We start from the raw sequence: 144,179 nt of genomic DNA on the forward strand, positions 1-144,179 counted from the left end.
GCTAGTACAGATATTCTGTTTCTAGGCTGCTGATCAATTTACCTCCCTAGTCCTGTCTCCCAAGAAATGGGGCCTCAACCATGTCCAATTACTTTTGTCAAGCCAAGCCTACACAAAGAAAGCATAGTCATTAAGGATGGGAAAGACTTCTAAGATCATCTAGTCATTCCTCTTGCCAATCAAGAACATGACAGGTTACAAGTTATGTGAGCTAAAAATGTATCATGTCAAGTTTTATAAGCAGGAAAAAAAAAACTAAGAGAGAAAATACTCCTTAAGATGAGGTATGAGAATACATTGAGCCTTAACAAACCAGAAATGAACTGATGAAAACCAGAAAGAGGGTTTTACAGTCCCCAATGGTTGCATAATTACAAAACAAATTACTGTTTTCGAAAATAAACACGCAAAGGAGAGAACATGAGTGGGTAGAGCTCAGTCCCCGGGAAAATAGGGCCTGACCATGAGGGACATTGAGTGCCCTGGAGGAACTCCAGACCTTAAAGCAGTGGTCAACCAGTGATCTATAGATGCCTGAAGGACCGCAGACTGAATCTAAGATTTCCAAAGGGGTCTGCACCTCCATTTGAAATTTTTTAGGGGTCTGCAAATGAAGAAAGGTTGAAAACTACTGAGTTAAAGCATCAAGGCCAAAGGGAGCTCTTCAGCAATACAGTATTGTATGTTGTCAATGCACAGATTTTTATCATATGAATAATCAGAAATCTGATTTATATTAAAGAGGACAGGACAATGGGCCCCTTTGTTTTAGGAAGATGCTTTCTCTTGGAGATTCACAACAGATGGAATTAAGTCATCACTTCCATTCAGCGTGAACTAAGGAGAGTCAATCTATTCAGCAAATATTATCTCTTACTCATGCAATGAATCCCAATGAAGTCAATGGGACTACTAATATGCAGGGGCTGCAATAAACAGTTTTTTACAATTTGAATAACAAGAAATTAATGTTGACAGGTTCATGTTTGAGAAAACATTTAATTTTTAAGAAGAACGTACTCCCATCAGATATACATCTTCTGGAAATTTCACAGCTTTAGAAAATACTGTAGAACTTCAGAGTTATGAACACCAGAGTTACGAACTGAGCGGTCAATCACACACCATACACAATCAGGCAGCAGAGACGAAGAAAAAGAAAAAAAAGACAAATAATGTACAGCACAGTACTGTGTTAAATGTAAACTACTAAAAAAAAATAAAGGGTACATGTAAAAAAAAATTGACAAGGTAAGGAAACTTTTTCTGTGCTTGTTTCATTTAAATTAAGATGGTAAAAAGCAGCACTTGTCTTTTGCATAGTAAAGTTTCAAAGCTGTATTAAGCCAATGTTCAGTTGTAAACTTTTGAAAGAACCATAACATTTTGTTCAGAGTTACGAACAACTTCCATTCCTAAGGTGTTCCTAACTCTGAGGTTCTACTGTACATGGATTTAAGCCAGTTAAAATTGTGGAGCAAGCAGACATACTTTTATGTTACATCTGACAATTTCTTACAAGGCATATACTTATGCCACAGACATATCACATCTACCGAGAGGTGCAAAAATACAGGAGCAAAACCCAAACCAAGCAAATTATGGCTGTGACTTCTACAAGGTACTTAAGTATATGCCTAATTTTAAGCATGAGAGTAGTCCCAAGAATTTCAGCGGAACTACACACATGCTTAAAATTTGGCACACGCTTAAGTACCTTGTTGAATTGGGACCTATCATATTTTAGGTTTTTTGCCAACTTTAGGCTTGCAATTTTATGAAACTGGAAATGAATGCTCATCCAAATTCAGACTCAAGAAAATACAACCAAAATGGCAATGAAGGCGTTAAGGTTACTTATTCTGAACTTTTAACAAAAACATTGTTGAAATATGACCGTGGCATCTGGTTGGGCTGTTACAACAGTGGATTTCCATTATAACGCCCCTATTTTTCATGGCTCTATACAATTCAAATGAAAAAGTGTTCCTGGCTGAAACTGAACAGAAATGTTTTGAGACCAAAAGCTGTTTTCTTTAAATAAAACCTTCAAAACATATCAGAATACAAAGAAATGGATATTTACCAGCCTCTAATACCTTTATTTTACATTCCCCTAAAAACAGCTAGATTGAAATGAGATTCTCGAAGTGCAGCTACTTCTAATTGGTATTCACAATAATCTTTATTATGTGATTGGTAGTGGATATGTAACACAAAACTGAGCACTGTTAATTTGCTTTCACAAGACACTGCACACTCTTTGAGTCTCTGGTGTTTGGGTATTAACTATAGTTCCAACATTTAACTTTGGATTTAGGGCCTGATGCAGTGTTCATTAAAATCAGTGGAAAGACATCCACTGATTTCAGCAGATATTGGGTCATACCAATAATCCTTCAATCTTCTCAGGCAAAACGCATCACTGCAATCACTTTACAACAGTGCCATCTTTGGGAAGTGTTACTTGAAGAATGAATGAAATCAATGAAAAAACCACCTGGGCTTGTACTCTCCTCTTTGCTACTTAGGATGAATAAGGAAGGCCTGATGGATTGTGACCCCTCCACCTTTCCCCAAAACAAAAATTATTTTTCTGCTTTTTCATATTAGAAATTTAGGATATGTCCTCCCTGAAGGACTGTCCAACAAGATGTCACAAGAATCAGAAGACAAAGTTGAACAACTGAACAGAAATGTTTTGAGACCAAAAGCTGTTTTCTTTAAATAAAACCTTCAAAACATATCAGAATACAAAGAAGACATTTTTTTTAATCAGGCTGTTTAAAATTTGTTTCAGTGGTAGCCAACACCTGTCGGGGGCTTGGGGTTTCTTTAATTTTGTCTTTTGAGTCGAGTTATTGCTAGGGTCTCCAAACAGTGGGTCATCTTACAAACCAGGATGCAAGCCTGCAATCCTTACTGATGCCAGGAGCTTCCCACAGGAGTTTTGCTTGAGTGAGGTCGACAGAAAGGGATTCTAGGGTTACCAAGACATAAACCCAAGCACATATATTTTACTCTTTGCTCAGACTGACATATATTTGAGGTTGAGTTGTTGTTTGATTAATTCTGTTAACCACAACACCACTCTCCTGTCTTGGGAACTGTTACTAGTTGACAGAATAAATTATAAACAGGGAAACTCAGTGCAGTGGACATTTGACATTAGCAAAAGCAACACTTGTTAGAGAGAAAATAATAAAGGGCAAACATGAAGCCACCTGAAAATATTTAAAGCGATAAACTCGATTCAAAACATGATCTGACAATCACTCCCCAGCTACACAGTGTAAACTGTAAAGTCTTTAGAACAAACCCCATCTCTCATTCTGTGTACTCTTCAGGGGCATACACAAGACAGCCAGGCACACAAAACAGTATAGCACAGTTCCGGGGAAAGTGTTGGAGCACCAGGAGGGAGTTCAGTGTAATTCAGATTTTTCCTGCCCGTCCGGCTCCCCCAGACACCCCCCATCTGCTCCATCTCCCCCATACACCCTCCCGATCCCCCCCATCTGCTCCATCTTCCCCATCTGCTCCATCTCCCCCCACGCACCCCGCAATCTGCTCCGCCCCCCACCCCACGATGTGTTCATTCACTCTTCCCCCCACCCTCCTCTAGCTTCCCCACCCGCCGCTCCGCTCCCTGTCCCTTTCCTGCGCGGCTGGGGGGAAGCGGAGCCCGAGAGCAAAGGGCAGCAGCTTCCCTTAGCCCCGGAGCCTGTGCACATCTCCGCGCACGTGCTCACGGGGGCGGCGCGTCCCGCGGCCGGACATTGGCCCCTGCTCTGACCCCGCGCTGGGCTTGCGGGAGCGGAGCTGCCTGCAGGGCTCCGGACACTCCCGCGCGCCAGCAGGGGCAGCATGGTGGTGGAGTGAGAGATGGATCCCCTCGACGCGTGGGACCCCTACAGCCGGCCGGCCCGCCGGACCCAGTGGCTGGTCAGCGCCCTGGCGTATCACTACGGGCTGGACCGGGGCGTGGAGAACGAGATCATCGTGCTGGCCACGGGCTTGGACCAGTACTTGCAGGAGATCTTCCACCACCTGGACTGCCAGGCGGAAGGCAGGATCCCCGGCGAGGACTTCCGCACCCTCTGCCAGGTGCTGGGGCTGGCGGACCCGGAGGAGGCGGCGGCCGACCCGGAGGAGTGCGCCGGCCTCTGGGAGGACCTGGCCCCGGAGCTGACTTTCCGCCAGTTCCACGCCAAGCTCTGCGGCTACTTCAGCACCAAGGCCGGCTGCGCGCCGCAGCGCCCGGCGGTGGGCAGGCTGCCGCTGGGCAAGGAGAGCGAGCACATCGAGACCCAGATCCGGCTGCGCAGCCCGCTGCGGCGGCGGCGGGACAAGGCGGGCCCGGGGGCTGCTGCCCTCAAAAGCGGCAGCCCCCGAGGGGCTTCTCCTCCCCCGGCAGCCCCGGGGCTGGCCCCGCTCGCCAGGCGGCCGGGCCCCTGCTCCAGGGAGTGCTACGAGGAGATCGTGGCTCTGGAGCAGGCTGAAGACCGGATCGTGAAGCTGGAGGAAGAGAACGGCAGCCTGCGGGAGCTGGTGGAGGACATGCGGGCAGCGCTGCAGAGCAGCGACGCCAGGTGCCTAGCGCTGCAGGTGAGCGGGGAAGGGCACGGGCCGCTGCACGCTCGGGGGGAACTGGCCAGACCCCGCTCCGGGGACTCAGCCTGCGGCCAGAGCGAAACCAACCCTGGGAAACTGACACATGGCGTTAGTGTCAGCGGTAGCTACTGTCTTAGGGCAGCAAAAGCTGCAGAGGTCCCTGTAAAGGCAGGGTGACAGGTCCCACTGTTCCCAAGCCCCGCCACGCCTACACGCTGGCAGCCCAGCGCCCTGCCCGCCTTCTTCCTACCGGCAGAAGTTTGAGAGCCGAACGCTGCTCTGATTTCAGGGGCACCTCGGAGTGTAAATCGGGGCAGGGAAAATATGTATTCACTAGCTGCATTGGTCTAGCTGGGGTCGTGCTGCTCCGGGTCCTTCCCGAGTGTGAGAGAAAGAGCTAAAAGAAGGGAATATGAAATGCACCATGTTAAACTCTGTGCTCACCCCACTAGGTCTCTGAAAGATTTCCAGGAAATCTAATCAGGTTATTGTTGGGTAACTGGATTATAAAAAGGTTGGATTATTATTGCTACTATGTTTGGGGAGAGATTTAATTAACGGATAAACAGAGTGCATCCATTTCTATCAGTACTGCTGGACAAGGGAGAGAGGCTTCCATTTCTGGTGTCACTGTAACTGTGCATTAAAAGGTGGTTTAAATTTAACCTAAAGCACAACAGTATTTTTGTTAACTGAAAGTAAATCTCACTGGAGCTAGTAGTGGTTAAAGGAGCTCATTAAAGCTTGTGTTCAGAGCAAACATTTTGTTAATTAGTTTGTGACCTATATGCATTCACCTCAGTTTTGGGTGAAGGGGCTCTGCCTACCTCCAAATGCTTGTCATGAAAAGCCATAGAAAATGGATCTTGGTGTTAGGTTCATTCAAACTCGCAATGGTTACACAGTGCAACAAGCTGCTGGAACATATTTTAAAAAGTTAGACCACTAAAAGCCCATTGAAATAAATGTGGGTGAAAGTTCAAAGGCAGGTGGGAGAATTTATATCCTTCCAGGCCTGGCTGGGGCTACTTGCTGGAAAAGATTTTTGACCTTTCAGTCAGTTTATTTCCTGAGCCATCAAGGCTTTCATACTTTTTCAGTGTTAATGTTATATGTAAATTGAAGATGAAGATGCTGTGATTTTCAAAAAATGAACATCTGACATATTAATGACGTTTACTGAATGATTCAGAGAGTTATGTTCCATCTAATTCCAGATTACTGAATATAAATAGTTCTGTTTCTAAACAAATGGCAACTTGGATATTTGTCATTATTTCTTCCTGGGTATTGTGTGTTTGTGTTGTTGCTGGTTTTTGTTTAAGACAACCAGTTTGGTTATGTACAATTTTCAAGAGGAAATGTTTTGTTGCAGTATTACTATTTATTAATGAGGCACTATAAGCTAGTGCATTATAGGGTTTGGTGTGTTTTGATCTTACTCTTTTCTTGTATATGGCTTTGGTTTGTCAGTGTTTTATCAGTAATGGATGTGATATTTTAAAAAATATAAATAAATATGAATGTTTGGATTTTTACCTGTGAGAAAAACAAGTAGGCAGTTCATTGAGCAAGAAATGTTTTGGGACTCACAGATAACCTCTTGAGTTCATAGTTAGGCCCCACTCCTACAATTGAACTGGTGAGCAGACTCTTGCAGAGCCCCACTGACTTTGGGGCCTCAACGCGCAGTCCTTGCTCAGGCAGCACTCATTGATTCCAATTAGTAAAGAGTACAGGATTTTAATAGCAGGCATTGCTTGATTGCTCTAGGGAGACAAAGAATATTTCTGGCATGAAGGAGTAGTGTAGAAAGGGTGAGGCCCTGGAAACTTGACTTACGCAGTTTTTTTTGGTGTGACTAGTTAACTTGAGTTAATAAATATACTTAGCATTCAGATAATGCTTATATATGTTTGAAGTTCTAATTTGACATTAACTATGAAATCTTCACAACATCCCAGTGAAGTAGTACTATCCCTGGTTTACAAATAGGAAAACTGAGACAAAACGGTGAAGTTACTGGCCCAGGGCCACAGAGTGAATTACTGGAAGAACTAGGATTAAAACTCAGGACACCCACTGATTACCAGCTTCATGCTAATTCATATAGCCCACATGCCTAAAAGAAGTCGTGGTATGCTTCTCAAAACGCTAGTTGCGCCCCTAAGAACTGACTGAAACAATGGGGAGACATGAAATTAAAATAAGATGTGAACATGTAAAACATTTGAGACAAAGTTTGCTGTGCCTCTAATGAGTCAACTTTTCTACATAAATTATGTATTTTGAAAATAATTGTATTACCCAAGGATTGTGCCCAGAACTTTGTGTAGGCCAAAGGTAGATTCCTAATTAAGGGTAGGTTTACTACAGGTGAAGAAAATATGTCAAAAAATCTGCCCATTTTCAGCTTTGATTAAAATGTTAAGTTATTTTCATACAAATTAATCTGTGTTCCTCTTTCTGCTCCTGTTGATTGTAGGTAGGACTGTGGAAAAGCCATGCTAATCATAAGAAAGATGGGACCTGTTTTATAGGAAATAGGAGACTGTTAACTCCCAAACACTCCCAGCCCACCAAGTGCCTTCAGAGTGTCCTAAAGGAGGTGGAACTAATCCGGAATTCCAGGGATGGACAAATTGAAGAAGCAATTAGGTTCAATCAAGAACTGCAAAAAGAACTGAGGAGTTCCCAGGAAGCTATAGTCACCCTGGAAGACTGCAACCGTAATCTGAAGAGGGAACAGGCAGAAATGAGGAAGAAAGTGGAAGAAGCTAGACATGCAGTCCTTAACAGTCTTGGCAAAGTGAAGGAGTTAGAAGCAAAAGCCAATAAAGTGCCACATTTGCAAATATACATCCAGCAGCTAGAATCAGAACTACAGTACTATAGGTAAGTCTGATACCATTCAAAATAAATGTATCAAATCATATTTCAACATAGCTGGGCTAGAAAATAAATGCTTATATTAATGAATCTACTAAGATATTTTCTAAAGTGTGGTTGGAGAGGAATTAGGAGCTATCTATTCATTTTGTTAGAAAGGGTCCCTCGCAGAGCTCAATGCCTTCACGGAGTTTGGCCTGAGAAAGAAATACTGGTTTTGGCCTACAGTGAGGTGGAAAGACTCCCAAAATAACTTACCCACCAATGAAAGTTAGAGTAGTAACACCTCAAGATAAACCTAAAAAGCCATTGTTTACTCAATCCTTTATATACTGCATTTTCCATCTCAAAGGTTTTTTTTGCTATAACTAATTTGAATTGGATTAGTTCCTGTTACTTAAATTAGATACACATAAAAATAGTAACTGAACAGATGATGTTCCATCACTCAGTCTAAACTGGCACCTGGACAAACAGCTCAGAAGTGCCATACATAAGGCCAAATTCTGGCCTACAATGTTAAGCTGTGGCGTAACTTATGTCCATCATTTTTCATTGATGGAATGTATTTTACTCAATTAGATAGGAAGCTAATTCAAAACAAAACAGATGATGGGTAATGATTCCATGCGTGTACCCACTACATAGCCTTCCATTGATGGTAAGACAAAAGGAAGCCAAAAGCAAGAAAAAATAAGCAAGCAGTTAAAGTTGTGGCTTACAGTTCTTAATATATCAGGTGGCCCACTTCACAGTTTTATTAATAGTAGGAGCAATGTTTAATTGAATACCTACTGCATGCCAAGTGAGCACCCATAATTATGACAATATACTTGTGAGACCATGTATCAGTTTTCATACATAGATCACAAAGTCTTTTCAAAGGTATTATTATCCCTATTTTACATATGAAGAAACTGAGGCATAGAGAACTTAAGTCAAGTCACACAGTAATTTAGTGACAGTCTGAAACAGAACCTAGGCCTTCCAACTCCTAGCCTTGTGCTTTAACCACTAGGACAACTGCTTGCATAAATATATCTCCAAAACAGAGAAAAATGTGCACAAATTTACTTAGTACCCAATCCTGCTGTTCTTGCTCAGACAAAACTTTCAGTGAACTCACTGATGATTATTTAAGTCGCTGGCAATTTTGCATGCGTCAGTGCTAGATGCACAGACTTAATGTACACATTTAGACTGACATATAATAAAAAGGTAACTCATATGCAAACTGACTTTCTTTCAATTTTTTCCCTGATTCTTTATTTAAAACTGTTATTTTAATATTTTGACTATGCAGAACAGCTTTTCCCTTTTTAATCTGATATTTCCTGTTTCCTTATAGGAGCTATTTGTGGCATTACAGCTATTGTATTGTGTTTATAGGGTGGGGGAAGTATCTAAAAATAATCACTCTATCTGGTGTCTTTCTATGAGCATTGTGTATGTTGATATCTTTGGGTTTACAGAAAATAAATGCATTTCATTAAATAGCTGTACCATTTTAAAATACCATCAAGAGCAAGTAACTTCCAAGACAGCTACTCACGGGGATTTGCTGGCAATGGGTCCAGAACAGAACTGGGAGAAATTTTTTGACTAAAACTTTTTTCAGTGAAAACCACAGATTTGGTGACACCCAAGCATTTCAAGAATTCATGTCAGTTTTGCTGAATAATTTTGGTAAAAAAAATTCATTTTGGTATTTTCAAAACAAATGTCATTCAAAAATGACTTTGTTTTGAATTTCTTTAATTTTATTTTTAACATTTGTATAAAGTTAAACAAATGCTTGAAATCAAAATAAAACAGTTAATGAAACAATTTTTTAAATTTTTTTATTCGCAAAAATTTCAAAAAATTTAAGTTTTGGGTTTTACCCAAAATATTTTTTTTTGTTTTTTGTTTTTTGGAATTTCCAGCAAATTGAAAAATCTGTTATTTACCCAGCTCTAGTCCTGTGTAAGCCATACAGCCTTCTCTCTACTGCCTGAAATAGAAAGTCTCCACTGGCCAATGCAGTGAGAGCTCGCTTCCAAAGTTTGATGGAGCATAAAAGCACATTTTTGAGAAGAGGGTAATGAGCTAGTTAAAGATGAATAAGAAACATCAGCCCAGACTTGCTCAGTGAGCGCTGACCTTTGGTTCTGAAAATAACAGCTGGTCTAACAGATTTTTCTGTTAGATTTCACCATTGATGAAATGATGATGATGAGCTGGTAGCACTGGTTATACTTAAGACTTCCCAACACTTTCCATTATAAGACTCTCTATTAGTTGCTTATAATTTTGCCAGACTTAAATCTTTTGAGCTGAAATTTTCCATACTGGGTGGTTGCCTCCAGATCAGTGGTCTCCAACCTTTTTACGCCGAAGACCACTTTTTGAATTTAAGGGCAACACAGAATCTACTCTGGCCCTTCCCTGAGGCCCCGCCCCTTCCCCAAAGCCCTGCCCTGCTCACTCCATCCTCCCATCTCTCCATCGCTCACTCTCCCCCACCCTCACTCACTTTCACCGGGCTGGGGCAGGGGTTGGGGTTCGGAAGGGGTTGCGGGCTCTGGGCTGTGGCCAAGGGGTTCGCACTGTGGGAGGGGGCTCCGGACTGAGCCTAGGGAAGGGGTGCAGGAGGGGGTGAGGGGTGCAAGCTCTGGGAGGAAATTTGAGTGCAGGAGGGGGCTCTGGGCTCAGGCAGAGTGTTGGGGTACAGGAGTAGGTGTGGGGTGCTGGTTCTGGAGGGGGTCAGGGCTGGGGCAGGGGGTTGGGGTGCAGGAGGGGGTATGGGATGCTGGTTCGGGGAGGGAGCTCAGGGCTGGGGGTTGGGGTATGTCCTCCCACCAGGCAGCACTTACCTCGGGTGGCTCCTGGTCAGTGGTGCAGCAAGGCTAAGGCAGGCTCCCTGCCTGCCCCAGCCCCATGCCTCTCCTGGAAGGGCCGACGTGCCCCTGTGGCCCCGGGGAGGGGCGGGGGGGGGGCACGTGGCTCCGCGCGCTGCCCCTCTCTGCAGGCACTGCCCCAGCAGCTCCCATTGGCCACAGTTCCCCATTCCCGGCTAATGTGAGCTGCGGGAACGGTGCTTGCAGGCAGGAGCAGCGTATGGAGACTCCTTTCCCCGCCCCGGGCCGCAGGGGTGTGTTGGCTGCTTCCGGGAGCAGCGTGGGGTAGGGGCAGGCAGGCAGGGAGCCTGCCTTAGCAGCAGCCCCGCTACACCGCAAGAGATCACGATTGCCTGGGAGAGTCTCTAGGATCGACCAGTCGATCGCGATTGACCAGTTGGTGACCACTGCTCCAGATTAATTTTTTTTTAGCAAAGTTTTAACAAAAATGATTCAGCCATTTCAGAGAACAAGATTGGAGGATAATATGTTTTGCCCATGTTAAAAAAAAAAAAATTCTCTCCAGCCCTAATCTTTTTAGTCTCTCCTCATATGGAAGCTGTTCCATACCCTGGATCATCTTTGTTGCTCTTCTCTGAACCTTTTCCAGTGTGACCATGTCCTTTTACAGATGGGGCGACCAGAACTGGACACAGTATTCAAAGTGTGGGTGGATTTATATAGTAACATTATGATATTTATGGTCTTATTTTTATTCCTTTCCTAATGGTTCCTAACAGACTATTAGCCTTTTTTGACTGCTCAGTGCACAGCAGCATTAGTTTTCAGAGAATATACATGGTGACTCCAAGATCTCTTTCTTGGGTAGTTACAGCTAATTTAGAACCCATCATTGTATATGTATAGTTGGGATTATTTTTTCCAGTGTGCTTTAATCAATGTTGAATTTCATCTGCCATTTTATTTGAGCATGAGCTTTCGTGAGCTACAGCTCACTTCATCGGATGCATAGCATATCGTGGAAACTGCAGAAGACATTATATACACACAGAGACCATGAAACAAAACTTCCTACCACCCCACTCTCCTGCTGGTAACAGCTTATCTAAAGTGATCATCAAGTAGGGCCATTTCCAGCACAAATCCAGGTTTTCTCACCCTTCCCCCCCGCCCCCCCCCCCACACACATACAAACTCACTCTCCTGCTGGTAATAGCCCATCCCTCTTTGAAACCTCTCTTTATAATGCGCATGATAATCAAGGTGGGTCATTTCCAGCACTAATCCAGGTTTTCTCACCCCCCCCTCCAAAAACCACACACACAAACTCACTCTCCTGCTGGCAATAGCTCATCTTACAATGTGCACAGCAATCAAGGTGGGCCATTTCCAGCATAAATCCAAGTTTAACCAGAACGTCTTGGGGGGGGGGTTGTAGGAAAAAAACAAGGGGAGATAGGCTACCTTGCATAATGACTTAGCCACTCCCAGTCTCTATTCAAGCCCAAATTAATAGTATCCAATTTGCAAATGAATTCCAATTCAGCAGTTTCTCGCTGGAGTCTGGATTTGAAGTTTTTTTGCTTTAAGATAGCGACCCTCATGTCTGTGATTGCGTGACCAGAGAGATTGAAGTGTTCTCCGACTGGTTTATGAATGTTATAATTCTTAACATCTGATTTGTGTCCATTTATTCTTTTACGTAGAGACTGTCCAGTTTGACCAATGTACATGGCAGAGGGGCATTGCTGGCACATGATGGCATATATCACATTGGTGGATGTGCAGGTGAACGAGCCTCTGATAGTGTGGCTGATGTTGTTAGGCCCTGTGATGGTGTCCCCTGAATAGATATGTGGGCACAGTTGGCAACGGGCTTTGTTGCAAGGATAGGTTCCTGGGTTAGTGGTTCTGTTGTGTGTATGTGGTTGTTGGTGAGTATTCGCTTCAGGTTGGGGGGCTGTCTGTAGGCAAGGACTGGCCTTTCTCCCAAGATTTGTGAGAGTGTTGGGTCATCCTTCAGGATAGGTTGTAGATCCTTGTTTTTTTCCTACAAACCCCCCCCCCAAGATGTTCTGGTTAAACTTGGATTTATGCTGGAAATGGCCCACCTTGATTGCTGTGCACATTGTAAGATGAGCTATTGCCAGCAGGAGAGTGAGTTTGTGTGTGTGGTTTTTGGAGGGGGGGTGTGTGTGGGGGGGGTGAGAAAACCTGGATTAGTGCTGGAAATGACCCACCTTGATTATCATGCGCATTATAAAGAGAGGTTTCAAAGAGGGATGGGCTATTACCAGCAGGAGAGTGAGTTTGTATGTGTGTGGGGGGGGGGGGGGGAAGGGTGAGAAAACCTGGATTTGTGCTGGAAATGGCCCTACTTGATGATCACTTTAGATAAGCTGTTACCAGCAGGAGAGTGGGGTGGTAGGAAGTTTTGTTTCATGGTCTCTGTGTGTATATAATGTCTTCTGCAGTTTCCATGATATGCTATGCATCCGATGAAGTGAGCTGTAGCTCACGAAAGCTCATGCTCAAATAAACTGGTTAGTCTATAAGGTGCCACAAGTAATCCTTTTCTTTTTACGAATACAGACTAACACGGCTGTTACTCTGAAATCTGCCATTTTGTTGCTCAGTTATCCTGTTTTGAGAGATCCCTCTATAATTCTTCACAGTCTACTTTGGATTTAACGATCTTCAATAATTTTGTATCATCTGCTAACATGGCCACTTCACTGTTAACCCCTTTTTCCAAATCATCTGTGAATATGGTTAACAGCACAGGTCCCAGTACAGATTCTTGGGGGACCCCACTGTTCATCTCTTTCCATTGTGAAAAACTGACCATTTACTCCTACCCTTTGTTTCCTATCTTTCAACAAGTTACTGATCCATAAGAGGACCTTCCCTTTCATCCTATGGCTACTTAGCTTCCTTAAGGTCCCTCACCCAAGGCTTTTGTCAAAGGCTTTCTGAAAGTCTAGATTACCCATATCCACAAGCTTGTTGACTCCCCCATAGAATTTTAAGATTGGTGAGGCATGATTTCCCTTTGCAAAAGTTCTGCTGATTCTTAACAAATTGTGTTTATCTGTGTGTCTGATAATTCTGTTATTTATTAAAGTTATAATTAATTTGCCTGCTACTGAAGTTAGGCTTTTCAGCCTGTAATTGCTAAGATCACCTTGGGAGCCCTTTTTAAAAGTCCGTGTTACATTAGCTACCCTCCAGTCATCAGGCACAGAGGCTGATATAAGCAATAGGTTACACACCACAGATAGGGTGTAATTCTGTAGTTTGATATCTGAGCTCCTTCAGGACTCTTGATAATACATAAATGCCCCTATGGCTGTGGGAGGCATTATGGAAGGTTTGCATTAGCTCTCTTCTGCACAGCTCACTGGCCTCAGATCTGGGGGTGAAAGGAAGGGGGATAGTTGCCTGTGCATAGGTGTGTGTGTGTGTGTGTAACTGATCGTGTACCAAAGGGGTCTTTTTAATTAACTGTTACATTTGAAATTTTTCAGACAAGTTTTTAGGAAAGAATCATTATGAATTGTAAGAAAATCCTTTCGCAGCAACTGAAATAAATTCCAGAACCCCTCCCCTGCAAATGTCACAAAATTTCCTGATACACTCATCCCACTCATGTGGGTGAGTGTTTTGAGGCCAACAAGTCATGGCTGAGGTGCGTGTGTGGGGAGACCTGCATTACTGGTGCCCTTGTTCTGTTGATAAGCAGAATCCTGTCCTTTCCAGCATCAATCTGGTCCCTATCTGGGGAACTAAATTAACTTAGAAAACAAAAAAACAAGCTCCAAAGAAAAAGCTCAGGTAGTCTTTAAAGAGCTTTGAGCATGGAGGCTAGAAAAAGTGTATATTAAACTCAAAAATTGTAAAGAATAAAATGAATTAAACTCACTAAAAGCGAGGACATTTTAAGTTAAAAGACACCATCCCGCCCTCCCCACACCATCCCCAACCTTAGGAAAAAGTCAAGTCATAACATTCATCTTCAACATATCATGACTACTGTAGATGTGTCCCTATCATATCATATGAGTATGACCTAGAGGCTTTAATAAGCAAATCTTTTGGAACAATTTTGTAATGTACTTGCTACAATATATACATATAGTGCATAATGAAAAAAATTACTGCACAGGTCCAGTATTGAATTTTAAAATGTTAGTGAATTGAGTATTAAAACAAACAAAAACTGAACCACCATCTAAAATGCAACACCAAAAGAAGCAATCCACAGTAGGGATTATGGACTGGCAAAAATGGATTAGAGAAAAAATTACAGGTTTTTCTCCTTAAAGCAGCAGAGGGACAAGGAGGAAACAAACTGTTTTTTCATCCCACTTGAAACAAAAACAAAGGCCAAATTGATCTTAGTGAAACAGAGTTAGTAATGGAGATGTTGACAGAGCTTTTACTGTAGCAGTGCTAACCAGCACTATGCTAGTTATATAGGTCAATGCAAGGGGTCAGACAATGCTAATTATGCTCCTAGTATGCATGGCCTGATTCACAATTATTTAATTATCCTTTAGTATTTATGAGTTAAACAAGAAATCTTTTCTGTATGGACTGCACAATAGTCTGTTTCATCCATTCACATACACATATACATCTGACAAATGGATGCTTACGATGGCATTTTCCTCTGATTTATATTCACCAGTGCTGATTTTTCAAAATAGTTACATTTTATATCAACAGTATCAGAAGATGATGTGTGGATCTTCCCTTTCTATAAGTCTACAACCTGACTTTGTGGAGGGTGAACCTAATGTAATAGGTCTTTTCCATTTCTAAGGGCATGTCTACACTTACCGTGGATCGACATTGCAACGATCGATCCACAAGTGGTCGATTTAGCAGGTCTAGTGAAGTCCCGCTAAATCGACCACAGATCACTCACCAGTTGACTCCGGTACTCCACCAGAACAAGAAGCATAAGGTAAGTCAACCCAACGCGGTGTAGACACCGCAAGAAGTCGACCTAAGCTATGTCGACTCGAGCTATGTTATTCACGTAGCTGGAGTTGTATAACTTAGGTCGACGTAACCCCATAGTGTAGACCTGCCCTAATTTTCAATATGGACCAAGTAAATCCAAAGTAGACATGCTGATCCAAGAAGGCGGAGGAAAGGAATATTTCCCCCTACTGGTCTGTTTTAGAATGCTTCTATTAGGTGAAGGTGGGAAAGTACTACAGAGAAAATACTTTCCCTGCCCCCACAAAAAAGGTATTTTCATGTATCAATATGTAAATGTGTTATTTCAAGCCAGGCACAGATGCAGAGCTTATATTTAGCTCTTTTCAGCAATTTTAATAAAATTAATATTAATAGAAAGAAATTAAACTGCAGAGTTTCAGCACAAGAGCTTTAGGAACATGCTGTTTAAAGTTAATAGTGCTGTCTGGTATGATAAGCATTTTACAAAGATAAAAAAAGGGAATATTCAGTGTTGGGAAACATTTAAAATGGATTGTATAGTACAGCTGGGCAGAACCAGATTTTTCATTTCACAGGGAGTGCCATGAGTTTGAAACATTTTCTGTTTCGAAATAAAATGAAAGCAAAAAGCTTCAAAATTCCCCACAAAATGAGATTCCAGAGGAAAAAATAGTTATAGGTCAATTGCAATGCTTTGTTGCAATACAATCAAAATGTTTTGTTCCAATTTTTACTTTTATTTCTTTTATATTACATTTATAACAGAAGTCATTTCAAAACAGAAAATAGACATGTTCTGTTCTGAAAAGGTCGATATGGAATGTTTGACCTTATCAAGATGTTTTTCAATTTTTCTTTTGAAAACTTTCCTCGAAGTAAACACATTTATGTAAAACAATTTGCTTTCAACAGACAGGCATTTTCTGACAGAAAAACATTCTGTTGGAAAATTTACGACCAGCTCTGTTGTGTAGTTGTCATACTAGAGATGTCACAAGAACCTCCCCTCCTCCCCGCCAAAAAAAAGAAAAAGATTTGGGTATATCTAAATGTAGAGAGAACGTACCTGGCCTTTCACAGAAAGAACCTTGCCACTTACAGACAGCTAGCCTTCCCCTTCACCTGGGGCACTGTGCCATCATGTTTCCGATCCTCAGGTGGGGAAGGACCATCTGTACTAGCAGAGACAATGTCTGGAAATAGTTGGATCACAGAACATACTCACTGATTCAGAAGTCCTTACTCAAGCAAACTTTTCATTCAAGTCAATGAGAATTTTGTGTTAAGACCTGCCAGATCAGGGTTAAGGTGCATTATATTACTCCTTTTGCACTGTTAGAGCACAGTGGGTTGGCAAGAGAGAGCTGACAAACATATCTAGATGCAAGAGAAGTGTGGAACTCTGACAATATCTAATTATTGAAATGATTTCCCTTCTTTTACAAAACAAATTCTTTAAACATCAGATTGTTTATCAAGTATAAACAAATCAAAATTGTATCATTATTCTCTAAATATCATAGATGTGGTGAGGGAGAGGAAATCATGGTACCTTGCAAGTCATAGTACAGTAAGGTTTAAAAAAAAAATCTAGGTTTGCATTGATCTTTGGATGCCAACATGTTAAAGCACTTCATATAATCAAATGTATCGTTTCCTTTTATATTTCAACTGTCTTGATGTATAGAATTCAGTTTCCTCTAGTACTGTAAATTGCAGCCATTACAGCCAAATAGGTTACTCCAGAAATTCTTAATTGAGAAGTTTTAATGATGTTGGAGGTCATAGAATCATAGAATATCAGGGTTGGAAGGGACCACAGGAGATCATCTAGTCCAACCCCCTGCTCAAAGCAGGACCAATCCCCAAATGACAGCTTCATGTCTTTCAGTGCAAAGTAATATTTTATGGCCACCCTTGTACGTGTGCACTGAGGTTCCTGCTGTCAGCTCCATATGGAGGCCCTGAATGACTGGTGAATTTGAAAGGGGAAGATAATCAAAGCTAGCCTCCTTATTATAAAAGTGTACTTTTAAAAACATGTACTGTTTATGGTCCCAATCCTACAAGATGCTGGGCCCTCTCAACTCAGTTTAATGGGAATCCCCTCTAGAGAGGGCATGAAATCTGAATGGAGACTGTGGGCTCACTAGACTGCATATTCAGATCCACAAACTGATAAAAGCCCTGGCCATTTTTTCATATTTGTTTTTCTCCTTTGTTTCTAAAGAAATTAAATACAAAAACAAAACAGAGGAGCCTCAAAAAGTTAATGCACTAGTTGGCCACGTTCATACAATATTAAGTGGAGATGGGACAAAACTGAAGGCACTTGGATCTGAGGTTCTGAATTTCAGGGCAGGGGGAATTTGGCTGCAGATCAAGCATTTATGGGATTTCATTCCAGGGCTTTGTTCAGATGAGGCTAAAATTGCATGAGACCAACTGACTTTGTGAGACTTGTGCAATTTGGACTCCAGCGTCCCACAAAAGCATTTTGTGAGATTCCAGTGAGCCCCAGCTCTGATTTAACCTTTACTCTGACAACACCCCCCTCCCCCGCCCCCCAGCCTAAAGCTCATCCAGATCTTAACAGCACTTCCTGGGCCCATCTGTAATATTAAGGCATTCTTAAAACCACCTAACAGATATGTGTAAGGTCTAGGAGGGGTCAGGTTTCAGTTCCTGTGAGAATAACAACTTCAAATTGCTTGCCTTTGGGGTCTTTAAAATCTTTTTCTTCAGCACTTAGCCAGACAGTCGGCCGTAGCAATGGTTCGTCATTTGGTCTGTTCCTACAAAAATGTAATAGAACAGGTTTATTAATTTAAACTGAGAAACATTTATAGGTGAAGAACAACGATAACCTGGGAACTGAACTCTTGGATGGTGAAACAGACTGTGACTGAAGCAGCTGCCTGAATATTGACACTCTGACTACCAGCTGTAAGAGCAGTCAACCAGATTGTTCTAGGTGATCGCTTTGACCTTCTCCTTCTTAACTCCCACCCACCAAGCACGTTTCCAGGGTAAACAGGAGGTTGCAATTAGTTACTTGTTATGTTAAGAGTTGGAAACAAAAAAAAAAGGGAACTTGAAAATGAAGTTCTTAAAGAAATTAAAAGTATTAACAACTGAACACCTTTGCATGTGTCCCTTGACTGACTAAGATTCCTTACAGTGCACTGACCATTCCTAAACAGGGTCAGGTTGGGGTAATACTGGCAAGAGGGCACCTTAAAAGGGACATATAGGTTTCTGGTGGTCTATTATTATTCATCTCCAGTAGAAAGAAGCTTAAACAAACATTTCAACATACTTAGGTCTGTTCACATCAAATAAAATGTATAGAATCTGTTTCAGCAAAGGTTGTTTTGTTTTGGATGTACAAAGTGTTTATCTGTACTTTTGACATGTGTTTGTTTCAAATAACAGCAAAACCTTTGCTCCAAATTCATTAAAATTAACACTGAAGAATGCCTATCCAAAAGGAAGGCTGCTCTTGCTCTATTTAATCTGATAGCTGAAATATAGCCAAATCTAGTTCTCTTTAGGCTTTTCAGTGCTGGACATTTAGTTACACAGCATCTATTCTTGGGAGACTTTGCTGGGCTTCTCATTAAATCCTCCTTTTTTTATCCAGCTTGCCCTATTTGATGAGTTTCAATGGGAGCACAATAGCAGTGTTGCATGTAGGGACGCTGCCTATTCATTCTAACAGACCTACATTTGCACAGCCTGAGAACTTCTTTCCATAAGTCTGAGTAGGAACTCTTTGCTGCACACATTGTAGCTGTCACTTAGCAACCCCCACTGCAATGAATACTTTCCAGCTGCTGAAATATTAACGCCTGTGAGCATTACAATGGTGAGGAAAGACAAAAATCATCCAGACCAAAGGACCGAATGAGTTTTGTCATATAGCATGTGCCATATCTATTGTGTGCAAAATCTTCAAAAGCAGATTCCAGCATTTAATTAGTTAATTAACTAGAGCCTCTCTAACAAAATTCATTTAGTCCAGAAGCAGGCCAGGTGATGTTTCTGCCTCTGTCAAATTTGTTCCAGGGAGGGGAACTTTAATTTCAGCCAGCAGCTCCATTGGTACCCTGCCCGCTGAGGTGGATGTAGATGTACTCCATCAGTGCATCCCAAGGCTGCCCTGGCACATCCCCAGTGACAGCACAACTCCAGTTATGAACTGCATTACCCTCCCCCACTACCTATGGAGTCCCCAGCAGAGAGATGTGGCCACCTTGTATCATCACAGCCTTTCCACTGGCAGGCTTTCTGAAGCCAGGAGCCATGCAACTTGGTTTACACCAGCAAAACCAGCTAGCCCTTTAAATCATAAGCAGCTTCCTAAACAGTCCATTTACACATAAAAAGAAACAAATGAATTCCCTTCTGCAATTTGATGGGTGCATGCTTTCTCTGTCTCTCATAGGCTATCAAACTTGGACTTCTCACTTCTCAGAAAGGGATCATTTCTTTATTTTCATTCTTGTGAACCGAGTCTGAAAAGAAATGGCACTAGCCCACCCATCAGATACATATAGAAAGTGAGAATAAAACGTAATAAAAGTTAACAGACAATTCCTGCTTTCTTTATTCATGTGAGTAGCTCCACTGAATTCATTGGGACTACTCATATGAGTAAGAAAAGTAGGATGTGGTGCTAAAAACTTAACAAATGTGAGTGTTGCAAACCTTTTAGATATGCACTTCAAAGCATCACATTAATCTTGAACTTCTGGTTCTTTTGACAGAATCTCTCTGGCTCTCTACTTGTCAAACAGAGCTTGAATAAAATTCAGAATGCCAAGCAGAGTCTAGGTACTCGGGCTGGATCCTACAGGAGCCAAGCCGAGGATGGTGGTCGGGATTCAGCAAAATACTTAAACACATGCTTAACTTTAAGCACTTAGGCAATCCTGTTGAAGCCCCATTAAGAAAATTAATAAATTAACAAATCATCTCTCATAATAGTGGATGGGATTTTGGGTCCCAGCTCGCCCAAGCGACTTTGAAAATCAGCCAGTATTGATACTGCATGTCCTGAAAGACACACAGCTGAAGAATTCTCAACTCTTTTAGATTTTGTATTCTATAGTAAGTGTAAAAGGGAGAGTTAATTGTTTCGGAGTGTTCAATCACAATCACACAAGAATGAAGGGAAGGAGAATTTTAATGAAAAAAATATTACTTTCCCTCAGCTCCTCAGACCATCCTCCTAAACACAGAAATGCCTGGAGGATACAAAAACAGTCAGTAGTTTACAGGAAGTTACTAATAGCCCAGATGTTAGAATTGGTTGAAATAATTTGTTCTGTACAAGGGAAAAAAATCTGCCCTCATAATGTGGAAGAATTACTGTTCTTCAGGGGAGGAGACCTTATGTGCAGGAATGCACCCTGAGGACCATAATAATATGACAAAATGAATGAAGTCACCCTGGAATAGCTCACGGGAGACTTGCAGATGTTACTGTAGAAAAAAATATGACCTTTTTATATTCCAAAAAAAAGCATGGAAGCACAAAGTCATGCATTCGGAATGAATGACCTAGAGACACCATATTCTAAACTGTAGGGGGGAAAAAAACACACTTAGTTGATTTTTGATTTGTAGATCATATCTTTTGCTTCAGCTCTGCTGTAGCCAGAGTTTGCACTTCAGTCTTTAATCTACTATAGTTTAACCATCTAGAGAATGATTTCAGAGTGGTAGCTGTGTTAGTCTGTATCAGCAAAAAGAATGAGGAGTACTTGTGGCACCTTAGAGACTAACACATTTATTTGGGCATAAGCTTTCGTGGGCTAAAACCCACTTCATCAGATGCATGCAGTGGAAAATAGAGTAGGAAGATATATGTATACAAAGAACATGAAAAAATGGGGGTTGCCATACCAACTCTAACAAGACTAATCAATTAAGGGTTATTTATCAGCAGGAGAAAAAAAACTTTTGTAGTGAGAATCAGGATGGCCCATTTCCAACAGTTGACAAGAAGGTATGAGTAAGAATAGGGGAAAAATTAGCATGGGGAAATAGTTTTTAGTTTGTGTAATGACTCATCCCCTCCCAGTCTTTATTCAAGCCTAATCTGATGGTGTCCAGTTTGCAATTTAATTCCAGTTCTGCAGTTTCATGTTGGAGTCTGTTTTTGAAGATTTTTGTTGAAGAATTGCCACTTTTAGGTCTGTTATTGAGTGACCAGGGAGATTGAAGTGGTGTTCTACTGGTTTTTGAATGTTATGATTCCTGATGTCTAGCTGTCACCTTCAGCCCCCAACTAAAACCTCTCTAGCGCATCATCAAGGATCTACAACCTATCCTGAAGGATGATCTCTCACTCTCACAGATCTTGGGAAACAGGCCAGTCCTCACTTACAGACAGCCCCCCAACCTGAAGCAACCAGAAACCACACACCACACAACAAAAACACTAACCCAGGAACCAACCCCTGCAACAAAGCCCGTTGCCAACTCTGTCCCCATACCTATTCAAGGGACACCATCATAGGACCTAATCACATCAGCCACACCATCAGGGGTTCGTTCACCTGCACATCTACCAATGTGATATATGCCATCATGTGCCAGCAATGCCCCTTTGCCATGTACATTGGCCAGACTGGTTAGTCTCTACACAAAAGAATAAATGGACACAAATCAGACGTCAAGAATTATAACATTCAAAAACCAGTCAGAGAACACTTCTACCTCCCTGGACACTCAATTACAGTCCTAAAAGTTGAAATTCTTCAACAAAAATACTTTAAAAACAGACTCCAACGAGAAACTGCAGAACTGGAATTAATTTGCGAACTGGACACCATTAAATTAGGCTTGAATAAAGACTGGGAGTGGATGAGTCATTACACAAACTAAAAACTATTTCCCCATGCTAATTTTTCCCCTACCATTACTCACACCTTCTTGTCAACTGTTTGAAATGGGCCATCCTGATTCTCACTACAAAAGTTTTTTTTCTCCTGCGGATAATAGCCCACCTTAACTGATTAGTCTCGTTAGAGCTGGTATGGCAACCTCCATTTTTTCATGTTCTCTGTATATATATATATCTTCCTACTGTATTTTCCACTGTATGCATCCGATGAAACGGATTTTAGCCCATGAAAGCTTATGCCCAAATAAATGTGTTAGTCTCTAAGGTGCCACAAGTACTCCTCGTTCTTTTATCTAGAGAATGAAATTAATTTAGCCCTATACTTGGTTACATGTTCTTCTCTCTTTTAGCATTCCTAGATCAGTATTTTGATAATGTTCATGCTATCAATTGCCCCAGTAAATTATTTTTTAATTATCTAAAAGCATTGGAAAATATCCACGAATGGAAAAATAGGAGTTGAGCCACCCAGCTATACTGAAAACTCACCACTGTCAAAGATATGTTTGGACTCCATCTTTGGGCCAGTCTGGGCTGATATGTCGCAAAGGATCTTGAACATCCCTAGTCTATTTAGAATGATTATATGGTCTTAGGAGATGTTATTATGGCAACGAACCACAGATTTTTGGATATACAAATAGACAACAGCTCCAATGTGACTTGAAGCTGCCAAGATTCTAAACTGATTAGGGCAGGTGAGCCAATGTGCGTCATTTACAAAACCAAATATTTCTGTATTTTCAGAGAAGCAGGAATGTTATTTAGCAGTACATGTGGGTAGGATTACAGCAAATATATTCCATGCTGGCCTTCTGATTTTATTTCCAGTCTTCTCTGCACTGAGGATAGCAAATAGAGGATCATTGCTCAAATTCAGTGCCAGGTTCTATTCTATTTACTTTCAATTACATGTATTTTTTTCCAAGTTTATAATAAGCATCTCATCTATGTAACAGGTGTAACTATTACTTGCAGTGCAGAATAGTAGGGCTTTAGCTTTTCAGTGGTTTTTTTTTTCCCAGGTTTTTATTTATGATACTCAGCAGATTTGTGGATAACTGTAAAACTGCCCCACAAATCTGAATCTTTGTCATCTACATCAATAGCTGTTGGCAGTTATTCAAGCAGTCACAACTCAAACAAGATTCTGCTCTCAAAAGACTTTAAAAAAAATTCCACACCCTGTGGTCGACATTTTAATTAAATGACCTCTGCATTTGAGCTAGAGGTTTTGCACATCATCCTTAGAGATTATCTCACACTGTAAACATTCGGATACAGGCAGACACTCCAACACTCCAAAGTTCAGAGTTGGATCCAGGATTTTGGCTGAGACCATTATACAGATGAATGACATTTCCAAAATCCAGATCCACATCTGGGGAGAGAAATCAAATAATCCTGGAGTTCTGTTGTGCATAAATCCTGGGTTTTGGTTTGTGGCTACAAAAATCAGCCCTTTACCTATGCATTTCCAATAATACTTTGCCCTTTTATAGCACCTTCTGAGCATCTCACAACAGTTTGCAAAAATTAATAAATGTGGCCTTTCAGCATCCCAGTGAGAGAACTAGATATTATTTATCCCCATTTCATAGATGGGGAAACTAAGGCACAGAGAGAAAATGATTTGTCCAATGTCTCACAGCAAATCTATGTTCTAGGACCTTGATTCCTCTCTACACCCAATTCGCAAATGATATTTTCACATGAACTTTCATATGCAAAAATTTAGGTGGGAAGTAAGTTGCAGATGCAAACTTTGAGGCCAGGATGAGGTCCCTTTGGAAATTTCTGTGGAAGAAAGAACCTCAATGCTCATAGCAGAGTTCTTAAAAACTCTTGAAAAATGTGTACAAAGCTAATTGATGGCGTTTTTCAATGCTGTCTTTTCGGTGGAAAAAGCTCTGAAGAGTGCCCGAGTTTCTAATGGAAACTGGCATCACACATCATTCAGTTTAACACAGGAGGTGCCAAGTGTAAGGAATCAGATTCCATTGGAAGTGCCCCAAACCATTCAGTCTAACCACAGAACAAGATTAGGGCCCCATACTTAGTTTTATGAAGAGTCTCTTTTCATAGCATAAAGTTTTGGTGAAGGTTTGTGATGTCACATTAGTCATAACACTGGAAAACCTGGCACATGCAGCACATCTGCTCAGCTTTTATTCTCTCCCCTTGACTTGATCCCATCACATATACTTGGCATTAGTTCACAACACAGAACACTGGAGGTATTCGGTAGTGCTTACTGAAAGGTCAGCCAAGTTTAAAGTAGAATTTAGTAAGATTTGAGTTGAGCTCTGAGTAAAATATTCCAGAATTCCTGGAGCTGGCAGACCTAAGTAGCATTTTGTTTACTAAAAGATTAGAGAGTGAACCTTTGAAATATAAACAATCTGAATGAATGAAAAGCACAGCTAAGACTTATGCAAATGTCAGGAATCCTTACAGAAAAAGCACTTATTCCACCAGCTTCCATGGCAGCAAATATTTAGAGTGGGATTTGAAAATGAAAGTGAATTGAATGATTTTTTTCCTTTGAATAATGATCCATAGCACCTAAGTAATTTAGGAGTACAAGTTCCATTGATTTTGCATGGTGAAGAAGGGTGGGGTGGGACATCAGGAAGCTGTTTATGTCTCTGTGGGCCGGTCTTCACTGACCCAAACCCTGGCTCTAGTGCAGGGGTTCTCGCAACAAACTTTTTGGTGGCCTCAGAGTGTGGCCACCAACTCTTGCTGGTGGCCACACTGACACTTTTCCCTAAAATTATTTATTTTTCCTAAAGCTAATAAAGTAATATGCACATGTATACATCCAAATCAGTGTAATTTATTTATGTAAGGTTTGGGGGTTTTTTTTTCAGACTCAATAATAAAAATCACACACAGTTATCTCTATTCTTTACTGGACGTAACAGAGTAGAAACACAAATAAGGTGTTTTGCACATTCTTGTCTTTTTTATTCTTTTGGTAAAAGTGGTTATCTGTATAACAATTCTGAAGTAAATTTAAAAATGCTTTGACACAACAGAAGTCCAAAAAATAATGAAAAACATCTGGGTGGCTTGGGTCTGGGGAGGGGAAGAGAGGGGACACACGGCTGCGACTGGCCCGGGGCTCCTCCGGGCAGGTGTTGGGGGGTATGGGTCTCGGGGCTTCAGCCAGCCTGGGGCTCCTCCAGCTAGGGAGGTGCTCAGAGCATCTCTAGGAGGAGGGCTTGTGGCTCCAGGCACAGAGGTTCTCGGGGCTCCAGCTGCTGGGGGGGGAGCGTGGGCAGAAGGGGTGGAGTCGGGGGCTAGCCTCCCCAAAGGGGGGCTCCACCTGCCTCTCACCTCCTCACCCCCCGCCCGCCTCCTGTGTCCTGCCTCCCTCCCCCACCTGCCGCTCGCCTCCTCACTCCCCTGCCCCAGACACCCCCCTGCCCGCCGCGAGAACTCCTGCTCGCTGGTGGCTCAGCACTCACCACCTCACTCCCCCGCGCGCAGCCAGACCCCCCTGCCTGCCTCATCACCCTGCTGCTGGCTCACTGCTCGCCTCTTTATTCCTCTGCCAGGGCCTCCCCCAGCCGCTTGCCTCCTCACCCCACCCCCACTCGCCTCCTCACTCCTCCGCTGAGTAATAGAAATGGTGGATGCAACCTTTTCAAAACAGAATAAGTGACATGTACTATGTGTAATACAGTGTATTATAAATAAAGCTGGTATGGAGGTACTAGTAGAAATAGTATTGCTCTCTGTATAGAAAAGTTACCAGAACTGTGATAGGAAACTAGAGACCAAGGGCAGAGGACATTTTTACAATCAGGTTGTTTACTGGAAGGACATTTTAAGATTTTAAGCAAGTGCACAAGATTTTTCACTTAAAGTCAAAGTTTTCAGCTATGATGTTACAGCCATGGAATATAATCCTCAAATGATACAGCCATGAGATAAGATTTATCTCATTTCCAGGCAATGGGATTTTTGCAATTTCTAACATATATTTCTGAGAAGTGAAGGAAAAAGGGGCATATGTAAGAGTTGTGTGTTTAAATATATAGTATGTTGGGTCCTGGAGTGGTCTGGGATACCCAAAAACCCAGCTGTAGAAAAGGAAATCTGGTTGATGAGAAAATAACCCCTATTTTATTTAGCTATATTGCTCAGGGCTAAGAGTGGTTTCCCTGGTGCTTGCAGGTTGTTATCATAGCCTGTAATAAGGATGGTCACAATAGGGTACTTCCTTCTTTGCTCTACTGTAACTATAAACAGTGGATTGGCGGGGGTGGAGGGGAGGGAGAATTAAAAAGTTAGGTTTATTCCTATAAATTATAAAAATGATTAATTAGTAAGTATAAAAAAGCAGGGGATTCAGAAACCGAAGAAGTGAAGCAATATACACAACATAGAGAAGAAAAAACACCCAATATCTGTGGTGGAAAACCCAAACCTATTCAAAATAATCCCATACTAAATAAAGTATTCACTGATCCTTAACTAAAGCTCGGGCTACAGCAGTATTACCACAGCTTCAGTCACTTGGCTCACACAGAATCCTCTCCAGATGGATTGGGAAACCCCTCCCCCCGACCACCATTGTGTCAGATAGTACACCCACAAGAATTGTATTAACAAAGCAGTGCGAGCTTTGTCTAAAAGCTTTTCCAGCAATCCCAGCCAGTTTCATTACACAGGTGATTTAGGGCCTGATCCAAAGCCCATTGAAGTCAATAGGAGTCTTTCCATTGACTTCAGTGGGGCTGCATCAGGGCCTTAAAGCACACACTTTTTCAACTCTTGGAATGCCCCTCTGTTCACCCCCAGTGTCTAGCTCTGCGCTGTGAGGTAGCTTCTCTAGTTCCAAAAGATGCTCTGAAACAAAATTTTGGTTTTGCCATAGACCCCTTCCAGTTCCTCAGTATACAGCTGGAACTCTTTACCTCACACATGGATCATTCAGTTCATATCAGGCAGCCACTGTCAAAGCTAAAAAGCCTTGAAAGCATTGTGGAGTCACATAATTTATTTGTCCTTTATGTAAATCTGAGGCAGTGTCAGTGTTTCAGACTTGGAAGAGAGGATTTCTCTGTGGTTTTATTGCAGTTGCTCTGAAATATTAAAAATCTCTGACATTTGAAAACCAGTGGTTGCTGGTATCAAACCTTAATTGGTCAATGCCCCATTTCTGAAAAATTAGTGTTTTATTATTATGAACCAGCCTTTTATCCTCTTGGTAAAACCCAAGTTATTTGTAAGCTAAAATACCATTTTCCCCTCCTCTTGTGACTCAACCTTAAGGTGTTCTTTTCAGAATAAAAGATTGCTACGGATGGAAGTGTAGCAATTATTTGTCTGATCTACTAAAACAAAGAGTAATTTTCTACAGAAGCTTTACTATAGGCTCAGCTAGTTTGCTAAGCTAATGAAGCTTTGTTTTTGATAGCTAACAGCCATCACAATGCAGAAGTCACCAGGAAGTGTTTGAAGGTTGCCAACTTTCTGATTGAGCACCCTTGCCCTGCCCCCTTCCCCACAGCCCTGTCCTCTTCCCTAAGACCCCGCCCCCCACTCACTCCATCCCCCCTCCCGCCGTCACTCACTCTCCTCCACCCTCACTCTCTCACTCATTTTCCCTGGACTGGGGCAGGGGGTTGGGGTACAGGAGGGGGTGAGGGGTGCAGGCTCCAGACAGCACTTACCTCAGGCAGCTCCTGGAAGCAGTGAGATGTCCCTGCAGCCCCTAGACGCAGGGATGGCCAGGCAGCTCCACACTACTCTCGCCTGCAGGCAACGGTTCCTGGCCAATGGGAGTTGTAGGGGTGGCGCCTGTGGGCCAGGGCAGCACGTGGAGTACTGGGCTGCAGGGACATGTCACCACTTCCGGGAGCCATGCAGAGCCAGGGCAGGCAGGCAGCCCGCCTTAGCCCCACCGCGCCACAAACTGGAGTTTTTGCTGCCCGGTCAGCAGTGCTGACTAGAGTCACCAGGGTCCCTTTTTGACCAGGTGTTCTGGTTGAAAACTGGATACCTGGCAACCCTAAAGTGTTTTGCTGCAGCACATACTCATAGAGAAACTTTAATTCCATTAATCTGCATATAGCCATCATTATACACAGGGAACAACAACAAACCCCCAAAACAAACAGAAAATAACCCCCAAACAAAGCAGTGACTCTATAGGCACAGCCCACCAAGGAAGCATGCAACCTTCTGGGTCAGGGTTTCTCAAACTGGGGTCCGTGGACCCCTGGGGGGGGTTGCGAGGATACTTCCGGGGGTCCGCAAGTCATGTCTGAGACCACCAGCCCCACTGATCAACTCCTCCCCATCCCTCATAGTGCCTCCTTCACAACACGGAACAGCTCTTCAGTGGTGTGCAGGAGGCACTGGGAGGGAGGGGGAGGATTGGGGATGGGCATGCTCAGGGGCAGTGGCTGAAAGAGGCAGGGAAGAGGAGGGGCGGGCCTTGTAGGAAAGGGTGGAGTGGGGGTAGGGTCTGAGCAGGGGGTTTGGGGCGTCCACAACATTTTAAAAATCAAAATGGGGGTCCTCGGATTGCTAAAGTTTGAGAACCGCTGTTCTAGGTTATCTAGTCATCACAGGAAGGCACAGCAGAACTGACTATTTCTATACAGCAACACCAAAGGGTGAGGGGGAAAGAAGGCAGGTGGAAAAGGAGATGGGAAAGAAAGAGCAGTTTGGCTCATTACTATGAAAAAGAAGCCATCAAAGTGTCACTTTCTTTCATCCTTCCTCCCTTGCCAGCCTTTTCTTGACCTAAGGACTGGAAACTTAAATCAAACAGTCAGAATGAATGATGAAACAGCACAGTCCGTGTAAAACAAAAAAAGGGGCTGCTGAGAGAGGTAAAAGGGGGGCACCATCTGGAGGCAACAGAGAATACTCAGCTGTTTGTTTCCTTGTCACAGAGCCTGGTGTTTGAAGAGCCCTGGTGGGAATAGAGACTCCCTTCACTTTATAACAATAACCAGAGCCTGTAAAGCTCCTGCATCTCTAAAGCATAGACCCTAATTTTGTGATCAAGGGGAAGGAGAGTGGTGAGGATATCAGAGGAACGAAGAGCCAGCATCCTTTGAAAGGGAGCTGGACAATGGTCAGAAATAAAGTTTTAAGACTGGCAGCTGGGATGGCTAATTTTGATTAAGGACTCATATCAGAGGGAGAGTGGCTTAAGAATTCTGCAGTAGCTCAGATGAAATGTTTAGCAGCTCTTGCAGCTCTCAAAGAAGAAAACTGAGCTCCAGAGAAATTTTTAAATGGTCTGTTATTTTTAAAGGGAGGCTTATGCATTTTATCTGTCAGTTCATTGTGCAGAGTCCCTAATACACTCAGTTTTATTATTCATGGTGATGTTAAACAAACCACACCAAGCTTTTCCAGGTTTGGGATTTTGATTAAGGCCATTTGCAAAGACAGAAGTCCTATCAGGGTTTTTGGGACATATGTATCACTGCAGTGCCTGCTAGAATGCTAGACTTTTCCCATGGCATTTTAAGTAATAAGTGAAAACGTGATCCAGCCTGAAATGTACCGTACTAGGTGCCAGTTCGAAGGTGAGGGCTATGAAACAAGAAAACAAAAACAAAAAAAAGAAAAAGTTGGTGGTTTAACTTTTTGTTTATTCTTTAAATTTAAAAAGCCTCTTTTTCCAATTAGACAAATGTAGTGTTGCTAATTGTTAATGTACAGTTTAGCTGATGGTCTGGACTTCAAAAAAATTTGTTAATCCTCCAGATGTATTGTGGACTAATGAGACTCATGTAACTGCTACTCATCTGGATTCTCAAATTTTCCACACTGATGTTTCCCAATATACCATCTGCATGTTAAGAATGCAAATGTGCAACTGCTGACAATGATCTATTGATCAAATATATGCTTGGTGTAACTCCATTGCCTTCAGAAAGCTATATCAGGATTGGAATTTCCCCAGGTCCATACAGTTGCAGTTCCAAAGGAGCAATTATAGTATGTATGGTGAATGGGGATTAAGAATTATGCATTAAAACAGATTTATTTGTTTGCAAAAGGGAGGAAGTTTCTGTAATACATTAAATAAACAATGTATAAAGCTGTGTTGTTGGAATAAATGTGTCAGATTACTTCACATTTTTTTCTATCCCTTTAACACACTGCGGAACATACAGTAGTTAAGATGAGAAGCCAAATTCACTTCTGCTATAAATCCACTGAAGCCAGTGAAGTTCTACCAGGGATGACTTTGGCTTATCATGCTTTAACTAAAGAAGGGGTTAAACCAGGAAGTTTGGCTCCAGTTCAGAATTTCCCACAGTTAGAGGAGGAGCTGGATCTGGGACTTAGGTTCTGGTCCATCTCTAATCATGATCTGCAGAGTGTGTTGCCTGGGTGTTTGAAAACATTTGTGTTTGCTTGCTCTATATTTCAGTCAGGAAAATATGCTGTATGCCACGTGAGGCAGAGCAGTCACAACAGTGTGTTTCTTATTTCATTCTAGAGGAATTGAGAGGGCAAAAGCATTCCCAGACTGATAGAGTGTAAGGCCCAGCTCCACAAAGGTATTTACGTGCATAACTCCCAAAGAAATTATTGGCAATTGGACAGAAAAGAGGGGAATGAATGAAGGTGTGGGATGTGATGGGCAGGATGCAGAGACTTAGGCTGAGACCCTCAAAGATATTTAGGTACCTATTTCCTCCCTCACATTTTAAAAAATGTTTTCATTGCAAGTACTTTTTACATTAGAGCTAAGACAACAATTTCACTCCTTGTGGGGACCTATGACATTCTTTTCTATGTTAAAAACTTGTAATTTGAAGGTCATTGACTATGACTGTTATGTTCATGGCATACACCCAGACAAATTAAATAAAACCATATGCTCTTGCTGGAAGATTGCAATATATACTCCTTGGGGAATTCTGCACCAAAAAATTAAAAATTCTGCACACAATATTTTAAAAGTCTGCAAAATTCTGCATATTTTGTCAAAACAACAATATAATCACACCATTTTCAATTATTTTGGTAATTTATTTCAAAATAAATGTCAGCAAGTATGTCTGAAACAACACAGACAATAAAAAAGATTCAGGAAATGTTTTTTGACAAATAGATTCCTTACTAGGCATATTAATACAGAACTCTGAGTAATAATTCATTTAAACTACAATACAGAACCATATTTCCCATACCCCTCAGAAGCAGTGCAAAAGCTTGGGGGAGTCAGGGGTAACAGAGGAGCTAAGGGACAGGGAAATAATTGCTGGGAAGGAGCCTGGATATGAACTTGGAAGGTTGTTAGGTATGGGTGGAAAAAGTATGGAACAGGTTTTTGCGGGGGGAGGAGAGGGATTGTTAGGGAGTGTCCCCCATGCAGACCCTGGATGACCCCTAACCTCTCCCATTCAGTCAGGCACATCTGCCCCTGTCCCCATGTGGCCCTGCACCCCCTTTCAATCCATATGTGTCCATGCACTGCTTCCCCATCCCCATGTCTCTGTGCCCCCACTCAGCCACCCCCCATCCCTATGTGGCCCTGCACCCCATCCCCTTCTGCCCATGTGGCCCTGCACCTTCCTCCCTCCTATGGCCCTGCACCTCCACTCCCATTCAATCCCTACCCCAGTCTGTCCTCCCCTATTAGCCCTTATGAGCCCCTGTATGACCCCCCAGCAGCTCCTCAATGTCTGTCTCCTGACCTGGCCCGACAGGCACTGTGAAGAAGGCAGGCTCTTTCTCTTCCCTAACGGGCCAGGAGCTGCTGCTCTGTTCTAGCACCACATCACCCTCTGGTGGGCAAAAGGCAGAACTGCATCAGCTTTTCAGCAGAAGCTATTTTCTGAAAAAAAATTAAAAATATGCATGGCCCATTAAATATGTGCATGTGCAGTGACACAGAATTCCCCCAGGAGTAAATGTACAGTATTTTTCAGTATTCAGAATTATAATACACAAGAACCCCGAAACAGAAAGCAGGCTGGGCCCTAAAGACAGAGAGGCACAGCTCACCCTGCCTTATTCTAGGCTGGGTGCCTGAAAACTGAGGCTATGTCTACACTACAGCTTATGTTGGAATAATTTATGTCACTCAGGGGGGTGAATAAATCATTCCCCTTTAGCAACATAGGTTATACTGACATAAGCACCAGTGTGGACAGTGCTCTGTTGGCGTGAGAGCGTCTCTTGCCAATGTAGCTACTGCTGCTTGCAGGGGCTGGAGTAATTAAGCCAACAGGAGAGCTCTTTCCCTTCAGCTTAGAGAAGCTATGTTAGAGAGCTTGCACCAGTGCAGCTGTGCTGCTGCAAACTCTTTAGTGTAGCTGTACCCTGACTCTGATTGCAGGTTTCCCTACAGAAACTTCTGCCTGCCAGCAGGACCAGGAAAACCCCTGAGAATTTAAAATTGTGATCTATCACTTGAATGCAGTTTTCAATACAGCACTCCATGAAGCGAGTACAGACACCTTAGCCAAAGGTGATAGCAGTTAGAGTGCTCAGTTATCTTACTTTAGAACTCTGTAGACAGAGATCTGAATTGTTGTCAGGAGTGGTCTAACCCTGCAACACTAAAGGATGATACTGGCAACTTCCTAGGCAAGTTATGCCAAATTTGCAGGTACAGTCACATACTTAGAAAATTAAACGGTAACAAGTACAGACCCTAGTACCTGCTGGTATAGAATTGCCAACATTTTCACACTTGGGACCCTAGCTTCATATTCAGGTCTGTATATGGGGTTGCCACTCACTGCTAGTACACCCCCTTGCATCTCCATCTGGGAATGTTGCTTTCATTGCATCAGGTGCCCCCTGGCTGCTCATTGCTGGCTCTATGACAGTCTTTCTTCAAGTAACTTGGTCCTCCAGCCAGGTCACTAGTTTAGTCCACCCCTTCCAGCATTATGAAGTCCAAATGTCATCTCTAGACAGTGTTCAGCCCCAACTTGTCACTATACCAGTGGCTGGCAGGGGAGCCCAGGCCCACCTACTACACCAGGTTCCAGCCCAGGGCCCTTATAACCAGAAACCCAAGTCCTCAATCCCAGTCAATATAGCTGTTTCTGTTTCCCTGGGCTCCTTCCTACCTAGCCTCCCTATCGTCTCTTGCCTGCTTCTGGTTACTCTACTCCTCATGGCTACTTCACTCCCTCCTACCCTCTTGCCAGACTCCTTGCTCCAAGAGCAGGATCTCAGGGCTTTCTCCCCCTGGACTTCCTCTTTGTCTTTGAGGAACTCTCATCCCAGGGAGTGACAGCAGCTTCCTCTGGTTTCATCCTCCAAGCTTTACAGTGCTGTCCCAGCCCCTCCCCAGTTGGGCTTCACCGTCAATTAACCGTGGCCCTCCCTCTTGCAGGTGACACCATTTAACATAACTGGTCTCTCAGGCCCTCATTAACCCTTTCAGGGCTGGTGTGGGGTACACATCTCATCACAAGGGTCCTTCAGTGAAAAGTGGCCCAAATTTTCAGACTCCCATAGTTGGGAGTGCTCTGAAAATCAAACCATTGTTACTTCAGTGTCTAATTATAGATGTAGCAGTTTAGTTTGAGGAACACAAGTTTGAAAATGTTGGCATCTATGTGTATGTATGTATGAGAGAAGCAGAGCCAAAAAAAAAAAAAAAAGTCAGAGTAGTGTAAGGTGTTTTCTTTCTTTCTTTCTTGTAGGAAAAAGATGAGCCTACAGATACCAGGTAGAAATACATGGTAGGGCTGGATCTGGGAGAAAACTGTAAAGGGGCAAATAACTATTTCCACCTTCCTCAACCTCACACTGTAACTCGTTCTGAGTTTTTATTCTGAAAGGATTATGGGTGGCAAATTGAGATATAGGAAAGGAGGGTATAGTTGGTAACCTTTTCTGTCATCCCCCACACCCTGCCCATCTGACAGAGGCCTCCCATGAATTCCTACCTCCCTGCCCTCCATCCCACTTCAGGAGTCTTGGTTTATTACTCTAAAAATCTGCTTTATCTAACCATAAAAGAGACAAGATATGGTCTGAGCACAGAACTAGGAGTTAGGAACTCCTGAGTTCTAGTCTCAGCCCAGATGCAGTTAATTGCTCTGCCTCTTTCTCCATCTATAAAATAAGGTTAATAATATCTACCTACTTGTGAAGATTAAAATTTCTATAGCACTTGGAAGGAAAAGAACTCTAGTAATTTATTAATAGAAACCTGCTGTCAATCTGCTTTATTCCTTCCAGAAGTAATAGGGAGAGGTTGCTGTGGGATATATTTGAAATTACTTATGCATTGCATGAAAAAGTATCTGCATAACTCATTGCTATGGGATAGCCTTGAGGCCAAGAGTTTAGCAGGATTTAAAAAGGGATTAGATACTGATACAGTTAACAAGGATATCAAGAGATTATAATAGCAAATAGTACCAAGAATCTTGGAGTGATACAAACCCTCCTTCGTGGCATAAGCAAACCTCTGACTATTGGATGTTAGATGTAACTGTCCCCAACACTGCCGATTGCAGGATTACTTGCACCTTTTTCAGAAGCATCTGGTCCTGGCCACTGTCAATGGCAGGATATCGGACTAGACAGACCATAGGTCTGATCCAGTATAGCAATTTCTAGGATTAGAATTCCCTGCTGCTTCAGGATCATGTTTTCGTGATCCATTTACTAGATCCTTTTTGACTGACATCAGTTGTGTCATCCCAAATCATTTAATCGATTTCAGTTCAATTTTTAGACATTCCCCACTGGGGTTACAAACCAGCACACACTGTTCAAGGTTGTTTCTGTTTTGGTGTAAGAGAACCAAACCCAGACTGAGGAAACTGATTTGATCCCTTCTTGCACACAGCAAAGGCTAGTTCTCCAGGTCAGCTTTCGAGTTCTTGACATGATGCCAGAGCGAACGTTTACAATGTATTCTCTTGCATATAGTCAAGTAATTGAAAAAAGGTTATTCTTAGAAGAGCTTGCATTATGACCACCTGCAGAGCTCCAGGTTTGAGGGCAAACAGTTCTGAAACTTGCGAGTTTCTTCATAAATATAATACTTATTCACTTTATCTGTCATTCATATTAAAACTCAGACCAATAATATTCTATGTTAGATTTGCATATACATACAATGGGCCTGATTTTAAGGGGCACTGAGTATCTGCAACTCCCACTGACTACAACCACAATTAGGCTATGAATAATAAATATATTGCATGCTCTGAAACTGTACTAATGTGTTAATTAATTAGGACCACAGGGATAATTTAAATCACCAGAATAATAACTATTCTATTTTGCGGGATTGAGAAAGTACCATTCTGTATTACAAAGATCCTGTTCCCCAATTCTATGCAAAGAAAACCAAGGCTATATGTACATTTTGAACTTGGACATTAATATTTATTATTTTAGAGATGGCTATGTGCTTGCATTCGACAAGACACAAAAGACAGACCATCCCTGCCCAGAAGATCTTTGGCTACACCGCAGCTGGGGGCGTGTAATTTGTGTTTCATGCAGATTTACCCGCGTTAGCTTTCACCTAGCTAGCTTACTACAAAGAGCAGTGAGGATGTAATGGTGCAGGCTTCAGCACAGGCTGCACAAGAAAATACATACCTGGTGCAGCCTGCGCGTAAGTCCATGACTTTGCTATTTTTTAGCAAGTTAGCTACGGTGCAGCTAGCATAGGTACATCTACATGAGCTACTAATTATAACCCCGGCTGCTGTGTAGACATGAATATATAGGTAATTGAGGGTGTAACTCCCTGTGCACCAAGATGAAATTATCCTTTTGTATTAATGCAGTATAGGCCTGATCCAAAGCCCATTCAAGTCAATGAGAGTCCTGTGTGCTCATATGGGATACTGTAAATCTAGCAAACTCTTTCCATTATCAAGAGAACTCTGAGTATCAAACAGACGTTTAGAAAAGTGACTTTTCATCTTTGAGGGTGCTACAGGCAGAAATAAAGTTATTAGCAGTTTAGTAAGTGTTGTGCTATAGTAGTCCTTTCCATGTGATGTAGGTGCTGTCTAACTGAGTGCTTAAAACAAAGCGAAGTCTTGTATCAGACTATAGAGGAGTAAGTTGTGATCCCAGACAACAATTCACATATCACCAGAGGCCTGTAGAACAGTCTGCCTTTATGGATTTTCATTTTAGTTATTTTCCATTTATAAAGCATCTTTCCGGTGCTTTTGGTGCTGGAAAATAAGTAAAAATACTAAATAGAAGTAAAATTCAGAAGTCTCATAAACCAAGCGTCATAAACCAACTGCCGAACTAGGGCATTCCTGTGCAAGTGCATTAGCAGATTCTAACTGTTAGACTAAAATCAAGTTTTAAGGACAGCTTTAGGCCCCCAGAAAAAATAAAGCTAGCTGTACTTAAATGCTCTGACTTTAAATGCTAAAGTACATAACTATTTTGGATTCCAGAGCCTTCACTCGTGATACTTACCCTGACATTCTTTAGTAGATGAGTTTATTGCAAGGTGGCAATTTGAATTTTAGAGAGGAATTTTACACAAAGTCTGAGGGTTTTTATTTTGCTTTTCTGGATTTAATCAAATGTATAGCATGAACAAGAGTCAGATTTGTTGCATAGAAATGGTGCTGATTTGATTTCAAGATCACTCACATAGAGATGCTATGTCTCTTAGAAACACTGGGCATGATCTTGAGACATGCTAACTCAGTGCCCTCAGTTCCCACTGACACTGTTGCAGCCCACTGACTTTAGAGAGAATTGAGTGCACTCAGCCTCTCTCCGAATTAGACCCATTAGTCATAATGAAGTAAGACAATCCAGTTGGTTCCAGTGAAGGCAGCTACAAGAATCAAGCCCAATCAGTTTCTAGGTGTATTAAAAAAGATCGTTAAGGCTTGAAGAGACTGAATGCGGGATCTTTAAAAAACCAGTAAAGTGAAATTCTCTGAAGCTGCTAGTCACATAAACTATGAATTAGCACCTAGTGTTTTCTCCTATAGTATACTAAAGTTATGATCCCATCAAAAGAAAAGCATTGTGATTGCTGCTTCAGCATCACAACATTTCAAAATCCACTTTGTCAGCTAGGAGTTGACAAACTTGTCAAGTAATCCTGTCTCGTTCAGAAAAAGATTTTAAAGCTATCAAAACTGTTTCACTACTTAGACTCGGCCATGGGAATATGGACAGGCCTGAAGCTTTAAATGTGGTTTCTTTCCTAAATCCTAAGGGAGGCCTTTGCGTCTTTTTAACCCCATGTATATGGTCACAGTCTGACTTTATTATATTGTAAACAGAGGAAATAGCCTGTCTATTCACTCACAAATTACTAACATGTGTTCTGTCTACTGCTGTAATGTTCCCTAAAATAATGCACTAAAAAAAAAAAATCTTCTGGGATCCCTCTCCCACTCTTACCCCAGACTGCAGGGCTTAAAAGGGACCAAACTATTGTCAAAGTCACTGCTCTGTGCCATTAAACCACAGTTCTATGACTCCAGATAATCAGCTATTGCATTGGCAAAATTAACTTTAAAGGCACAATTCTGTGAAATCTGTTAAAAATCACCCTTCTTAGACACAATGGTTTTTGAAGCAATTAATCTAGGAAGGGTATTAGCAGCCCAATCTCTCTCCCTCCACCCCAAAAAATACTTACTGATACATTAAGTAATGGGTGACATTTTATAGGTGAGCAAAATTTTACTTTATAGAATCTCGTGCAGATTTTTTTCCCCCATCTACATAGGTTTATACCCCAAGATTTATGTTCATTTTCATTTAAAGTGAAACATGGTTGAAACCACCAAACTTTGTCTGGTTTTCAATCATTGTTGAAATCATATTAAACTGCAGGTTTCACACAGTTTTGATGTGACACCATTAATCACCTAAAGTTCACTCAAAACTAGGCCCTGGCTGCTTAAAAGTGGAGATGTGTTTATGCTACCAAATTCAGATGTGGATTTTTAAAGATCCCCAGTGTCTGGGGAGGTTTGGGTGTGGAGCCATCTCTACTTAAAATGGTGAAGATCTTTTATTATTCTTATTACGGCAGCAACAAAAGGCCTCAACCAAAATATGGGCCCCCTTGAACTAGTTACTGTAGAAACTGTCCCTGCCCCAAACTGCTTCAAAACTTCAGTTTGATCTTTCAGTAAAACTGTTTTGCATTTCAGGTTCATACCTAAAACTGGACCAAGGTGAGCTTCACATCATTTGGGATTTCTCTGCAAATTTTTCACCATATGGTTTAGCTGTTAAAGCTAATGCGCTCCTGTCATTTTATGTTAGCGTGGAGGGTGGAATGGGGGCAAAAAGTGGCAATAGAAGCCCTTACACAGCAGTATGTACTGTCTCTGTATACAACTTAAATATAGTACCTGCATCCCATTGGTATGGTATTTCTGGTTTTATAATTGTAGAGGGAACCCTTAGTCCTCCTACAGCTTTGACTAATGTTATGGTTTTGTATATATGTGATGTTGGAAATTAGAAGCTGATAAATGACTTCAGACTGATACATGGCATCTTGAAAACCATCTGAAAGCAATGGTGGCACCAGATCCCTCTCCCGGAGCAGCATTGTTGAAAATACTGACTGGAGAGCTGCAGATTTTTCCTTTGTTGGATTTATTTGCTCTGTAGGATTTTCCTTTTTGGTTTCATTAAGTCTTCAGTTTCATTTTAGGAGAGGAGTAGTTTTTTTTCTTGACAGAGAACAAATTGCTGTCAGAGGGGCATTGCCAGAGTAGGCAATCCCAAAACATTACCCTTCCCCCATTTGTTTGCTTTAAAGCATCTTCTTGATAGTATAAAACTTTGCCACTCTCTGAAACAAGGGCAACAGCTGTTTTAAAGGCCCGCCCCCCAGCCAGGCAGCCATCACCAATAAACCTATTAAAAAACCCTAACTGGATTTGTCGTCATACTGGCCCCACACCCACATGTTGTGAACATGGGTTTGCGCATTGTGTGTGTTCCTCTGCAGTCCCTTCTTAGCTCCATTAGGAAAATGGAATTAATTATTTTTCTTTGTCATCTTCCATCTGAGGGTCATCAAGCATTTTATAAATGTTAATTAAGCCTCACAATGTCCCTTGGAGGTGGATGAGATTGAAGCATAATGCTTCACAGAATAGAAATACAGCTAACTTCAGTCATTGCCTGCCTGCTTCATTCTTTTGAGGCAGCAGAAAGAAAAAAGCAGATCAGTTTACAGACACATCCATGATCTGGTTCCCTGTTTGGGGTCCCTTGACTGAGATTTTAACTAGTGCTATGAAGCCATGTGAACCAGATTAGTTGAACACGGAAACCAAACTAAATATCAGCAAAAGAAGTTTTGTATGAAATTCAGTGAATAAGCATGTGTCTGTGAATAAGCAGAAATTTTAATTTCTGCAGTTCTGTTCTGGTTTGTATAATGCAGCTAGTGACATTTGGTCACGTTATAGGTCTTCTGGGATGACAAACCCTTGGAAAACCACATGCAGTGCAGAAGTGGAACAAAATCAGCATTTCATTTTGAGTTTTGCCTTCACCATATTGGGATAAAATGAACCAAAAGCACAAAGGGTTAGATTTTCAAAGGTATTTAGGTATTAAATTTGGTACCTGTTGATTGTGACAAAGTTCCTTTAATTTTCTTCTGGAAAAGGTTAATAGGTGAAGGGAGAAAGTGTGTAAAATTTGAGTCAAATGGTGATATATCCTCATGGAATTTAGAAATCGCTGAAATGAAGAAGCTTTTTTTAGCTATATTGCAAGGATCCGCAAAGATACACGACAGCCTGTGTGTGTAAGTGAGAGAGGGAGGTACAGTAGCACCATCATTTCAGATACTAAACAGTGTCTCTGCTTTCCCTCTGCACTGTCATAGATTTCTAATGGTTCTGTAGATACCACGTTCAGGCTGAAATCTAGCAGTAATAGGAGAGTGAGCACTACGTCAACAAAAATTCAAGGTACTAAAAATCTTTGCTTTCAGTTAGTACATCCAAGGCCCATTGAGATTTTAATTTACTTTTTCATATTTGCTTTTTAAAATATCACCAGAAAAATATGAATTTACATTGAAGGTCAAATTCCTTCAACAAGACGATTTGCTGGCAAAAACTCATGTGCAACCCTTGTGCCTCAAAAGATCTGCGTTTACACAGGTAAACTAGGTGATTGTGCTCACTATCAGGAGTTACCATGCAAAGATATCTCAAAGGGGTTGTACATGGGGATTAACCTAGGACCCTCCACATCTAAAAACACAAGCGTGTGCTGGTTGAGCCAAAGGCCTAGGTCCATTAACTTGAGGCAAGTGGTGGACTAACTTTTGTGCATGGTCTCTAACCGCTAAAGGACAACAAATTCACACTGTGTTAGCCTGGCTTAGAACTGCATATGCTCAGTAACCCAAATTTGTAAATGGAAATTGGACACTTTGCAAACAAATATGAAGTTTTCCCAAGCCCATTTGTGCACCCTTCGTTGATGTCAAGGGTCAGACTCGTAAACAAAAACAAAAAAATTATAGTATATACTAAGACCATATTTTAATTAACTCCTCAGTTTTGCTCTGTTGCTTTCCCTTTAAACAGTGGCTGACCTCATATGCTATAGACCTAATGTTAACCCTAGTGATGTCAGTGAAATGACTCCACTGATTTCAGTGGGCTTTAGATCAGATCCTATGTGCACAGCCATTCCTACCTTAAGCACAACAGGGTGGGTTAGAATCTGAGTCTCACCTGAACTTCCCAGCTATTGAGACAACAGAATATGACAGCAGCAGAATATAGTAACAATTTCTCAGCATGGAGGTATATGTTCTCTCATTGATTTATCAAATAACTCACATCTAATGCTAAATCCTCTGCCCATCAGTAGGAATGCAGGTTTCTGAGGCTCTGACTTGGTCGCATCATTCCTGAGTTTTGTGAGTGACAGGTTGATGGTGGTGTCTCTCCCCCCTGGTATTGAGCTGAAATTAACAACAAGGAGTAGAAATAGTAATTAACCCCAGAGTTTCAGATTTGATGCATATGGTCCTGCTGAAGGCTTTCATTAAGGGTCGCATATTAAAGTTTGAAATCATACTTTCCAGTTTTCTAAGACTGCAAACCCAGATGAGTCAATAAATAGCACAATCTATAAAACAGGGCACATTTAATAAGCAATTTTTTTTTTAATCTAAGCACCATCCTTCCTCAATGGGAAATCATTTTAAATTTGAGCCTGTGTAATGAGACCTTCAGTGTCAAACTGTATATGTCAGAAGGAAACTCCAGGTTCTAACAGCTTATACAAACCTAGATGGAAAGTATTCTGACTCCGAGTCAAATGCCAAACATCTTGATGGATTTAAATTCACCAGAACCTGATGAAATGAATGCATGCAATTAACTCTTTTGGAATGAGAGAAACCATTCAAGTTCTACCTGAAGACAAGCAGCTGCTGGACTTTTTTCTTAGCAGTAATGATACCCTTTGAAGTAACCTTTGATCCAGCATAGCATTTCAAAGGATTGATGTAAACAGTGGTTTTAAGGGGATGTTTGGGCATTTACTTGCAAATCAGTAAGCCATTGCTTATTACTCTTATGGCTTTCCTATGCAACTCTGAACCCTGAAGCCTCAACTCATGTCACTCTCATAACTATATTTAAATGAATTATTTTGAAAAATTCTGTGGGAGTTCACAGGGGGCTCACAAGGGACTTTCCCAAGCCATCATGTCCTCAACCAGGATACAATTTTAAATGCATCTGAAACTGATCTGCATGAGATGTATTTTTTCACTTCTGTTACTAATGGACTGTTTGGTTTTTGACTAAAGGTTTGGAAATGAAGAGCTTGGCTTCTCACTTCCAAACAAAAACTCCTGCTAAGAAATTAAGTTTACATTTACAAGTCTGGTCCCTCCTTTGCCTGGTGTCTGTCAGTTCTCCACTGAAAGTTAAGAGTGGCTCTGTCTACTAGCTGCTCCGATTAGATCTGAAGTAAAGGTCAGTTCTTTTCCAGGTAGGGTGAGGACCTGAAAACATGCTACATTTATCCTACAGATCCCAATTCTGCTCAGAACAAATGAAACTCAGTGAGCCTCTCCTGATGCAAACCAGACTTCCGCATGCTCATGGGGTGCTTTCATCAATCCTTCAAAGAGATAAAACTTACGGCTGGCTTAGTTTACAAGCAAGAACTCTTATTTATTTAAATGACCCTTCATGTCATATGATGTTTACCCTTCGGTGCCCTATTTCAGAGTTTACAGTTGGGTCTTCAGGCAAAGCTAATGGCACCCTCTATGACAGGGAATCGTTGCATGCCTAAGTACTGACAGCACACACACAAAAGCTACTGAGAGTGGTACAGAATTAGAGAATTACATATTTGCTGAACAGTGTGACACTCTGCACACTGTCCTGTGATTCTATAATGAAAGGCCTCATCATGACTACATACAAGTAACTAAACTGAGTTAAGATTGTCATGAGAACTTTAATAGATTTTTTTTGAGCTTTTTTGTTCAAAATTTGAGGCTTAATGTTGCATTAATATAGCTTTTTGCTCTTTGATGATACCTGATGTTTTCTGTTTAAAACAAAATTTTTTTTAAAGTATTGCTATAAGGATTTACTATTGCTTTGTTTGCAAGCTATCCAATAGTTATATCAGATAAAAAAATGCAAAGATGGGAAATGCAAAGAGACTGTATTAAATCTTTTCTATCAGGAAAAGGTGGCAAAGACAGCAGACTCGGTTGGGGGACTAAACCTGAAAACAGTCTCAAGTGTTGAGGTATGCTGGGCCTGATAGATTCTGCTTTCATTTACCCTATTGATTTCAATTGAATTACTCTTGATCTACACTACTTTTACTAGTCTTATACCAACCATTTAAAAGTATGTTAAGTAGCATCTTAAAGATCCTAGCAAGACAAACTCTTTATAAATCTTTGCCCATCATTTTACAGAGGTGTAGGTATTTTAATCAAACTACAAAAAGCTAGACCTTTTCTTAGTATAATCTCGAGAAACAAAAATTAAAGTAGCAGGATTGCCAGCTGACTAGTATGATACAGAGTTTTCTTAACAATATTTTAAAGGCCTGAGGTTAGTGAGGATTTTATTTTAAATATTATTTTAACAACCTCTCATAGCTTCAAGAAGGTACTCAGCTAAAATGTTTGGAATTAAAATTATGAGAACATTCATTCTGTACCCATTTCCCCTTGAGAATTGAGCACAAAATATGAGCATGTGTGCCATTCCTAACCATTCTCAGCCTGACAACACACTCACTCTTTTTCTAAAAACAGAGTAAATAAAGTAAGGTTCAGCTCAAACCCTCTCCCCAAGTTTGGCTGCTACTAGGGTTCCTCTCTCAGAACTGTTCAGCCCACATCCTAGATCCTCCTTCTCTAAAGGACCTCTTCTCCACCTCCTTTTGACCAGGTGGGGCAATGAATCCCCTCTCTCTGCAAGTTAGCAGAACCCATTTAACTCTTCCATAGCAGGATCAACACTTGCTAACAAGGTGGGATGTTTCAGACAAACATTACAAGCCAGTTAGAGCGCTCCACAACAAAGCATAGAACAGTGACCAATGTCTTCATGGTTGGTGGGAACTGGGTATTGTAAGGGTTTGCAGGAGAGTCAGTGAGGGCTTTCAAATCGGAGGATTAGTAAGGTTTCTGGTAGCAGAGACTCTTAGGTAGATCAAATCCTGACCTTATCCGAGGAGTAGGGGTTGGGTTGTGGGAAGCTGAGGAGGGGGTTGAGTCAAAGATTGGGTTGGAAGAGATCAGCATTTGGAGGGTTGGGGTCTCATTGGGGGCAGAGGGAGATGAGGTGTTTTTACCTTCAGTTCTCAGTAAGGTTAGAGCATACTGAGTGCTCTGAGGGTTAAACATACAGTTCTCAATAGTTTCCGTATTAAACCACTTCCACTCTGGACTCAAAACAAAATGATAAAAATATCTTAATAAATAATTAGTTTTTCTGTTGGAGTCCTGTGAAGTTTGGTTTAATCAGCTGCTTTCATAGCAAGACAACACAACTGGTGTCCACCTATGGCCTGTGTCTCCAGCAACTGTGTTTATTTTAGGTCTTCCTCCTTGTGCCATGCTACAGTTTGCTTCTTCCGAGTGTTGTTCTCTGTTTTTCATACAGATTTCCCACTTTTCCTGGGGAAATCTATTGAGGAAACTATGACAATAGGAAATATTTGTCTGAATATCTGCAAGACTGTCCAAAAGGCTCCCCTTTACTCGCTCATAGATTCCTGTAGGATATAGGCTTTGCAGCTGATCCAAGAAATGTTCTACGTGTAGAATTCCCATTGAGATCAATCAACGTTTGAGTGCCCATATACTAGCAGGATCTAGCCAATGGACAGTACTGCCCCACTCCGCCTCATCTATAAAATTAAGCAGAGTTCAGACCCTACAACACTCTTGTGGAAGAACTTCCATGGGGATGGCTTTCCCCCTTCCACACCTCCCTGGTATGTTCTGCCCAAATTGGCTATCCTCCCTAGAGAGCTGGGCTGCACTGGACCCTGAGAAGCCCACGTATAAGCAACTTTTATGCAGAGAATAAGATACAATAGCACAGACTTAGGTCATATCTTGAATCATACGTGGCTCTAAATATTGTAACTACTATTTTCTTTTATGTACCTTAGGCTATGTCTACACTGGCAACTGAATGACAAAACTTTTGTCTTTCAGAGGTGTTAAAAAAAACACACATCCCCGAAAGACAAAAGTTTTCTTGAAACAAGCGCTGGTGTGAACAGTGCTTTGTCAGCAAGAGAGCTGACAAACCGCAGCTACACTGCGTGCCATTTAGAGGCCTGTCTGTAACGACACAGCTGTGTTGCTAAAAGCTGTGTAACAGAGACATAGCCTTAGTGTCGGTAAGTTTTTAAGTGCCTTGATTTTACAATGGTCAAAACAATTACACTTAGCGTGTTACAACTTGAATCACTTTCTTTTCAAGCTGCACTCCACTTTGCTTTTGACATCCTCATTTCCAGACTGTGAAGTTAGAAATTCCAGTATAGGGGGTAAAAAAAAAAAAAAAAAAAAAAAAGAGAAAAAGGCAATTGAAGTATTGCAACATAATTTCAGCATCTGTTTCCGGTTTCTGACAGTCTGCTAGGCTCCATGGAACCTGGATGAAATTTGCTCCCCAAAGCAGCTGTATTTTAGCTAGATGCGTGGAAATTTCAAGAGGCTTGGTATTAAAGCATTAAGGGACAGAAGATGTTTTCCTCTCTTTTTTTATTCTATTATTGGGCTATTTTTGTGCTGTTTCCAGTGCGCTGCCTTGCTGCTCAGTCAGGTTTTCTCCTGGTTCATTGAAATATAGTTGAAAGAATAAGGAAAAATAGAATGTGTTGGTAACTGTCTTGAAAAACCCTTTATCAGTCCAATTTTCCAGGAAAAATTGACAAGTTATTATTTATATTGTAGTATTGCCCAAAGGCCCTAATCAGAATTAGGACCTCACCGTACCTTGTGCTGTACAAACACATGGGAAGATAGGAAGCCACTGACCCTGCCCTATAGAGTTTGCAGTGTAAACATGCAGAGGCTGATACAATCTTGGAACATTATCACAACTGTGCAGTGTCAGTGGCCAGTTTCCACTGGATAAAGGAGGACAACACTGGGCTTTACATCAGAGACTATTGTTTTGATTTATTTGTATTGCGGTAGTGCCTACTGGCCTCAAGTAGATCAGAGCCTCATTGAGCTGGGTACTGTACAGACCTGTAGCGAGTGACAGTCCCTATGACAGAGATCAAAAAGCATGGTGTCATTCTGTAACTGTACATACATTACAAAAGAAGAGATCAGATAGCTGACCATAGCAATGTAGTAACATTTTAGGAGAGAAGAAAGCCATGTGACCCATCAAGATCGAGACACCAATATAGCATTTGTACCCTGTAATATCCCCACGCCTCAGGGATTTGGCTAGCTATCTTAAAGTTGCATCTTCTGTTGTTTTTGGTGGCCTGTTCCCTACACTAATCACTGTTTTCATAAAGAAATATTTCTTAACCCTCCTTAGCGTTTGCTTGTTGCTTAATTTCAGTTTGCATATCTTTTAAGACTGTAACCCCTTGAATAAGACCATATTCTCTCATCAGTTTCTATGGATGACTCTCATTGACTTCAACTCTGCCCACTAATTGAAAAGTGTGTCAATCACAGTTTTTAATCCCTAATGATTATTTCAGTTTAAATTGTTCTTCCTATCCATAGCCTCTGAGGCCCTTTATTGCCTTTGCATAAAGGGCAGAACTCTCTCAGCTAGCATCTTCAACTCTTTTAGGTTACAGGGAAAGTCGATAATATATGATTAAGAGTTAATTTGAATTGATTTCCCATAAAAGTTTAAGAATGTTATACACGACCACATGAATCCCAGGTGTTCCTGGATGGTAGAGGAAAGTACTGTTCCTTGAATAGAACACTGGTATATTTCTAATCCATTTGTGGAACCACATGCCAGTGGGCACCACATAAATGTGTGCAATATATTAAGTTATGGAAACTGAAATCCAATGTTTAAAGAGAAGAGTTTGAGGAAAGTTGGCAAATGAATTTGCACAAACAGTCTGAATTTGGATCAGATCAGCTACTTGAAGGATGTAAACATGAACGGCCAGGTAGTTAAAGATATTTAGGTGTTTAACTACCAGTGGGAGTTAGGCACCTAATACCTTTAAAAATCTGGGCCCAACACTCTGATCTAGTACAGCACATAACCAGGCACCTAACTTTAGACACGAGTAGTCCCATTGACATCATAAAGCACAAACTCATATGTATTTGACTTCAATGGGTAACGTGCTTAAAGTTATACACCTGCTTGAGTGTTTTGCTGGACTGGGGCCTTAGCAGGCAAATGAATTATTTAGGAATTATTATTATCTATAAGACATAATAGTAGTGAGTTGAAAAAGAGGGGAAATTTAAGATGCATATAAGAAATAAATTCATACTCAGGGTGGTTGTCTGCACAGTGCTTTAGTCTGCACCAGAGGGCTGTAAACTGTAGTGCACACTAGCATGTTGTGCACTAACCGGCCCCTATGGACCCTGCTGGCATGCACTACTTCTCTAGTGAGCGTTCACGTAGTACTATTCGAAACAGGACTATATTAACTCACACTAGGGAATTTTTAGTGTGCTCCAGCAGAGCGCACACAGACCAGGAAGTGCACGACATGCCAGTGCACACTACAATTTACATCCCTCTGGGGCAGACTAGAACACCGCGTAGACAAGCCCTGAGGTTCATTAGATTGAGAAATAGACCCATCAATTGAGATATTTAAAACTAGTCTAGACAAAGCACTAGAAAGTATAATATGGGGCCATGACCCCGTATCAGGGAGATGTATCAGGCAATGTAATTCTGTATGTGTTTTCACTCTCCAACATAACAATCCTAACATTATGTTTCTAATTCAACTGCATGACCAGTAAGGCCTGGTCTACGTGGGGGGGGGTGAGGGGGCGGGGGCAAGCTAAGTTGGTCTAAGTTATGCAACTTCAGCTACAAAAATAGCGTAGCTGAAGTTGACGTACTTAGAGCTACTTACCCGTGGTGTCTTCACTGCAGTAGGTCACCTGCTGCCGCTCCCCCGTCGACTCCACCTATGCTTCTCGCTCTGGTGGAGTACCGAAGTCGACAGGAGAGTGCTGGGCAGTCGATTTATCATGTCTTCACTAGACGCAATAAATTGACCCCCGGTAGATCGATCGCTCCGCCATAAGTGTAGACATGCCCTTAGAGATCAACTGGGAGAGGGATATAATTGCTGATAAAACAGAGTTAGACTGGTGGGATCATAATTAACACAGAGGGAAGAATAAGCAGTATTTTTCAGATCTCCATTGTAATTCATTGGCACAGAACATATAAAGGTTAGCAGGAATTCAGCTTGAGTATTGTAGTAAAGGCAAGTGCAATTGTTTGTGATTAACCTAGCACAGCAGCATAGGAGCAGTAGAATGGGGGCCAGGCTGCTGTCTGGAAAGTTTAAACTATTTCAAACAGTGGATTGCTTTAAATCAAAGCTATTAAACCATGGGTTTTAATTGGCAAGCAGGAAACCTTTATTTAAATCTTCTATTTTAATCAAGTCGTGCATTTGTACTTTTTAGTTATTTTCCTAAAGAAGTTGATTCTCATTGGCTGGTACCCATTAAAATACATTGATTTGCAACTAAATATAGTTTCTACACTAGCCTTTATATTATAGTCTAAATAGAACCTTTACATTAGTCTTTTGCTAACCAGGAGGGTACACTATATCTATGTATTTAAGCAACTATATAGCTTCCTACATTTTTTCAGATTCTTATTTTTTTATGTTTTCATTATGTTAGATGCGTTTCTTATTTCCTAGATTAATTTTTTACTTGTGATTTGTGCCAAACTATTTGGATGGAAATTCAAATGCAATTAAAAATGCAGAAAAAACACATTAATTTTTTTAATGAAATCAAAATACCTTAAATGTGCTGGAAACATAAGAAAAAAGTTGATAAAAACATGTTTTGCATTTAAAACTAACTGATTTATTAAACAAAGGAAGTGCCTATAGCTAGTAAACTGAACTGATTGTTTCTGGTCACCATGTATTTCAAGATTTTAGAACTAGCAGATCTCATCCCCTCTGTTATTTTTATTCATAAATTGGAAAAGAAAAACAAGTTCTCCTGCTTTTCCAACTCCAAATTGGTTTCTTAACTTTGAATGAACTAGTCATTGAACTGAATTAGCTGAACAAACTAAAAGGAAGAAAATATTCTCTCTGCACCTACAAAAGAAGCTACTGCTGTCAAAAGCCAGTTTAGCACTTTAACAGACTCTGGTTCCAGGTGTCTAGCTAGTGACTTCCACAAGTTCAGTGGTCTTACCTTCTTTCCAACTTGGCAGCAAACATGTTTTGCTAAATATTATTTTATATATTAAAGTAATCTAAATTAAATGTATTAGTAAGTTTAGGTCTTGGCATCAGTTGTCAATTTAAAATTGACATTTTAAATAGGCTTATTTTTTTAAAAAAATAAGCCTGTATTTAATTTAAACCAAACAAATTGATTTAAATAAAAAGCATCTGAATGTTTAAATTGATTTTTATCCACCCTAATTTCAAACAGGCCTCAGAACAGCGGACGCAGAGCTAAAATGCAAAGGAGGCATGTCTAATTAGACAGGTTTAGTATTATAACAGTACTTTGCAGTTTTGTAGAGCTTTCCATCCAAGGATCTAAAAACACTTTACATACAGTAGTGCATTAAGCTGCAGAACACCATAGGTTAATTGTTATTCCTATTTCCTGATGGAGAATCTGAGGCAGAGAATTTGTGACTTGCCTGTGATCATATAGCAAGTCTCTGGCAAGAACAAGAATAATCCAGGCTTCCAGTCCTGCCCTGTAATAACGACACACTTTGTTTGCACTTTGGGCACCCACACACAGCGTTAGCACCAAGATGACCTGTTTGTGAAGGACTCAGCACAATACAAGGGCCATTTATCTGACAGGTTTTTGGCCTTAGAATGACTATTTTCTGGGGGGCTTTTTAAAATATGGAGCTATAAGAAATCAGTGAATGCAGCTCCTCTAAGGAATGTGAAGTCTGTATTTTTTCCAAAGGATTAGCAGCCATAATTGGCGAGCATTACTTTGCAACAGGTTGTCTTGTGGTGTGTGAGGGAGGAATGCTGCTGTCAAGAGCAGCCATCACCTTATTCCGCACTTTCGCATTCACAGAGTCCTATCTCTGCAGTACCTAGCATAGGAGATGAAGGAGGAGCATGCCAAGGAGCTGGCACTGCCTTATGTTGTGCCTCCATTGACCATAACTGCAGTTTTGCACAAACAAAGCAGGGTGACAATTAAATAATATTTAATCAAACGTTTTAAGGCTCCTAGGATTGTACATAATATGGTCCCCAGTCGATTGAAGAGAGCACATTGACTCCTAGTTTAGCCAGAAACATTTATTTATATATTAGGTACAGGAGACATCAAAAGACTCATAAGACACATCTCCGCTACTGGCTGGCACCCTGCAAGATTAGTGCATTAGTGGTAACAGGAGAGCCGCTGGCAGTTAAAGAACACACATCTAATCTACATATAGGATACGTGCAGCTTTTTGTTTGCTTTACAAACAGAGGCAGGAGGAAATGATTTGGACTTCTAAAAAGCAAAAGCTCTGGTCCTTTTGTTTATTATCTTACTGATATGTTTAATATCAGACATCTTGATTACAGTCACAATCCCAGTGTTTTAGGATGGCACACTATTTTAAATATTAGTTTTAGGTTATGGCCTTCCTAGAGGGAACTAATTAGTAGTCACACTAATAATCTAAGCAACAAAATTAATTTGGATATGAGGACTAGGTTGGATATTAGGAAACACTATTTCATTAGGAGGGTGGTGAAGCACTGGAATGGGTTACCTAGGGAGATGATGGAATCTCCATCCTTAGAGGATTTTAAGGCCTGGCTTGACAAAGCCCTGGCTGGGATGATTTAGTTGGTGTTGGTCCTGCTTTGAGCAGCGGGGTAGACTAGATGACCTCCTGAGGTCTCTCCAGTCCTAATCTTCTATGATTCTTTGACTGCACCATCCCGTGCAAATTTAATGGATCTGCTGGAACAAATGCAAGTCTTGGTCATTGCTGATTTCCCCCATATTGACTGGAGATTTTCAAATCCACTAACTTACTAGTTTATTATTAGCTGCAGTATTACAGTAGTACCTTGAAGCCTCAACTGTAATTGGAGACCTGTACTGATATAGAGTAAGGGTAAGGGAACCAGTTCAGATAAAATCCTGAACCCTCACTGCAAACCTCAGCTGAAACTTTTTTGAAGTTTAAGGGAAAATGCTAAAATTAAGAGATTTGTATTTTCACTTCCTTGGCTCTTCCTGCTTCTGGGCTAGACTGAAAGTGAAAGCATCAAAAATGGCTATAGAGGTTGTTCTCATGGTATCCAGCCTGACCAGAAGCAAAAAATACTGCAGGTCCCACTTGAGAACTTGTTCCTATGAGATCTCCAGCCCATTCTGCAGATTAGTATTTTCTGATAGTTTGGAGAAGTGTATGAACTTTTGGATGCTGATCTGAAATGAACCTCCCAACCATCTCTGGTTGCTGGGACAGAGTCCTCAACAAATCTGTGCACGGCCAACCTGACCTGAGGGAAGATAGCCCAGTATCCTTAAGTTCTGCAGGAAAGGGAGGTCTTGCTCAGACTCCATTGATATAGTCATAAAAAAAGCAGACACTGATTTTGAAACCAGTCTTAGTGATCAGTGGAGCCAATCTAGTAGTCTTCCATATTGAGTGAAGACTGTCTGCCCCTCAGAACAGTGTACTTAACAACTTGGGAGGGTTTGATATCTGCTGCAAGGGTAGGTCTACACTGGAGCTGGGAGGTGCAATTTCCAGGTTGAGTAAACATATCTGCACTACCTCTGATCAGGCTAGTGTGCTAAAAATAGAAGTGTACCCACAATGGTGTGATAGGATAGCTGCCCCGAGTACAATCCCCTCCAAGACCCTAGGTATGTACTCAGGCAGCAAGCCCATCCTATCACTTGCTCTGCTGATGCTGCGTGGCTATTTTTAGCATGCTAGCTCAATCAGCGCTAGCATGGATGTGTCTACCTGAGCTGGAAATTACACCTCCAGCCCCAATGTAGACATACCATAGGAAAAACACAGTACAAAGAATGTTCTGCATAATTTTCATGCAAAATATACTGTATTGTTCTTGAGGTGCAGACAAGCCACAGACTGCAGCTCCCACTCAACGTGACAAGCTAGCATGCATAATGCTAGTGTCAGTAGAACCTGCCATAGAAGCCCACAGGCAATCTACAGGCGCTGGTGGGGTTCTGGGGCAGTTGTGAAACCATCAGTATAACATGTATTATGTGGCATCACTGAGTGGACATAAGTGATCCACTATGGGTTCCCAATTCCCTGACTGAACAATGGAGAGGAAACTCAGTTTCCTAGATCCTGGGTGGGAATAGCACACAAAGGGGAGCACTGGACCCTATGAGCTCCATTTCCATGACAAGAAAGAAACTTCAGTCCACCTTTATGGCTTGGACCTCTGGGAGAAGTTATGCAAGCTTTAGCGAGCTCATGCCGTGGGCTCTACAAGCGAGTAATGTTCCTTAAGAATAGGGATATTTACAATTTCCCAACTTCCCTTAAAACTGCACTGTGAAAATCCAACTCACAGACTTCCAGTATGAATATCTGAATTTCTAGCTAGCAGGGTGTGGCACTGGAATTTTTTGCTTCACTTGAACAACATCTGGAAACAATTTATTTTGTAATGTCACAAAATAATTCATTAAAGGGACAACAGTATCTAAATGGACCATTCAGAAATGATAGGCGTTCATCCAAGACAATGTAGTCACTGTCAACCATCAGATTTTTAAAAAGCAGTCATTGCACTACATACATACTGAATATTTCACCACAATACAAATTCTAACCACATCTAAAGTATAGAAGTTACCAAAATTACCACCTCTGCTTAGTGTAGTAGCAGGTTGTATGACAGTTATTAAATACATCTTCCATTAAACAGCACAAGTCTTTAAACTAAATATTATAAATACATGATTTAACAACAACAACAACGGACAACCTTGTTGGCAATCTAAGCAGGCCATGGGCTGAATAATCACAAAGACTGAACTATCCTCATCTTTAAAAGTTTTTCCTTCAGTTCAATGCTGAGCCACAATGCATCCCAGGAAAGTTTAAATTATTGCTCTTGGTGCTATATCTGTGCTACAGACAAAGAATTTCAGTCAATAGGGTTGTCAGTCTGGCACCTTTCCTCAATGCCAAACTCTCACATGCTTGGTCTCTCACACACACAGGGTGTATGTAATATAAATAATTAATTGATTGAGTGAACAGTGTTATGCTGCTGCCATAAAAAGATAAATATGCTGGGTGGCGTTAAGAGAAGTGTCATATGTAAGACGTGGGAGCTAATTGTTCCACTCTACATAGCACTAGTCAGGCCTCAACTAGAGTACTGTGTCCAATTTTGGGCACTCATGTTTTGAGAAGGATGCCAACAAATTGGAGAGAATCCAGAGGAGACCAAACAAAAATAAGAGGTTTAGACCTATGAGAAAGGTTGAAAGAATTGGGCACGTTAAGTCTAGAGCAGAGAAGGCCGAGGCAGGCATAATAATTTTTAAATATGTAAAAGGTTATTGTAAAGAAGATGGTGTCCCACCACAGGTAAGAGGAGAAGTAATCAACTTTGTTTGCAGCAAGGGAGAGTCAAGTTAGATATGAAGGAAAACTTTGGGTAAGTTAAGCACTGGAACAGGTTACCTAGGGAGGTTGTGGAATTCCCAGTATTGGAGGTTTTAAAGAACAAACACCTGTCTAAGTATACTTAATCCTGCCTCAGTGCAGGGTGGGGTTCTGGGGCTGGACCTCTTCAGGTCCCTTCCTGCTCCACATTTCTGTGATAAAACTACAATAAAACAAAACAAGTTGCAAATTCCAGCCCCCAAAAGTTAGGAAATACCAGAATTAAGGAAGCCTGTGCAATCTTAATTCAGCCCCCTAGTGTGTGTGCATTTTGATACAGTCTTTAATTACAGAACACAGTGTTTTTTCTTACAGGACCCCTGCCTCATTCAGTGTGTAGGACGGATGGTGCTCATGGAATGAGCAACTATATTAATTTCCTCCTGGGTTTTTCTATGGTGCTTATCATTATAGTATCTGACGACTTCACAAACATTAATGAATTTATCTTCATAACTCTTCTGTGAGGCAAGGGGGTATTATTATCCTCATTGTACAGAAGGGGAACAGAGGCATAGAGATTAAAGTCAAAAGTGCCCATGCCTAGGAGCTGATTTTTCAGAGTAATTAGTATTATATAACACTTCATATATTCAAAGCACAGCTCCCTTTGACTTCTGTTGGAAGTGTGAGTGCACATCAGACACCAGGGTCGCAAACTGAGCACCCACAACAAGAGGAATACAATTAGTGACCACTTGTGAAAAGTGTGATTTACGTGACTTGTCCAGCAACACAAAGAAACTCTGGAAGGCAGAGACAGGGATAGCATCCAGTGCTCCAGGGTGCCATTCAATGCCTAAAGCATGAGATCATCCTCTCTCGTCTTGCAGTCCCCTGCCTTCCTCACTACACAGTATCCAGCTTCTGCAACAAGGGAGACAGGGGCATTATGGACAATGTATCTTTGGGGATAGAAACATTCAAATCAATCCATTTTTGCTCTTTAGCAGATGCTACTGTGAACAATAAATGACTCATGTCTACACTGTAATTTCATTATGCTGTGCAAAGTGGTTCAGCATAAGACCCTCCCTTATTAGATGACTCCACATTAACCAGCTGGTGGTTATAGCTATTAGAGCCCAACTAACAGAGTACCCCATCTGGTGGCTAGATTTGCTCTGAGGGCATCATGCGTGTTACAGCCGAGACTTGAACTGGGACCTTCGTGAACCAAAGGCTGCCACTCTAACATTTGAGCCAAAAGGGTCAGCCAGCAGGAGCCAGGCTAAGCTTGTCCCCATAAAGGCAACCGCTCACTCCTATATGTATGGGGAAAGAATATAATTCCAATAGGACAGTCAACCCCCTCCTTCGGCTTGACAGCCCAAGCTCCCTGCCAAGCCGCAACTTCAAAGAGCTGTCTGTTCAGCTATTTTTAGAGCACTCGCGTGAGCCCCGCTGACACAAGTCTGTCAAGCCAAGCTGGGAGGCTTGTTCCAAAATGCTGTATAGACGTACCCCGTGTGACATGAGCCAGTCTCTCTCTGACATTTCGATATGGAGAGAGCTACAAGAGCGCAAAGCATTATTATTCTCCTATCTTATGCTATTACGTGTAGCAGCACGGCCTGTTACATTTGCTCCTCTGACAGCACATGCAGACAAGTAGAATGATTGAGCAGGAAAAGTTGCAGTCAGCAAGGTCATTTTCCCCAGAGTTTTCTGTAAAGTGGCCCTGTGCCTTATTGACAGCACTCCATTCAAACCTCTGAACAACAGAGTTTTCTGGTTTCTTCTGCTTATGTTAATCTACGTTAATTAACAAGAAAATCATCATAAACAGAAGATAACAAAGACACCCCAGAATTATGACCCTTATTTCAGAGACCAAATTTCCCCTCGTGACAGTTTTATTCCCAAATCATTAAAATTCCAAGACATCTGGTCTCCCTTGTTATAGCTACTGCACCAAAGACGCTGGTAAAGACCAAAAAACCCAAAAAAATAAAAACCCAAAACTGCCCTATTTTCAGGGGTTTAAAACTTGGCCCTAAAAGACAGACTAAAACTTAGCATAAAAAGTTTTAATTTGTTTATTTGGGGTGGGATGCAATAGAGGTTTAAAGAAAACTTCTGGCCATCTTTGGACTGTGAAAGTGGAAGAAACTTGAGGCTGGGATTTGGAAGAGTGCAGAGCTGCAGGGACAGCATGCTGAGGGAATGGAGGGCATAAGCTAATAACCCTCTGAACAATGTTTGGATCACTCTGGATGGGCTGTGGGAGGTACATTTGTGCTATTTCGGCTGGAAGGAAAAGCACTGCTTCTTGGGGCTTTTAAGAGTGTGGGAGGGGGAAGGGAATCCTGACAGACCACACACTTATTTAGCTGTAATATAAAGCTATACCATGATATTTGAACTGCTTCATACGTGTTGAGAAGCTGTAAATATATGGTGGTAATACATAATCTCTTAAAGGTATAGTTCCTTCCTGATTAGAGATGGCCCAGAACTAAAACCACTCTGTGAAATCCCTGAACTTTGAAGGTCTGGATAAAATGGTAGCAGAATCAGTCCTAATTTTAGCTTTACAAAATCAAAAATACCTTCTCTTTCGCCCACCTCTGAAATTATACTGTATTTTTACATCAACGTATACTGCTATGTACGTACACACACTGTAGAGACATGCATTCTTTTAGGCGATATGGTTAAGATCTGCCTTGAAGCATTTCAGAATCTATGATTATGATGCCAAACAGTTCCCTAGAGCCAGCCTCGGATTAAACAAGAAAAATTTAAAAGTTTGGTCAGTGGCAAAAATATGTGCTTTGTGTTGCAGTTAGAAGTTTCTGTAACAATGACAGGAGCACTAATTAAAAGCCAATTAGTCACAGACATTATTCTGAGGTCCAACACTTTGCAAACTCTCTGCTCTTGGATTTTCCCTCTCTCAAGCTGCCCATTATCCTCAGTACAAAGGCCTTAAAATGAATGTGGACTGTTTGACTGTCACTATGGAAACCTTGCCGCAGCATGGTACACAAATGCTTCCCAAGAATCTTCAGTGCCACTTTCCCCTGTGATCTTTGCCCCACACAAACGTGCTGTTTATTCACTCCTCTCCCTATTGATGAAGCCCTATTAGATGGTTTGTGAATACTAATGAAAAAGAATCGAACCACTCTTTAAAAAGTTAACTTCCTCCGATGAGGCAGTACAAAGTGTCATGGTTGGGCTGCTTAGTCCCACTTGCTTAAAGCTCAGACACCTCTGCAGGTTCACAATTAGTGCCTGTGTTTTGTATTACATTGTGCTGCTGGACAAAGAACTTGTAAAGAAGAAGAACTGTCTAGTGGTTAAAGTACATGATTCAAAATCATAAGATCAGGGTTTTTTCTTTATTCTGTCCCTGACTAGCTTCGCCATGCCCTTGCCCCTTTCCACTCAGCGCTGCATCAGTTACTGTAAACATGCTGGTATTGGGGCATCAGCTGTGTATCCCACCAGTGTGAATTAGGAAGCATGAGTAGGCACCCATGAAAAGCACTTCTTTATTGCTTGACTTGGTCCTATTATGTAGCCTAACCAGGAGGGGGAAATCAAGACAGAACTTAGCCCATTACTTGAATCACTCCCCTAAGGGAATTCAGGGTCATGTGACAATGGTAAAGAATCACAGAAAGACACACTTTCTTCCAACAGTGAGCAAGAAATTTTGTTATCCCTAAAGCCATTCTGTCTCTTCTGCTCCAGTGCAGAGTTTCTGTCTAGAACCTTCCTCACTCTCCCTCAAACCTGGCATCCTGCTACAGTTGTAAAGAAACCGGGCACATGTCCTTGCAGGAAGATCAGCAAACATTAGCTGTCCCCCACTTGCTCTGTAAACAAAAAGGCTTGCAGCTGTACCCCTTTGATCTCAAAAGTAGAGTTGGCTGTGCAGCAGCTCAGACTGTTCCATAGCTTCTCCCATTTCGGTCAGTTTTTAAGTGAGAAATTATCTTTATACGTCTTCAGCTTTCCCCCTTGTCCCTTGAACAACATGCTGGGTCCCTGACACAGGGCATCATCCTCAGTTTATTGGTCCACCGAGCCGTTTTCCTTTATCCTGCCCTGGTTGCTTCTGTCAGACATATAATGCTGGATCCCTAGCAAGACATTCCAGAACAATGAATAACACCCCCTCTCCCCATCCTCTGATATTTAATCCAAATTACAGGATCAAATTCAAACAATTTTTTTTTTTTTTTGGCTGGAGGGAGAGGGTAGATTACCAGCTGAACATGAGCTCCCAGTGTGACACTGGGGCCAAAAAGGCAAATGCTCTTGCTCTGCCAGAAGCTGGGAATGGGTGACAGAGGATGGATCACTTGAAAACTACCTGGTTTCAGAGTAACAGCCGTGTTAGTCTGTATTCGCAAAAAGAAAAGGCGTACTTGTGGCACCTTAGAGACTAACCAATTTATTTGAGCATAAGCTTTCGTGAGCTACAGCTCACTTCATCGGATGCATACTGTGGAAAGTATAGAAGATCTTATTATATACACACAAAAAGCATGAAAAAATACCTCCTCCCACCCCACTCTCCTGCTGGCAATAGCTTATCTAAAGTTGATCATCATACACAGTGTAAGGAGAGTGATCAGTTGGGCCATTTCCAGCACAAACCTGGATTTGTGCTGGAAATGGCCCAGCTTGATTATCATACACATTGTAAGGAGAGTGATCACTTTAGATAAGCTATTACCAGCAGGAGAGTGGGGTGGGAGGAGGTATTTTTTCATGCTTTTTGTGTGTATATAATAAGATCTTCTATACTTTCCACAGTATGCATCCGATGTGGTGAGCTGTAGCTCACGAAAGCTTATGCTCAAATAAATTGGTTAGTCTCTACGGTGCCACAAGTACTCCTTTTCTTTTTGAAAACTACCTGTTCTGTTCATTCCCTCTGAAGCATCTGGCACTGGCCACTGTTGGAAGACAGGATACTGGACCTTTGGTCTGATCCAGTATGGCCATTCTTATGTTCTTATGCATAAACAGGAGAATCTCACACAGGAGTAGAGAGGTTATTTTACCTCAGTATTTGGCACTGAAATAGTATGTCCAGTTCTGGTACCTATGATTCAAGAAGGATGTGGATAAATTGGAGATGGTTCAGAGAAGGGCCACAAGAATGGATTAAAAGATTAGAATGCATGCCTGATTGTGACTGAGCTTCTGGAGTCTATTTAACATAAGGAGAAGGCTAATAGACTATTTGATTATGGCCTGTAAGTACCTACATGGGGAACCGAGGTTTAATAATTAGGTTCTTGAATCTACCAGAGAAAGGTATAACACGATTCAATGGCTGGTTGAAGCTAGACAAATTGGGGGGAGGGAGAGCTCAGTGGTTTGAGCATTGGCCTGCTAAACGCAGGGTTGTGAGTTCAATCCTTGAGGGGGCCATTTAGGGATCTGGGGCAAAAATTGGGGATTGGTCCTGCTTTGAGCAAGGGGTTGGACTAGATGACCTCCTGAGGTCGTTTCCAACCCTGATATTCTATGAAATTCAGAGTGGAAATAAGACAATTGTTTAACAGTGAGGGTAATCAGCCATTGGAACAATTTACCAAGGATCATGGTTGACACTCCATCACTGCCAATTTTCAAATCAAGGTTAGATGGTTTTCTAAAAGATACACTGTAGGAATTTAGGGGAAGTTCTCTGGCCTGTGTTATACAGGAGGTTGGACTACTGATTCAAATGGTCCCTTTTGGCTTTGGAATCAATGAATCTATAAAATCTGATTTATTTGACATTTCCATTTGTCAACCCTGTTGCTGCTTCTCTTGATACTTCAGTCTAATCTGACACAGAAGAGCTAATCAGAATAGCTTGGATCTTGCAGCAAAGTAGGGGTTTTGGGAGGTGGGGGGTACAGAACAGTAAAGAGGGGGTAGAGGATAGAACAGATGAGTAAAATGAGCTGGAAGAACTGGAGGTAAGAAAAAGCAATTTTTCAAAACAAAAGTGAAATGGCAAAGATATTTTAGAGAAACCAAAATGGAAGGCTTTGAAGTACTAGCATGGATGGACCTATGCCCCCTGGTTCACACTTCAAATCAGTCCAAATTCCTTGAAACAATGGGAGTTGTCATTTTTCCCCGCAATCAGAAAATGAGCCTTTCTAGAGCAGCGTGCCGTCAGTCATGGCATCATACTTTTTATTCAGGGCCAAAGAAACAGTAATTGGCCTTACAACATTTGGGGAAACTGAGGCACAGAGGTTAGGAGACTTGATGCAAGCCCCAGAAGTTGATGTCTGTTCTGGGATTTGAACTCCCAAGTGCCTAATTCTCAGTCCCCTGCTCAAAACTCATCTCTTTCTAGTTTCACAGCTGACATTCCCAAAAATGACAAAACAAAGATGTGCCCCCCCCCCCCAGTTTCTGGGCTGGGCAGAAAGATTAAATAAAACACCTTGTCTGTTGTGCTTCCCCCAGGTGCTTCACATTTGGGGGTACCTGATCATACCTATATGCTTTCATCCCATCTCAGGAATCCCCAGTCCACAAGAAGCTGAATTTATCTTTAACTTTGTAGTTCAGAGGCTAGTTAGAACATTCTTTAGTAATAACTATAGGAAAAGAGTACAAGATATTGTTTAGCTTCATCCTGAATCTCATCTAAGCAGAGACAGTCAGTAGTGCCAAGCCATGACAGAGCAGAGTTTTATGGAAGGAATTATTTTTACTAGTAAGCTCTTGAATGTGCATAGGGCTGCAAGCTAATTAAAACCAGATCTCCAGATATGAAACACCATAGCTATCAACATTTCCCGATTAACCAGCCCGATACTCACCCACATCTATGAGAAAAGATTTTCACACTAGCGGAAGATGCTCGATGGTTTACAGGTTCAAAGCTTAAACAGCAAATGTACAGCTTAGTGCAAGCCACTCTTAAATGCAGAACTAGCTTTAGTAATCTCTAAAGCCCAAAGGGGCTGCCACAAGGCAGGGCTTCTCCCCAGCTTCCAAACACACCTCTGCCCCCCTCAGCTTCCTTTAAGAAGGCTTATTGTCAAAACTATGGTGACCACTCACATGTTTCCAACATTCTGGCACTTCTGGGAACAGCTTGGGCCCACCCCCGCCTGCATGACCCCTCCCCGCCACCAGCATGACCATACATGGTGCATGCAAGGTCATGCTACACAGGGGATGCCATTTTCAGCAGTGCACCACCCTGCCCCCATCAGCCTGACCTCACACATGTGCAAAGTCACACCAGCGGGGGCAGAACCACTGTTCAAAAAGGCGTTCCCGCATCCAATACTGGACAAAACTACATCCAGTATCATCCCAGTACTGGACAGAGGACAAGCCAGCCAAAAAGAGGCCTGCCCAGTATAAAACTGGACAAGTGGCCTCCCCAGGCCAAACACAAGCAAGTAAAACAAACAAACAGTCCTTTAGCTCATCCTTTGTCCTAGTGTTTCACAGCCTCTCCTCCTGGGAGGTGATCCAGTTTCTTGCACTTCTTCCACTCTCAGCCAGTTCTTCTCCCTTTCTGGAACAACAGATCCAGGACAGCCTTCCAGGGCCCCTCCATAGGATTTAGCTCCTCTCCCCCCCCGCCCCCCAGGCACAGCCTGACCCAATCACTCCTCCTCTTCCTGCCCTCTGACAGGTCTTTATAGCCCCAGGTGTAGCCTTGCCCCCTTTAATTAGCTCAGTTGGGCCCACCTGCTCTGACACACAGGCACTGGGCCTGGTGTACTTACAGGAACCAGCTACCCTGTAATATACCTCCCCATTTTCGGAGAAAATAAACCTTGTTTTTTTGCTTTGATCTGTGAGGTGCCTCATTGGGCTTCTCTCAACCCCACCCCAAGGCAAAATACATTTCAGAAAAGGTTCCATATAATACTCAAGGGCTCCCCCCCATTAAGGTGGACTCCCAAATTTTCCCAAACCAACCAAAAAACTTTCCCTGCATTTATTTAACATAACAAACCAACCATTTCACATTACACAAACAGAGAGAGCACAGAAGGTTCCTGGGAATTTCCAGAGTGCATGCCCTAATGCCTGTGAGGGTTGATGTAGGAGCCAACTATCCAAATTCTACACCTGTTTGTGGCTCCTCTATGTCAGGGGACTCACCGGCTGGGAAGCTTTGCTGGTTTTCTCACTTTGTGACACCTGAATGACGCAAAGGAGATGAGCAGACCAGTACAGCCCAGAAACTTTTCCCTTGGTATGACAGAGCAACAGAAGCTTTCTGCCCTGTTTCCACTGAACTCTGACATTATTGCTACTCTTAGATATTGTGGAGGAGGAGCCACAGGGGGTGATGATGTTACCATCTCTTCTTCGTTTTTTTCATACAGAGAGAGGATCTTTTGCTGCACAGTCTGAAGCTACTCTTGGCTTCTCAGACCTTCTTGGAACCAAAGTTCTCGTGGAACTGAATTTCAGTATACCCTGAGGGCCTGATCCAGTGCCTGTTGAAGTCAGTGGGGAGTCTTTCCTTTCCCCCAATGAGAAGGCTTGGAGCAGTCTCCTACTCTATCCTGCAAGTTCCATGAACAGCTTCCATCAGCATGGGCCAGAGACAAATCTATGGTCCTTATGATCCAAGTAGCAAACTTCAGAGAGAGGGACCATCCGTTGAGCAAATGTCCCTTACCTAATCAAAAAGCCCTAGGATACGGGAGTCATGCACATTTTTTCACAGAAATGGTTGAAAATAACATTCCCAGGCATTAGGATCACAGACATAGGGAGGCATTCAAACAGTTAAAAAACAGATCACAAATTCTCCAATTCTGAATTGTTTGGTCAGATGCCCAACCATGTTCTTCAGAATACATTGGGACAACTAAATGTGCAGGAAGAGTAGCCAGTTGCGTTTGCATTGAGATGTCGAAAAATGGAGTAGAAAGAAACCACACCAGTTTGCAAATGAGATAATGGCAATTGTTAATTCAAAGCACCCTCCTCTCTATCCAGGTTTTAACTTTAAGCACCTAAATCCTTGCAAAATTGGAGCCAAAAGTGATTTATTACTCTAGTATAGTTCAGCAATGTGGGTTTTGCCCACATGCTCAGGCTCTCACTGATCGCCGTATTTGGGATAGGGAAGGAATTTTACTAGAGACCCTGAGGGATTTTTGCCTTCCTCTGCAGCATAGGACATGGGTCACTTACAGGTTGCAACTAGTGTAAATGGTGAATTCTCTGTAACTTGAAGTCTTTAAACCATGATTTGAGGACTTAAGTAACTCAGCCAGCAGTTAGGAGTCTCTTACAGGAGTGGATGGGTGAGGCTCTGTGGCCTGCAATGTGCAGGAGGTCAGACTAGATGATCATGATGGTCCTTTTTGGCCTTAAAGTCTATGAATCTAAGTCCCACGAACCCTAACCCAGTCTCACAGAAATAAACCCCTAATTCCCATTCTTCTGAGTCCAGTGCAGTGGAGCCAGGGTCTCATACTCAGCCTCGCATAGCACAATCAATATACAATCTTATCTGCTCCACCTGGACTTTGAGCTCACTGCACCCACAAGTTTTTCAGTGTCTGCACACAGAGTTTCTAATTCATTGACCATGAAGATTAAGCATCCTCCTTCCTCCTGAATGAGCCACAGGTCTGTTGCCAGTTGCTCTCTCTCATACCTGGGGTTCTGTAACCTGCATCCCATCACTTCTAATTGTTTTGCGAGCTCCCCAGCTTTCAGGACAGGAGCCATAAAAATTAGGGCTGTCAAGCGATTAAAATTTATCAGAATTAATCATGAGATTAAAAAAATTACACAATTAATCATGCGATTAATCGCACCGTTAAACAATAATAGAATACCATTTATTTAAATATTTTTGATATTTTATACATTTACAAATATTTGATTTAAGTTACAACACAGAATATAAAGTGAGCACTGTACACTTTATATTTATTTTTATTACAAATATTTGTGCTGTAAAAAACAAAAAGAAATAGTATTTTTCAATTCACCTAATACAAGTACTGTAATGCAATCTCTTTATCGTGAAAGTTGGACTTGCAAATGTAGAATTATGTACAAAAAATAACTGCATTCAAAAATAAAACAATGTAAAACTTTAGAGCCTACAAGTCCACTCAGTCCTACTTCTTGTTCAGCCAATCGCTCAGACAAATGAGTTTGTTTACATTTGCAGGAGATAATGCTGCCCACTTCTTGTTTACAATGTCACCTTACAGTGAGAATAGACGTTCGCATGGCACTGTTGTAGCCAGCGTTGCAAGATATTTACGTGCCAGATGCGCTAAAGATATGTCCCTTCATGCTTCAACCACCATTCCAGAGGACATGCATCCATGCTGATGATAGGTTCTGCTAACTGTTTAATAATCTTTTCCCATAGGTGCTTACCTCCTCCAATTCTTATTGGCAAGTTTTAAACTGCTCCTGCATGCCTTGGGGATGGTCGCATGCTCCCTTTTCACTCCTCCTTCACCATCCTTATTTCAGCCCCTTATTTCCTTTTCCAGTCAACCCCAGACCCTCCCTGTCCTGGGCTATTGTTCTATTTCTCACTGCATGAGGGAAGAGAAACCCACCCAATCTCTCCCCAGAATTATTGGCCAGGGTAGCTCCTTGACCACACCCATGTGCAGCTGAGTTCTCCGGCCCTGGACCTCCAGCTCAACTTCTGCTGTGGGGTAGACATGGGTCTCACCCTGGATACATGAGCTGCATACCAGCAGATGTCAGTCTACTTTGTTGGTCTACCCTGGCCCCATTTTCTCAGACAAAAGTGCACCTACAACCCGAGTCTATGAGTTCCTCAATCACCACTTCTCCCAACCTACTGATAACACGTATGGCCAAGCCCCCTTAACGTTTCCAAATGGACCCCGACCCCTAGACACACAGACTGGACATTCTTATCTGAAATGCCCAGGCTGGACACAATTGAAGCATGCCAGGGGGCCCCCTTTGCCATCCCCATGAGTGTTTCCATTAAATTGTAGAACTACCTGGGGCCCCTGGAGCTCTTGTGTATCCCCCAACTTTTGGCCACTTGCGGTCTTCCCCATAGGGAGCGTCCCTCAGTTTGCCATACTACCCAGCTGGCTTGTGTCCCTCAGCCTCAAAGAAGGACTCTGTTCGTTCAACAGCTTCCCCAACTAAGGCCGGCTGAAAGTGCCTTACCCTGCTCTGGCTCCCATAGGTAGAACCTTTAGGAACTGCTCCAGAACAATTTAGTCCATGATCCTTTCTATCGAGCTGGTCTTTGGAGCAGACCCACCACACTGCAAGGTCACATAACTTCTGGGCCACTACCCATGGTTGTCCTCCTCACAGAAATGAAGCAACTCAAAATCTGTGTTTATATGCCTCTGGATTCCACCCTAATTGGTCCAGAATTAGGAGTTCACCTGTTCATCATCACTTGCTTACCAATAAGCTGCTTATGCCTTAGCCATCAGGAACAGTGCTAGGTAGGCTGCCCATGTCAATTCCTCCCAGCTTGCTGCCCTCATCAGTCTCTCAAGTGTTTGGAAGAAGGCCTTGCGGTCATCTTCTGGTCCCAACTTCACCAGGCCCAGCCACCGCACAGTCCCATCACCAACCATGTTCCCTGGTGTCTCTTGCTCCAACTGTTTATGTAATCATTCTTAAAAGTGGGCTTCTTACCATCTCTGTGGTGCAGCAAATTGTGTCTCCTGATATTTCTGCTGGTTCACCATCATTTGCATGAGCAGAGCCTGAGTCTGCTGCTGCAATTCTTGTTGCCACTGTATCGCAGCTGTCTTGCTGCTGCGGCCCCATTACTAACAGGCAGATCACCTCCTCCATTTTTCCCCTTAGCTCCCAAACTGTGTGGGGTCACTCAGTATTGTAGGTGGGGCTCTCTCTTCACTGGGCACCAAAGGTCCACTTCACTCTTCCTTTGTATCAAGGCCCGATCAAAGTGCCCACATTCTCCACCGTATGTCACAGGGCAGGGCTTCTCCCCAGCTTCCAAACACATGCTGCCCAACCCCATCTTCTTTAGGAATGCTTAATGACCCAACACAAGCGAGTAAAAACAAACAAAACAGTCCTTTAGCTTACCCTAGGGTTTCATAGACTCCCCTCCCAAGGGTTTTTGATGATCCTTTTTTTTTTCTCTCTCTCTTTTTTTTTTTTTTTTTGCAATTTTCCAGTCCCAGCCAGCTCTGCTTCTTTTCAGGAACAATGGGTCCAGTTCAGGGAAACCTTTCAGGGCACCTAGCCCCTTGCTCCACAGCCCCACCACAGGCCCTCTCCCCCCAGACACAGGCTGCCCCAATCACTCTTCCTCTTCCTGCCCTCTGACACGTCTTTATAGCCCTGCCCCCCTTTAATTAGCTCACTTGAGCTCACTGGCTGTGACACAGGAGCGAGGCCTGGTCTATTCTCAGGGACCAGCTACTCTGTGACAAGCCCAAATCATGTAACATTTCCAAAAAAGGGCCCAATCCTCCAAACACTAGCAGATGTAGTGCTTACTGCCACTGAAGCTTTTGTAGGAAGTGTTTGTAGAATCGAGTCCTAGATTATTTTTGTTTAAAAGTTGAGGGAAAGGTTGCATTTCTGAAAAATAATATATAATATACATTCCTTATAAACAAAAACCACTCCATTCCACAGCAAATGGCCCAGCACACTACAGCTTACAACAGTGGTACTAAAGACCATCATTGCAAAAATGACTGGTAAATTGGGCACCCAAAAAATTGAGGTGCCCAAAATAGAGTGGCCCAACCTTGAAGTGGCCTGATTTTCACAATGTGGTTGCTCAGAACTTTCTGAAAACCATACCCCTTTAAGGTATCCATAGTCAAGATATGGCCCAAACGCGAGGCACCCAGAACCACTAGCCATTTTTAAAAAGCTTAGCAATAGTTATTATGCAGTCAAGAGGGCAGTGAGGGAACCTGGATTCACTTATAGATGCTTCTGATTCCTCTTGCTCAGAGGGTTGGCGAGAAGCCTTTTTCAGACTTCTGAAGAGAGTTATGTTTTAGCTATTTGGAAAAATAACAACATTTTACTTTGAGTTTTCTCAGGCGATTATTTTAAACAAGGCTTTCAACAGAAACCTTTAAGTAATGCCTTTGATGTGTTGCCCTGCACTTGAATGTTGTGAAAAACATCTGGGGGAAAAAAGACGACTATGGAAATCATTTGGATTTTAACTGAAAGCTGTACCAAAAACATTTAACTGAAAGCTGTACCACAAACATTTCACAACCTAAATGATTGCCTTATTTTAAAAGGACTGTTACAGATTTCAATATTATGATTTTGTACAGAACAAATGAATGGCAGGTCCCATTCTGAAAGTTACTATTCTCCTCTATTTTGATAGGAAAGCTAACTGTTGCTAAGCTAAGGATCACTGTAGATCGTAAATGAAATACATCATTCTTTTTTGTACACCCAACACTATTCTTGGAAGGATTTTTTTTTTTTAGCACAGTTTTACTCAACTATTTCCCTAACAGACAGTTCTAAATAATGCCCTTTTCTGTTACGTTTTGATCTACTTGCCTGGTGCGCATGTGTCAAGGTTCCTTCCCCACTCTGAACTCTAGGGTACAGATGTGGGGACCTGCATGAAAGACCCCCTAAGCTTATTCTTACCAGCTTAGGTTAAAAACTTCCCCAAGGTACAAACTTTGCCTTGTCCTTGAACCATATGCTGCCACCACCAAGCATTTAAACAAAGAACAGGGAAAGAGCCCACTTGGAGACGTCTTCCCCCAAAATATCCCCCCAAGCCCTACGCCCCCTTTCCTGGGGAGGGCTTGATAAGAATCCTCACCAATTTGTACAGGTGAACACAGACCCAAACCCTTGGATCTTAAGAACAATGAAAAAATCAATCAGGTTCTTAAAAGAAGAATTTTAATTAAAGAAAAGGTAAAAGAATCACCTCTGTAAAATCAGGATGGTAAATACCTTACAGGGTAATCAGATTCAAAACATAGAAAATCCCTCTAGGCAAAACCTTAAGTTACAAAAAGACACAAAAACAGGAATATACATTCCATCCAGCACAGCTTATTTTACCAGCCATTAAAAGCAAATCTAATGCATTTCTAGCTAGATTACTTACTAACTTAACAGGGGTTATGAGGCTGCATTCCTGATCTGTTCCCGGCAAAAGCGTCACACAGACAGACCAAACCCTTTGTTCCCCCCCTCCAGATTTGAAAGAATCTTGTCCCCTCATTGGCCATTTTGGGTTAGGTGCCAGCGGAGTTACCTGAGCTTCTTAACCCTTTACAGGTGAAAGGATTTTGCCTCTGGCCAGGAGGGATTTTATAGCACTGTATACAGAAAGGTGGTTACCCTTCCCTTTATATTTATGACAGCGTGCACACACACAAGGAGCCAGCACTGATGTAGTTTCTTAGAAACTGACAGCAGCTGTGTTAGATTAAACAAAAGCTCTCCATGATACTTATCTTTTTAACTTGGCACCAGCCTTTCCATTACTCCATATAGAGTTTTGTTTCTAAACACTTGAGTGGATGCATATAACTGTGGGAAATGTCTGAAAGACTTGTATGAAAAGATCAGGTTACAAAACTGTTTTAGTAGGACCAATTTTCTAAGTGTTTTACTCTCATTTTCTTTTTATATATGTTTAAGAGAGTGTGTTAAGTGCAAGGAATATTCCAGCTTGCATGGAACAAAATCCATTCCCCAGACATATTTGTAGAGAACTAACTTATTAAGTAAAACTCCAGGATTTGGTTTGCTTTCATATACATTTAAATAAGAATTTTTGTGAGCTGTGAACCATCTCTCAACAGATAAAGTGCACAACAGCAGCAATGAATGGTTTAAGTCAGAAAACGTCCTGGTGAAAAATATTAAATCTATATATCAGGGATCGGCAACCTTTGGCACGCGGCCCGCCAGAGTAAGCCCCCTGACGGGCCAGGCAGGTTTGTTTAACTGCTGCGTCCGCAGGTTCGGCCGATCGCAGCTCCCACTGGCCACAGTTTGTCATTCCAGGACAATGGGGGCTGCAGGAAGTGGCGTGGGCTGAGGGACATGCTGTCCGCCGCTTCCCACAGCCTCCATTGGCCTGGAGCGGTGAACCACGGCCAGTGGGAGCTGCAGTCTCCCAAACCTGGAGACGCGGCAGGTAAACAAACCAGCCCAGCCTGCCAGGGGGCTTACCCTGGCGGGCCGCGGGTCAGAGGTTGCCGATCCCTGCTATATATTTTTTAAAATAAAGCTATGGGAACCTAATTCTTGAACATGAGCAGCAAAGAGGCAGTGTGGTCATTGGAACATAGAAATTGCCATAATGGATCACACTGACAGTCCACATGGCTCCATATCCTGTCTCAGAAAGTGGCCAATATCAGATGCTTCAAAGGAACATGCAAGAAACCTTCAAGAGGAGAATTATGGGATAATCAGCCCATAGGGGAAGTTTCATTTCATGCATTTTTTGCTTTTGTATTATTTTAGATGGTAAATAGGGGTGCCTAAATTACATTCTCCAGACCACTCACTATTCTGCACACCTTTGTCATGTCCCCTCTTATTCATTTCCTCTCTATAGTAAAACACAGTCTTTACAATTGCATCATTCCACTGCTGCTACATCATTTTGGATGCAGGGTGGCCAGAACTAAATAGCTCTCACCACTGGAATAGTGTGTTACCACTGATTTATACCTGGCATTACAATATTTTCAGTATTTCAATCCCACATTGTAACATGGTGGGGGGGGGGGGAAGGGATTACAGCATCATATTGGTCAGTTTTCATTTTGCTGTCCACAATGACCCCCCAGGTCTCTTTCCTGAGTGATTATATACATTTGGAACCCAGCAGTATATACCAATACTTCAAAGTATTCCTTCTAATGTACAGTACCTTGCATTTGTCAACAATGAATGTAATCCACCATCATGCTGCCTATTCTCCTAGTTTTGTTTGAAGTTCTTCAATCTTCTCTATCCAATGTCTAATCCACAATAGCACTTTACTTTGTCAAAGGATTTTTGAAAAAGTCTAAGAAAGTTATAGTGATATCAACTGGTTTTCCTTTGTCTTTTTATTTTGTTGAAATGCTCAAAGAATTCAAACAGATTAGGGAGGCATGATTTTCTTTTGCAGAAGTTATGTTGGTTACTCTCGGTTACATTGAACCATCTAGATGTTTTATAATTCCATTTCAGGGTATGGTTTCAGCCATTTTATTTTACATCAGGTTCACCCCAATGCCTTTAAAAACAAATAGGTACAACATTTGTGACCTTCCAACCCTTCAGGATAACAATCTCACTAAAATCAGCTGTTAACAGTTCAGCCACTTCATTAAGTACCTTCTGAACTGTGACTTCTTGGTCTTTAATTTGTCACTCTGTTCTAGCACCTCCTTTGATTTCAGTCTCCGACAGCACTTCATCTTTGTTACCTGAAAGGGATAGAACGTATACCACCAGTAGGCATTTTCCTAAAAACCTTTGTTCAGATTGACTGAGCACCAGGTTAGCTGCCCAGTGTACTAAAGTCTAACTCTAATTCTGCCACTGGCCTTGCTGCATGTTCTAGGACAAGACACAATCTCTCTGCTTCAGTGTCTCCACGTGTATAATGGGGGTAATACCTGTCTTACGAGGGTGTTATGAGGTCTAATTTATCTGTGTTTGTGTTTTAAACCTGTGAAAAGCAATAGCAATGCTAAGTATTACTGTTAATACAACTCTTCTTCAGTCATCCCAGTGCAGGGGACCCCACACAAAGACCTAGAGATGCTGAAATCCTTGTTTAGTGCTGACTTTAAAAGCTGAAGTGGGGGTTAAGTTCCCTTAAAAGCCTTGCACCAACTCTGCTCAACAGAGTGAATTTCAACTTTGGCCCAGTGCTTAAGCATGTAAAACTGACATTTATAAATCTAAGCACCAACATAAGTGTCCAAATACAGGATTTGCTGCCCTGAGTAAGGTTCCACACTGGAAAATCAGACACATAATCAGTGTCAGTGGAGAAGGCAGATTTTATGACCAAAGTAGACTGTGTTTTAGAGACGTCTTGAATTTTAACTAAAAGCTGTAAGTAATGTTTGTTTAATTATTAATGCCTAAGTCCAAGAATAGTTTAATTCCATCTTTCTCTGATTCTTAATAAAGTCTTTTAAAACTACCCTTGAGGGCTATGTTTAATAGGCATTGAATGCAGATGCCCCTGTGCTTCCGAAGCACGTCTGAACAATTTCATTTTAGCAGAATGGTTAATGGGGCGAAGCAGCCTCTGCTGGGCACATTCATCCAGTTTACTGGAAGTTTACTAAACGTCCACCTTCTTTTGCCTTTTCTTCTCCAGGTCAGAGGTTCTGAAGCTTCAGCTTCCTTCAAGAGGCAGCACAAAGCAAAAAGAAGGAGCAGCACTGCTGGATGGAAGACACTGTTTATCTGCCGTGCAACTGGATCGAAGCTCACCCACTGGGGGAGCAGGGATGTCAGAGAACGGTATAGAGAATCCTTTAAGTGCAGAATCCCTAGTTATTCTATTTCCTCAATGATGTGTCAGATTCTCAGCAGACAAACTAATATTTGCGTTAAAGATTTTGAACAATCGAAGCCAGGGACTAATTCTAATGAATTTTGAAACCTTAAACAAAAAGTCAGTTTCCTCTCAAAAAATGTCTTATGTTTATTAAAAACCTGAACATGTCACTTGTAACTAACACTCGAAAGAATCACCTCATTTCTAGAATTCACTGGAACCAGAGTGACTTTTTTTCTTGCTTATTAGTAAGTGGTCTTAGCTTCTGTATGAATAATACCTGGGAACTTTAAGTTACAATCAGTTCCAAAAAAATCATTTACAGTTAATATTCCACACACTCTCTGAAAACAACCTTATCCCCTATCTAATTTTGAATGATCCGACTGGTTTAGAGCATGTAATGCTAACTACTGCTATAAACATGCCATTCTGTTGCAATTTCACATGGGATGCACATACTATGGTTTGAAAGTCTCGTAAAGCCAACTGGTCTCCGAAGACTGGCGCTAGTGAATAATTACACAGAATTCCACTGGACTTCTATAGAGAAAAGAATTATAGGGACTCTGGATGGGATGACAACTTTGTTGGCTCGTTTACATGCTGTAATGATGAGAGCCATTTAAGAAAGCTGCCTTCTTATCCTAAGGTCCTTGATCCTGGTAATGATTTATATGCCAAGTAGACAGCAATTGCAAACTTAGAGCTTGAGTTTCTCTTGGTGGTGTTGGACACAGCTACATGCAAATGAAGACAAATGTCAGGCTGCTTAGGAATTAACCATGAGCAAGAAATTGTGCTACAGAAGAAATCCATTGAGAAGAGATTTGGAGGTGAACAGCTAAATTTGAGTTCTGAAGTGTAGGCCTGGAAGTGTGATATAATAATGCCCTCCACAGACAGAGAGAGATGTCATTGGGGTCCTGGATTATAAAAAAAAAAAAAGCAGGTATTTTGTTCTGCTAGAGTGCAGCTGTGCATATGGGTGTCTGTTAGGGGAGTGGTAATAAGAAGTGCTTCTAGCATGATTTTCTAAAGGCATCTCTGTACTTTTAATTTGAGTTGAATACAACAAAACGGCCAGCATAGACCTGATCTGATTGCTTTGTGGCAGTGGCTCTCTACTGTCATGTGAGAGATTTAGGGCTTGGCTTGCAGATGTAGAGAGCTAGGAGTTAAACCAGCCTTCGGAGACTGCAGCAGGAAAAACGCTGCCGTGTGTGTTCACACTGTCAGCTGCAAGCACACTGGCGTGGCCACATTAGCAGCTCTTGCAACCCCACAAAGAGCACTGTGCATTGTGGTAGCTATCCCAGTGTGCAAGTGGCCGCAACGTGTTTTTGCGGTGGGGGGGGGGGGTGGAGTGTGACAGGGAGCGTGCTGCATGTATGTGGGGGGAGAGACCATGTGTTTTGGGGGGCAGAGAGTGTCAGCACACTGTCTTGTACCACTAAGTTCAGACAGCAGCAGACCCTCCCCACCCACCCCCACACACACACACTCACAACAGCAGCATTCCACACTAATGGTTTGCTTTGTCCCAGAGCAGATAAGCATGCTGGCTGTCAGAAACGGAGCTATGAAAGGGGATATCCGCATGCCTGCAGCCTATTTCAAAACAATGAGAAGAGTGGCCACTTGACTTCAGGGGATTATGGGACATTTCCGGAGGCCAGTCACAGTGCAGTAATGCAACACCTCATCCACACTGACACCCGGGTGTTTCAGCTGGAGCACAGCAAGCTTTTTGCTTCTTGTGGAGGTGGATTATCAGGAGCTCTCTAGCTGCAGAGTCCAGGCGCTCTACGTGTCTTGCCAGTGTGGATACCTCAGGAGTTAGGGTGCCTGGGGCTGCTTTAATGCACTCTAACGTGCAAGTGTAGCCAAGCCCTGTGACTACAGCTACACTACAGAGCTTTACAGTGGTGCAGCGGTGCTGCTGTTGCACTGCTAATGCAGACACTCTAAGCCGACGGGAGAGTCCTCCTATTGACTGAACTCCAGCCCCCATGAGCAGCGGTAGCTATGTCAGTGGGAGAAGCTCTCCCACTGACATAGCACTGTCCACACTGGCGCTTAGCTCAGTGTAACTTGTGTTGCTCAGAGGGGTGGCTTATTCACACCCAAGTGAGGTAACTTATACCAAGGTAAGCTGAAGTGTGTACATAGCCTTAGACTAGTTGTTCAACTGCACTCAGGAGGTGGGTAGTTCAGACCACGCTTTGATCAACATCTTCTCAAACAGACTGAAGGGAGGCACTTAAAAGTCTGTAAGTGGTGTCCCAGCCAGTTCTCTGCTGGAAAGATGATGGCCTTCACATAGGCTGTTTATGGTGGGGTGGAGGTGAGCTGAGAGAGGGTGTAAATCCTCAGGTCTCCCATGGGAACACATTTGCATAAGTGAAAAGATCTTTACTAATGGATCTAAGATCTGTAAACATTCACCAACCACCCAATTTTTACATATGCTATTTTAAAATCCTGAAATCCTGGATGAAGAGCTGACCAGAGATTTGCAAAATATTCAAATGCAAAAATACGTGAAATTTTCAAAAATTTCTAAGGTTAGGAACTAAAAAATGAGCCCATTTTCACATAACATTTTGCTCAGGTAGGCACATTTGTAATGCAAAGATGGGCCTCATTTCCAAGCTAAAATAACCTGTATTTCTAGTTAAATAGCTTTCCTATCAAGAATGATACAAAAAAGTCATATTCACACCTTTACAATATGAAAATAGACATTTTCTCCAGTAAAGACCAATTTTGGTGTGCAAGGACAGGAGTGACAAAAATCACTCAGAATGAAACTGGAAAGTTGCACAAACAAAATTAGTCAGCTTCACACAGCTCTAGGGCTGGCAGGTGAGATGATTTCATGCATTATAGATGTACGGTTTGTAGGTCTTCTATAAATTTTAATTTCTCATTGCAGAAGAGTATGTGTAACTATGGTTGAACAGTGTGTAATTAGATAATTAGATTTAACAAGCCTAAGAATATTTGTCTTATGCAATTTATATGGCTGTCTGGGGTGCCATGTAAGAGATTTCACTTGGCTCTCTGGTTTCCAGTCCTAATAACCATAGGCAGTAAAGGACATGTAAAAGGTAGCATCTGCTGTGTCATGCTGTTGTGATGACAGTAGTGGATGTGTAAGTGGACATGTTCATTTAGAGAAAGTGGCATTTCCACATGTGGAAGAAGTGATAAATAGTGGTTCAAATATGCAGGCATTAGGGCTGCTTGAAAGCTTGTGTTCTTCCCCCCCCCTCCCCCCCCGCCTTGCCATTTGCAAAGAGCTAATCTGTGTATTGCACATGGCATATGCGACACTGACTAGTAGAACAAACATGACAGTCTGCAAGTCTTAAAGGAATTGATGTCCTTCTGTAACATCGGTGGCTCATCAACAATTCTGCTACCCCCACAACCACTATAACCCTGATCCCTTTTCTGTTGAACTCCATTAGCAAGATAATGTAAGTGATTATGCAAAAATGTGTACTACTAATGTATCACAGATTGAAGATCTGAAAGGAATTCTTTGTTTTGGCAATGTGAAGAGTTCTGAAGGAAAAGCAGTTCTAGGAAGTTAACTTCCCTAACATTATGACAGGTTTCAGAGTAGCAGCCGTGTTAGTCTGTATTCGCAAAAAGAAAAGGAGTACTTGTGGCACCTTAGAGACTAACCAATTTATTTGAGCATAAGCTTTCGTGAGCTACAGCTTATGCTCAGATAAATTTGTTAGTCTCTAAGGTGCCACAAGTACTCCTTTTATTTTTGCCTAGCGTTAAGCATTGCAATATAAATCTACAGACACTATTCAGAGTAACAGCCGTGTTAGTCTGTATTTGCAAAAAGAAAAGGAGTACTCGTGGCACCTTAGAGACTAACCAATTTATTTGAGCATAAGCTTTCGTGAGCTACAGCTCACTTCATCGGATGCATACTGTGGATGAAGTGAGCTGTAGCTCACGAAAGCTTATGCTCAAATAAATTGGTTAGTCTCTAAGGTGCCAAAAGTACTCCTTTTCTTTTTACAGACACTATGTAATACTGCAGGGAACCTGCTCAGCAGATCAATTATTGATTGTGATAACCCATCGATTAGGTAAATGGAACCCCATTTGAAGGCAAATTGGATTAGCATGCCACTGTCCAATATTTTTAAAACATAACTAGAAACCAGATTGCCTTTTTTAATTGTAGAAAATATACCTAGCAGGGGAGCTGGTATCGTACCATTTAGGCTTGTAGCCAGGTAAAAGATGAATGTATTGGCCTGTATGTGCAACAAAACTGCCCTCTAAAGGACAGAATACAGTACACCAGACCTACCCAAATGTTTGTGATTACAGCCCTTCTGCCAATAGAGGGTGAGGCAAAGAGATTACATAACAAGCCCTACCACTAGTGCCAGCTAATGGATATGGTTCTTTAAACTTGAGTGGAAGAGGTCTGTATCTTGAAGATGGCTGAATTTTATTTCCTGGGCTGCGTGAATATTGTAGTCTATTGTAACAAACCCATAGGCAGCAGCCTACAGCATAGTTTGGGTGCCAACTGCAAATAAAATTCAAGTCTACAGACAATTATATAAATCTCCCACTCTCCCCCACACACGTAGACACAGAAGTAGTTAAGATTAGAGCTCTGGTTCTTCAGTTCCTAAAACACAAGCCTCTATCACTTGACCTCGAGCCTTTAGCTCGGGGCGGGCAAACTTTTTGGCCTGAGGGCCACATCGGGTTTTCAAAATTGTATGGAGGGCCGGTTAGGGGAGGCTCTCTCTCCCCAAACAGCCAGGCGTGGCCCAGCCCCTGCCTCCTATCCGGCCCCCCACCCCACTTCTCTCCCCCGGGACTCCTGCCCCATCCACCACCTCCTGCTCCCTGTCCCCTGATCACCCCCAGATCCCTCCCGACTGCCCCCTGCCGCCCCATCCAACCCCCCACCCTCATTCTTGACTGCCCCCCCCAGGACCCCTGCCCCATCCAACCCCCCTGTTCCCCACCCTCTGGCCACCCCACCCCCTATCCACACCCCCGACCCCTGACCACACCTCCTAATTCCTCTGCCCTCTATCCAACCCCCCCTGCCCCCTTATTGCGCTGCCGGTGCTACACCCACACTGCCCAGAGCACCGGGTCAGGCCGTGACTGCAACTGCGCTGCCCGGCCGCGCAGAGTGTTGCGTCGGCAGTGTGGCACGGAGCCTGCAGGGGGGGAGGAACAGCAGGGGAGGGTCTGGGGGCTAGCCTCCCAGGCCAGGAGCTCAAGGGCCTGGCAGGAGGGTCCCGCAGGCCAGATGTGGCCTGCAGGCTGTAGTTTGCCCACTTCTGCTTTAGCTGGTTGAAGGTGCAGACCCCTAACCTCCTTGCCTGCCTCTAGAGGGCACCATCACTCGTTCATACACACAAAGCTGATACCTTACACTAAAAGCACTAAGTTCCTCAGACTGTAACTAAATGTGCACACACACTATACTTGAAATATTGTTTAAGGTTTAAGAACTTAATATTTATGAAGAAATAAGCTTTATAGATTGTTTATAGATGGTTTGACTTGCTTACTTTGTGGGATAAGGTGGGTGAACTCATGTCATTTATTGGACCAACTTTTGTTAGCGAAAAGAGCTTGTCTCTTTCACCACCAGAATTTGGGGCCAATAAAAGATATAATTTCACCCACCCTGTCTAATATCCTAGGACCCACATGGCTACAACAACACCACTGCAAACAATTGATAACTACTGAAACCGTGCATTTTAATGATCTGACACTGCACTTTATTAAAACAATTAAAAATTAAAAGACTACGTTTAAATTGATTTAAACTGTAATAAATTCAGGGTTTAGTGCTCAGAACAAAACTATTGCTGATGCTGCCCACTAAATACTTGTTTGCAGTGGATCAAATCTTAGAACCACTAATTTTATCTCACATGCTGTTAAAAAGGTATGTAAGTATTTTTATGCTATTATGTAAATATGTCATTTCCCTCTTAAGCACATTAGATTCACTTTCACCTAAATAGGTGGTGTTGAGAATTAAGTATCCAAAAGGTGATGAGCATGACCAAGCTTTCGCTCCAGCTAAGTGGCCGTTCTTTCCCCCAGTGGAAGACCAGATGTTCCGTTCTGTGGAGGGCCAGGCTGCCTCAGATGAAGAGGAGGAGAAGTGGATAGGGGACCAGCAATCGCAGGTGGCTGAATTGAAGAAACTTCTGGACAGGGTCCCCTGTTGTGGAAGTGGGTATGTTTCACGGAAATTAGTGTTTAGGCTTTGGTTGTCCCATTGCAAATTGTATCACATGATTTAAAAGATTTCAGAAGTATTGTGGCTTCAGTAAGAAATGATAAAACTATTTCATAGAAACAAAAGGTATCAATCCCCCAGTCACAGGACACAGATTGGATGTAATATACTCATCTGATCCTAACCGAAGTCAGAGAGGAAAGTGAAGTATTGGGGAGTGGAAGGGGAAGGTATGTGCATGTGCCTGAACTTTACTCAATGCTAGAGAAGAAAGTAAAAAGATAGATTTCCCTCTAGCATGTGGACCTTGGGCTTTCTCAACACGCATACCCCAACATGTCACATGAGTCTTTATTGCATAAACAATCATTCTGTATTAGAATTCCTTCTGGGAAGTCTCCCCCTACTCTCCAGAAAAGATCTTTTCCATCATAATCATCCTTCCAGTAATGCCATGGATGAACAGGCTTTCCAGTCTGCCCCCAGTCTCTTTCCACCTGTACAAATGTAGAAGATGTTAGTTCAGGCTCCTCAGCTGTCAACTAAGAGAAGATTGAAAACCAGTATAGTAGGGACCCAAACCATAAAGAGCTCTATAGGTCAAAGTCACAAGTTTGAATTTATGAGATGCCAGGAGAACAGCAGGAAACCAGTCATAGCTCTTAAGCAGCCTGACCTTGGCTGGGAAGTTTCACTAATTTTTCTTTTTAAAACATAGATGTGATGACAAAATAGTGAAGAAACTGATGTCTTATTTTGGGAGCACCAATAATGACGACCATGAGAATGCCACTGTGGAGCTAGCAGAGAGAATCACCAAGTTAACTGAACAGCTTGAGATGAAAGGGAATGAAGTGAAAAAACTGGAAACAAACATGAAGGAGGTAACAAGTGCGAGGTTTACCTTATTTTATGTACACACAAGATTCGTTTCATTAATATTTTAAATACTATGTTTTGTATTTACATCTAATTTCTGTTAGCTTTCAACCTTGTTGATGCCTCACCACAATGTCATCATTTCAGAAGTGGGGCCACGTCCTAGCTTTCCATGGCAACAGCACTTCCAATATGACTATTGCATGAACGTCCATGGATCTGAAGGTCTATACTGTGCAACACAGGCTGTTTTAACAAAATAATGTGTTTAAAATTCTGTCAGATATCCATGTGGATTTAATAGGTGGAAAAGGCACGGGACTGATAGCAGAAAATACATGGTTCCCCTGTGGTGTCTCAGCACTGGGTGAAAGGCTTCACATATACTATTACCAATCTTCTCACCAGTCCCCCAAAATAACCTTTGTAAATACACCTCCAGTTGGCTCAGTTGCAGGTGCTCAACTTAGATTAAATCTTACAGCTCACTGACAGACAGAAAATCTCAACCTCAGCCTTGCGGGGCTGGGGTTACCTCAATTTCTAGTGTGGACATAACTTCAAGGTTCAAAAGACAAATGTGTTGTCTCAGTATCTTCACCTAATCTTATTTAAATGCACAAAACCTCAGATACTCATCTGTGTAAATGCCACCAGTCTTTCCCTGACAGATGTATTTAAAAGTAATGAATACAGAACATGGCCCAGATAGTCATCTGTACAACAGAGAAGCAAGTAAGTAGCATATAATACCTTCGTACAGCTGGAGGGGAAAAAGGGGGAGGAGGAGAAAATGTGGCCATAAACTGCCTTACAACTTGCCTGATTGGGTATGGCAATTCATTTGTTTCTATGCCAGAAATTGTGAATACTATAAAAATGTTATCACCTCACATTGTTTTAGCCTAATTTGTTCCAAAGTTTCATCTGCTTCATAACCAAAAACTGGCTCTTTTATGCTCCTTTGCTCAAAAGAAGTTTGTGGACTTAGTGTTTTTGGAATGATTTTATTAACCACTAAGGTCTGTTTAAATTCATAGCTGAATGTTCAACTTTTCTGCATGTTGCCACTCAGTGGCTTTATCAAGATTTCTGTTTCAAGGACATGCTCTCCCCTCCCACTCCCCCACACAATGAAATTTGCTTAAGGGGAGAAGTGTGGAAAACGAAAGGAAGACATACTTGCACCTGGTACAGTGTAGTAGGGATTGAATACTGTCAGTACACTAGGTTCTATGACAATGTATCCCCGTAATATTACCTAGGTGAATGGAACGCTTTGCTTCTGTGCTGCTTAAACACCAACCACATAAAAAGCTAAATTTACTCTATTCTTACTGATGGTGGCCAGGTTTACCTCTTTTCCTTGCCTTCCACTCACACTCTTAGATGTATTCATCTTCCTTTTGCAGAGCTAGGAACGTCCTGTTTGTAACCTCTACTGATGGATAGGAGTTCTGTGTAACTTTCTCAGGAAAAGTCCATTATAAATTTTTAGTAGTTATACTAGTATTCCAGAATAAAAGTATCAGCTTTTCCTAAAAATCATACAAAAAAACCCAAGATAAACTTCACATGGATCGTAGCATAACCACAAGTTTAAAAATCATCATTTGTGAATCAATTGCCTTTGTCATTAGATGAATTGCAAATCTAATGGCCTGTATATTGCTGGTATGAAGGCATAATTTTAGTTGGTTGGTTAGCTTGGTGCTACTGCTGCTGCAAAGCTCTTTGGCAATGAGAGATGGTGATCCTGAAAGGATCAAAGATCAGTTTTGAAAAAGTGAATGCTCACCTGAACTTTCTAAATGCACAAAAAGTGTGCAGGAAAACTCTTAATACCCTCTCTCACCAAATTAAATATATTTCCTGGTTTAATAAAGAAACCACGAAAACAAGCTGTCACTTTCCATGTTGAGTTGGGGAAGCTAGCACACAAATAGCAACAGGTTCTGTTATTTAGATTTACAAAACCAATTCTGAAAGATCACACAAACAACGTCAGCAGGCCGGTGAAGAGCAAGAGCCGCACATATTGACCAATCATTGATCCAATCTAAGACTACAAAAACCAGAAGATAAAATAGGAGCTAACTTTGATTCCTTTTATAGTGAGCTCCAATTCTCAATAACTGAAAAGTCTAAGTACCATCTACCAAGGACAGGTTAATGAAGGTGTCAGGCCTAGATGATAGATTAAGGAAAACATGAGAAAATTCTAAAGATATATCAGCACTTTACAAAGCTTTGTGCTATGAACAAACGTCTCAGCTTTGCAAGGCCAAATTAATCAAAAAGTAGAGAATTAATTTACACCTGTCAAAAATGCGCCCTTGTGTGCAAATAGGTAATCATGCAAGAATATTTCCAAGCACAAGTGCAAGTTTGCACATTTAGTTATGTCTGCCTGTGTTTTTCTCTCTCTCTCTCTCTCTCTTTATTTTAATACACGCAGATGGAAATGAGCCCCCACTTTTGCGACTGGTCCAGAGTCTTCAAATAGGGACAATTCACTAGCAGATTCTGTACCAAACAATGGTGAACATAGAAAGAAAGGAGTTTAGTAAGAAACTAAAAATTGCCAAACATAATTTATCAAATCTCTATATCCTGGCTTTGTATTTGGGTATATCTGTTGCACTTCTCATGTTAGTATGTGAGCACCCCATGAGCAGTAATGAATTTTACTTCATGATCCCCTTTGAGGTAAGGAAGTATCCCCATTTCACAGATGAGACAGATTAAGCGACATGCCCACAGCCAACCAGAAAGTCTATAACAAAGCTGGTACTGGAACCCAGAGTCCCAGTCCAGTGCCTTAAAAATCAATCATCCTTCCTCCATATCTATTTTAGGGAACAATCTATACTTTATTATAGTCGTCATCATCTAACTTGCAACAAATAGAGTCAGAGAAGATGATAGATATAGCCTATGTGAAGCAAACTACCTTGGAGAACTTTTTCAACCTACATTGAGCCACCATCTTCAACTGCTGGAGGAACAGTAAAGCACCAAAAGCAACTACAGACATCTTAGATGTAAACAGACTAGGGGATGAAGGGAAACTAGCGTCTATTTCATAGTAGGTGGTGATAGAGCATCAAGAGGTAAGAACTGTCTTGGGAAAGTTAGTATAATAGCAGCAGACTGGGAGGTGCAGAAGAAATAGCACCATAGGCGAGGCTGGGACAAGGAGACAACAGCAGAAATATCCAGTGATATTCCGAGCAGAGTATCTATAAAAACTAAAGCAGATGGTTATGACATTGGACAGCTGAATGCTGGGTGGGCAGAATTAAAGCAGCATGCAAACTAAAGAGAAAAGATTGAGTTTTTTCCAGAAGAGTTTGTTTAGTGACTGAAGGCAAACAGCATGGGGTCTGCTGCCTTGCACTAGCATGCAGCAGAGGACATCCAAGTTCATGTGTCTTTTTCCCCCAGTGTGGCTAAAGATAAGATGCTCTGAAAAAAAATCTCGTCAAAGGGGCAGACTGGGTTCCTGTTGGTTGTTGATGCAGAGGGCTGTTCAGGTTCAGAATAGCTGTTTGTAAAAGAAGCAGCTGCTGCCTAACACGTGAGGAGGGTGGTGCAGGAGAAGAGAATCAGAGGGGCTAGAATATTGGGGCAACATCCCAGAAATTTTTAAGAAAGAAGTGCTCTGATTAAGCAGATAAAGGCCTTTCCTCCCCTGCCCCCCTTTCATTGATATATTGTCCCTTGCATTGTACTGATGCGAGGGGAAAATATAGCTCTGCTTCATGTGTTTGCACATGGCTGTAATTAGAGCCCTGTGCGGATACAAAATTCGCAAAAATTATCCCCGGATATAAAGTAGGTATCCGCAGATTTGCAGGACTCTCTCTCTGGAATGGGCAGCACCTATGATGTGCAGGATATCTGCAGTGCAGAAGAGGAAAGGAGGAACTCTGCTAGCTGAAAGAAGCAATAAGATTAATTCACAACAGACCATTCCCTCCCCACAACCTCAGAGAGCATTAATTGTGCCTTGGCCTGACTGCTCCCCGGTAATGGTGATTATGTTGGGTGTATGGACAGACAACTAGTCGTTTGTTTGCTTAGCTCCTGCAAAATTGGTGTTCACTGAGGAACTCTCAAGTCACTATTTGGCACAGGATATAGATTACGTCATCCGAACTGCACGTTGTTCAGAGCTGCAAAAAGAAAAGGAGGACTTGTGGTACCTTAGAGACTAACATTTATTTGAGCATAAGCATCCGATGAAGTGAGCTGTAGCTCATGAAAGCTTATGCTCAAATAAATTTGTTAGTCTCTAAGGTGCCACAAGTACTTCTTTTCTTTTTGCAGATACAGACTAACACGGCTGCTACTCTGAAACCTGTTCAGAGCTGGTTACTATCATTTAGGTCACATTAGCATCTTGGCATTTTCCAACCAGCAAGGAAGACCGTTCTTGTTCCAAAGACAGTGTAGCATCTGACAGGCAAGAGGTAGGAAAAGGGATACAACGTACAACCCAGGTGATCAGGATGATGATAGGCACAAGTCCTATTTCTTTACAAAAATGAAACTTGTAAGTTAAACATTAAGTTGCCCTTCCTCAACAATGCTGCCTTTTTGACTCTCTTCCACACCAAAACCCAGCTTTGATACCAGCCTCCTCATGCTCTCTCCTCCCAACATTTGACATCCTCCCGCCACTAAATGAGCATTTAACTCATAAGAAAAATACATGAAACAAATAAGTAGATGACTTAGACAGTTTCTTGTAAACATATGGAAGTAGTAAGTTGTGAGGAAGGATTTAAGACCCTGATTCAGCGCAGTGCTTAAGCAGATACTTAAGTTTAAGCACGTGTTGAAATCCACCCCTATTCAGCAAAGCACTTGTGCAAATGCTTAAATGAGGAGAGGTTATTAGAACTGGTCAAAAATATTTCAACATGACTTTGTTCCATCAAAATATGTAGGCTGGTGGCTAGAGCACTTGCCTGAGATGTGGGAGACTGACTACAGAGTTTGTATCTCTCTGGCCTGGCCCACAGAATATTTAATTACTTTTACAAAGTGGAACAGCTCCAACAGGAAAGATGGGGAGAGAAACTGATTCTATAGCCTGGTGGTTAGGATGCTGACTGGGAATGTGGGAGACCCATGTTTTATTGGTTACTGGCCAGTCCTAGAGATTGGCTTTGCAGTAGCTCAGAAAGGTCCTGATCCAACAAACCACTTAATCAACATGCTTAACGTTAAGCGCATGAGTACTTCCATAGGCTACCCTTCAGCCTGCTTCAGTGCCTTATTCGAATAGGGCTTTCTTGAGCTGGTCTGAAAACCACTGCCCTCTCCCCATTTAAGCATGTGCTTAAATGCTTTGCTGAATCAGAGTCTTAAATCTTTCCCCAAGACTCACTTTTCCCAAGATGCTGACAAGAAACTTGCTGACTAAATCACCTACTTTTTACTTTATTTAATAAGTCTGTGTTCTATGCATAGTGGATGGGGTAGAAAAAAGTGTGAAAGTTGTGAGAGAAGCAGAGCCCTCTCTGTATTTATCCTTCCTTGAAAAATACAGATATAAGAAAGGTTGAAATACAGAATTCAGAATGAGAACAGTTACAATTTCTGAATAGTCTGGTGTTACACCAAATATTGAATGAAATGTCATGAAGTAGAAGAGCAAATGCATTTCCTAGCAGCATTTATTCAGTGCCTTAAAGAAATATAGCAATAGAACAAAGTGAAGAATTTCCCTTCAGAGTAGTTTTCTGGAGCAAACTGACATTTACCAGATTGGAGGAAAAAAGTTAGCTTTGCAATTATTGTGCAAGAGAACAAAAGCTCCATGCTTTTAACTTCCTGTGTCGTTGTCCAGATGAAAGGCCCATTGCTAGGTGAACTGCAACAAAAGGTGGAGGAGACTGAATTGTTGAAGATGGAGCTACAGATGCTGGAGACTGAGAGAGTTAGGCTGTCACTGGTGGAAGAAAAGCTCATGGATGTTTTACAGCTTCTTCAACAACTTCAGGACCTGGTACGGCAAGAAAGTAGTCCAAAGAACGAGAGCTGGTTTTGATAGTGTCCCTCCCAAACTGAAAAGGATGTTTGTACCTTACATCCAAATGCAAGGGTTCCCTTACATGCAAGACACACAGCTTTGCCACTGGAACCATCAGCTCCAATGGTTGCCTTGCAGCAAAGAGGAAAAGCCTAGAAGCTCTTATGTGTGACTCTCCAAAAACTCTCCCCTCCTTCCGAACAAAAGTTTGGAATCATAGTAGTTTCAGATTTTCTAAAAATCCACTAAATCAGGTCCAAGCCTCTTTCAGGGCAGGATTTAGTCCTCCAGAAGAAAATGCATCAAATATTAAATTGATAGCGTAAGACCCGCCCAAACACACAGCGCGTATAAGAAGCTGTTCTTTGGGAGCATACCTACATCACTGCATGGATTGCTCTGCAATATGAATTTGTAAGGATCAGTCAATACTGCAGAACCACATCATGATATTTTCTCAAAGGCTGGGTGTAGGGTTCTCTTTATTTCAGCTGTCTTCTGGAAGGAGCCTGCTGGCTTTCAACACTGCCCCAGTGATAGAGCTTTAGAAATAAATCCCTTCACATCAGACTGACCTCTCTCTCCCCATCTGAAGTCTCTGGAGTGCACAAGTTAGGCCTGCTCGCCCCCACATCCACAGGAAATATTTTTGGGAATGGGTTAGTGGCAGCCTGACTGCCTTCAATTCAGTAGAAACAGGCCTGAGAAATACTTGTCTGATCCTATTGCCACTACTTTAAAGGGCCTTTGCCTGGCACACCCCCAGAATGTACCAGGCATAGGTTATGCACATCCACATGTTATTGAAAAAAAGAAATGAACATAATCCTCTCTTACATTTCTATAACTCTTTTCATTCCCAAGCACTGAAATACCAGCCTGATGTACGGTCAGTGCTGGACTGAAATGCAGCAGCCAGCTACATTACACAACAGTTCCTCAGTCTTCTAGCACATCCAGCTGCATCATGTAGGAGCATTAGTGCAGCAAGATGAGTACAACTTACAGAAGGAGCAAACCTACTTCCTGCAGAACCAGAGATGTTTTTGAGAAACGTCTCATCCAAGTACTAACCCAGACAGGGGCTATTTTGTTAATCAGAGCTGATGGAATCACAACACAAACTGGTTCTTATTTAAAATGTGATGGGTCAGTCCTTCTTAAAAAGCTATTTTAAATTCCTGCTTCAGGCAGGGGGGAGTGGTGAGAATTAGCCAAGAGATGAGCAAGCTGGATAAGCTGTTGAACATGGGGTATGTTAGGAGCTGTACAAGTCTGCATTGCACTTTTAGGAGTTAATTTTTTAGATTAGGATTCAGGGCATCACCTGAATTTTCAGCAGAGCTGTACACTGTGTATTTAATTAGATTATTCCCACATATGACTTCACCATGCCTGAAGTATGCTGGTGTGTCTACTGCTGACTCTAGGGAACAAATGCAGTATCTCAAATTATGTTACCTTACTTTAGTGCTTCGCATAGCCCATTTTATTTTCACATCCCAAGTCTGACACTGCTTGCCACATGGATCAATAACAATCCAACCCAATGACGGATGTACTATTAAGCTGGCAAAGAATGACTGATTGTGATTGACAGCAGGCATAAGAACTTTCCGTGTTAAGACTTCGACACGTCATTCACTGGTCAGCCGTGTTGTTGAAAATCATTCCAGCTTAGGAGATGATCCATCACGCAATGTGCTACATTGTTGTGAAAATACTGCTTGATGCTAATCATTGCTGGAAATATGCCTTTGTGTGTGGTCATGTTCCCTAGCTCCAGTGAATAAAGAAAGATGATTTACAGGATCCCCTGTAGAGCCTGAAGAACGTCCCATAGAGTCCTATGGAGGAGGTGCGTTAGACAGATGAATGAGAAACTGCAGTTACAGATGAATAAGCTTTTAAGGCTATATTGCCTCTGTATATTCACCCTTATGGATACAGCATTCCCAACATTACACAAGTGCAGGAACCTTCTAGAAAGCCAAGCCAGTCTGGAACCAAACAAACATCCTCTTGAAGCACTGAATGTTCAGAACAGAGGTTAATTGAAGGGTCATGCATTCCCAAACACCTGAGTTCCTGCGTTCACTAAACCCAAGGGCTATAGACAAGTAGGACTCTGAAAGGTGGATGGGACAGGACATGTGAATAAGCAGATGCAATAACACTTGAACTGCAGTTGTGAGTTGTGCAGTTGTCTTTTTTTAGGAATTGTTTCTGCCTATTGCCACTCCTTGGGGTTTAATCAAAACATCTTGCTCTCTCAAGTAGGTGGGCTGAGGGTGCTAGTTAGACTGCAGGACTGCCTCTCTCCCAAACGAGATTTAGGTACCAAATTGAGAGTGATGCTTTCTAAACACCATGTGGCAGCCTCAACCATTTCTAAAATGGAATCATTACAAAGGCAGGCCAGCCAAGCTGCCTGAGCCCTAAAAACTGGAGGTACTCTCAATAATGTTAAATAGATCTCAGTAGACAGCAGCCAAGAGAGGGCTGATTAAGGACCTTCCCCAGCTGTTTCCCCTGAAGAACACATGCAGTAACTTCCCCTAGTTTGTGTGTGCTTAAAATGGTATCAGACATTTCTGAACATAGGTGTGGGGGGCCTATTTCTGAGGCCTCACCCACAACTCATGTATTTGTACTGCCCATCTTTCAACACACAAGGGCTTTTGCATGAGCCTGGCCAGGACTTTGATAGTCCTGAGCATGCCTATATCCTGCTTGCATTCCATGATAAGCCCATGCATCTGGATTTTTGTGGCCACAAGCTTTTGAAAGCTCAGCTCTGTGCTCTCCATTTCCCTTTGAACTACTGCAGATTCTTATAGTAAAGTCAGGAACTAAGGAACACGGACACCCAAATCTGCTGTTCATTGTGCAGTTTGACTCAAAGATTGAAAAAGATTCCAAAATAAGACACCATGTTATGAGGAATTAATTTTGTTTTCATTTTCAAGTGCAAATCCACTGTACATATATTTAGATTTTGTTGTGTATATTAGGCTGGTGAGGGAGTTAATTGTTCCATGATATTTTTTTGTGTTTTGAAGAGCATATCTAAGCGAGCCTTGGGAAAAATCTTGCTGAGCACTTTGGAATCCTGTCGTGACCCCCAACATGGTAAGAAAGTAAAACTTTATGAAGAAGAAGAAATGTGCAAAGTACATTTGTAATTCAGAATCACTTGGGAGGCAGATTATATACCTTGTAAACAGTAGACAGAAAAGCAAAGTCACACTCCCAAAGGGGGAAAAATTACTGTGCAAGACCCCTACTAAAGATGAAGGCTTCAAATCTTTGAAAGTACAGAAACTGTGACATCATGCTGAATTTTACCCTTAAGATGAATTCTTCATCCCACTGAAATCAATAGGAGCCATCTGCACACATCCAAGGGCAGAAATTGCCCACAGGGCCAGATTTTGTCTTCTAAACACATTACATCCCTCCAACATCAGTGTGGTTGCACACGTATCAGAGAGCAGAATGTGGGCCCCTAGTTTGTAGACTGACCACTCATCAACATTTACAATTCCATTGTCTAGAGCTCTTCTCTGCCTGACTTAAAGAGAAGTTACAAAGGAAAGCAGCATCTTTCAGTAAAGTCAGTGGGTCAAACCTGCTCTCCTTTAATAGCAGCCTTTCGTGTTCTTGTTACAAAAATTAAACTTGCAAACTCATCTCCCTGGACAATAGCCCACTGTGCAGGAGCTGCCTATGGAAGAGCCATGCAGGCTTCACAGCCTGGAGGTTTAAATTTGATTACTTTGTCCCTGTTAGCAGAGCTTTTGCATTTACCTTCTTCAAAGAAGCTGGCATACTGTACCCAGTCAGTCTGCATAGGAAGACTGCCTGTAGGGGCTTTTAATAGGCAGAGAGAGGTCAAAGAACAGATAATGAAAGGGTAGATGCAGCCTGAGGGTTTGTTCTGCAGAATACTAACAACAGTAATTCAGGGAAAGTAACATGTACAAAAGGCTCTGATTTCCACTGAGCCTTCTTGCCATACAAAAGGCTTGTCAGTAGCATGCAGTGATTCAGTGTCCAGACATTCTCGATCAAAGTGGTGCCGCTCCAGCCTGGGTGTCCTGGGAACAGGGGGAAATGGCACAGCAAACCCTCCTCCTGCTGCCCGTGCGCACGCTCACTCACACACACGGCAGCCATACCTGAGCTGTAGGCCTGGGGAGCAAAAGAGAGGTGGCAGCTAGTGCCCTCTGAGGTACTAGCAGCTCCAAGGAGTACAGAGGAAGTGTTCAGGCAGGGCCGCGCTCCATCTTATGGGATAGCTGTCCAGCACTTCCCACAGCACCCAGGAGGTATTGTACCTACCTTACAGGGAAATAACTACTCCAAGCAGTGCCGCTGAGGCAACATGCCCTCTCCCTAACCCTAGCACAGCTCAGCCTCCAGAGATACATAATTGAGAACCAAAGTATTTAATGAGGGAAAGCTGATGAAGCCCAAATCAATATATTCTCTATCCGTTCTGCATCACTTTTACTATAAAATCCCTATGTTTCCTCTGCTTTGGATTTTCTGGCTTTGCACTTGATGTGACATGAGCTGCTTTCCAAAATCTCTGTAGTCAAACATTCTCTCACTGTGTGAGAATGCTACGCCCGTGGCTGATTCAGTTAGCTACATTTCATTGCTGTGACTTGAATCCAGTCTCCATTTGAATGACGAGTAGGTATTTAGACCAGCAGGGTGTACCCATCCTTCAGGGATGGGTTTTAGGAAGTTTAACTGCTGATGCAGTGCAGCACACAGACAGCCAATACATTTCCAAAATCAGTCTCTGTTATCACAAGGATGAGGGGATTTAATGAGCAGAGAGTTTGCAGTAGGAGGAACTGCAGAGGACTCAGTCCCTGTGTACTGTTCCATTCTGTGTCCCTTTGATATGCAGAAGAATTCATTCTCTGGTCTCCACATTCAGAATTCTATATGTAAGAGGGGGGATTGGTCCCACTATTGTGGGGAACTTTCCTGGCATCTGCACTACCGTGGTGAAATGGGCTAGCGGAAGGATCTGAGTCCTTGCTCCCACTTTCTTTACCCAGAGGCCTCCCTGCCCTCGAGGGCTCACCTTCCACTCTCCTGTCTGGCAGAGTCCTTGTAACCCCAACAAGGCTGGGCCCAGGATTCCTGGGGGGCTCGCCCCCCAACCTTGCTGTGGTCACCTAAGACCGGGGCTAGGGTGTTCCCACTCTGGAGTACTCTCTCTGCACTGGACACTTCCCTGACCCACTGATCATTACATATGATTTAAAGCAAATAAACTAATTGTTGATTAAATAAATTGTAAAAAGGAATAAGGAAAAATGGAAAGGTTAAAGGAAAACACATCACCCTGCTCTGTGGCAGGGAACATCACAAACAGTGTCTCTGGAACGTCAGGGCAGTTCACAGTCTGTTCCTTGTAGGTTCCCAGGCCTTCTTCCCAGGCCCTGGCTGTGCTGCAGGGATGCTGCGGGTTGGACACTTGCTCTGGTGGTGGCCACATGCTCTCAGGCTCTTAAGTGGCAGGACCCTTCTTCCCAGTGTCACCCCTGCCTTGTCAGGGTTACGATCCCCCTCTAAGCCTGGCCTGCAGAGCCTCCTGGCTGAGGCATCTCCCTGTGAGTGGGCCCACTGCCCAGGGTCCCCCTTGCTCTCCCCAGCTGCTCACCACACCCAGCTCCGGACTGCTCCAGCCCCAGCTCCACCACTCTGTCTCAGCACTGCTGGTCTGCCTCCAGCTCCCTGGGCTGCTTCTCTGGCCCCTCTGCCTCTGGTTGCTGTAGCTCTGCTCCCAGGACAGGTCTGCTCTGCAGGCTGCTTCTGTGACTCTGCTCCCAGCACTGACCTGCTTCCTGGGCTGCTTTTCTGGCCCCTCTGGCTCTGGTTGCTGCAGCTCTCCTTCCAGGGCAAGTCTGCTCTCTCTGGGCTGCTTTTTTGGTCCCTCTGGATCTGGCACGGCTCTGCTCCCCAGCTCAGCTTGGGCCCCTACTTTCTCCTTACCTCGGCCCCACGCTGTCTGACCCAGGCAATTCCAGTTTACAGGGAGGACGGGACCCTCTGGCCTCCTGACTCCCTGATTAGCCTGCCTGCCCGCCCTGTCATTCAGGCTGACCTGGAGCATTGGCCTCTCCCCATTGTACCTGGGGACTGTCAGTCTCAGGGTCCTGATTTCCCATCAACCCGTCCCCTTTTAGTACTGGGAGCTAGCCAACCAAAACACCCCCACTGAATGTTAGTAAGGGGGCAACAGTCCCCTTACATATATTTGAAATTGCACCTATGGGAAAGAGAGGTAGTCTTATGACTGTTAAAATCTGCATCTTCCTGGCTTTGTCAATATGCTAATGTATTTCGAAATTTTCTTTTAAAGGAAAAGCTCACATCCTTGAGGTCCTAGATACTCTCTACCATGAGCTGGCTGCCTGCGAACTCCTACAAAGCAAGCCTCTAGAGAATGCTCAAAGTCACCAGTCCTTGTCTAACCCACTGGTTATCTCTTGTTGAACAACAGTGCCATCTGCAGTTCATTATGATTAGTCAAGTATCTAAAATCATACGATGTTAAACAGAGGATGGAAGGATAAGATTGCCAGATTTGGAGGAGTTCAATAATAAAGGGACAAGTTAGGACAACTAAGCCATGAAATCACAGGTGTACTGCCTCTGGGAAGACCTCTAATTCTTCAGCTAACTTCACAGCTGGCCTCTATAAGTGTTCACATTTCATGAGAATTACTTAATGATGTCCACCTCTGAAGCCTGACAACCACCACATTATGGCACTGTAACTGTACCAGTCCACCAAACGAAAAGTATTACAAATGCACTGACCAGCTCAATAGAGGAAAACCCCAAACTGAATATCTGATTGTCGATTAGCTAGAGATTTTTCCTCCTCTTCTGATAGCTGAACCAGTACATTTAATAGTGGAAGACAGACTAACTGGCTGATATATATGTTGTTTTCTTAAAGTACGAGACAAAATTACTATATTATAAAGAAATATGCACACTAGTATATGCCAGTAGGGCAAGTTAAAGACCCATGTATAAATGTATGTGTGTTTGTAACTGTGATTATACATCTTATTTAACTCTAGAGATACATTTATGTTTCTGTTCATGCGGATTTTGTATTTGTAATTACAGATCCGTTAGAAGTGTGATTATGCTTTTACATTAATCTGTAACTGTCCTTGCTGATTATAATCTTAGATTTTATGTTAAACATTAAATTGTTTAGAAAAAAGTGAAGAATGATCTTGTTCCCCAAGTTGCCAGGAACTGGGAAGGCTGCAGAGACAGGGAGTGAAATGGAGAGCTTCATATTAGTCTTTCACCAACCAACTAGCAAATGAAAGACATTCCCACCCTATATAGTTTAAGTGAGATTGTAAAGATATAAAGCAAGGCATCATTTGCAGGCAAAGAGCTTGATGGAAGCAAAATGTTGGACATGCTCATGAAAGCATATATTCTGCTCAGTAATAAGAGAATCCCCAGGGACAAATATAGGAGGATAGTGTGTTGTGAAGTTGCTGTTGCTTCCTCAATCATCAACAGAAGAAAATAAAAGGCAAAGCTCTTAAGACATTCTACTGAATCTATGTAATGAAAAAAAGATGTACAGTAGGCTCTTCCGGGAATATGAAGAGAACTCGATTTACCTGAGATAATGCAAGGAACAAAACGAGACCATTGAATTAAAAATTATGCAGATTAGAAACCACAGCCTTCCTAGGACAAAGATTTTCCTATAGAGAAGGGTTACTAAGAGGATCAGAAGTATGGGAAATCTACCTTATTAGAGGAGACTCAAGGAGCTCAGCTTGGTTAGTCTCACCAAACGAAGGTGGAAGGGAGATATGATTGCTCTCTCTAACCACATCAGAGGGATAAAATACCAGGGCGGGAGAGGAGTTATTTAAGTTAAGCACCAATGCTGACACAAGAACAAATGGATATACACTGGCCATCAACAAGTTTAGGCTTGAAATTAGACAAAGGTTTCTAACCGGAGGAGTGAAGTTCTGCAACGGCCTTTCAAGAGAACTAGTGAGGGGCAAAAAAAGCTAACTTGTTTTAAGACTGAGCTTGATAAGTTTATGGAAGGGATGGTATGATGAGGTTGCATGCAATGGCATATGGCCCATATGCGACTGCTATCAGCAAATCTCTAATGGACAGAGATGGGACATTAGATGGGGAAAACTCTGAGCTACTACAGAGAATTCTTTCCCAGGTGTCTGGCTGGTGGGTCGCACCCACATACTCCAGGTTTAACTGATTACCACATTTGGGGACAGGAAGCAATTTTCAGATTGGCAGAGACCTTAGAGGTTTCTTCACCTTCCTCTGCAGCATGGGACACGGGTCACTTGCAGGTTTAAACTAGAGTAAATGGTGGATTCTCTGGTACTTGAAATCTTTAAATGATTTGAGGCCTTCAGTAACTCAGCCAGGAGGTTATTTGCCTGTTACAGGAGTGGCTGGGTGAGGTTCTGTGATCTGCAGGAAGTCAGACTAGATGATCATGATGATCCCTTCTGGCCGTAACATCTATGAGTCTATAGCAAAATGGCTCAAACCACAATCCCATTTATTTTGTGGGTTTTTTTATTTTGTAGTCCTTTGTTTTCAGACCACATTGTGCTTATTGTACAGGTGGATCACATCAACTGTGTACTTTCCATCCAAAATTGTACATGACACTATATCATTAGCATTGTGTTCGTAACAAAAATTTGCAATAGATCTTTTCCACTCATTTTGGGGAGGAAAAAGGGTATGGAAACAGTGAGGCAAATTCTGTCTTGTGTTACACAAGTGTTATTTCAACTGGATTACTGTAGATTTACATTGGGATAGCAGAGAACAAAATTTGGCCCAGTGGATATACATTTTTACACACACGCAAAATTAGACTTAGGGCTTCTCTACATGGTGGGGTAATGCTTTCTACAGGGGTTTGATTTCTACAGCATACTAGCATCTTGCACATTAATTGGTCCTTGTAGACCCGGCTGGTGCACACTAAAGGTTCCCTAATGCACTTTAATGTAATACTATCTCAAACAGCACTGCATTAAAGCGCACCAGCAGGGTCTCCACCCAATCCATTAATGCACAATACATTAGGGTGCTTTAGAAATCACCTCCACAAAGCACATTACCCCATCATGTAAACAAGCCCACAGACAGACAGTCACAGTATAGGAGTCATCTTGCAGGCAAGGAAATTATGTACAAAGATACAATAATGAAATATCAGATAAAAAGGGTACCATGTGTTTCCCTGTTTGTGTTCATTTCCTCCAAAGGCCAGAACAATGAGCCAGATCCTGCCCTGTGCATGCATTAAGAGGCAGAATTTGGTTTAGCATGACTGCTGCAAAATCCTTAAATACTGAACAGTGTGTGTGTATTTGGTGGAAAAGGTGTGTAGGGAATCTGTTTATAATGCAAGTACATATCTGACCATATACTCCCGCAAATGCGGAAGGTATCCTCAGTTCCTTGAATGTGTATTACTAATAAGCTGTGTATGGGGGAGGGGAGGAATACTATAATTTTTTTCTGCCATTGGGTTTCTACTTCACTGTCTAACATAGCCTGGGTATCTAAAACATTAAGTAGTCTGCTGTCCCAATGAGAAACTGAAGGAGCAGTGTAACTTAGATGCCCTGTAGCACAGAAAAACAGCAATTAAGGTGTAACTGGAGACAGAAAAAGTGTCACTGTAATACAAGTTATTGCTGCCACTAAGCCCTGGTCTACACTAGGACTTTAGGTCGAATTTAGCAGCGTTAAATCGATGTAAACCCGTACCTGTCCACACGATGAAGCCATTTATTTCAACTTAAAGGGCTCTTAAAATCGATTTCCTTACTCCACCCCTGACAAGTGGATTAGCGCTTAAATCGGCCTTGCCGGGTCGAATTTGGGGTACTGTGGACACAATTCGACGGTATTGGCCTCCGGGAGCTATCCCAGAGTGCTCCATTTTGACCGCTCTGGACAGCACTCTCAACTCAGATGCACTGGCCAGGTAGACAGGAAAAGAACCGCGAACTTTTGAATCTCATTTCCTGTTTGGCCAGCGTGGCAAGCTGCAGGTGACCATGCAGAGCTCATCAGCAGAGGTGACCATGATGGAGTCTCAGAATCGCAAAAGAGCTCCAGCATGGACCGAACGGGAGGTACGGGATCTGATCGCTGTATGGGGAGAGGAATCCGTGCTATCAGAACTCCGTTCCAGTTTTCGAAATGCCAAAACCTTTGTCAAAATCTCCCAGGGCATGAAGGACAGAGGCCATAACAGGGACCCGAAGCAGTGCCGCGTGAAACTGAAGGAGCTGAGGCAAGCCTACCAGAAAACCAGAGAGGCGAACGGCCGCTCCGGGTCAGAGCCCCAAACATGCCGCTTCTATGATGAGCTGCATGCCATTTTAGGGGGTTCAGCCACCACTACCCCAGCCGTGTTGTTTGACTCCTTCAATGGAGATGGAGGCAATACGGAAGCAGGTTTTGGGGACGAAGAAGATGATGATGATGATGAGGTTGTAGATAGCTCACAGCAAGCAAGCGGAGAAACCGGTTTTCCCGACAGCCAGGAACTGTTTCTCACCCTGGACCTGGAGCCAGTACCCCCCAAACCCACCCAAGGCTGCCTCCTGGACCCAACAGGCGGAGAAGGGACCTCCGGTGAGTGTACCTTTTAAAATACTATACATGGTGTAAAAGCAAGCATGTGAAAGGATTACTTTGCCCTGGCATTCGCGGCTCTCCTGGATATACTCCCAAAGCCTTTGCAAAAGGTTTCTGGGGAGGGCAGACTTATTGCGTCCTTCATGGTAGGACACTTTACCACTCCAGGCCAGTAACACGTACTCGGGAATCATTGTACAACAAAGCATTGCAGTGTATGTTTGCTGGCGTTCAAGCAACATCCGTTCTTTATCTCTCTGTGTTATCCTCAGGAGAGTGAGATATAATCCATGGTCACCTGGTTGAAATAGGGTGCTTTTCTTCAGGGGACACTCAGAGGAGCCCATTCCTGCTGGGCTGTTTGCCTGCGGCTGAACAGAAATGTTCCCCGCTGTTAGCCACAGGGAGGGGGGAGGGGGTAGCCACGCGGTGGGGGGAGGCAAAATGCGACCTTGTAACGAAAGCACATGTGCTATGTATGTAATGTTAACAGCAAGGTTTACCCTGAAAGAGTGTAGCCAGTGTTTTATAAAATGTGTCTTTTTAAATACCGCTGTCCCTTTTTTTTTCTCCACCAGCTGCATGTGTTTCAACGATCACAGGATCTTCTCCTTCCCAGAGGCTAGTGAAGATTAGAAAGAAAAAAAAAACGCACTCGAGATGAAATGTTCTCCGAGCTGATGCTGTCCTCCCACACTGACAGAGCACAGACGAATGCGTGGAGGCAAATAATGTCAGACTGCAGGAAAGCACAAAATGTCCGGGAGGAGAGGTGGCGGGCTGAAGAGAGTAAGTGGCGGGCTGAAGAGAGGGCTGAAGCTCGAATGTGGCGGCAGCGTGATGAGAGGAGGCAGGATTCAATGCTGAGGCTGCTGGAGGACCAAACCAGTATGCTCCAGTGTATGGTTGAGCTGCAGCAAAGGCAGCTGGAGAACAGACTGCCACTACAGCCCCTGTGTAACCAACCGCCCTCCTCCCCAAGTTCCATAGCCTCCACACCCAGACGCCCAAGAACGCGGTGGGGGGGCCTCCGGCCAACCAGCCACTCCACCACAGAGGATTGCCCAAAAAAAAGAAGGCTGTCATTCAATAAATTTTAAAGTTGTAAACTTTTAAAGTGCTGTGTGGCATTTTCCTTCCCTCCTCCACCACCCCTCCTGGGCTACCTTGGTAGTCATCCTCATGTTTGTGTGATGAATGAATGAAGAATGCATGAATGTGAAGCAACAATGACTTTATTGCCTCTGCAAGCGGTGATCGAAGGGAGGAGGGGAGGGTGGTTAGCTTACAGGGAAGTAGAGTGAACCAAGGGGCGGGGGGTTTCATCAAGGAGAAACAAACAGAACTTTCACACCGTAGCCTGGCCAGTCACGAAACTGGTTTTCAAAGCCTCTCTGATGCGTACCGCGCCCTCCTGTGCTCTTCTAACCGCCCTGGTGTCTGGCTGCGCGTAACCAGCAGCCAGGCGATTTGCCTCAACCTCCCACCCCGCCATAAACGTCTCCCCCTTACTCTCACAGATATTGTGGAGCACATAGCAAGCAGTAATAACAGTGGGAATATTGGTTTCGCTGAGGTCTAAGCGAGTCAGTAAACTGCGCCAGCGCGCCTTTAAACGTCCAAATGCACATTCTACCACCATTCTGCACTTGCTCAGCCTGTAGTTGAACAGCTCCTGACTACTGTCCAGGCTGCCTGTGTATGGCTTCATGAGCCATGGCATTAAGGGGTAGGCTGGGTCCCCAAGGATACATATAGGCATTTCAACATCCCCAACAGTTATTTTCTGGTCTGGGAATAAAGTCCCTTCTTGCAGCTTTTGAAACAGACCAGAGTTCCTGAAGATGCGAGCGTCATGTACCTTTCCCGGCCATCCCACGTTGATGTTGGTGAAACGTCCCTTGTGATCCACCAGAGCTTGCAGCACTATTGAAAAGTACCCCTTGCGGTTTATGTACTTGCCGGCTTGGTGCTCCGGTGCCAAGATAGGGATATGGGTTCCGTCTATGGCCCCACCACAGTTAGGGAATCCCATTGCAGCAAAGCCATCCACTATGACCTGCACATTTCCCAGGGTCACTACCCTTCATATCAGCAGATCTTTGATTGCGTGGGCTACTTGCATCACAGCAGCCCCAACAGTAGATTTGCCCACTCCAAATTGATTCCCAACTGACCGGTAGCTGTCTGGCGTTGCAAGCTTCCACAGGGCTATCGCCACTCGCTTCTCAACTGTGAGGGCTGCTCTCATCTTGGTATTCATGCGCTTCAGGGCAGGGGAAAGCAAGTCACAGAGTTCCATGAAAGTGCCCTTACGCATGCGAAAGTTTCGCAGCCACTGGGAATCGTCCCAGACCTGCAACACTATGCGGTCCCACCAGTCTGTGCTTGTTTCCCGAGCCCAGAATCGGCGTTCCACAGCATGAACCTGCCCCATTAGCACCATGATGCATGCATTGTCAGGGCCCATGCTTTCAGAGAAATCTGTGTCCATGTCCTGATCACTCACGTGACCGCGCTGACGTCGCCTCCTCGCCCGGTAGCGCTTTGCCAGGTTCTGGTGCTGCATATACTGCTGGATAATGCGTGTGGTGTTTAATGTGCTCCTAATTGCCAAAGTGAGCTGAGCGGACTCCATGCTTGCCTTGGTATGGCGTCCGCACAGAAAAAAGGCGCGGAATGATTGTCTGCCGTTGCTCTGACGGAGGGAGGGGCGACTGACGACACGGCTTACAGGGTTGGCTTCAGGGAGCTAAAATCCACAAAGGGGGTGGCTTTAAATCAAGGAGTAGTTCAGGCAGGAGTTCATGGAGGGTTCCAATAAGAAATGGTGCACCTAAGTTACTGTTCTTATTGGAACAAGGAGGTTAGCGTGGCCTCTGATTGATACATGGCTAGATTTAGCTCGCTGCACCTTCTCTGTGAGTGACTGCAGTGTGACCTAGAGGAATGAGTCCCCTAGACAGGGGAAGAGGCAAATGAGTACAAAACAAATCTGGTCTATTTCTTGTTTCGATCCACTCCATCTATCTTTTACATCTTTGGCTGGCAGCAGACGGTGCAGAAGGACATATTGCCTACCTGCTCACCATAAGATGGTTCAATAGGACTGACTGCCGGACTTAAGAGAATGACCTGGTCAAGTCACCAAAAATTTAGTCCCTGAGCCCATGTCTGCCCAGGCGCTCCCAGCCGACGTGGCCAGGAGCACCTCGGACATGACGAGGACGGCTACCAGTCGTATTGTACTGTCTGCTGCCAGAAGGCAAGGGGTTGCTGCTACTGTGTAGCAATGCAGAACCACGTCTTCCAGCACCCAGGAGACATACGGTGACGGTTACCTGAGCGGGCTCCATGCTTGCGGTGGTATGGCGTCCGCACAGGTAACTCAGGAAAAAAGGCGTGAAACGATTGTCTGCCCTTGCTTTCACGGAGGGAGGGAGGGAAGGGGGGACTGACGATATGTACCTAGAACCACCCGCGACAATGTTTCAGCCCCATCAGGCATTGGGATCTCAACCCAGAATTCCAATGGGCAGCGGAGACTGCGGGAACTGTGGGATAGCTACCCACAGTGCAACGCTCCGGAAGTCGACTCTAGCCTCGGTACTGTGGAAGCACTCCGCCGAGTTAATGCACTTAATGCACTTCTGTGGGGACACACACACTCGAATATATAAAACCGATTTCTAAAAAACCGACTTCTATAAATTCGACCTTATTCCGTAGTGTAGACATACCCTTGAGTAAGGTAAAGAGCAGGTGCTAACAGGAAGCTTTTGCTGATTTCATTGGAATGTAATGATTAGGTCAACATGGGAAGTAAAGGAATCTTGCCGTGTGAAACTGTTTTCCCATTATAGTAATATTATCTAATTGTAAAAAAAATGGCTCTCTCAGAGGTACAGTTTGTTTGTGTTTAGTCATCAGGGTGTCCTGGCTGGTCCTATTGATATTGGAACAAAATTGTGTCATCAGCATAACTGGACAGAATAGTTGGCCAGTCCAGCTAAACTGGGATAGTCCAAGTACATCAGATCTTCCTAGTGAAAGAGGAATATTTAAAATACAAACATTTAATTTTGAATAAGATCAGACTTACAGTATCTCCATAGGCAGACTACTGTCTTCAGTATAGACTGAGTGGCATTTCCATTACCAGCCCACTGCATGCTGAGTGTCTGAGACAAAGTAGGACACTGGTGATGCAGGAGAGCTACTTTGGTGGCCTAAAAAAAAAAAGGAAATTAAAATGCATTTTAATGCTTTTCCATTTAATATTTTTATACTCAGATTAAGTCAGTTGAAAGGGTGGATGAGGTTCCCAAACACTTCACACAAAGCTGAGCCAACTTATGGTTTTGCATCAAATGCATGAAAATTCAACTACTACTCAAAACTAGGTGGAGTTTAGCAGTTTCACTAGTTTTCTGGAGTTTGTTCAAACCGCAATCTCCAAGTAAAACTCAAGTGGGAGGAGAGGCTGTGCACAAAGCCACACAGATTGTAACCAAAGGAAACAGTCACACTACCCCCAGCGAAGCAAACCAGTGTTGCCAACTCTGATCAGTTTATCACAAGTTTTCTGATATTTGGCTGTCTTCTGAAAGCCTCATCCCTCAGAGTCAAGTGATTATGGGAGAATCTCAACTTTTAATAAAACAAAAAGAAAGGAAGTTTCTAACGCTTTGGATTGCAGGAAAGATTTGAAAAAATGACCAGAGTATATCCTTAAGGCTCAGAAGAGAGAAGAGGAAAAAAACCCCAAATTGTTGTTTTTTTTTAAATCTCATGGGTTTTTTGGAACTTGACTTATGACTTTCGAACACTTAGAGTTGGCAATACTGCAAAATCTGCACATTTCATACCAGTTTTCAAGCCTCAGAACAGTTGTTATACACACCCTTGACTGATCTGTGACCTTAGTAAGACTGCAAAATAAACTGCCTCTGAACCGTTATCAGTGCCCTCGCAGTATCATGCTCTGTACCCACGCTTGTGGCACAAGATGGTATAACCAGTATTTTGTGGTTGTGTGGAAGAATCTCAAGTTTTAAACCAACCTTGTTAAAAAAAAAAAACAACCCCACCTTTTCCCTCACCCTAAAAAAATAAATACACAAGATATAAATGCAGACCTAAAAAAAAAAACCCTAAAAACTTCTATGTAAGAAATAAAGCTACAAGTCCAAGACCAAATTCCTGCATGCAATGTAGTACAGGATTTTTGCCCTCTGCTTCGCAGTAGCAGCTGCCCAGGCCTTGCAGGTCAGCTTCCCAGTGCAGAAGAAATTAGTGACTAGGAGTATGGGTATATTCTAGGTGTACAAGTGCAAACTCTCCTGCTGCTTGCCCAGCTCTCTCTACCTAGAACCTTGTGTAACAGAATGACCACCACAACACAGCATGTCTTTGCAACACTGAACATTTGCTCACACACTAAGAAAAGGAACTTGGAACACTATATGTAACAGTTCTACAAGTGACACCTACCATAATAATACAGCTTGGCTCTCTTGTTATGCAAATGGAGACCCCCCCTCACTCTAAAGTAGACTCCTACTACAATTGGAGACCGACCCTCACATCAAGCAGTTCTAAATTAATGTATTATATTTGTATAAGCAAGACTCTTGTAAACCTCCTTCTGAACAGCCATGCTGAGCAGTACCCAACATGTGTGGGTCACTTAGGCATTTTCTGAATGAAAAAGTTGAACAGATTTAACTAAAATTGGTTTAGAAACCGATGAGTGTCCACACAAGGGGGTTGCACCAATTTAGTTACATCTATAGAATTTTTCATAATTATTTAATGTGTTTGAGCTCCCCCACCCTTTTTCATGCTTATTTCTGATTCTATTAGGAGTAGATAGTAACAAGGTTTGTTTTCTCCCCAACTGTATCTGTTGAGTGAAACATCCTGTCATCTAGAAATTTGGACTCTTCCTCAACCAGTTTTTTCCCATAGCTAATTCTACTGGCCTTTCCCTCCTCTTCTATAACCAATCCTCAGAAAAATAAATTCACAACCTGCCAGGTTTCATACTGACCCTGAAGCTCGCAGTCCTCTCCTGCACAGCTGCTTAAAGTTCTCTCACCAATCTCAAATCTTCACCCCAGAAAGTGTCAAGGAACTTGTCCTTTTACCTGCAAATTTGCATCTCCTGGAACTGACAGCTTGGCTCTTACAGACTTTCTGTATTATGATTTTGTATACATTTCCAGCAGTGCAAAAGACCGACACACACCTCTCTCACACATTCTTCTGGGGAATACTACAGAAGAATTAGAAGGGAAGATGCTGAAAGATCTATACTCTGTTTCACTGATGGCAGCCATGATTTATATGTCTGTATCCTTCAGGATGCGTGTTAAGATACTTGCCACAGAAACAGATTCAAAAACTTACCACCCACTTGGCTTTGGCCCCTAATGTTAAATGACAGTCTTATTTTTTACCAATTTCTTTACAGATGGTCCAGATAGTATGATACCAAGCAAGTTTACTGCACAGTACATATACATTTCCCCTAAATTCAGTAACCTACTCCCTTTTTATCCTGATCTTCTCTTCTCTACAGACTGCCATTTTAAACATTTCTCAGCTATTCCAATTTACTTTTTGATTATTGGATCTCTTCACCCAAGTAAATCTTCCCAATACTTCATGCAAGTCTTGCTTCTGATCACTCTTCCTAGTAGCTTCCTTCTCTTTTTCTGTTTCATCATAATAGTTATCCTCCTCATGAAGAAAGTTACAAGTATTATAGTCAGTATAACCAAGGGAATAGAATGGCTAGGCTAGGCAGCTGGTGTGCTGTGACCACTGCTTATTACACTAATCTTCATGGCCTCACTGCTACTTTGTGCTCCTGTATATTTGTTGAATCTACTTGTTGCATCTCACCACATACATCAATTGTAAACTCTCTTGGGCAGGGACCCTCTTTTTATTGTGTTGTACATGTGTATATAGTGCTTAGTGCAACTGGGCCCTAATCCCTGACTGGATGCTACTACAATGCAACAGTAAATAATAAGGAACAGTGCTTCCAGGGTGTTGTCCTTTTCAATATTTTTGCCCCAGGAAAGAAAAAAAACCCAAGAAAAGAAATGGTCTTTGCTAGAATGTGATCAGACTTCCTTGAGCTTAATGACTGAAAAGAAGTCCTCCACAGTCCCAGAGCCAAATTGATTTCATGAGCAGCTACTATTAAATATCCAGTATCGTTTAAATTAAAAATGGAAGTTTGCCTCAGCACAGAAATCAAAGCATTTCTCCCACTGAGCGCCAAAGTTCCCACATACACCCCCCCCCCCCCCGAGTCCTCCTAATTAACTTTATTCTCCACACACACTCTCTTCCTTCCATTACCTTTCTCACTCCTGGCTAATCAGTGGCTCCAAAATGGTCAAAGTACAAGTTGTATTCTTCCCTTATAATTTCCTCCTACCAGTATTTCTAATCTATATGTAATATAAATTATTGGCAGAGTAAAGTCCACCTGACACAGCAGGTTATTCCATAACTGCCTATTGCAGGGTTTCTTGACCCTCCACTAGGGTATATAGCATTGCGCACTGTCACAAACAGGACACTTGGTCTGATCAGCAGGGCAATTCCTATATTCCTAAATCTTCCAAAAGGATTGGTGGAGCTTGTACACATTTCAGGAACTAAATAGTTCTTTTGTTTTTGCATACAAAAACTTGCATAAATGAAGCCACCATCCGGGTGGCATAGTCCGTTAATCCATTATATGGTATGTTTGAATTATGACAGTCAGACTGCAAATGTTTTATACTTCAGTCTTTTAGTTTTTCTGGTAAAATAAAAAACAGAATTCCTTGCAAGTAAGTACGACAATAACACTCACAGCATGTGAGAGACATCACATTACCACCCAAAGAGTTTGCTATAAAGGTAATAATTTCATGGAGGTTTAAGCCTTTTAAAATCTACCTCAATTTATTTGCTTTATAATCTACACATAATTCAGCATTCCATAACACTAGTACAGTGCCCTTCTTAGCGTGAAATTTAATTGAATACCATCTTTTATTCCTGAAGTATCATTTACTTTTCCAGAGGCCTGGATTTTCAGCGTTCTTGTCGTGTTTCTGTTCTAGGTCTTTCAACACTTTGTAACTTACCAGCATCATCACCTATATCTAGTGCTACCTGCTGGGGTACCAGTGCAGCCTTTAAGGGCAAATGTGAAGAAAAAAATAGGTAAGGCTGTCAAACGATTAATAAAATTAACCATGATTAATTGTGAGAAAAATCATCATGATTAAACAGTTTTAATCGCATTGTTAAACAACAGAACACTATTTATATATTTTTGATGTTTTCAGATTCAATTACAACATAACACAAAGTGTACAGTGCTCACTTTATATTATTACAAATACTTGCACTGTAAAAAAAGAGTGTTTTTCACTTCACCTCATACAAGTGTTGTAGTGCAATCTCTATTGTGAAAGTGCAATTCACAAATGTAGAATTTTTTTTTACATAACTGCACTCAAAAACAAAATAATGTAGGCTCTAAAGTTTTACAAGTCCACTCAGTCCTACTTCTTGTTCAGCCAACTGCTGAGACAAACAAGTTTGTTTACATTGACAGGAGATAATGCTGCCCGTTTCTTATTTACAATGTCACCTGAAAGTGAGAACAGCGGTTTCCATGGCACTGTTGTAGCAGGCGTTGCAAGGTATTTAGGTGCCAGATATGCTAAACATTTGTATGCCCCTTCATACTTAGACCAATACTTGCCACTCCGGCTACAACAGTGCTATGTGAATGCCTGTTTACAATGTCACCTGAAAGTGAAAATGAGAGGAGTGCTTGTCTGGCTTTGTCTGCCTGCCAAAGTAGTTGAAGTTTATTTTGGCACCTTGACTTTTTAGAAATAAGTTTGGCCCTCAAGCTGAGAAGGTTGGAGTACAGCACTCAGCTTCTGGGACAGCTCTCCTTTGGCATGTCTGCTTTATTTTCACCTTCACTCATTCAGATGAAGTATGTCATTTTGGAGTGAGATTTAAATGCTTAAACTGAGATTTGCTTTTAAAATGACATTTCTCCCCTAAAATGACTTTATTCTTAACTGTGGTCTGTGCAGAATTTCTGCTGAAGCTAATGGGTAAACTTGTCAAGGGGGGAGCATTGCTTGTGCTTAGAAATTAGATGAGAAGACAATAAGCCACTTACTCATATATAACTGCTTTAGGATTAATCCTAATTTACACAGGTGTAACTAAAATCAGACTAAGGCTACAATTTCAGATTCAGTTTGGGAAGGCCTAGTGGTTAAAACACCAGACTGGGAATCAGGAGACCTGTGTTCTAGTCCCAGTTCTGCCAGGGGCCTAATATGGGCCATTTGCAAATCACTTCATGCCTCTGTGCCTCAGTTTCCCCATCTGTAAAATGGGGATAATGACACTCACCTTCTTTGTAAAGCCCTTTGAGATCTATTGATGGAAAGCACTACACAGTGTATTATTAGGGTTCGGATTCAGTGGCATCGCCAGCTGTCCAAGATATTCAAGAGAAATTCTGGTGGATTTGTACACTGGATTAAGAGGTACTACACAGTGAGAATTCTCTAGCCTTTTGAGTATTGCACAGACAACATTGCAAAGTAATAATTGTTCAGCCAGTTGATCAGTTAGTGATATATGATATAAAATCAATGTGTGACACATTGGCCAGCTCAGATTAAAGCCAGAGACTAATTCACTTGTGGGTGAATATCAAAGAAATGTTAATGTTATGGTCTTCACTAACCTATAACCTCTCATTTACTATTGCATTACATTATGTATACTCAGTATCAGTTAACCCTAGATTAAAGTGTGTGTTAGTGTTAAGATATGATTGTACTGGATGTGTAAACTTCATGAAAATTAATGAAGGATTGTTTCTGGCTATCACGTTGTGTTTACATTACTTTTACACATCACATGAGGTTGCAGCCTTGGAAATGTAAAAAGATTGCAGACTTCAAAGCATGGGTTGTTTTCTTCAACAATGGAAGTTCAGACTCTGCTTGCATTTAATCAACAAAGAAGAGCCCATGCTGTGAATGAAAAAACACTTGCCAACTGACTTTTTGGGAAAGACGTTAGAAGAATGGTTCCAGGGATCGATCCTGTATCTCTTAGGTTGTTTTGGATTCTAACAGGGTGGAATACTGAACAAGTGGACAGAGATCCCCAGAATTATTTTTGAGAACCCTAAGAGACTTATGGAAAACTAGCAGATCACTACAACTCTGCTGTCACTTGGACTTACAAACTTTGACTCACCTGTTAATGTATTTTACCTGCTTTAACTTCTCAATAATGCTCATTTCTTTTCTTAGCTAATAGTTAGTTTACTAGAGAAATTGGCTGCCAGCATTGTCTTTGGTGTGACATCGAGAGTATCCATTGACCTGGGGTAAGTGATTGATCCTTTAGGGTTGGAAGTAACCTAATCTGATGTGATATGTGGTATAAGGAACCATTATCACAAAGTTCAGTTTGTCCGAGTAACCAGGATTATGGGGACTGTTTGTGACTCCATGGTAAGACTAATATAGTGATCCAGGAGTGCACATTTGTTGCTGGCTTGGTGAAATCTAATTATAGAATATACCAGCAGTTTGGAACATCTGGCCTGTTTTCTGAGTCTGACCTGAAATTAGAAAAGGAGTACTTGTGGCACCTTAGAGACTAACCAGTTTATTTGAGCATGAGCTTTCGTGAGCTACAGCTCACTTCATCGGATGCATAGCATATCGTGGAAACTGCAGTTTCCACGATATGCTATGCATCCGATGAAGTGAGCTGTAGCTCACGAAAGCTCATGCTCAAATAAACTGGTTAGTCTCTAAGGTGCCACAAGTACTCCTTTTCTTTTTACGAATACAGACTAACACGGCTGTTACTCTGAAACCTGACCTGAAATTGGCACTCTCAGTGGTGAACCACTTCAGATAGCGTGACACAATGAGCTGGAACAGGAGTTTTCAAAGTTCATTGCATCGCGACCCCCTTCTGACAACAAAAATTACTACACAAACCCAGGAGAGGGAACCGAAGCCTGAGGCCGACCGAACCCCATTGCCTTGTGGGGGAGGAAGGGGCAAAGCTAAAGCCTGAGCCCCACCACCCCAGGTGGGTGGCAGGCAAAGCCTAAGGGCTTCTGCCCCAGGCACGGGGCCTGTAACCTGAGCCCCATTGCCCCGGTCTGAAGCCCTCGGGCTTTGGCTTTAGACCCAGGCACCAGCAAGTCTAAGCCAGCCCTGGCAACCCCATTAAAACAGGGTGCCAACCCACAGTTTGAGAACCACTGAGCTAGAAGAAAACAGAAAATCATTGCTGCTAAAGTTTGCAGAGGACACAAAAATTGATGGAGTGGTAAATATTAAAGTAATTTCTACAGTACAACCTAGACCACTTGGTAAGCTGGGTTCACTTGAGCAACATGCATTTTTAATGCAGCTAAATGCAAGGTCACATCTTGGAAACAAGAATGTAGGTCACACTTATAGAGAAGGGCACTGTATTTTTAGAAAGCAGTTTCTCAGAAAGAAAGACACTTGGGTTAGAAGGTGAACCACCATCTGAAAACCAGCTTCTAGTGCAATTTGGTGGCTAAAAGAGCAAACGTGATCCTTGGATATATAAGCAGGGGATTAGTGAGTAAAAATAGGGAGGTGGCATTAACATGGCAAGAGACATTAGTGAGACCATTACCAGAATACTTTGTCCAGTTCTGGTGTCTGCACTGCAAAAGACGTTGACAAATTGGAAAGGGTTCAGTAAATAGCAACAAGAATTATTCAAATCTGGAAAACCTACCTTATAGTGAAAGGCTAAAGAAACCCAATTTATAAGTTTATCCAAGAGAAAGCTGAGAGGTGATTTGAACATAGTCTATAAGTACCTGCATGGAGAGAAGATTTCTGACAGGAGAGTCTTTAATCTAGCAGACAAAAGCATAACAGCATCCAAAGGCCGAAGCAGATGCTAGATAAATTCCAACTAGAAATAACGAAAAATTTTAAATCAGTGAGGGTAATTAACCACTGGACCAGCTTATGGAGAATGTGCTGGATTCTCCATCACTTTAAGTTGAGTATCTTTCTAATATAGATGCTCTAGCTCAAAATAGAAATTATGGGCTTTAGGAACAAATCACTTGGTGAATTATATGACCTGGCATATACAGATCAGACTGGATGATCCTAATGGTACCTTTTGGTCTTAAAAAAAAATATGATAAATATAAGAACTGTCTCTTTAAAAAACACAGAGATACAGAATCGAGAGAAAAACCAGCCCAAAGCTTCTGAACCAAAGACAAGAGAATTATCTAAATCAGTAAATTCAGCATTATACTTTGTTAAATTGTTTTAAGGTATCTTGCTTAGCTGAGAAAACTTCTCTCTAACCCACAAACATTAACTGTATTTTCAAAAAAACTAAGAGGTTTTTTGGTTGGTTTTTATAAAAATCATAGAATCATAGAATCATAGAATATCAGGGTTGGAAGGGACCCCAGAAGGTCATCTAGTCCAACCCCCTGCTCAAAGCAGGACCAAGTCCCAGTTAAATCATCCCAGCCAGGGCTTTGTCAAGCCTGACCTTAAAAACCTGTAAGGAAGGAGATTCTACCACCTCCCTAGGTAAGGCATTCCAGTGTTTCACCACCCTCTTAGTGAAAAAGTTTTTTCTAATATCCAATCTAAACCTCCCCCATTGCAACTTGAGACCATTACTCCTCGTTCTGTCATCTGCTACCATTGAGAACAGTCTAGAGCCATCCTCTTTGGAACCCCCTTTCAGGTAGTTGAAAGCAGCTATCAAATCCCCCCTCATTCTTCTCTTCTGCAGACTAAACAATCCCAGCTCCCTCAGCCTCTCCTCATAAGTCATGTGCTCTAGACCCCTAATCATTTTTGTTGCCCTTCGCTGGACTCTTTCCAATTTATCCACATCCTTCTTGTAGTGTGGGGCCCAAAACTGGACACAGTACTCCAGATGAGGCCTCACCAGTGTCGAATAGAGGGGAACGATCACGTCCCTCGATCTGCTCGCTATGCCCCTACTTATACATCCCAAAATGCCATTGGCCTTCTTGGCAACAAGGGCACACTGCTGACTCATATCCAGCTTCTCGTCCACTGTCACCCCTAGGTCCTTTTCCGCAGAACTGCTGCCTAGCCATTCGGTCCCTAGTCTGTAGCGGTGCATTGGGTTCTTCCGTCCTAAGTGCAGGACCCTGCACTTATCCTTATTGAACCTCATCAGATTTCTTTTGGCCCAATCCTCCAATTTGTCTAGGTCCTTCTGTATCCTATCCCTCCCCTCCAGCGTATCTACCACTCCTCCCAGTTTAGTATCATCCGCAAATTTGCTGAGAGTGCAATCCACACCATCCTCCAGATCATTTATGAAGATATTGAACAAAACCGGCCCCAGGACCGACCCCTGGGGCACTCCACTTGACACCGGCTGCCAACTAGACATGGAGCCATTGATCACTACCCGTTGAGCCCGACAATCTAGCCAGCTTTCTACCCACCTTATAGTGCATTCATCCAGCCCATACTTCCTTAACTTGCTGACAAGAATGCTGTGGGAGACCGTGTCAAAAGCTTTGCTAAAGTCAAGAAACAATACATCCACTGCTTTACCTTCATCCACAGAACCAGTAATCTCATCATAAAAGGCGATTAGATTAGTCAGGCATGACCTTCCCTTGGTGAATCCATGCTGACTGTTCCTGATCACTTTCCTCTCCTCTAAGTGCTTCAGGATTGATTCTTTGAGGACCTGCTCCATGATTTTTCCAGGGACTGAGGTGAGGCTGACTGGCCTGTAGTTCCCAGGATCCTCCTTCTTCCCTTTTTTAAAGATGGGCACTACATTAGCCTTTTTCCAGTCATCCGGGACTTCCCCCGTTCGCCACGAGTTTTCAAAGATAATGGCCAAGGGCTCTGCAATCACAGCCGCCAATTCCTTCAGCACTCTCGGATGCAATTCGTCCGGCCCCATGGACTTGTGCACGTCCAGCTTTTCTAAATAGTCCCTAACCACCTCTATCTCTACAGAGGGCTGGCCATCTCTTCCCCATTTTGTGATGCCCAGCGCAGCAGTCTGGGAGCTGACCTTGTTAGTGAAAACAGAGGCAAAAAAAGCATTGAGTACATTAGCTTTTTCCACATCCTCTGTCACTAGGTTGCCTCCCTCATTCAGTAAGGGGCCCACACTTTCCTTGGCTTTCTTCTTGTTGCCAACATACCTGAAGAAACCCTTCTTGTTACTCTTGACATCTCTTGCTAGCTGCAGCTCCAGGTGCGATTTGGCCCTCCTGATATCTTTCCTACATGCCCGAGCAATATTTTTATACTCTTCCCTGGTCATATGTCCAACCTTCCACTTCTTGTAAGCTTCTTTTTTATGTTTAAGATCCGCTAGGATTTCACTATTAAGCCAAGCCGGTCGCCTGCCATATTTACTATTCTTTCGACTCATCGGGATGGTTTGTCCCTGTAACCTCAACAGGGATTCCTTGAAATACAGCCAGCTCTCCTGGACTCCCTTCCCCTTCATGTTAGTCCCCCAGGGGATCCTGGCCATCTGTTCCCTGAGGGAGTCGAAGTCTGCTTTCCTGAAGTCCAGGGTCCGTATCCTGCTGCTTACCTTCCTTCCCTGCGTCAGGATCCTGAACTCAACCAACTCATGGTCACTGCCTCCCAGATTCCCATCCACTTTTTCAAATGCATCTTCCATATCAAACAAACCCTGTCAGTAGCCACAAGATTTTTCTTAAAAAGAGTCACACACACACACACACACAACACTTCTGTATTAGAAAGAAAAAAAGAAAACCCAAGCGCAAATTCCAGAAATCGTGGCTGGCATTTTAACACAACCAGCCAAGTTAGAAATCAAATTCACAGCATGTTCCCTGCTAACATGGAGAAGCGCTGTCTTTTTTGGTCTAAAGAAACTCAGAATGGGATGGGCAGGCTATTAGAAAATCAGTAGACACAACTTTTTCAATTGATAAAACAGGAGACCTCTTTGTGAAACCCTGGAAGCACAAATCAGAGCTATTTAGTTTTCAATTAAAAAAAAAACAGTCCAAAAGACAAAAGATTGTATTTTAAATTAATGTGATATTAATTCACATTGCAGAAAGCATAGGCTTTACACCCCCGCACTTAAATTCATAAGGGAAGAAGCCCTAACTGAAAAATCAGATTTTATGTTTTCTATCATCATATATAAATATTAAGGACCAAATCCTGCTATCAACAGGAGTTTTGTTTATGTTAAGAGTGCAGCATAAGGACCCTGGTAGTGGAGTATAGATGCTGATGATAGCACAGCGTACAATATTCAGGACAAAACAGCAAACCACTGAGTAGAGACAAACTTCAGTTGTGTTTAGGTCAATGGTAAGTACGTGTGCCAGACAAAATGTGATAAGGGGCCAGATTTTCCAGAGAGCTCAAGTCCCATTTAGGCATCTAAATGAAAGGGCCAGATTTTAAAAAGTGCTCTGCACCCCCCATTGTTTTTGTTATTAATTATTTGCATTACCATTGCAGCTAGAGGCCCTAATCATGGAGCAGGACCTCACTGTGCTGAGCGCTGTACAACCACAGGACAAAAAGACAGTTCCAATGGGAGCTTTTGCGTATTTGGGCACTTCATTTAGTTGCCTAAGTGTGAGCTGAGCAATTTTGAGAATCTGGTCACATTATGTGGTTGGAGAGGAAACACCAGCACTTACTCGTAGGTGTAATGGGCAGAAGGGACCACCATGATCATCTATTCTGCAAGCCACAGAACCTCTACCACCCACTCCAGTAATACGCCCATAAACGCTCACTGAGTTACTGAAGTCCTCAAATCTTGATTTAAAGACTTCAGGTACCAAAGAATCCACTACTTACTCTAGTTTAAACCTGCATGAGACCCCTGCTGCAGAGGAAGAAGCAAAGTCCCCAGGGTCTCTGCCAATGCGACCTGAGGGAAAATTCCTTCCTGTCCCAAAATGTGGCATTCAGTTAGACCTGAAGCATGTGGGCAAGACCCGCCAGCCAGATACCTGGGAAAGAGTTCTCTATAGTAACTCAGAGCCTTCCCCATCTAGTGTCCCATCTCTTACTGCTGGAGATATTTGCTAGTAGTAGTCGCAGATGAGCCATATATCATTGCACACAATTTCATCATGCCATCCCCTCCATAAATTTGTCAAGCTCAGTCTTGAAAAAAGTTAGTTTATTTGCCCCCACTACTTCCCTTGGAAGGCTATTCCAGAATTTCACTCCTCTGATGGTTAGAAAACCTTCATCTAATTTCAAGCCTATGCTTATTCTGTGAACTGCATGGGCAACCAGCTGAGAACGAGGGCTTGTCTACACTACCAAGTTTTGTTGACAAAACTTATGTCGACACCCAACAGTCGACAAAACAAAAATCACCAAAGGGTGTTCACACTTGCTCCCTCTGTTGACAGCTCATGTCCACATTGGGGACACCATCACCGACAGGGTGAGCAATGCACCGTGGGTATGTATCCCACAATGCAGTGTTGTGGGAAGGAAGAGCTGATCGCTGCGCATCTTGGGATCCTCTGAGTTCTCCCATGGCCCCCTCAGCCGCCGAGAGCAGCAGCATGAGTAGCTCCGTGAGCTCTCGATGCTGAGGAATGGCAAAGCAGCACAGCAGTCTGCCTGCTGCTGTGTTCCTAGTTCAGGGCAGAACAGGAGCATTCCAGTGATTTGCTCTTTGTTTATTCCCCAACCGAGGAGCGCACAGATACTTCCTGGAGCTTTGAAAGGGGAGGGTCACATGCCTTCAGGGCAGCAGAGATCAAAACACTGAGCAGAACAATCAGGGCAGGCATTGTGGGATACTGGCGGAAGCCAGTTCTGTCTGTCGACAAAAATAATCAGCAGTATCTACACTGGATGTTTGCCGACAATAAAGGGAGGGGAAAAGACAAAAAAGTCTCTCATAGGGGCGGAAGTTTTTTTCCCAAACTGGGCGTGTTTCACAACAAAATTGTAGTGTGTACGCTCTTGCTGCTTTGTCACCAAAAGGCAGTTTTTGGTGACAAAACTTGCCAGTGTAGACAAGCCCTGAGAACTCAAGCAGCTCCTGTTCTTATCTAGACTAGGATTTAAAGGTGTGATGACAGCATGTCATAGCTAGAGCATTCTAATGTAGACAAGGCAGTGTATATTTTAAAAACATGCCAAGATGGTCCAGTTAGTCAGACTCCTCCCTCCACTTTAATTCAACCATATTAGCACACATGAAGGCTCTGCCTTGCCTACACTAGACTTATAAAATGTGTATTAGCACATTAGCTAACACACCCTCATATCACACCTTTAAATCCCAGCATAGACAAGACCCAAAAGACTTTTTTTTCCCCACATGGAGGGTATGTCTGCACTGTACTTGGACATTAATTGTTTCATAAGTTCTTCTCCTCTTGCTGTTTATTCAGCACAAACTTAGTTCAAGACAATTATTTTGGTTCTAGTCAATTATTATGTCAGAGATTGAATTATGACATCAAGTGGGGGGTGGGGTGGGGGGGAGGAGAAGCATAAGAAATAATGGACCCTAATGGAACAAAAATTCAATGTGCATGGAAACGTCCTGTAGCGGTGAAAATGGGAGAAGAGAAACACAAAATATGGTAACTGGGCAGATTTGGTCTAAGGACACTGTTCTCACCCCCCAAATAAATATTTTTAAAGAATATGTTCATCAGAGGGGATGGAGAATGAAGTCCTTCATATAGGCTTAGAACAAGTATAGTGCAAGCAGCAGGAGTGCTACTTTCTGTCACATAGCCCTGCCACTGCCCTGCTCCCCTAAGTAGGAGGGATCGTCTCTCAGGTTGAGAGGGGAATTCAGCAAGGCTACCAATCATCCGAGTGGTGTTTAGGAAGGCTTGTCTATCAGGACCTGGGCAGAAACACACCACTGAATCATCTCACACAGGGTTTATATCCCCCACCGCGCGTGAAGCATCACCAGGTCTTTCAAAGTGACCTGCCAGTTAGAAAATTTCCTCACATTTGAACAGTGCATTGAATGTGCTCAAATTTTAAATCTAGTAATCTGCTGCAGGCTCCTCTCAGCCTGGCCCTCCCTCGGAGCACATACATTAAGCACATACTACTACTGTGGAAACCATTTGTAGGTCACCTTTATGTGAGTGCAGCTACATCAACCCAGCAACAAGACCACAATTAAAGCACACGCTTTATTAATAAAGATTACAGTAACTGACCCTCTGACATTTATTCTCATCTCATGCTGTAAACTGCAGCAAAAAGACATGCTGGCCCCAATGCAAGGATACTAACACGCATATCATGGAGGTGATCTTTGCTCTGTACTATTAGGGTATGTCTACACTATGAAATTAGGTCAAATTTATAGAAGTCGGTTTTGTAGAAAGCGGTTTTATACAGTTGATTGTGTGTGTCCCCACACAAGTGCTCTAAGTGCATGTAGCCGGTGGAGTGTGTCCAAAGTACCGAGGCAACCGTTGACTTCCAGAGCGTTGCACCGTGGATGGCTATCCCACAGTTCCTGCAGTCTCCACTGCCCATCTGAATTCTGGGTAGAAATCCCAGTGCCTGATGGGGCTAAAACATTGTCGCGGGTGGTTCTGGGTACATATTGTCAGGCCCGCGTTCCCCCCCCCACCCCCCGTGAAAGCAAGACAGACAATCGTTTTGCGCCTTTTTTCTTGAGTTACCTGTGCAGACGTCATACCACAGCAAGCATGGAGCCCGCTCAGCAAACTGTTACTGTATGTCTCCTGGGTGCTGGCAGACGTGCTACTGCATTGCTACACAGCAGCAGTTAACTGCCTTTTGGCAGCAGACGGTGCAGTATGACTGGTAGCCGTCATCGACGTAGTCCTGGGTGCTCTTTTAATCGGGCGCCTGGGCAAACATGGGAGTGACTCAGCCAGGTCATTTCCCTTTTAAGTTTCGTCTCGTGGCGATTCAGTCCTACAGGCAGTGCACTGTCTTTTAACCTCCAGCCAGCAGAAGATGATGGCTAGTCGTCATACTGCACCGTCTTCTGCCGAGCACGCAGGAGATGACGATGGCTAGTGGTCGTACTGCACAGTCTGCTGCCAGCAAGATGTATAAAGATAGATGAAGTGGCTCAAAACAAGAAATAGACCAGATTTGTTTTGTATTCATTTTCTCCTCCTTCCCTCTGTGAAATCAACGGCCTGCTAAACCCAGTTTTGAGTTCTATCCTTGAGGGGGCCATTCAGTTTCTTGCAAAGCCACCCCCTTTGTTGATTTTAATTCCCTGTAAGCCATGTCGTCAGTTGCCCCTCACTCCATCAGGGCAACGGCAGACAATCGTTCTGCGCCTTTTTTCTGTGCAGACGCCATACCACGGCAAGCATGGAGCCCGCTCAGATCACTTTGGCAATTAGGAGCACATTAAACACCACCACGCACATTATCCAGCAGTATATGCAGCACCAGAACCTGGCAAAGCGAAACCGGGCAAGTAGGCAACGTCAGCGTGGTGATGAGAGTGATGAGGACATGGACACAGACTTCTCTCAAAGCAGGGACCCTGGCAATGTGGGCATCCTGGTGCTAATGGGCCAGGTTCATGAGGTGGAACGCCGATTCTGGGCTCGGGAAACAAGCACAGACTGGTGGGACTGCATAGTGTTGCGGGTCTGGGACGATTCCCAGTGGTTGCGAAACTTTTGCATGCGTAAGGGCACTTTCATGGAACTTTGTTCACAGTTGAGAAGCGAGTGGCGATAGCCCTGTGGAAGCTTGCAACGCCAGACAGCTACCGGTCAGTCGGGAATCAATTTGGAGTGGGCAAATCTACTGTGGGGGCTGCTGTGATGCAAGTAGCCAATGCAATCAAAGATCTGCTGATATCAAGGGTAGTGACGCTGGGAAATGTGCAGGTCATAGTGGATGGCTTTGCTGCAATGGGATTCCCTAACTGTGGTGGGGCCATAGACGGAACGCATATCCCTATCTTGGCACCGGAGCACCAAGCCGGTGAGTACATAAACCGCAAGGGGTACTTTTCAATAGTGCTGCAAGCACTGGTGGATCACAAGGGACGTTTCACCAACATCAACGTGGGATGGCCGGGAAAGATACATGACGCTCGCATCTTCAGGAACTCTGGTCTGTTTCAAAAGCTGCAAGAAGGGACTTTATTCCCAGACCAGAAAATAACTGTTGGGGACGTTGAAATGCCTATATGTATCCTTGGGGACCCAGCCTACCCCTTAATGCCATGGCTCATGAAGCCATACACAGGCAGCCTGGACAGTAGTCAGGAGCTGTTCAACTACAGGCTGAGCAAGTGCAGAATGGTGGTAGAATGTGCATTTGGACGTTTAAAAGTGCGCTGGTGCAGTTTACTGACTCGGTTAGACCTCAGCGAAACCAATATTCCCACTCTTATTACTGCTTGCTGTGCGCTCCATAGTATCTGTGAGTAAGGGGGGAGACGTTTATGGTGGGGTGGGAGGTTGAGGCAAATCGCCTGGCTGCTGGTTTCGCACAGCCAGACACCAGGGCGGTTAGAAGAGCACAGGAGGGCGCGGTGTGCATCAGAGAAGCTTTGAAAACCAGTTTCATGACTGGCCAGGCTACAGTGCGAAAGTTCTGTTTGTTTCTCCATGATGAAACCCACCGCCCCTTAGTTCACTCTACTTCCCTGTAAGCTAACCACCCTCCCCTCCTCCCTTCCATCACCGCTGCCAGAGGCAATAAAGTCATTGTTGCTTCATATTCATGCATTCTTTATTCATTCATCACACAAATAGGGGGATAAACTACCAAGGTAGCCCGGGAGGGGTGGTGGAGGAGAGAAGGACAAGGCCACACAGCACTTTTTTAAAGTTTAAAACTTATTGAATGCCAGCCTTCTGTTGCTTGTGCAATCCTCTGGGGTGGAGTGGCCAGAGGCCCCCCCCACCGCATTCTTGGGCGTCTGGGTGGGGAGGCTATGGAACTTGGGGAGGGCGGCGGTTGGTTACACAGGAGCTGTAGCGGCGGTCTGTGCTCCTGCTGCCTTTCCTGCAGCTCAACCATACGCTGGAGCACATTGGTTTGATCCTCCAGCAGCCTCAGCATTGAATCCTGCCTCCTCTCATCATGCTGCCGCCACATTTGAGCTTCAGGCCTCTTCAGCCCGCCACCTCTCCTCCCGGTCATATTGTGCTTTCCTGCACTCTGACATTGTCTGCCTCCACGCAGTCGTCTGTGCTCTGTCAGTGTGGGAGGACACGATGAGCTCAGAGAACATTTCATCACGAGTGCGTTTTTTTCGCCTTCTAATCTTCACTAGCCTCTGGGAAGGAGAAGATCCTATGACCATTGAAACACATGCAGCTGGTGGAGAAAAAAAAAAAAAAAGGGTAGTGGTATTTAAAAAGACATTTTCTAGAACAATGGCTACACTCTTTCACAGTAAAACTTGCTGTTAACATTACATACATAGCACATGTGCTTTCGTTCCAAGGTCGCATTTTGCCTCCCCCCACCACGTGGCTAGCCCCTCACCCGCCCCGTCCCTGCTCCCGGCTAACAGCGGGGATGATTTCTGTTCAGCCACAGGCAAACAGCCCAGCAGGAACGGGCACCTCTGCATGTCCCCTTAAGAAAAGCACCCTATTTCAACCAGGTGACCATGAATGATATTTCACTCTCCTGAGGATAACACAGAGAGATAAAGAACGATGTTGTTTGAATGCCAGCAAACATACACTGCAATGCTTTGTTCTACAATGATTCCTGAGTACGTGCTACTGGCCTGGTGTGGTAAAGTGTCCTACCATGGTGGGTGGAATAAGGCTGCCCTCCCCAGAAACCTTTTGCAAAGGCTTTGGGAGTACATCCAGGAGAGCTGCAAATGCCAGAGCAAATCAATCATTAAACATGCTTGCTTTTAAACCATGTATAGTATTTTTAAAGGTACACTCACCAGAGGTCCCTTGTCCACCTGGCGGGTCCGGGAGCCAGCCTTGGGTGGGTCCAGGGCGGACTGCCTCCAGGTCCAGGGTGAGAAACAGTTCCTGGCTGTCAGGAAAACTCCTCCTCCTCCTCTTCCCCAAAACCTGCTTCTGTGTTGCCTCCATCTCCATTGAAGGAGTCAAACACCACGGCTGGGATTGTGGTGGCTGAACCCCCTAAAATGGCATGCAGCTCATCATAGAAGCGGCATGTTTGGGGCTCTGACCCGGAGCAGCCGTTCACCTCTCTGGTTTTCTGGTAGGCTTGCCTCAGCTCCTTAAGTTTCACGTGGCATGGCTTCGGGTCCCTGTTATGGTCTCTGTCCTTCATGCCCTCAGAGATTTTGACAAAGGTTTTGGCATTTCAAAAACTGGAACGGAGTTCTGATAACACGGATTCCTCTCCCCATACAGCGATCAGATCCCGTACCTCCCGTTCGGTCCATGCTGGAGCTCTTTTGCGATTCTGGGACTCCATCATGGTCACCTCTGCTGATGAGCTCTGCATGGTCACCTCTGCTGATGAGCTCTGGCCAGTGTGGCAAGCTTCAGGTGACCATGCAAACAGGAAATTGAAATTCAAAAGTTCGCGGGCCTTTTCCTGTCTACCTGGCCAGTGCATCTAAGTTGAGAGTGCTGTCCAGAGCGGTCACAATAGAGCACTCTGGGATAGCTCCTGGTGGCCAATACCATCTAATTGCGTCCACAGTACCCCAAATTCGACCTGGCAAGGCCGATTTAAGCGCTAATCCACTTGTCAGAGGTGGATTAAGGAAAAGGGATCTTAAAATCGATTAAGTCGAAAAAAGGGCTTCATCGTGTGGATGGGTGCAGGTTTACATCAATTTAAAGCTGCTAAATTCGACCTAAACTTCTAGTGTAGACCAGGGCTTAGATTCCTTGAGAGGAAAGCAATGTTATAAAGTGATGACAGCCTAAGGTTTCTAGACCCTATCCCACCACTTTGTAGCTCAAGCTGTATGGCACACTTTGGGTCAAACTGAATGCTTTAGCATGTATAATTAAACACTGAATGGAATCTGCAGAAAAGGAGACCACAGCTGGAGTTGCTTTTATATAGGGTTACCAGAAAGCAACTGTGAAAAAATGGGATGGGGGTGGGGGGTAATAGGCCCCTATATAAGAAAGTCCCCAAAGCATGCAACTGTCCCTTTAAAAATGGGACATCTGGTCACCCTACTTTTGTATGGGACTATAGGTAAACGAGTGGCAGAACCATGAGATTGCATCATAAAATCAGGGAGTAAGAAACCAGTTAGCTGAACACCACCACATTGAGTAGACTTAGAAAAGAGACAGGAGGTATTTAAAACTTGTCTCTAAGGGGGCTTTTCTCCTCCAGGAGCACCAGCAGCATTTCCTACACGGGAAGAGGAAAGGGATACTTTTTATACTGATTGTTAACGAACGCTACACCCAAACTAATCTAAGTTTGATGCAGAAATCCCACATGTCCAAAAATAGACAGTTCAAGACTGTGAATGAAGTGTTAGCCTTTAGCACACTTGATATTAAAATGAGTTATTGGAAAGGGAATAGGGTTGCCAACTTTCTAATCGTACAAAACCAAACACCCTTGCCCCTTCCCCAAAGCTCCGCCCTGTCCTACCCCTTCCTTGCAGCCCAATCCCACCCCCACTTCCTTCTGTCACTCACTCTCCCCACCCTCACTCACTTGCTCATTTTCACCAGGCTGGAGTAGGGTATTGGAGTGCAGGAGCGGGTGAGGGCTCTAGCTGTGGGTGCGGGCTCCAGGACCAGGCCAGAAATTAGGGGTTCAGGGTGCAGGAGGAGGCTCTGGGCTGGGGTGGGAGATCAGGGATTTGGGGTGCAGGGGGGATCCAGGCTGGAGCTGAGGGGTTTGGAGTGTGGGAGGGGGTTCTGAGCTGGCACAGGGGGTTGAGGTGTAGGAGGGGCGTGTGGGGTGTGGGTTCTGGGAGAGAGAGTTTGGGTGCAGGAAGGGCTCAGGGCTGGGGCATGGGAGGGGGTGAGGGCTGCGGGCTACAGGTGGCACTTACCTCTGGCAGCTCCCTGGTAGCGGTGACATGTCCCTCGGCTCCGAGGAGAAGGCGCAGCCAGGCGGCTCTGCACAGTGTGCGCTGCCTTCACCTGCAGGCGTCGCCCCCGCAGCTCCCACCACAGTTCCTGGCCAATGGGAGCTGTAGAGCCAGCCCTAGGGACAGGGGCAGCCTGCAGAGCTGAGGAGCCAAGGGACATGTTGCTGCTTCCGAGGAGCCATGTAGAGCCAGGTAGGGAGCCTGCCTTACCCCCCCCAACCAGACTTAACAGCCTAGTCAGCAGTGCTCACCGGAGCCACCAGGGTCCCTTTTTGACCAGGTGTTCTGGTCGAAAATCAGACACCTGACAACCCTCAAAGGGAAGCTAATAACAAAGATTTCATATTACATGAACTAGATTGAAATCTTTACTGTCATAACAACAACTTTAAACAATCAAGAGGTTGCATTCAAGACCTTCAGACTGTACTCAGAAAACTGCAGGTTGCCTCATTTTAAGAGCCATATAATATACAATGTTCAGGCCTTAATACTAATTATCCATAAATCTTTAAGAGGAACTGTAATTGTAAGCATTATTTTTGTTTTTCCAAGTGAGTGGATTTTTTCTTATGAAAATGCAAAGCTGTAAATAAAGTGACCAGTATTTCATTACTGGAGCTTGTTGCTAAATGGCCTATTTCACAAGTCATGGTTGACTGATCCCAATTTACACCATGCTTTCAATGTAGCGAATGTTGCATAAGTTGTCTCATCAGCTATCCCACAGTGTTTGAGAGTTAAAGCATAGATAGCAGAGGAAGAGAATAATTAAGAAGTGCAGGAAAGGGAGGGAAAAAATAGGTTTTCAGCTGAAATTTTGAAGTGAGATTAAGCATTAATGGTGTGGAGAAGTAAAGGAAGAGCAGTGCAGTTGACAAGAACTGCATGGGGGAAGGCTCTCATGCCAGGGGAAAACAAGGATGTGGATAAACATGAGAAATTGCCTCCCTCTTCTCGCCCCTCATGTATGGATGGGGATTTCAGCAGAAGTGGAAGAGAGAGAAGGCTGACAAGATGGCATTGGGCAGATTTGGGAAGAAAGCTTTTCAAACAAATATATGATGGAAGGGAGTCATCACTAAGTCCAAGCTACTTTGAAATTGTGGATAAATTAAACCATGTAATTTTTATGATTATATAAAATCCAGTATCTGAAAATAGCTTCACAATGAGCTACAATAAAATACTTACTCACTCTCTGGCTGAGGAGTGCTTGAAGGTACGTTAGCACAAAATCAATGGAGGTCATATCAGATATGTTCACATTGTGACCCCTTGTCCCTCTCCCATTTCAACTAGCTATGGGAGAGATCCAATCTGACAATATGCACTGAGACAGCAATAGAAAAGAGACAGGTGTCAACAAAAAGCAGCCCCTTTCAGAGCCTCAGCCAAAGACAGGACTCAAAATTGTCAGTTTCAATGTGGAAGGATTCCCAGCACAGAAGGCTAACATACTGTCATGAAAGCAGACATCAAGTGCTTGCAAGAGACAGACAAAAGCACCAAACATCCCTGGCTCTCACATTGCTGCAAATATTGAAAGCAACATCTGTGGCAGCACGATACTTGTATGTCACAGGAGACTGGTGAAAAACACCACTTGGAAACACCATAGTACAGTAGAACTTATGATTGAACTCAATCGAAAAGAAGTAGTTTCTGTTTAAAAAAAACCCACCAGGGTGAACACTTTGCAAGGCCTGCCAAATTTTCCCTGCCAGAAAAACCATGCCTTGTCATAGGTGACTTCAACATTCACAGCACCATTTGGGGATACCCCCAACAATAGGGGAGATGTTGAGAAGTGAGTAGCAACAAACAACTTGACCTTGCTCTAGGACTTCAAGGACAAATATACCTTGGCACACAATAGAACCAGGGGTAAAATTCTGATCACCTTTTGTCACCTGTGACTATTCAGACCACTTCAGAAGGGAGGTCATAGCAGCAATCCCAAAATTGCAGCAGAGATCAGTGCAAGTGACAAAGGCTGCAGTATAATCCAGGAAAACAAAGTATCTGTCAAGATGCAACTTCAGAAAGGCTCACTGGGAAGGCTTTACTTCTGAATTGGATGAATCCATCTGTAATATTACTCCAACACACAAGTACTATGGAGAATTTATCTCCCTGATTTGGAAGACAGCCCAAAAGTACATCCCAAGGGGATGTCAGACATATGTACCTGTGCTTTCAAACCAACAATATAAGAGATATTCATTACTGTTTGACTTGGATTCCCTTCAGTGAAGAAACCAGTGGGCTTGGGGAAATGCTCCTTTCCGAGCTCTCTCATAAGCATGTGACTGCTGGAGCCTGGAGGAAGATGACTGAAACAAACCTGTACCATAATAGCAAAAAAGCCTGGACTACCATGCACAAGCTGAATCCTGATGGGCAGCAATCAAAGCACATCACTGCAGTCTCTCCCAGCCAAGTCGTACACCAGCTCAATGGTAAGCCAGCCCACAATGCAAAGTGAAACACTCAAGCAGGAACTTCACTTACTCCTCAGAGATAGAACAGTCCACAATGAGCCACTCAAACACCAAGGAGCTGGCAATAGCCATGAAAACTCTGAAATGTGGAAAGGCAACTGGACTCAATGGTATGTCTAATGAAATATTACTCCACTTAGGGATGAGAACATAGATGTGGCTGCTTGACCTTAATGCTTGCATGGAGACCACGTAGATGCCCAGGCTGTGGAGGCAGGCCAAAGTGGTTGCACTACTCATAGAATCGCTCGACTGGAAGGGACCTCGAGAGGTCGTCTAGTCCAGTCCCCTGCACTCATGGCAGGACTAAGGATTAACTAGGTCATACCTGACAGGTGTTTGTCTAACCCGCTCTTAAAAATCTCCAGTGATGGAGATTCCACAACCTCCCTAGGCAATTTATTCCAGTGCTTAGCCACCCTGACAGGAAGTTTTTCCCTAATGTCCAACCTAAACCTCCCTTGCTGCAATTTAAGCCCATTGTATCTTGTCTTCTCCTCAGAGGTTAAGGAGAAGGATTTTTCCTCCCTCCTCCTTATAAGAACCTTTTATGTACTTGAAAACTGTTATGTCTCCTCTCAGTCTTCTCTTTTCCAGACTAAACAAACCCTATTTTTTCAGTCTTCCCTTATAGATCATGTTTTCTAGACCTTCAAATCATTTTTGTTGCTCTTCTCTGGTCTTTCTCCAATTTGGCCACATCTTTCCTGAAATGTGGTGCCCAGAACTGGACACAATACTTCAGTTGAGGCCTAATCAGTGCAGAGTAGAGCGGAAGAATTACTTCTTGTGTCTTGCTTACAGCACAACATGGAAAACCTCTACCAAGAGTTACTGCCTAGGGTTGCCAACTTTCTAATCTCACAAAATCAAACACCCTAGCTCTGCGCCCTTCCCTGGGGCTCTGCCCCCTTTCCCACAGCCCCGCCCCCGCTCACTACATTCCCCCTCCCTCTGTGGCTCACTCAGCCCCACCATCACTCACTTTCACTGGGCTAGAGCAGGGGTTTGGGGTGCAGAAGGGGGTGAGGGCTCTGGCTGGTGGTGGGGGCTCTGGGGTGGGACTGGTGATGAGGGATTTGGAATATGGGAGGAGGCTGCGGTTTGAGGTGGGAGTGTGTGTGTGGGAGGGGGTGAGGGCTCTGGGCTGGGGCCAGGGATGAGGGGTTTGGGATACAGGAGGGGGCTCTGTTTGGGGGGCTCAGGGCTTGGGGCATGGGCTTACCTCGGGTGGCTCCCAGTCAGCAGCACAGTGGGGCTAAGGCAGGCTCCCTGCCTGTCCTGGCTCTGCGCTGCGCCCTGCCCCGGAAGTGGCCAGCAGTCTGGCTCCTAGGCAGGGAAGCCAGGAGGCTCCATGTGCTGCTCTCGCCTGCGAGCACCACCCCCCAGGTCCCACTGGCTGTGGTTCCCGGCCAATGGGAGTACAGAGCCAGTGCTCTGGGTGGGAGCAGCGTGCGGAGGCCTCTTCCCCCCTGCCTAGGAGCTGGACCTACTGGCCACCTCTGGGGTGCAGCACAGTGCCAGGATAGGTAGGGACTAGCTTGCCTTAGCCCTGCAGCACCACTGACTGGTCAGCATCGCTGGCCGAGCTGTTAGAAGTCCAGAGCCACCAGGGTCCCTTTTTGGCTGGGTGTTCTGGTTGAAAACCAGACACCTAGCAACCCTAGATCCCCATGGTTCCAACACTGAAATTTCAGATTTAAGCACCTGAAAACAAGAAATTTACCAATTTTCAAATCCTATGGCTGTGAAATTGACCATAATGGACCATTAATTTGGTAGGGCTCTACTCATTGGGGATTATATCACCATCAGTGAAGCATGATGCTTTCAGTAAAGGATAAACAAAAACAGATATACAAACCAAGACATCTATTGCATGAACATGTTACACCACCCAAAAGACTGACGTCCAGAAAGAACTTTGTCTCTGAAAATCTCTTCTCAAAAATACCTCTGTGGAAGGCTACAGAGCAGCAAAATGGCAGAAAATGCAGATAATCTTGGAGAATCTCATTGCTTTAGAACAACTCCCTCCAGGCACTGACCTCTAATGAAAATGCTTGTGTATTCTAACTCAAGCAAGAGCTGAGGCAACAATGACTAAGTGGAAGCTGAGGAATGACCCAAATGTGAACGTGGAGAGCCTAGGCAAACAGTTGAAAGTTTCCTGATGCAGTGCCCACTGTGAACATCCTGTACTCCTAAGGAACTATTCAAAATAAGTGACATCAGGTCTTGCCAGTTTTGGAGCAATCAGCTACAATGATGAGATCAAAGAAAGGCTGCAAAAACAAGCCAAAAGGAATATTCAATACCACCTCAACAGAGGCAGAACGAAATCCTCACAATCAGAAAAGGGACATTCAGTTCCAGGTGAATGAAAAGATCAGGATAACAACATAGCATAGAGTGAAGAATTACAGGGAGGGAAGATAGCTGTCCAGGGGAAAAGCCCCTATAATAAGTGTAGGTCATTGACTCCAATAAAGATGCAAGAAGTGACTAAAGAACAGACTGCTCCCTCCCATGGAAAAATCTGGGGCTGAGGAGGGGGAGAACATATCAGCAATGCTACTTTCACTGAGTTTCCCTAGATAGTTCCATTAGGAAAATGGGAATCCCCTCCCCTCATGAAATGGATTGTGGGGAAGGTGAGCCTCAGACTCCTTGCATCTTGCAAGGTGTTTGCCTAACACTAGTTCCAATGGAGCTATGTGACTAGAGACTCCACTGCTTGCTGCTAACCCAGAACGTCCTCCCCAGGAAAGGGTGCCTGCAAGTGTGCTTTGGGCTTCACCCTGGGATCAAGGTTACTAAAACTATGAATACCTGGCATTAGGCATCTCTTCCTGCAGTCCCCTTCCTCATTCACTACACACCTTCCAACTTCTGCAACAGATAAGGCAGGAGCCCTACAGGAAAAAAGCCTTATTCAGGACAACCCCAATTCATTACCAGAGCATGGTCCACCCTGTGCATGGAATGAGGCAGGGAGTTTGTGGAAAACAATGGTTATGTAATTAACAATAATGGATACACACAAGGGCAGAGTTAAAGTTGCACAGGCAACCTTAATTCTGGCATTTTCTGTCTTTTGAGGGCTTGACTTTCCAATTTTAATAATGTTCTTTTCATGTTTTTAACGTAATTATCGTATTGCACCATGGACAAGTCCAACAGCGTTTACAATCCAACATATACAGGTAACATTATGAGTAAAGGAAACACCAACACAAGGGAGAAGGGGAGATTAGTGGGATGACAAAAAAAAGAAGTGTGACATTTATGATGTTTCATATGTGGGAATACAGTCATTTGAGTTGTTGGTATGATGGCCTTTTGGGGTTTTTTAATACAATAATAAAATTGTCAAGATCAGGTGTGGGAAAGGTAATGGGGATCATTTGTATAAAGGATAGTGGTGAACTACTAGTTAAAAGATGAAGTTTTGAAAAAGGATTTGAAGGAGGAGAGAGATGGCTGGACTAAAGGGACCACACATCCTAATTTCTCATACAATATCCCAGTTTGAGGAAATTTCAGGACACCTGAAATATTCAGATTTTTCATTTTAAAAATGTTTGATTTTTTATTTTAATACGACAGAGCTTGGCCATCAAATATATATTGCTACACTGAGTAGAATTTGCTTGTGTTATAGCAGGAACACAGTCCAATGGAATGAGTGTTCAGTGAGATGAACAATGTTGGAAGTGAAAAGTTGAATAATGGGTTTTGAGTAGACAAAGCTATTTTTTTGCTCATAGAGAATGTTAATGCCTAGAACTCTAAGTTACTGGTCGGAAAACCTCCACTCAGATATATGTAGGTGTTGCTCTTGTTTCAGAAGAGCCATCATCATACATTTCTTTTAACAAAGTAGTTTGTCTTTTATGACTATTCTGTGACTTATGAAATGTTGCCACAAAAAGTGTCTCGGTATTTGATTTTGAAAACATGATCTCCTTAGGTTAAGCTGTGGGGAGAAGGGAAGGCTGTTCCAAGCATATTGGTGACACAAAAAAAGGGCAGTGTTTATTATATAAAACAAAAACAGAGCCAAAGTTAACCAGCTCTTGAATTCTCCAATAAGGATTTTAGAGGTTTCTTCTGGATCATTACAACAAAGATAGGGAGACAAATACTTTTTTGATCCTTTTGTGCATGCAAATGAAGAAACAGACGCGCCTGCTCCTAGGCTTCTTTTGGGAAGAGAGGCAGGTTCGGAGTAAGGTAGTTTGAAACAATTTTCATACTTCATTCACACAATAGTGCCAAACCTTGTGTGGGATTTTGCATTCCCACAATATGGAGAGGCAAAACTAAAAAACAGAACACTAAAATGCTACAAACTGCAGTTCATATTCTGTTCCTTCTCATAAAAATATGCATGATGGAATCCAGCACTTTGAATGAAACTGTAGGAAACTATGCTACAGAGTCTGGATTCACTTTCATTTTTTGCACAGAATAAAAGTTGTAAATAGTTTTAAAGCTGAATCTGCTCTTGAATATTATGAGGACATGACACTGGCTATTGCTGGAAACAAACAATAGGCGATCTTAAAGTGACAGTGGAATTGCCTTGAAAATAGTTTGTTCTTGCAGTTTATCCTTTGGCTCATAAATTGTCACACAACTGAATGTCAAATGCAATCTAATTTCCCTCTGTTCTTTCCGTACCACATCACAGCCAAACACCATATAAAAATTTCAATACAAAATTATAGCAACTGTGGGTGCAGAGCATTAGCAAGTCACTCTATGGCCACCACACTAGAAGGATATTCCTGCGGAAGGAGGCAAAAAAACCAAAACAAAACAAAAACAAAAAAAAGCTGTAGCATTATTTTACACAATTAACAGATAAGAATGCAATTTTAAAAAGGACAGTTATTTAGAAGCATATTTAAAATTTATTATATAAAGTAGTCTAAGTGAGGAAGAGGGAGATAAACTGTTTAAGCAATGAATAGTTAGTAGACACACAGTATACACAGATGCTTTTTATTTGCAGTATAAGACTTCTACATGAGACAAGATCACCAGCCCAAAAATGTGAGCTTTCATGTGTAAGACCTAACTATGTATAATGTTTTTAATCCATGGGCTATTTATTCCTATTGGGTCATATCTGCAAAATCCTCTCTAAATGGCAGAGTTCTACTTTTTACAGTCTTCAAACTCCTTGCCTCTCTTCATTCTCCTGAATTGCATCTTCTAAACAAAGGCTTGCCCCATACAAACCATTAACAGCACAAAAATGTGTCATCAAGGCTATTTGCTTCTAAATATTCCCAAAAAACAAAAACAAAAAAAAACTTTCACAAAAAAAGTATAACGTTTTTCAAAAATTGTCAAAAAAATTTGAAAAGACAGAAAATGGGTCCATTTCACACCCTGTGAATAAAAAAAAATTTGACATCCATATTTTTCACAATATTGTTCCTGGTTTTTGGCTAACTTACTTTAATTGTGGTTGCCCTTTTCAAATTTTTCTTCAACCACCAAAAACAATTTCCTAAGGGAAGATCTATCCCTACATTCCAGAAGGCGTTTGCTTTTCTGTTCCATAGTGCAATACAGTTATGTCATCAATATGGCTGGTTGAAAGTTTTCCATCTAATCTGTATTTTAGAACAAAATTAGGTTTTTTCACTAAATGAGATTTTTTTGTGAAAAAAGGTATCTGCTTTTTGTGGAATATTTTGATATTTTGTTGGAAAACTATACCTGAAAGTTAAAAGGTTTTCAGGTGAAGACTGAAATATTTAATCCAGAAACCAAAATATTTAGATTCTGACAGGACTGGGACAGAGCCAGGTTTGGGAAGGAGAGGCCCTTTTCAGAACCTGGCATGGAACCCAAGATTTCTGAGTCTCAACATTCCTCTGTTCTCAACAAATGGCTGTGAAATCAATGGCAAAGTGTGTCTCATCCCCTCTAATGGCTGATCCACATAGATTATGACAATTTGCTACTGCTATCAATTATTATTGATTATCTGAATAGCGATCATGGTAGAATGCTATCATTGTGTCAACTGCATTGTGCCTTGGAGGATAAGTGCCTACGCAGCAGAAACAGGAAGCCCACTAAAAGGCTGGTTTGGTTTAGTCTGTAGCCTCAAGTTGCTTGTTGAAATTAAGAGTTCTTCTCTATGCTAGTCATCAAGAGCAGTTCTTCACTGCAGAGTTAGCCCACATGATCAGCACCTGAGTTAACCAGCAAGCAGCCACCCTGCAAAGGCCTACCCATGTTACCATGTCCTCATGGATGCTGCACTCCTTCTGGGGAGGCATCCCATGGTTCTTAGTGATGCAGTAAACTAAGGCGCTAGGATTCTTTCCAAGTGAATTGTAGGAGAACTTGTCTGTCCTTCTGGCCACAGAGGGAATTGTGGGAAAGTGCTGGAGGACAGACAGAATGCAGGAGGGTTTAGCCTGCATCCTCACTCTTAGGTGGGTAGGTTACTAGCCCCAGTGAAAGTGGGACATGGACTTTAACCAATGCTCCCAACTGTGCCAGCTCACCCTGGGTTGAAAGCACCACCAAACTTGGGTAAAAAGGCTTGGGTATGTGGGCAGCAGGGTGGCTAGGGGCAACACCCAATAAGAACCCATGCCATGAAGATATATCCCCAAGTTGTGTGAATGTGGGGAAGGAGAACAATTTGTTTACATAAAAATCCTCTAGTGTGAATAAAAGGGCAGGCACAATTCCGTATCCTTTCAGAAAGTACTAGGAAAAAGAAAGAAGAATATCAGACAATAGATTAGAAAATAAATGTAGCCAACTGAATAGATCTGAAGACTATATAAGAAGTCAGTGTGAAACTGAGTGCTGCTGTATCTAGAATGTGAAATTAATCCTGCACGTGGTAATGATTGCTAAGCACATCACTATGGAAATTGAAAGCTCACAGCAGGCATAGGGAGCCCTTAGAAAGCTGGCAAATCAATGTGCTCTAGGCTGCGGCAAAGAACAATTCCAGCAGCATGACCTTTAAACAACTTCACGTATTGGAAGTAAATAAAAGAGAAACTGTACTGAGACAAGTATAGTGAAATAAAAATATACTGTGGCCCTGTAGCACCTTAGCTAGCATCAAAGGATCTCAAAGCACTTTGCAAATAATTAAACCGCACAGCACTTCTGTGGGGTAGGGCAGGAATACTAGCAGGGACTACTTACCCACTGCTGGAGTGAAACAGGCAGTTGTTTAACAACAATACCACAAAGGGGTTTTGGAAAAGAAATAGAGTACACTACTCAGTTGAAACTGCACAATGTATTCAAGTAGAAAGAGTGTACTTAATGAATTTGGCCAGGATAGCAGATTTAACATTCCAACCCTTAGGAAAGTCACATGGCCCTTTTAGATGAAAAGTGCTCAGTGTAATGAGGGTAAAGAAGGCGGGATATCCTTTTCTCCACACTATGGGAAGGACGGGCTTTAAGGCACTGGGCTGGAATTCAGGAGATGTCTTTTGTCCCTTTCTCCCACACATTGTCCTCCTTGTCTGTATTTAGAATGTACACTCTTCTGCAGAAGGATTGTCTGTTACTGTGTTGTTGGGGTTGTTTGTTTTAGTGTTTAACTCCAATACAAATACAAAACAGTAGCAGCTATTTTCTGATGTCCCTTGGACAGGAGGAGGAATGGAAATACTAGGCTCATATGGCTCAGAAAGGAAGTGTGGCAACTGATTTGAGCAGCTGTAGCGGACAGGAGTGAGGACAGTGTATTAGTGACATATATGCAAAAAATGGAAAGTAAGGAGAAAAGTAACAGGGAGTGTGGCAGGAAGAGAAAAGGTAACAGAGGGGATGAGAAGAACAGGAAAAGAGAGGGCTGCAGAATAATCAGTCATCACCCCAAAAGAGATGAGTGCCTGATCTGAGTAGGAGCTTCCAGTCAGAGATGTTGGATTTTTGGCTGTGATGGGGCATACAAACCCCACACAGGAGAAGAAGGGATTAAGGAGCAGCTCTTACTTTGTGCACAGTCTGCACTTTGTACACAGATTCCCTGTTCCATTGATGAAATTAAACTGAGCAGGCAGCAAGCAAGTGCACGCACAGAAAGAAAGCGTAGGAAGGAAGGAGGGGTGGGGAGAGTGTGTTTGCTCTCATAGATCGTTGGGTTGGGCCTGAGAACATTCTAAACAAAATTAGGGGAGCTGAAAAACCTTTCAAGCAATTTTCCAGAGGATTTTTGTTGTGTAATGACATCCTGTTGAAAGAGCATTCATTGGAAACTTGAATTTTTAGTCAAATTAGCCTCTATTTTTTTTCCCTGAGTGACCACAGGGAGGAAATAATGGAGGGGAAAAGGCCATGCAACACACATACAAGGGAAGAGGAAATTTCTGGTTATCCTACCTAAGCTAGAACAGTCAGGACCTAAGTTCTACATCTCATCCAACACCTCTAGCCACTCAGCACCCTTGAGCACAGGCATGGTTCCAGCATTCTCTCAGAGAAGAGTGTCACATCTCAATGACTATCACCACTTCCTGCTGCACCTCTAGGTCCTCAGAAGTCTTTCACCGAAGTACTAATGTGACCTAACCATCCTCAGCTTGTGGCGTCTGGTAGGATTCATCATACAAGATAGTCTGGTCCCAGACTAATGCTTATCCAGTTTCCCAGCATATTTTATTTCACTCTACAAAGTGCAGTTACTCCCTTCCCTATATTTCACACTTGACAAAGAGCTATTTCCTGGTATACTGCCACAAGATCATCATCAATCTGCCTTTTTTTTTTTTTTTTTTTTTTTTTAATACATACAACTATTTTACTAAAAGCAAGCATGGCACAGATTAGTACTGCATGAAGCTATTGTGCTCCAATAACAAAGCTCTCAGTACTTATCAGCTGTCAGTACTGCCCCTGATAAGGATATACAGTTTGTTTTTTTTAATAACTGGACCCTTTATTTACTGTATCAGTGTGGTTTACTGGTCAAAGCAAGGGACCAAGAAATCAGAATTCCTGGGTTCTATTCCCAGCTGTGTTACCAAATCACTTACATTATAGGAGGTTGTGAGGCGTAGGCCGGGTCTATGCTAGAAAGTTAGGTCGACCGAGCTATGTCATGAAAGCATCTCTGAACTCTGGATCTCCATTGACCAAGAACAACGGAGGTGGGCTGTGGTGGCGGGAGAAGGGTGGGGCACATAAAAGGAACATTTGTTTGTTGGACTGTTTTAGTGACTTTGCTCCAGAATGCTAGATTTGTGACCTGGAAACTAATATAAATATACACATTTCCTAGTAGGCCAATATTTTTAAATGCATTATTTGCCAAGGTCATTATCTCATATTGTCACTATCGAGAGGTCATTATCTTGGGAAGTTTCTGTACTAAACATTATTATAATCATAAAATTACTTTTTACATAAGAACTTAATGGTCATACTGGGTCAGACCAATGGTTCATCTAGCCCAGTATCCTGTCTTCTGACAGTGACCAATACCAGGTGCTTCAAAGGGAATGAACAGAACAGACAATCGAGTGATCCATCGCCTGTCGTCCACTCCCAGCTTCTGGCCAACAGAGGCTAGGGACACTCAGAACATGGTGTTGCACCCCTGCCCATCCTGCTTATAGCCATTTATGGACCTATCCTCCATGAATTTATCTAGTTCTTTTTTGAACCCTGTTATAGTCTTGGCCTTCACAACATCCCTTGGCAAAAAGTTCCACAGGTTGACCGTGTTGCATGAAGAAATACTTCCTGTTGTTTGTTTTAAACCTGCTGCCTATTGATGTCATTGGGTGACCCCTAGTTCTTGTGTTATGAGAAGGAGTAAATATCCAATGAAGTGAGCTGTAGCTCACGAAAGCTTATGCTCATATAAATTGGTTAGTCTCTAAGGTGCCACTAGTACTCCTTTTCTTTTTACTTCCTTATTCACTTTCTCCACATCAGTCAAGATTTTATAGACATCTATCATACCCCCCATTAGTTGTCTCTTTTCCAAGCTGAAAAGTACTAGTTTTTTTAATCTCTCCTCACAGTTGTTCCATATCCCTAATCATTTTAGTTGCCCTTCTCTGTACCTTTCCCAACTCCAATATATCTTTGAGATAAGGTGACCAGAACTGCACTCAGTATTCAAGATGTAGGTGTACCATGGATTTATATAGTAAAAGTGATTTGCCAGACTGATCAGCAAACCAATGCTGACAACCTATGTGAAAGGATGCAAAACACCACACCTCTGGACTGCATCGGCGTGCAGAAAACTTTATAAGCCAATCACTGACAAAGCCAAATTTTAGAAATACTTAATGAGGCTATTAAGAATGCTGGAGAGAAAACACAGTTTATGCAAACATGACTGTCACATGATACCTTCTATTTAAGCAACAGATACCACACACTGTAAACTGGAGGCCAATGTAAAGTGCATTGTCACTTGTTAATCCTGAAGCTGGACACTGGTTCTGACCAAGACCAGCAAATGCTTACTATCTTTCTGCAAGAAACTCAACTGACTGTGTTAGAAGCATGCAGCGCAACAGTGAAAGACTCGGCAGTTGAAAAAGTGAAGAACTTTCACCGCATTTAGAAAACGTGCATACATGGCTGGTGAATGCACCACTGCAAATGGACGTCAAGTCATTGCATACATTATCTTGATGTCAGTGGTAGGCCATTAGATGCATTTCTAGATGTTCAGGTTATAAAAGACATCGGCTGCATCTGTGACATCTTAGAAGACTTAAATGCTTATAATTTGAACCCTGAAGAGATGGCTGCTTGTGCATTTGATGGAGCTGCAAACTTTGCTGGAAAACATAGTGGAGTACAAGCTTTGCTCAGGGAAAAGTGTAACCCTAATCTCTCCTATACACACTGCAGAGGCCATCTACTCTAACTAGCACTAGTACAAGCTGCAAAATTTTCAAAAACGAGACATTAAAAAAAAGCCATAAATGTAATGTCTTTGTTATACTCTTTTTTTCAAGAAGAGTCCAAAAGGACTAAATGTCTTGGGAAAAAATAGAAGATACACTGGGACTGAAGTTCAGAGAAGTCCAACCTGGGAAAACCTGCTGGCTTTCTCTTGAGCGATCCTTGGCTGTTGTCTTAAAATGGCTGCAACCTTTATTATTGGCTTTGGAAGGAAACCCCTGGAGATGGGACGGATCTAAGTAGTGAGGCTGGTGGACTACACTTGTTACTAAGTTCAGAGAAGACTATTGCCATTCTCTCTCATATAAGTCTACTGTTGAAATCACTTGGGTCATTTAACAATGCCATCCAGGCATCTGCTACAACAGCAGTATATCTCTGTCCAGCAATAGAAGCTATTCTTGGATCAATCAGATATCCATTGAAAACATAGTGGAAGAAGCAAATACTTCAGTTCAGAAGTTGACTAATAGAGGCACTTATACTGAATCCTTAAGTGAAGAGGACAAGAAGCGTTTAAGCCAGCTGAAAAAGTACACAGACTTGATTCTTACAAATCGAAAACAGCAACTTCTGGATTCTACTCAACCTCTCTGTACCTTTTACAGATGCATGTCTTATAAAACACCGACAGCTGAGTGGAGTGAGGTACTACCAGCAGTGGGGCTGCTATGTGATCAGGACAGAGTAGAGAATTTGAACACAGAGTGGAATATCATATGATAAATGAATGAAGATTTGACTTCAACTTCTTCATCGCCACCACCAAGGCTGAGAGTTTGTCACGGAGGTCACAGATTCTGTGACATTCTGGGACCTCTGCGACTTCTGCAGTGGCCAGTGTGGTTGGCCGGAGGCCGCCTGAGGCAGTCTCAGGCCACGGTGCCCTCCCTTCCCCTGCAGCAGCAGGAGTTTGGGTGTGGTAGGGGGCTTAGGAGTGGGGCACAGGAGGGGGTGAGGGCTCTGGGTGGCGCTTACCTGGGGGAGACTCCCCGGAAGTGGGGATATCTTTCAGCTACTAGGCGGAGGTGTGGCCAAGGGTCTCTGCACACTGCCTCAGCCTGCAGACCCCACCCCCGCAGCTCCCATTGGCCATGGTCCCTGGCATGGAGCCAGGTAGGGAGCCTGCTGGCCCCGCTGCACACCGCACCCAGCACCAGCAGCGCCCTCTGGGCCGCCTCCCCCTTCCCCCCAGTCACAACAGCTACAGTCTTTCTCCTTATTGAATAGGATTTTGTGTTTTGAAAGGAGTCGCCTTCTGCCTGACCATGAGCATATCACGAAAGACTGGAAATACTGGACACACGAGAAGCCACCCAAGATGAATGCACTGCATTCAAGAAATTCATTAACAGAGTTGAGCAAAAGTACGAGAAACCAAGAAGGATGTAGATTTAGTGCTTCATAGTAGGCTTGAGTAGCCAACTTTAATTTGTGTCAGGATTTTAAAACATGAGTGAAATAATAAAATGGTTGCAAAACATTTCAGTTTTTATATCATGCCCGACAGCCTCATGGGCTCACCCCTCGTCAGCCGTCACCCTTGCCCTCACCCCGTATAATCCAATACCCCCGCCTAATTTCAATTCCTGGGGAAAAACACTGCTGCAAGGAACTGGCAATTTGGAGGCAGCTAAGAGACAGGATGCCTTATCTACACTTAAAAATTAGGTTGACTTAGTTTGGTCACTTGGGGCTGTGAAAAATGTCAAGCCATGAGCACGTAGTTAGGTCAATCTAACCCAGTATAGATATGGCTAGGTTGATGGAGGCTTCTCAGAGAGGAGGATTAACTACATAAATGGAAAAAACCCTCCTGTTGACTTAGGAAGCATCTACACTACTTGCTAGAGTGTAGATATGGCCTGTCAGTCTAAAAATCCCCTGCTAAGTACCTTTGCACCCTCTGGTACCCTAAACAGCCCCGTTCCCATATAAACCCCCGTAAGAATTACTTTCAAGGGTGGGATAGAGCTTTCAGAAAGACAATCAAACTCGCAGCAGCACTGGATAGAACAAGCAATTGACCATGACAGTTGCCTGGTCTGGTAGGTTTCTGGTTCAAATGGTCTGAAAGGCAAAAATAATCTTTAGGGCTCTCAAGCAATTAAAAAAAATTAATTGCATGATTAATCATGCTGTTAAACAATAGAATACCATTATATATTTATGGATGTATTCTATATTTTAAAATATATAGATTTCAATTACAACAGAATACAAAGTATACAGCGCTCAGTTTATTTTTATTAAAAATATTTGCACTGTGAAAAACAAAATACCATTTTTCAATTCACCTAATGCAAGTACTGCACTTTGTCATGAAAGATGAATTTAAAAATGTAGAATTATGTACAAAAAATAACTGCATTCAAAAATAAAAATGTAAAACTTAAGAGCCTACAGATCCATTCAGTCCTACTTCTTGTTCAGCCAATAGCTCAGACAAACAAATTTGTTTTCATTTCCAGGAGATAATGCTGCCCGCTTCTTGTTTACAATGTCACCTGAAAACGAGAACAGGCATTCGCACAGCACTGTTGTAGCCAGCGTTGCAAGGTATTTACATGCCAGATGCGTAAAAAATTCATATGTCCCTTTATGCTTCAGCCACCATTCCAGAGGACATGTGGCCATGCTGATGACGGGTTCTGCTCAACAACAATCCAAACCAGTGCAGACCGATGCACGTTCGTGTTCATTATCTGAGTAAGATGCCACCAGCAGAAGGTTGATTTTCTTTTTTGGTGGTTCAGGTTCTGTAGTTTCTGCATCGGAGTGTTGCTCTTTTAAGACTTCTGCAAGCGTGCTCCATACCTCATCCCTCTCAGATTCTGGAAGGCACTTCTGAGTCTTAAATCTTGGATTGAGTGCTGTAGCTATCTTTAGCAATCTCACATTGGTACCTTCTTTGCATTTTGTCAAATCTGCTGTGTTCTTAAAACAAGATGTTGTGGGTCATCATTCAAGACTGCTATAACATGAAATATATGGCAGAATGCAGGTAAAACAGAGCAGGAGGAATACAATTCTCCAAGGACTTCAATCAAAATTTAATTAATGCATTTTTTTAAATGAGCGTTATCAGCATGGAAGCATGTCCTCTGGAACGGTGGCCGAAGCATGAAGGGGCATATGAACGTTTAGCATATCTGGCACATAAATACCTTGCAATGCCCGCTACAGAAGTGCCATGCGAACGCGTGTTCCCACTTTCAGGTGACATTGTAAATAAGTGGACAGCATTATCTCCTGGAAATGTAAACAAATTTGTTTGTCTGAGTGATTGGCTGAACAAGGAGGAGGACTGAGTGGCCTTGTAGGCTCTAAAGTTTTTCACTGTTTTGTTTGAGCGCAGTTATGTAACCAAAAAAATCTACATTTCTAAGTTGCACTTTCATGATAAAGAGATTTCACCTCATCCAAGTACTGTAGTGCATAGAAAAATATTATTTCTTTTATCATTTTTATAGAGCAAATATTTGTAATAAAAAATATAAAGTGAGCATTATACACTTTTTATTCTGTGTTGTATTGAAATCAATATATTTGAAAATGTAGAAAAACATTCAAAAATATATAATAAATTTCAATTGGTATTGTATTGTTTAACAGTGTGATTAAAACTACAATTAATCGTGATTATTTTTTTAAAAAATCACTATTAGGTGACAGCCCTAATTTAGATTCAGGCTTTAAATTAAAATCAGTACAACTTTCCCGTTTAGACAAGCATAAGAATGGCTTATTTTGGAGCTAAATCTGTTCCTAGTCAGCTGAAACAAAACTGAAACATGCTACTCTTAAACCAAAATAAGACTATCCACACAGCCTTTTGCACCAGTACAATTACATTGGTTTAAATTACTCCAGTGCAACGTATTAGTGTAGGCAAGGCCTAAGTACAAAAGGAATTGTGGTCTCATTTCAGTTCCACATGGCGAGGTGCCCACATCACCAAAACCACCACTAATCACCGCTGTCCCCTTGCTGCCCATTGTAGCAGAGAGGCTAAGTATTTCGTGGGCATGAAGAGAAGACTAACTTACTGTGCAGCTGCCTGCACTCTATCTATTCTGTGAACAGAGGATTTCTGTGAACCCAGCTCCTTCATTAGCATTACATTCACTTAAAACCACCCAGCAACACTCCTCTTTCAGATGGGCAGAATGTACATGGCTTGCAAACACTAGCTATGGTTTTTGCAAGTGCCCCCTTATTCTGCAGGATCTTTCACTAGCAACAAGTGTGTTTGCTACATTACCAGAAGGGGACAGATTTCAGAGAAAATGTGTTTATCTTTAAGAGACATTGTTTTCAAAATGCCAGAGGCATTCCTGCACAGACTGTTCAAATACACTCTGCACATGTAAAAAGGACTGGAAGAACAGGAGTACTCGTGGTACCTTAGAGACTAACAAATTTATTTGAGCATAAGCTTTCGTGAGCTACAGCTCACTTCATTGGATGCATGCAGTGGAAAAGGATTGCAGCTCAAACCTCAAGCATACTTACATTGAAGCATTTATTTCTTCTACCATACATAATTCCTCTTCTCTTTGCTTTTGTTATGGCCCTTGTTTCAAGTATTTTAAATCCATTTTCCTGTCACTTATTTACTGCCAGTCTGGAAAGGCTTAAGTTTCCAGCTTCTCCTCTTTGAGCTTCAGCTCACATCATATTTTATGAGGATTAGAGCAGGGCAGAAACTATGACCTCATTAAAATATCTATTTATATAAAAATACTATTTTAATAGTATTTTGCACTGACATCAGAGACCTGTTATTCGCGCACACAATAAATGCTAACAATCACTGCTATCTTATTCAATTCCCTCTGCAAGGCACAGTGATTGCAATCCCACCAGCTCATTCAGCGTATTTAACTTCAGCCTCTGAAGTCCAATCAAGTTGCAAACGTTCTGATATGCAGCCATACAAATGTAGTGGCATATAAAAGCCTATTTAAAAACTACCCTAAATGACAAACATTTCATGTGAGTGGTAAAAGGAAGGCAATTTCCTTTTAGGTTTAAAAAAAAAAAAAAAAAAAAAAAAGGCTAAAGAATGCAGTTTTCAACAGTGACTAGAGGTTTGGGCAACTCGATCTTGCAGCACTCAGTTCAAGGCATCCTAAAAAAGGCCTGAATTCCAGAGAAGGAGCACCCAGCGCTTTCTGAAAATCACACCCTTTTATGGTGTCAGAAGTTGGCCACCCAAACCTGAGGCAGTAAAAATCACTAGTCTCTTCTGGAAATGAAGCCCGAGTTATGGCTCATGAAAGGTGCTGGACTGACAGGAGACCAATGACCTCTGCTAGGCCAGTAAACGTTCCCCCACCTTGCCTCTCCCCTAGGTGCCTCAATCTAGAACTCTAGGGGGAACTGGAGAGTCACCAACTTACATTCCATACTTTCCCTCTGCTGCAAATGTCCTCAAGGGTGCCAGTGATGTTTAGGGTGGGTTTTGTTTGTTTTCAAGTGTTGTGGGCCCACCTTCAGAAGGAAATTAACTCAGGACCACAAAACTCATTTCACATAAGCCACTGAACAGTCCTTCTGTGGTAAAAGGGTTTGGTCACTATTAATTTGAATGGGATGTAAGTCAGTGACCTAATGGAGAAGGCTTTATATTCCCTAAGCAGTCCAGTATACCATACAAAAACTCCTATGGGTTTCATCCTCAAAAGGTACAATACGGATATGAACAAAAGGAATTCTGCATAAGGTGTGGCCATAGAAGTAGAAATCTATTGGTTAGTAAGGCTAGCATGTTATTTCTTACACACTAATAATCTGATCAGAAATCATGACTTCCTTGCATACTAACCGTATTCAAATGTTACTGTGTTGCTGGCTCAGGTTTTAGCCTCCTCCCTTGAAGATTAGGCTACAAAGATTATTTTCTAGCCTTCCAGATTTCCTGTTTCTACTAAACTATCTGCAAGAATAATTCCAACCTTTATTTATCTACCAACCTGAGAACGGCAAAGAGTGATCATCCTCAGGCTGAAAAAACAAATTTCTGTCATGAAGCAGAGAGAAAGGAACCTGTCTGAGCTTTGCAAGAAACAATTTGAGGTTGGTGTGTCAGAATTTAAAATTTGTTGACTCATCCCTTTGTCACTGGTGTCCAGCTGACCATGGGGCTTAATAATAAATATTACATCATTACTCACATCATTTGTTGTCACAGATATGGCCAAGACTGACGACATTTCATTGAGCCATTGTGTTCACTTGTCAGACAGATCATTCATTCCCTCTCAGACTATGTGTACGCTCATTTCCAGAGTCTGACACAGCCTGGTGGGCAAAACATCAAGAGCCAACAAGATAAAAGCTTTCTTCTAAATCCTTTGTGGAAAACATGCTCCTTCCCAGGAGCATGTGCAGACTAGCCTCTGTGGTTTAATGCCAGTGATTTTACTTTGAATGGCCTGGCTCAACAATCCTTCATTATCTGACTTCATTTTGATGTAAAAGCCAGATAGGACATATTCTATTCATATAGCAACCAGTAAGTGGCATGGTAGCCCATCATGCCAATAAAGTAGCAACACAGGGCAGAACCAAAAGACCCCATTAAACAAGGACAGAAAACCTTAAATGAAGATTTAAAAAAAATAAAAATAAATCAGGGTTTTTTGGTTCTTCCCTCCCCGCAGTAAGTACAGGCATTGAAATCATTACTAAAGAAGAATAAGCAATTTCAAGGTCAGCTCCCATAAGTCCTTTTAAGATATCTCACTGAGTATTCCACCAGTAAGTGCCCATTTTTTACTAGCCACGTTTAATTTCACACTGCACATTCTTACAGAGCCAATGACTTGCATGACAGTTATCTACCTTGGTCTTCCAGCCTCAGTGCTTTGCTTCAGATTTTCAGGCCTGTATCATCAGTTTGGGTTAGCTGCATTAGTAAATCATGGGAAGGTTTCAGAGGTGGGAGCTGATCTCCCATCACCATTCAAAAACCCCTAATTCAAATTATAGCCAGGAAAGACCATCAAATAGCATATTTCCATTACCTGATTGCTTCATGAGTTTAACAAGGGTCCTGACAGAAAATAGATACAACCAGGTCTGTGAAAGGTGATATCTGAACCTCATTAAGCCTTTGAAAGGTGCCTATCATTAGAGAGTCATCCTCTCCTCAAAAAAGAAAAAGGAGTACTTGTGGCACCTTAGAGACTAACCAATTTATTTGAACATAAGCTTTCGTGAGCTACAGCAGCTGTAGCTCACGAAAGCTTATGCTCAAATAAATTGGTTAGTGTCTAAGGTGCCACAAGTACTCCTTTTTCTTTTTGCAGATACAGACTAATACGGCTGCTACTCTGAATCCTCTCCTCAGTGGGCCGTCTTTTCCCCTATTGTGTGTGTATGGAGCTGGAGAAAACAGGTTTGGAAAGCTAGGTTAGCTGCCCTGGATTCTGAGCAAGGAAGGGGATTTAATGATACTGGCTGAGAGAAGAAAGGAAATGCACCTCTCTCTAGACAGCAGCACAATGCTGACAGGCAGACCCAGAGCAGACAGAGGAGGGACTGCAGGAGGGACTGCTGTGAGTAGTTTACAGCTCTTAAACTTCCCTTTTTCCCCCCTGTAACTAAGAGACAGTCTCATCTAGTTTTTCTTATAAGTGTAAGCATAATATGTTAAACTACTTCCTTTGCTTTATATTTTCTCTCCTTTTTTTAAAACTGTGGGCTCAGAGGGACTGGAGTGATGCTGAGGCTTTGAGCAAGCCTTTGGAATAGAGAGAATATCATCTTCTATCACAATGTTTACAAAGCTGAACATCTCCTAACTTCAGAAGGCAATACCACATTCCTGGTGGGATTTCCTTTCTAATTGCCCCATACATGATCTCAAATGAGCCCCCTGCTACTGCCAGAACATAATTTAGGAATTTTCCACTTTGAGCTGGCAGTTCTCCATACACACCTTTCCACGAACTTAACTTGCTGCAGAGAAATCATGAGATGACCTCAGCTTTATTTCATGAAATGAGCCCAGACTTCTCATTGTATTTTTAATCATTCCACCCTCAGGACTTTTTCATCTAAATGAAAAATGCTGTTAGCAGCCCTGAACATTATGAAAATTCTCATAATGCCAACATCCCAGCAAGACCTGTAAAAGTCTGGAGGCATGAATCTCAAGAACAGTCACTGAGAATACTAGCCATTTTCCGCCTCTTCAAGAAACCTCTTCATGTGCGGACTCTAAATGAAAAGGTAGACACTGAATTATGGATCAAAGACTTCCCTGGAAATAAAAGCCTAAAAATAAGGCGACATCTGCTCTGTTTATTGGTTATTCTGAAGACTGAAGAAAATCTCAGTCTCAAACTCTGATGAATTGAGAATCAGTGTAAATTCTTCCAGGGCTTTGGAGCTGTGCTCCGACTCCGCTCCAGCTCCAGGCAAAAACCTGCAGCTCCACTGCTCCAGAGCTGCTCCGCGCTCCAGCTCCGCTCCAAAGCCCTCAATTCTTCTTTCCCCAGGCTGTTCGACTTATACCCAACAGGAACTCTGCCCTGCCTGATGACTCCATATTTATTTATTCCCACCATTAATGAGAGGGGACATGGAGGCTGCATCAACAAGCACTTCCCTTTGTTTTAACTGAACACAGGGATTTGATGTCCCTGCTTGGCATGTGCCGTGGGCGGGGGGGATAATGAAACCAGAGTGTCCTAGTGATAAGCAGGCTTGTGCTTTTCTGTTCCCCAGAAACAGCCATTTCACCATCCACAAAAAATATGGAACCTAATTCATTTACCTTCACAGTGAAGGTCATTCTGTAAATGTACTACATTGGTCAGGACTTTGAGTGTACTACGTTAATACTGGTGAGGGATGTTTCTCTTTTCCCACCTCTGGGAGAAACTGGTGATTGACTGGACAGGGGGATGGGGAGACCTGGAAAACAGATCTCTTTTCCCCTACTTTCACTGAGTGGTTGGTACTTGGCAAGGCCAGGTTTAAGAATGCACTCTGGGTTTGTGGGAACTCTACAGTCATTGTTTTCTATACCTGAACCTTGTTTTGGTTTGGAGAGTCCTGTGTTGTAAGCTCATATGAAGAAACAACTCTTATTGTTTCCTTTATTGTCCTTGTGTGAAGGGTCACCCACTGGTTGGTGTGTGCCTTTTTGGCTGGGCGTTTTACTGCAGCCTCTTCAACTCTAGCACCCCGTTGACAGCCACTCCGACCCTGCAGTGGTTTGCCCCTTTTCATGACTCAGCCCATAAGCCAGGTCATTTATAGTCTCCACCCCTTCTGGGGTAGTAACGAATCCACAAAGTCCAATGACCTTATTCCAGGTCTTCAGCCCCCACCCCAAGCTCACTGCTCCTTGCATCAGAAGAGCTTTTTAAAGCTCTTTTCCTGGTGCAGGTAGGGGAACCAAGGCTCTCCCTCTTTTCTGGGTTCAGCTCAGGGACTTTGTACTAAGCAGCTATGGTCTGTGTCCTCAAAGTCATTGCTAGTGCTTCCCTGGGCCACTGCCTACCTTCAGCTGCCTCCCAGCCCCTTTCACAGAGCAACAGTGCTTTGTCCCTGGAGGTTTCAGCTCCTTGACTTGCTTCCTGCCAGTTTGTAGCTAATGCAGATCCTTCTTCAGGATCCCTAGCCACTTCCTTCTGCCTGGTCTGCAGGCTCCTAACCCTACTATTGATGAGTTTGCCACCTCGCTATAGCTGAGGAAGTATCGACTCTTTCTTAACCCCCTTAGTGGCTGTGGCAGGAGGGTGTTTTATATACCCTATCACATCTTTACCACCTCCATCCTTTGTGGGATGGAATAAAACTTAATTTATCTGATATGACATGGGGGTAGGTCATCTGAACCAGCACTTGCAAGCCCCCTTAAGATACTGCGAGGGTGTTACCAACTAGCTAGAACTGAGAAGTAGGTAAGTCCTTCAAGCACAGTTTTGATCACAAAATTGACTAAACATTAATTGAGGGGCTATATTCTCTCCTTCTGACTTGCAGATCAAATATGCTTTGTCTAGAAGTCAAATTTATATTTTTTCCCCTACCTGCCAGCACTGCAAACTCAGCCTAGGCTCTTAAAGCCTAAGCTCTGTTGTGCTTCCTATATAAACAAGAAGTAGTGAAGATTATGCAGTCAGAACTTAGCTGATGATATACTAGGTATAACTGAAGCCAACTGTCTCTTTCAAAGATGTACTGCCACTGCAGAGTTATGGAGTAGTTACAACTTGTGTTTCCCGCAAGAAAGATAGATTGCATAAGTTGATAATGTTTTTGCAGAGTTATTTTTTCCCTTAAATTACTCTTTAGGAGTAGCACTAATTGGAGCAACGTAATAACGCTTATGAAAACTAGAGTCAGTATATAGATGTCAAATTGCTGATCTTAAATTCAGGAATAAGCAATCAATCACAGAGAGGCTAACGGCATAGGGGGCTATTAGCAGTATAGGTTGTGTCTGTCTTATGACAGTTGGTTGCAATTGATATAGGAAAGTGTCATCAGGCGTATTGTGGGGGAAAAGACGACACTAAAGATGAGCAAAGATAAGCAAATAATGGAAACAATGGAGGCAAAGCTGACAATAGCAAAACTGTTGTGATTTCACCAAGATAGTCTAGATCTTAATGAAAAAGTTTCCTCCATCAAACCATTAAAAAGCTGAAAAAGTGGCTTTTTGAGATGACTGGGTGACCCAGAAAACTGGCAATCAGCTGTAGATGCTTTCACCAGGTCTAAACAAGCATAGGCCTCCGTGATAAAGTTACCATCATAAGCATTAAAAATTCAACATGGATTTTTTAAACAAGCAGCCTATCCTTTCACCACAGTCCCAAAAAAGTCTTTGTTTCAGAGAGTCATGTGGGATGACTCATCTTGAAGAAGCTTACACAAAACAGTTGGTTAGCGGGCTTTATGTATTTTTAGACCCTGAAGAATGTCCTTTGAACCTGTGTAAGTGATACTGCTGCAGCTAGACATACTTTGGCTGGCTGCCTACTGCATGAGACTAATGCTGATTGATTTCAGATGCACACGAGTGGCATGCTGCTGATCAACAAGGACAGAGCTTTTTGCCAGTTCCAAGCTCCTATTTTTTCCCCATTAGAGGGTGCCTCACCATTTGGTGTTGTATCTCTGTCTGACAGAGGAGAGACAATAACACGAGTATCATTGCAGGACAGCTTGAATCTATCAGAATTCATCCAGACTGACATGGGAATTAAGTTATAAACCACCTCCAACTAAGTCTGTTAAATAAGAAAGTTTCACCAAACTCCAACTAGCAACATTTCATTTGACCACAAGGGAGCAGATGAGGGCAAAGGCAGGAACAGACTACAGGGAGAGACTCTTGCAGCATCTTTCAATGAGCTAACAATCCTTCTTAAAGCAAAACTGTTTTTCAATGCTTCATATTCGTAACCTGGAAGTGGGATACTGTGCTTAATTCATCTGCCACCTTAGTAAAACGGAGTCTCCAAATTGTCAGCATATTAGTATTTAATTATACAAACGAATAAGATTAGTTATTTCATCCCAAATCTTGTGATATTTAACAGTTTTGTCTAAACACCTGAAGTAATGTGATTCTAGA

At 42.8% G+C, this 144,179-nt stretch overlaps 1 protein-coding gene and 1 long non-coding RNA gene across 5 annotated transcripts; one reads left to right on the top strand and one right to left on the bottom strand.

Annotated features, from left to right (window-relative positions):
* The first annotated feature begins 720 nt into the window (after nt 1–720).
* Nucleotides 721–91,528, top strand: EFCC1 (EF-hand and coiled-coil domain containing 1). 4 transcript variants are annotated; one of them, XM_043551683.1, is made up of 9 exons: nt 721–4,608; nt 7,100–7,511; nt 40,283–40,343; nt 70,900–71,045; nt 77,209–77,344; nt 78,066–78,231; nt 84,087–84,245; nt 87,332–87,401; nt 90,658–91,528. In XM_043551683.1, exons 1-9 carry the CDS (start codon nt 3,886–3,888, stop codon nt 90,789–90,791), a joined length of 2,007 nt encoding a protein of 668 aa, XP_043407618.1. In that variant the 5' UTR covers nt 721–3,885; the 3' UTR covers nt 90,792–91,528. The 4 variants fall into 4 exon arrangements, with proteins under 4 accessions (XP_043407618.1, XP_043407619.1, XP_037760972.1 ...); XM_043551684.1 differs by lacking the exon at nt 84,087–84,245 and having other exon boundaries at nt 722–4,608; XM_037905044.2 differs by lacking the exon at nt 40,283–40,343 and having other exon boundaries at nt 726–4,608; nt 7,100–7,509.
* LOC122466632 lies at nt 18,058–107,033 on the bottom strand. Its single transcript, XR_006292294.1, has 4 exons — nt 106,936–107,033; nt 99,097–99,223; nt 41,034–41,158; nt 18,058–18,109 (listed from the first exon to the last, which is right to left on the bottom strand). It is a non-coding gene; the product is annotated as an uncharacterized LOC122466632 (long non-coding RNA).
* Between the last annotated feature and the right edge of the window lie 37,146 nt (nt 107,034–144,179).

This window comes from Chelonia mydas, chromosome 7 (genome assembly GCF_015237465.2).
Source record: "Chelonia mydas isolate rCheMyd1 chromosome 7, rCheMyd1.pri.v2, whole genome shotgun sequence".
Lineage (NCBI taxonomy): Eukaryota > Metazoa > Chordata > Testudines > Cheloniidae > Chelonia > Chelonia mydas.

Excerpts from the sequence above, each read along its gene's own strand:
- EFCC1 (XM_043551683.1), top strand. The coding sequence starts at position 3,886 with ATGGATCCCCTCGACGCGTGGGACCCCTACAGCCGGCCGGCCCGCCGG. Across the intron at positions 77,345-78,065 it reads GTCCCCTGTTGTGGAAGTGG|ATGTGATGACAAAATAGTGA; the intron begins GTATGTTTCACG and ends TTTAAAACATAG. Across the intron at positions 78,232-84,086 it reads TGGAAACAAACATGAAGGAG|ATGAAAGGCCCATTGCTAGG; the intron begins GTAACAAGTGCG and ends GTCGTTGTCCAG.